Below are 144,179 nucleotides of genomic sequence, written 5' to 3'. Positions count from 1 at the left end.
TATGATAGCATTGCCACTTCTACTCAACTGCAGTTTTGCAATCCTAGCACACTACCCTCTGATTCATCTTTAACACCCTGTATTAACCCCAGGGTCCAAGGCTCCTTCCTATGTACCGTGTCAAGTTTTTCCTCACTCCTGGTCGGTCTCTGGAGACGCCGGTTGACGGACACCTCTACAACTATGTGAAAACTGGACTGGTGGATCTACTAGGGGCCCGTGCTTACTTCACTTCCAGAGTCCTCACTCCATACTGCTACACACTAAGTAATGCAGACAGCACATTTTAAGATACAACACATGTAACCTTTAATTCAATGCTTCAGACAATGTTATGGTTATACCTATACCGAAAATAAAGGCGCAAGGACAAATCCGGCCCCTGTGTTTGTTTCAGATGTGGAAATAAAGCTGGATGAGGATAGATATGTATTGCCTTGCCAGTGAAATTGACTATATCTTCAAGAGGTAAAAACAAAAGACATTCAAACAATGAAATGCATAGACGCAGTGCATTCGGAAAGTATTCAGAGCCCTTGAATTTCCCCATTTTGTTACATTACAGCCTTTTTCTAAAATTGATTAAATCGTTTCTTTCCCTCATCAATCTACACACAATACCCCATAATGACAAAGCAGTACGTTGTTCAAGCACCTTTGGCAGCGATTACAGCCTAAAGTTTTCTTGGGTATGACGCTACAAGCTTGGCACACCTGTATTTGGGGTGTTTCTTCCATTCTTCACTGCAGATCCTCTCAAGCTCTGCCAGGTTGGATGGGGAGTGTTGCTGCACAGCTATTTTCAGGTCTCTCCAGAGATGTTCGATCGGGTTCAAGTCCGGGCTCTGGCTGGGCCACTCAAGGACATTCAGAGACTTGTCCTGAAGCCATTCCTGCGTTGTCTTGGCTGTGTGCTTAGGGTCATTGTCCTATTGGAAGGTGAACCTTCACCCTAGTCTGAGGTTCTGAGCGCTCTGGAGCATGTTTTCATCAAGGATCTCTCTGTACTTTGCTTCGTTCATCTTTGCCTCGATCCTGACTAGTATCCCAGTCCCTGACGCTAAAAAACATCCCCGATGCACGATGCTGCCACCACCATGCTTCACCATAGGGTTTCATCAGACCAGAGAATCTTGTTTCTGATGGTCTGAGAGTCTTTAGGTACCTTTTGGCTAACTCCAAGTGGGCTGTCATGTGCCTTCCGTCTGGCCACTCTACCATAAAGGCCTGATTGGTGGAGTGCTACAGAGATGTTTGTCCTTCTGGAAGGTTCTTCCATATCCACAGAGGAACTCTGGAGCTCTGTCAGAGTGACCATTGGGTTCTTGGTCACCTCCCTGACCAAGGCTCTTCTCCCCTGATTGCTCAGTTTGGCTGGGCAGCCAGCTCTAGGAAGAGTCTTGGTGGTTCCAAACTTCTTCCATTTAAGAATGATTGATGCCACTGTGGTCTTGGGGACCTTCAATGCTGCAGAAATGTTTTGGTTCCCTTCCCCAGATCTGTGCCTCGACACAATCCTGTCTCGGAGCTCTTGGACAATTCCTTCGACCTCATGGCTTGGTTATTGTCGCAGATGGACTCCAATTGAGTTGTAGAAACATCTCAAGGATGATCAATGGAAAGAGGATGCACCTGAGCACAATTTCAAGTCTCATAGCAAAGGGTGTGAATAAGTTTCTTTTTTTATATTTAATATATTTGCAAAAAAATCTGAAAACCTGTTTTTGCTTTGTCATTATGGGGTATTGTGTGTAGATTGTTGAGAAAAAATAATTTAATCAATTTTAGAATAAGGCTGTAACGTAACAAAATGTGGTAAAAGTCAAGGGGTCTGAATAATTTCCGAATGCACTATAGCTATTTTATTCAGGCCCATGCGCTCTGTTATGTACTTGGAGGATAGCAGTTTGCATTGATGGTTTACTGTGAACACAAGACAGCTGCTGGGAAAAGAGGCCATGAGGCTTCTGGGATATGAAGTTGTTCAGGTCGGAAATGCATGCCGCAACACCCTGTTTCACTGATGATTTGACCTTTTTGAGTGTTCTGTCTGCTGTAAATTCTGATTTCAGCCCCTTTGCTAGTGTTCTGCCTGTCTCTAGGCATCTACTCTGTCAAAAAAGAGCATGTCTGTATTCATTTAGATCTTCTCTTTGCTCTCAGTGCTCCATCTGTAACTAATAGAAGTCTGTTTTTGTAGATTTCTTACTATGAATTTGAGAAGCTTCGGAACAAGACCGAGGATGAGTATCTTCACAAGAATATCTTCCCCCTCAGCTACAGGCTCAGTTGGTGATGACTGGCTCAAATAAGGCCTTTGTTGCTGTCATACATCTATAACACTGTGCACTATACAGTTTGGGCACTGTTTTTGTCATCTCAAAGTGCACATTGTCTAACATTTCTACCTGAAAAAGTATAAAGTCAAGAAATCATAGCTTTTGAGTAATTGTAATTCTACACACTACTAGTATTCTATTGTATAGTGAAATTACTTATTTAGTCTTCTCTACTTTAATCCAACATGATGGACCACCACAATTTGAAATATATAATACATGTATATTTATTAGTAGTTGGCAATACAGTGCTGCAGTAGAAAGTTAGAACATCCAAATACCAAGAATCACCTTGGAGGGGGGAAAAAAGTACATTTGTTCATACAAAGAACAATAATTTTGAACATAGCCAAGCATCACTATCGATTTTTGATTTACATTTTTGACATGGTCAATTATTCAATTCAAGGTAACCTAATTAAGGCAAGTTGTTCTTCTATGTCCACCACCATGTAATGCATGTCAGTCAGATATACACTGAGTATACAAAGCATTAAGAACACCCTCTTTCCATGACAGACTGACCAGATGAAACCTATGATCCCTTATTGATCTGTGTAGATGAAGGGGAGGAGACAGGTTGAATAATTATTTGTTGGGGGGGATTGGGTATGTGGAGGGGGTGCACAATTCAATATTAGGATGGTGTTCCTAATATTTGGTATACTCAGTGTATATGTTGTAAAAAGGCTATGATACATTTAAAAAAGAGTTGGGAGTGTTGCCATTGGTTTCTGCCTGCTGTCCATCCATTATGTAGCAGGGATCTGTGGCAGGCCAAATTCATCCACCAGAACTCCATCCTGTAAAACAGACAATACATTACACATTTGTAGGAAACTCCAGTTATGTCTAAATGGGTGCAGAATGTGTCTTCATCCAATGTAATGTCCTAAAAACAAAACTGAACCCTTCGAACAATGCATCCGTCTTCTGTATTGATCGAAACAGTGTCAGTTGTGAGTGCATTTTAACATAATGCCCCAGTGAATTATTCAAGACTAAACTGGGTAAACATGAATACAGTGGTTAGAGAGAGATATGTACCCGGTTTGGTGCCCTGTCACTGGGTATTCCCTCTGGGATGGAGGGGGCAGTGCTGGCCTCATCCAGGTAGGAGCTGTCATCATCAAGCAGGAGCTCATCTCCCAGGGCATCCAGCTCTGGGATCACACGCACACAGCCATTGATGCGCAGTTATTACATGCAGTCTATTGACATAAGGACTGCATTGACCGCTGTTGTATCACTGTGCTGAAGTAAACAGCACTTTATCTTGGCCAGGTCGCAGTTGTAAACGAGAACTTGTTCTCAACTAGCCTACCTGGTTAAATAAAGGTGAAGTACAATAAAAACAAAACTCTGTAGTGCAGTGGGAAATGATGCCATCTATTGACCTACAGCAATGTTCTAATATAGACCCATCCTGTACTGGAGCAACACCAACCGTGTTGGAACACAATACAGTTATGTACTGCATTTCGGTGTACTGTCTCCCTTGTGGCTGTGTCATACTCTTACAGCACTGACCTGCTTCCAGGTCATCATCATCGATCTCTGGCGTCCCGTAGCTTCTGCTCATCGCCTCCTGCACCTCGTTGGCGTCCTCCATCATGTCCTCCAGCTGGTCTTGGAGATCCTGCATCAGGAAAACATGGAACTCTTAACCCAAACGTCTCTCAATCACAATAGGCCATTCACGTTACCCGGATGAATATGACCCAGATCAGATGGCTGAAATATGTTGAGTCTTTCAAGACAAGGGTCTGTAGTAAAACTACTGCACTTCTACGTCAGACCACCAAATGGTGTTGTAGTGCATCAGGACTCGAAGAAGACAAATACCTCAATCTGATCGATCTTCACGTTCTTGTATGCCGCCTTCATCTCTTTGGCTCCAATTTTCATGGCATCAACCTATAATGCAAAATCTGACATTTTTAACCCCAGAGAACAGCCTGGCATGACAACTACAGTAAATTGTGACTGAGCGCTACAGTCAGTACATTACTGTGGCCCCTTACTGTTGTTTTTGTGTCTTTGAGAGTTTGGATTGTGTAGTTGGCCTGTTCCATGTTGAAGGACTGCTGTGTGAGGTTGTCTCTCTGGCTCTCGTACCTGAAAAACAAGATTGAAAAGCATCAATACAGATGTTTTTATGCGCTCATATCCTGACTATGGTGACGGTTTACTGCTACTTGATGTGGTTCATTAGGTTACTGTGATATGTGTCTTGATTGATTTGTGGTTATCGATGCGTTGACAGACTCCCTTCATAAGTTACTCACATTCTTTTCTGCTTCAGTACCCTCATCGCCTTCTGCTTGACCATGTTCTGATGAAAACATTAACAGGAAACAATTCACGTGACATCAGACCTAGCTAGATACTGCTGAGAACAAGTGGGGACCATACTTGTGTATTGTTTTGTTCACGAACAGCATTAGCCTACATGTGTAATAGAATGACGTAGGTAAACATATCTGTCTAATACCACAGCTACTCATCTGCTTCACTCAGGGTAGGGTTAAATCTTACTTTTGAAGGGCCATCTCTCATCTTCTTCATCTGATCCTTGTACTTGACTAGTTCAACATCTAGTCTGGCAATCTTCTTGTCAACAGATTCCGCTCGCGAGTCAACCTTAAGAGAGAAAGAACGGGCACAAGTTAACCATGCAGACTGTTTTCATATGTCAATGATCTTGTAAGAGTCGGAAATCTTTGTAATGAACTTGTGGTATCAGAAAAAGTTATTTGAATACATGTATTAGTTATTATAATGATCAAATAATCTGTTACATTTTCTTCAATCAATTTTTACAGCCAATAGCACTAGCTTAACACCTGATTTGGTCAAACATAAAACTGGTTGGAACAACACTTTTTAGCCTACATTGGAAACCAGCATCACCCTACTGAACTCCCTATTGACGATTGGTCATCTAGCCAATTAGCTAGCTAAGTCACTTGGACACTATTATAACGCTAATCAAACTAACTTTCAAGATAACATTAAGTAGCTAAAGAATATTTTATGAGCTATAGGTCTTCAATGGGCTGTCACAACTTTCTCCCATTGTTGCTAGAACAATCAGCTGTCATTCAGTTAGTTAGCTAGCTAGCCAGCAAGCCAAGTTATTTTGTTTGTCATAGACACTGTTCTGTAAGTTATTTTCATAGATACTTACATTCCCTATGCAGTCTGTGAGATTTGGTGGTGGTCCCTTCGGTTTTCCTCGACCGAAAATACGGTTCATTTTGAAATAAATATCCAATAACTCAAAACAAAAAAATCTACCTGAACGTCAGGGAAAATAAAGCAAACCCGGAAGCAACATAGAGCTGACGTCACATACTTCTTCTTCTTCGATTAGGTTTAACGGCAGTTGGCATCCAATAAATGTTGCATTACCGCCATCTACTAAACTATACGACAATTTATTCACTAATCTAACCCTGGAAACCTAAACCTGCCTCTCTCGAAACGGAAATGTCTGATTTCCAGCCCCATGGGCACACCTACAATCGGCTGGACACATGAGATTTTTAACAACGCTTTTTTTCTGTTAAAGACAAGTTCATTGCACGCTCACTTTTCGCCTGGGTACACATTATTGTGACCCAAAGCTTTATCGATGGCTGGCGCATAGCCATCAAACATTTTATGGTCATGGTTAAATATATTTCTTTCAGAAAAAGGTGTAAACCTGTCCACTTTTTCAAGACGTGGCCAATTTAAACAGCCAGAACACATTTTTTAATTAATAACATTTTTTAAACATTTTTTTACGATTTGTTGTTTCTAAATGGCTGCTGGATAATTTGATATACAGTACACCGAAATCTGTTTGTTCGTAGGTATCAAATTGAGCGAATGCTGCGCAGGTTCACTGAGTTGCAAACAAAATGGATAGGTCTAGTTCCTTGATCTGTAGATCTGACGCAGTTGCTACCTCAGATTATGAACCTAACAAGTGTCACGAATGAGTAATGTAGTACCCACAGAAGGCCACAGGGCGGAGCAAGAGAGCTATAAAGCCATACTGTTTTTTACCTTAACCCTAACCCTAGGTATAACCTATTTCAGTCCTAACCCTAGGTATAACCTATTTTAGCCCTAACCCTAAATCCCAACCCTGACTTGTAACACAATGCACCTATAGCTGTAATGGTCACCATTTTTCTAACCCTAACCCTAACCCTGATTGACATAAAATAGCATGCAACAAAAGACTATATGTCTAATTATTTTCTAAAATGGTCACTCATTACTTTACAGTTATATATATATATCGTATTGATTTTGGGAGATAGAAAAAATTAAGGAAATGGAAACCGCACACTGCTCTTTATAGTATCACTGGTCTTTAAGCTTACGTATCGGCCTCACCGCCTTTGTCAGAGCTTTTGTGAATTTCTTAAAATGATCACCCTTATGTAAACCTAGCCCCACCCACATCCGTTCCACGCATCGAAAGGGGTTGGAGGTCTTTTGAATTTAGAGAAAAAAAACTTTGCAGGTATTGAACCCCGGCCAAATAATCACTAGTCAGATGCGCAAACCTCAATCTAGTATGCATGCATTATGTAAGCATCTTAATATCTCATGTAAACGTAATAGAAAACACAAAAGACAGCCCTCGAAAAAATTACATCATGCAACCCTCGCAGATAACAAATTTACCTCAACATGCCCTTCGCTTGCGGGAGAAGGCAGAGGTGATTGCTGCCGTTGACAGTACGAGCTTTTGGCAGGGTTTGTTGAGCTGGCTTCTTGTGCGAGAAGGCAGAGCGGCTAGATCCTGTTGGTTGATGAATTTGACAATGAGAATTTGACAATGAATATAACGGGAAAATACGTTTCTCGACCAGAGTTGACTGAATTAATGTTCAGGATAATTGATAATAGTTATTGAAATATTAATCAAGTATAATTTCAAAACATGAGCATGAAAATAGATAATGAACATGAATCATCATAGTAATTCACAGTGATCTGTTAAAATGCTGTTTCAGTCCTTCCTCTTGCATCAGGAGAGTGGAAAGGGACAGAAAAAAGCGTTTTTCCCGTGAGAACGAAGGGGTGGGGAAGCTGGGGGGCTGTTAGCTATAGTGTGTAGTCAATAGCCGATTGGCCCGGGGCATTCGTTTTGCATAATGTAGGGTATATAGGGTAGCCGTACAAGTCGCAATATTACTATTCAAACCGACAATTTATAGAACGCAAAACCAGAGATACGGCCCCGCACGTCCCTATGGGCTTTAGAGAGGCCTGGCGCTGGCGTGTTGTCTCCAGAGGAGCCGGTGCAGGTGCAGGTATGTAGCCTAGTATTTGTTTTATGTCATCTCAACCTAGCCGAAATCTGTTCCATTTGAATGACCTTGATGTTTTCCCCAACAGGACTCAGTGTTTGTGTCCTTGCAGATTCTATGCTTCGAAACATGCATTGCCTGATGCACACTGCTGGGTGCACCCTGGCACAACTCTGGAGCGAGCACACGTCAACAGTTGTACCATTTGCGTACGGTCAGTGGTCCACTGCTATTGATTGTACACATTGGAACAAACAACGTAGCTCAAGGGGATTCTCCTCACGACTTTATCAGGTGGATGCGGGAACTGATCATCAGAGTTAGGGAGTATCGGTATGAAGTAAGGTTTGCCGTTTGCTCCATTCTACCCCGGCCGAAGGACGATGCTACCACTAAACATGTAGTTAAGGAAACAACTCGACTTTTGGAGCATCTGTCACATGAAAATTATGGTGTTATTTATTTTAGGACTAATATATTATTTCTGAGGCACTCAGAACCCAATCACACACTTTATAGCAGTGACCGGCTTCATCTTAATTTTCACGGCCAAGGGTAGGCTTTTTGATTATTTGCAGCGTTTTTTGTTTCATTACACGGGGTAGGGTAGACAGGGCAGGTTTAGATATTTTATTTATGTTATTTTCTTTGCTTTTATTTTCTGAGTTGCCTCAGATTTTTTTATTTTACCTTATATTGATTTTTAGGTTTTATTGCGCCACCCGCTGTTCATGTTCCTTGTTGTTTTCCAAACATTAAAATGCACCAAATCTCTTCGTTCATGTGATGCCATTCACTTGAATATGACAACTGATGCAACACTTTGTCAATTTATGAAATGTTCACAAACACTGTATTGGCTTCTGCTGTGTATTTTCGGAACATTGAAAAGCACCAAAGCCTCTCAACCACGAACATTAATAAATATGCCTGTATATGTCTTGCTAAGAATGAACGAGGCGCCCTGACTATATGATATATTGCCGATATCTTTGGATGGTTGTAAAGCCCTATACCTATGCTACTCGGGATATGGTCGACCGTGAATTTTACACCATGGGAAAGTTTTGTTATATTGCTATATAAGTCGGTTATATTGCATGCTAATGGCATGGCTAAGGAAATGCATCATCATTTTCGACTCGAGCAAATCAAATGCATGTATCTGATTGGCTACCGTTCCCGGGCGGGAAATTTCCCGTTGAAGTGCACTTTGGTCCTTGCTACCCGGAATCCTTGGGACGTCCCTATCCGTTGAATTTGAGGGTTAATGTTAGTAAAGACAGTAGGTTTAGATAGGGGCGTCCCACGTAAGTGTCAATATGAGGTGACTGAATTAATGTTCAGGATTTATTTGCAGTCATGTTTGCAGTCCTCTTAGTCAGTTCTTCCTCTTGCGGGGTGGAAAGGGACAGACAAAAAGCGCCGAAGGAGTTTTCCTGGGATTGGTGTATCCAGGGAGAACTAATCTTCAGAAAATGTCATTCGTGGTCTTATGCTGGAAATATTTAGCAGTACCATAAACAATGTCACCGAATAAGTGTAAAGTAATCCTTACTGAAGTAGTAATTACTCAGAATTGCTAAATATAAAATATTTGTTACTTCATTTTATCACTTACAACCATAAAATAGCAATTTACAGCATGACAATGAACAATGGTCCATATACCCTTAAACCAAATACACCATACATTTAGTTAATTATTAAAAAACACTTTTTTAAGATGGGTAGCATTATCTGCCAAAGTAACACCCCCCTTAAAGCGCCAATCAGCAGTTGAAACCAAACAAAGTGGACTCGCAACACTGTTTTGGTAAAACAAAAGATGGGATGGGGCTGGAGAAATGTAACCACTAAAATGTATAGACAGAGGATGGATGCAAGGACTTACCATCCATGGTACAAAAATGACAGTTTTAACCATGTTTAGAGGCTTTACAGTTAGCATTTATAAGTTATATTTTCTGATTCAATGGGTAGATATCATTAATTAATAGGTACAAAAATGGATGTGGATCTAAAAATGTATGTAGTAACTTTTTGATTCACCTCTGACATAAACACTAGACACAGACACCAGAAATTAAATTGATAAATATAAATCTGGTAGATCTTAAGACCCTTTGCTTTCCTGCCTGCCTGCCATGATATCAGATAATTAGACATGTGAATAATGAAAAGTGAAGTTACAAAGTGTTGAACACAAAAAAGGCAAATGGTAGCAGATAAATAGTAAACTGGTTAAATAAAAGACTTCACTTTTTAGACATCTCTATTTCCCCAATACAATGGCAATGTCGGTATTTCACCAAATAACTCAGAATTGATGTCGAGCTCTGTGGTCATGAAACGCTAGCCTTTCAAATATCAGATATTACATATCAGAAATTACACATTACTGTTGGAACTCTGAGGATGCCCCATTGTTTCCCTATGTGGAAATTCTACACGGACATGTCTCTCTATTTTGCCAAATATCTCACAATGTGTATATTTAGATTTTTTCAAGTCGGACACCATTTGTAATTATGTAAGTCTGGGCAGCGAGCACGATTGTCATCGATCACTAGAAAATAAATAGAAGTTTGAATTTTTTCCCTACTTACTCATTTCGCAGACATAAGCACAGTTGACACCATCGAGGTGCAGATGTTTACTTTCTACACGAGTAGTTTTTTCTGTTTTGTCCTAAGAACAGATTGTAGTGGTAAAATAAAAAGGCTTACTGTCAATCCAGCATGACTTCTGCTGCGCTCAAAACAACTGGGAAATCTCAGACTTTAGTGAGTTCAAGACAACTGGGAACTCGACTGGGGAAATACGTTTTGAATGGTCATCCAACTCAGAATTGCAAGTCGGGAACTCCGGCCTTTTTCTAGAGCTCTGACCTGAAGATCACTGACGTCATCATGATTCGACCTTGTTTTTGTCAGAGTTCCCAGTTGTCTTGAAAGCACATTACATCTAGAGAATTCCAGACTTTGATAGCAAAATTTTCCCGTAAAGGACCGCCGCAACACCTTCCTGCTCAAGTGAGCACAGCACAACAATGTGAGTACAAAAGTGTCTTGTATACTGCTGCATAAATTATGTAATATGCCAGGGAGATATGTATACTGTAGCTAAGAACGTAATACTAAGTGTATGTTGTGTAGTAAGCTGTTAGTAGCCCATGTGCCTCACCATAATAATTTGGTCCCTTTTCTCCTCATAATTTTGCCTACTTTTCTGACTTGGTGGGGCACACTGTTTTAGAGAAATGTAATCATCGAATATTGTAATAGCTTTCATTGTCTGCTTATATGCCTCCTTTATTTATCCTATGGTTCTGACTTGGTGTACAGGGAGAATACTGTATGAACGGCCCATGTTCTGAATCCTGTCTTGTGCATTTCAAAGGTGCTGAACAAATAGTTATATTGACTACGTCTGTCCTAGCTCTCTCATTAATGTCTTAATCGAAATAACGGATTGTCTCTTATCCGCTTGTCATTCCCTTATGCCATAGTTTGTACATCTCAATTGTCAGTAGAAACCACATTTGTTTAAGCAAGTCAGCCATATTAGCTATGTTTTTTTTAAAGGCAGTAAATGAGGCTGAATTAACTGTTTCGCTGTTTACAAGGCTCCGCTGATAGCCATGTGTAGCAGTGGTAAGGTGTTGGGACTGCTGTTGGAACTCTGTTGTTGGGACAGCTTTATGTAGGCCCTAACAGTTTGTGGGCACCGTTTGTCACTGTTATAGTGCAATTAATGTATTGTTTAGTGTTGTGTAGTGGCTTTGCTGGCATACATAAAACATTTTTGGGGGGAAGTTTGCCCCACCAAGATTTACATGCAAAAATCATCACTGTAACATGCCCTTCTGCACACTTCTCACACCTAGGAACCTCCATCCTACATACTGCTGTGACATGCCCATAAGTTTGACACCTGTAACAACCGTAATGTATTCAACACAAAAGCTCATACGGGATAACTTATATATCCTAACATCACTTTGTCGGACAAAGACTCAACATCAAAACTCAAAAGAACAAACAACGATTCTTCTGTTTCAGCACTCACACCACTCTGTCTGCGCCACACCAAATGATGAGCATCACAAACATCGGGAATCTTCCCCTTCAGTTGGTCGAGTTTCACATTTACTGCTACCCCAGTATTCAGTCTTTTCAACGTCACCCTTTTCTTGAGAGCAAAACTATTCACCTCTATTGTTCCAATTCGTTTAACGCAGAGCACCTGCTCACTCTGACCAGCAGAAACACAAACACTTATCACCAGACCACTTCTGGTTACCTTCACCGATTCCACAGGACCCAACTCTGTTTTCACCCACCGAAATGTTAAAACATGTTTTTTTCACATATAAAATAAATTATATGTGGGCTACTGAGCTTGTCTGATGCTTTAAGCACACTGTGATTAAATATTTAAAGACACACAAATTACTCAAGAGGGAGCCAGAGATCAATATCACCTAACCAGAATAAAGAAAACTTTTCCCAAACCTCCTCCTCCCGCTGCTGCTGGCTTTCAGATTCTGCCATTAAGCTCCCGAAGTTGCCAGTAATAGGCTACACCAGGGGTCGGCAACCTTTTCCATTTGCAGTGCCAATTCGTCTTATCATTTCTACTGATCTGTGTGCCAGTTATGATGCACATTTTCGTGGAACAGTTTATTTATTTTATAATAAAGTCTTCGTATCTCAAAATAATTTATGTAATTAGAGACACTGGGAGACAAATTCACCTTTCAGCAGAACAAAACCTAAAACACAAGGCCAAATATACGCTGGAGTTGCTTACCAAGACGTTGAATGTATTGACTTAAATCGGCTTAAACATTTATGGCAAGACTTTGGCTTTCTAGCAATGATCGACAACCAACTTGAAGAATTAAAAAAATCATATTGTGCAAAGCTCTGTAGAGACTTACCTTGAATCGCATCCGAAGGTGATTCTAACATGTATGACTCTGGGGTGTGAATACTTACTCCAACCAAACCCTGACGGCACTGGGCACCGCCCTATGGGACTCCCAATCAAGGCTGGATGTGAACTAGGGATTGTAGGGACACCTCTTGCACTGAGATGGAGTGTCTTAGACCGCTGCGCCACTCAGGAGCCCATTTTTCTGTATTTAATTTTCAATAGATGTGCAAACGTTTCTAAAAACATATTTTCACTTTGTCATTATGGAGTATTGTGTGTAAAAACAACAATTTAATACATTTTGAATTCAGGCTGTAACATAACAAAATGTGTAATAAGTCAAGGGGTATGAATACTTTCTGAAGGCACTGTTGCAAAAAAACAGTCCGTGGGAAGCCATAAGTTAAATACAATTCCATTTCAACTTACTGTGCTGGTGGGCAGGAAGGTTGGTCATTATGACAGGGGGAATTTGACACAAAATATCAAAAGGATCGTATTATTAAACATACTTTCCAACTATGGCGCACATGCAGGACTTTTATTTTGACATAGGTAAGCAGAGAGGATGTGGGTCTACAATAGACCCACCTTTGGAAAGTTGACACTGCGACTGCTCTCAAGGAACTAAACTGTACTATATGCAGACTGGAAACAGCATATTCTGAGGCCGCATTTATTGTAGCTGTGGACTTTAATAAAGGAAATCTGAGGAAATCGCTACTGAAATTCTATCAACACATCTCCTGTGCTACATGCACAATACGGACCCTAGCTCATTGCTACTCTCCATTCCGGGACAGCTACAAGGCCCTTCTCGGCCCTACCTTCTGCAAATCAGATCACGTCTACATTCTGCTCATCCCCGCCTATAGGCAGAAACTTAAGCAGGAAGCTCCTATGGTAAGGACTGTTCAACGTTGGTCTGACCAATAGGAGTCTATGCTTCAAGATTGTTTTGATCACGACTTTAAATAAGTTCATTAATCTTACCCCCACTTGTATCAATACTTTTTTTGTTGTCACATTTGCTGGATGTCCTTTGGGTGGTAGACCATTCTTGAAACACACGGGAAACTGTTGAGCGTGAAAAACCCAGCAGCGTTGCAGTTCTTGAAACAAACCTGGCACCTACTACCATACACACGTTCAAAGGGACTACAATATTTTGTCTTGCCCATTCACCCTCTGAATGGTACACATACACAATCCACTAGGCAGGTAGCCTAGTGGTTAGCGTGTTGGGCCAGTAACCGAAAGGTAGCTGGATCAAATCCCTGAGCTGACAAAGTAAAAATCTGTAGTTCTGCTCCTGAACAAGGCAGTTAACCCACTGTTCCACAGTAGGCTGTCATTGTAAATAAGAAATTGTTCTTAGCTGACTTGCCTAGTTAAATCAATTTAAAAAATGCTTAAAAATACTTATTTAACCTGTTTCCTCCCCTTCATCTACACATTATTGAAGTGGATTTAACAAGTGACATCATTAAGAAGTGTATTGCTCCAAAATGTAAATTATTTTATTTGTTTAACAGTAGGCTAAATTCAACTAACAGTAATTGAAAGTCATATTCACAATGCTTTTGGTGTAGTGCAAATGTAAGTTTAAAAAAATTGTATTTTACATAAGAACTTCAGCCAGTTCAAGTGACATGTCTGCTGCTGTGGTCTGACTCCCTATATGGCTTGGGAAAAGTTTCCAAATGCAGCTATGAGGCTATTGTTAAACAAGGAAGTCTGGGCCATCTCAACTGCCCTGTCTGCTGCGCTGGCTGCTGCCTCATCTTCACGCAGCTGATTGAAGTCGCTGGGCTGCAAGTGTCTCCAGGTATGAGGCCTCGGTCTCCCTTCTCTTCCCTGGGAAAATACATAGGCAGAAGTAATGTCATGTACAGAGAAAATATTTAAGCAGAAGTAATGACATGTACAGTTCAGGAATGATACAGCAGATACTCCAAAGCAAACCTCAGGGCAGCCAGTGTGAGTGCAATTTTGTTCTCCAACCATGTATGGTTTCATCAAATGTATTGAATATTATCCAGCAAAGGCCAGTGTGGGACCAACCAGATCTACCAACCAAATACACCAATTATGCAAATAATAAATGTCTTGGGTCAGAATATGATTAATTTAATAAGTGTGACAGTTTTATATAGAAATTCCTAGATCCACACGGTCTCCTTGAATAATGTTTAGTAGGAGCATAACCCTGCCATGACAAAAGCCCTCTGTGGATATTGCCCACCCCTGTTGAAAACAGCTACATTGTGTGATTAGGGTTAAACAAGTGACATTGAACTGTTCACCAACCGAGAATGGACCTTTGGCACCTGGGGGTGCAGGGCTCAGGTGATGCAGGAGCATTGATTGTGTTGATGGTCCCTGAGTGGGGGTGCAGGGCTCGGAGGTTGCGGCTTCACTATTCGAGCGTGCAGCTTCCTCTGAGTCCTTAGGTTCAGGAATGTCCTCTGCAAAGTATAAGTATGTACAGTTGAAGTCGGAAGCCAAATACGTTTAAACTCAGTTTTTCACAATTCCTGACATTTAATCCTAGTAAAAATGCCCTGTCTAAGGTCAACTAGGATCACCACTTTATTTTAAGAATGTGAAATGTCAGAATAATATTAGAGAGAATGATTTATTTCAGCTTTTATTTATTTCATCACATTCCCAGTGGGTCAGAAGTTTACATACACTCAATTAGTATTTGGTAGCATTGCCTTTAAATTGTTTAACCTGGGTCAAACATTTCGGGTAGCCTTCCACAAGCTTCCCACAATAAGTTGGGTGAATTTTGGTCCATTCCTCCTGACAGAGCTGGTGTAACTGAGTCAGGTTTGTAGGCCTCCTTGCTCGCACACGCTTTTTCAGTTCTGCCCACACATTTTCTATAGGATTGAGGTCAGGGCTTTGTGATGGCCACTCCAATACCTTGACTTTGTTGTACTTAAGCCATTTTGCCACAACTTTGGAAGTATGCTTGGGGTCATTGTCCATTTGGAAGACCCATTTGCGACCAAGCTTTAACTTCCTGACTGATGCCTTAAGATGTTGCTTCAACATATCCACATAATTTTCCTCCCTCATAATGCCATCTATTTTGTGAAGTGCACCAGCCCCTCCTGCAGCAAAGCACCCCCACAACATGCTTCATGGTTGGGATGGTGTTCTTCGGCTTGCAAGCCTCCCCCATTTTCCTCCAAACATAACGATGGTCATTATGGCCAAACAGTTCTATTTATGTTTTATCAGACCAGAGGACATTTCTCCAAAAAGTACAATCTTTGTCCCCATGTGCAGTTGCAAACCGTAGTCTGGCCTTTTTAATAGCGGTTTTTGAGCAGTGGCTTCTTCCTTGCTGAGCGGCCTTTCAGGTTATGTCGATATAGGACTCGTTTTACTGTGGATATAGATACTTTTGTACCTGTTTCCTCCAGCATCTTCACAAGGTCCTCTGTTGTTGTTCTGGGATTAATTTGCACTTTTCGCACCAAAGTATGTTCATCTCTAGGAGAGAACTTCCTGAGCGGTATGACGGCTGCGTGGTCTCATGGTGTTTATACTTGTGTACTATTGTTTGTACAGATGAATGTGGTACCTTCAGGCATTTGGAAATTGCTCCCAAGGATGAACCAGACTTGTGGAGGTCTACAATTTGTTTTCTGAGGTCTTGGCTGATTTCTTTTGATTTTCCCATGATGTCAAGCAAAGAGGCACTGAGTTTGAAGGTAGGCCTTGAAATACATCCACAGGTACACCTCCAATTGACTCAAATGATGTCAATTAGCCTATAAGATAGATTTTAAAGCCATGACATTATTTTCTGGAATTTTCCAAGCTGTTTAAAGGCACAGTCAACTTAGTGTATGTAAACTTCTGACCCACTGGAATTGTGATACAGTGAATTATAAGTGAAATAATCTGTCTGTAAACAATTGTTGGAAAAATTACTTGTGTCATGCACAAAGTAGATGTCCTAACCGACTTGCCAAAACTATAGTTTGTTTAACAAGACATTTGTGGAGTGGTTGAAAAACGAGTTTTAATGACTCCAACCTAAGTGTATGTAAACTTCTGACTTCAACTGTATGTTTGTATAATGTAAAGTCGGATACTCTGGCTAACGTCAAACATGTAGCTAAGACAATTAAAATGAAAAAGAAAATAATGGAATGATCACTGAGCCAAATGTTTACAACCCCACTGTTTGATGACCTTGATCTATCCAACACCAACACAGGGTCAATGATGGTTTTGGTAGAAAGACCCTGGTGGGCTCATTCATCAGCTGGTGCCAGGCAAACAGATGACAACAATTCTTAGTGAGCTTAACAAGTAACATTGTCCTTTTTGAACATGTTTGCATTCAAATCTGCTGTAACAAAAACAAGCCACAAAATTAAGGAAATTAGAAGGGGGGGGGGGGGGGGGGTTCGGCAAGGCTATTTTGTTCCCTGCCAAAATCCCCCCCCCCCCGCCTTCTAATTTCCTTAATTTTGTGGCTAGAGTCAAATACTTTCTGTGGCACACACTACTGGTCAACATGAGCTACCAAAAAAATCAGAAGTGTGCCAGGCCTTGAAATCCCAAAATAGAAGGGGGGGGGGGGGGGGATTTTGTCAGGGAAGAAAATAGTCTTGCTGAAACCCCCCCCCCCCCCCTTCTAATTTCCTTAATTTTGTGGCTAGAGTCAAATACTTTCTTTCTATAGAACAAACTTCATGGGCAGCCGAAATGAATAATTAATGCATGTGTGTTATATTAAACATAGAGGAGGGAGTAAAATGTAGGCAAGCAATAAACATTTCAGAACAACTACTAGTCGAATAAGACATGGGAGAGATGACGAATTTTGGTAAAGAGATTTATTTATAGACTAAGACACTTGAAACAAATAGCCAAAACGAAAACTGCAGACATTTCTAGTGCCTCCCCCGCGATCAAACCAACATAAAAAAGTAAATGAAACGCAGCCTAATGTGATCAGAAACCTCAACTGGCAAGCAAGTCGCAGCAATGAAGAATTGAGTGTGTGTGCGTTCACGCGAAGGGGGGGGGGGGGATTCTGGCAGGGGGGAGCTTTTCGGCACAGCACCTGCTACCACCCGGTACACTACCCTCTAACTTAGAGGCTGCTGCCCTATGTACAGTACCAGTCAAAAGTTTGGACACACCTACTCATTCAAGTGTTTTTCTTTATTTATACTATTGTCTACATTGTAGAAGAATAGTGAAGGCATCAAAACTATGAAATAACACATATGGAATCATGTAGTAACCAAAATAGTGTTAAACAAATCAAAATATATTTTAGATTCTTCAAAGTAGCCACCCTTTTCCTTGAACTTCGCACACGCAAAGCTCAACCAGCTTCATGAGGTAGTCACCAGGAATGCTTTTCAATTAACAGGTGTGCCATGTTAAAAGTTCAATTAATTCTATTGTGAACACCCAAGGGGTGTAAGGGTGGGAAAGGCAGAAATCACATGCAGCATGGAGTCCTGTCTTCTTCAATAGGTCTATCTGCACTGAGGACAGCTGCAGAACTCCTTAGGATCATCCTGATCCCATCAGCCCTCAATACAGCTCCTACAGTAACTGTGCCCACAGGGGATAGCCACTGGCTCCTTCAGTAGATCCAGATAGACAGAACAACATAACTGGTCCAGCAGAATTCCCCGCTGAGCCATTTGGACTGTTGTTCACTTTCACACAGACATAGAAACAGAGACTCTTAAGTTTTAGAAAGTTTGTAGGAGGGGGAGGGACTTCCGGGTTCTGCCAGGAGGTGGAATTTGTTAGAGGGAGGGAGAGTGAGCAATGTAATCCAACACAAAAATGAATATCCTGTGGCCTATGGGTCTAATCTGCTTCTTCCGTTTATACCTCTCCAAATGGGTTCGAATCCGGCCCACCGCTATTTCAGCACACACTTCTATCTTTCCTCCAGAGCTACACTACACTCTTCAAAGAAAAGGTTCCTGGAGTATCCTTTACGGGTTCTTCGAATTGAAACTGTGGGGGAACCCCTATAAGTTCCTCAAATAACCCCTTTTAATGGATCCTCGAAGAACCTTTTGAAGAACCTTGTGGGGTTAATTTTTTGGAACTAGCCCCCCTCTTCTATTATTATTATATATGTTTTAAATGATAATATGCATAACAATAACAACAATAACACAATATTTTAGTCAGTATTTATGATCTTAGTGGCAAAGCAGAATAAAAAAAATCTAAATATGAGGTAAACTTCTAGCAGAGTCCCAAGTCACATGGTATATCCTCTGGCGTGTTGATGTTAATGTGTTGATGTTCTCCGTATCCACAGCCAGAATGATTTTGCAGTGCATGGTGATTGAACAGGTTTCCTGTTATATTCAGCAGTGTATGCAGGGTGAAGTCTGTGAATCCCCAAACATTTTTATTATACAGATATGTAACACCACATGCACATGACAGTATGTATACCTGCAGACAGAAACACAAAAGTGAGCAGTTCAGTCATCTGCACCCAATACATCTAGCCTTCAACATATCCTTATAGCTTACCTCTTTGTTGATTGATATCCATTGAGTTGTGTACATTTTCTGTTTTAGAAAAGATTTGCAGAAGACTGGAGGCTGTTATAGCAGCAAATGGGGCCCAACTCCATATTAATGTCCATGATTTTGGAATGAGATGTTCGATGAGCAGGTGTCCACATACTTTTAAGAGAGTAACATTTGTTTTCCAACAGGTGACGCTCCAGTAACACGCATTATGTGATCCAGAACTATTACAGCCCCCTATTCACATAATACGTTTTGTCTCAAAGTGTAATTGAAATAAGTTATCCATACCTGAACTACATAATAGCCAGAAATAAATATACTGGATATTGAAACAATGTGAATGACTGATTGGCCTCTGTGTGCAGAATGGTTTGTATAGTCTACCTGATTGTGATCAACCACTTGAACATTGTTAGCCTACATAAAATGGACCCAGACTTGACATGTCATTTTGCTGATGTGTACATCTACTAGACAAACAAAAGGACACTAATGCATTATGATAAATCTAATACTATTTACATTTCAGTTCTCTGGAGTCTTGATAAATCTATCCTTTATTCAAAACTAGTGGGAATATAGCCTTTTCCTATAAGTAAAAAAAATAAATGAATTGAAGCCATGATTGCTGGATTTGCTAGACTGTTCCTTCTAATGTTCCATCTCCCAGGCCAGGCTCCGTCGCTGTGAAGGAGGTTATGAAAGTGATATTTACAAAAATTGTAATGACAAATGAGGACAAGTTTTATGATTATCACTGTTCTTCTTTTTCTGAATCATATCCCAAAGTCTTTTGTTGTCAGTAACTCTAAACACATTTGAAAATGTTTGTTCTTCTATGTTTTCACAGGTAGAGAGGCTCTTAGATAACTGTATGCATGTGCCTTTATAGCTCATTCATAAGCTATATTCTTCAAGAATCAACGGTTATATATAATTCATTTAATAGTCCAAAAATGTATGTAACCAATCCCAGATTGCACCTTTAAAACCGAAGAGGAATGTATTTATTATGTATTGTATGGCTCTGAGAATTAACCACGTGTTATATGACATGTTATACGAATGCTATAGCTCTAAGAATGAATGACATGTAAGATACACAGTACATCTTAAAGTCATTGAATGTACCGTACATTCCAAAGGAGAACCGGTGGGACTTAGAACATTTACAAAAGGAGTTGACCATCAAGCATTTACTTCGCTAACGTTGCTTGATAGAACAATTCAACTCTTATGATTTAGCTTAATTTATGTCCTGTTTGCAATACTTATTGACATGCTTGAAAATCCTGGTACATTTGATTGTAAAAATGATGTCTGTGCAAAGATATATACATGTACCATACATACAGTATTTATTTATTTATGTATATTTTATCATACAGTAATCTGAATATTCAACCACGTGCATGACAAATTCATATAAACCAGTCTTTATTTTCTTAGATTGCATTGATACGTTTCTCTACTGTAAGAATATGAATATCCAAATATGAATATGTGCATCCAGGCGCAAGCTATATAAAGAGCACATGTGATTGTTATCATAAAATTTGCAACTTGACATACAGGAGATAGCTCCAGATGTCAAAGTTGATGTAAGCCCTGTGTCAATAAATCAAATAAAAAACATTCAAATCCAGGATTTCCACAAGAGCCTGTCTCAAGTCACCTACAGTAAAGGTGTCCGTATACATAGGTTTGGTGTTCGTCTAGCAGAACTCAGCTAGGCGAAATTAACGTCTGTACTCGCATACTCCCTAAAGACCTTCGCTTGAAAAAAATTATAAAATGGCAATATTACTGTTGTTTGTCCCTCTTGGGCCACCGTAGCAACAACATACCCAGTAACACTTTCTCAAAATAGAGAAATCAAGAAATCTGTCATTCATTTTGACATTTTTGCAGAGGTCTTCGTCGGGCAATTTTTAATCTAACTAAGATGTTTGAGGCTGTATTTCTCAAGTGAAAAAATGTGCATGAAAACTTGTTGTCTCTCGTTGAATGACAACAAACACTTAATTGAAGAATCCCGCCCATAGTTCCCACTCCTACTAGGAGTAGTACTGTTGACCAATCACTGACGAAGGGGTGTAGACTTCGGGTACCAAACTTCGACTTGCATGAAGAAAAAATGTTGTTTGCACGAACTGGCAAACAAAAACCTGTCGAAAGACCAAAACTAACAAAAACTTCAAAGAATGTCGTCATAATATATGCGCAAACTGTTTCGATTGGGAAGCATACGGTAAGCTTAACCCTTCATTTTCTTAACGACCATGTTCCCAGTAGGCAAAATCAGTTGAATTCCAACATCTTTTCAAACAAAAATACATATTTTCAACAAATTTAGCTCAAGGGGAAGTTAGTTGACACCAGTTCCCATGTTGTAGTATCACATCTTGACTTTTGCCTGGAGATGTATCCCACTGTCTCCTGAACTGTAAAAGGCACATAGGACCTAGAAGCATACAGAATGACAAATCTGCGTCAAAAATAGCAACCTATTCCCCAGTGGTAGAAAAAGTACCCAATTGTCATACTTGATAACTTAATAGAAAGTTACTCAAGTAAAAGTAAAATTCCCCCAGTAAAATACTACTTGAGTAAAAGTCTAGAAGTATTTGGTAATAAATATACTGAAGTATCAAAAGTAAATGTAATTTCTAAAATATACGTAAGTATCAAAAGTAAAAGTATAAATAATTTCAAATTCCTTCTATTAAGCAAAGCAGGCGGCACCATTTTCTTGTTTTTATTTTATTTATGGCCAGCCAGGGGCACGCTCCAACACTCAGACATCATTTACAAACAAAGCATGTGTTTAGTGAGTCCGCCAGATCAGAGGCAGCAAGGATGACCAGGGATGTGCTCTTCAGTGTGTGAATTAGACCATTGTCCTGTCCTGCTAAGCATTCAAAATGCAACGAGTACTTTTGGGTGTCAGGTAAAATGTATGGAGTAAAAAGTATATTATTTTCTTTAGGAACGTAACGAAGTAAAAGTTGTCAAAAAATATAAATAGTAAAGTAATGTACAGATACCCCCCAAAAACTACTTAAGTAGTACTTTAAAGTATTTTTACTTATGTACTTTATACCACTGCTATTCCCTATATTCTGTAGTGTACTACCTTTGACCTTTTACATACTGTACTTTCGTCAAAAGTTTTTGGGAATTCAAAGAAAGAGACAAAAAAATATGTAGATACAATATAGATAAATAGATATATTATTAATGGACAAAAAATAAACAGTCAATAAGATATGTAAATAAATAGAGTACCACTACATACATTTATAGAAAATAACAAATAAAACTTGTAGCAGTTAACATATTTTAGAGTGAATTCTATATTACAAGCTAAAAATGTTTAACCCATTCTATGTCCCTGAGGATTTCACCTTTAAACATTTATAAATGTTTATAAATTCTGACTGACGCTCATTTTTAGAAAATCTTTTGCAGCAACCAACCCAGCATCATGCAGAGGCCTGTGGCTCAACTCCATATAATACACCAGTGGTCACCAACCGGTCAATCGCAATCAACTGGTTGATCTCCAAGGAATTCGTAGTCGATCGCTAAACATGTAGGATTTTTTTTTTATGCCTTGCGTTCCTATATTTTATTCCTGTTTAGCTCTGTTGGCGGTAGGTGCACTTGATTCAGCAGCCCTAGCGCCGGGAAGGCAATGTGTTGCCATTTTGAACCATTTCATGTGTCTGAAGTAGAACTCCACATACAGTGGGGAGAACAAGTATTTGATACACTGCCGATTTTGCAGGTTTTCCTACTTACAAAGCATGTAGAGGTCTGTAATTTTTATCATAGGTACACTTTAACTGTGAGAGACGGAATCTAAAACAAAAATCCAGAAAATCACATTGTATGATTTTTAAGTAATTAATTTGCATTTTATTGCATGACATAAGTATTTGATCACCTACCAACCAGTAAGAATTCCGGCTCTCACAGACCTGTTAGTTTTTCTTTAAGAAGCCCTCCTGTTCTCCACTCATTACCTGTATTAACTGCAACTGTTTGAACTCGTTACCTGTATAAAAGACACCTGTCCACACACTCAATCAAACAGACTCCAACCTCTCCACAATGGCCAAGACCAGAGAGCTGTGTAAGGACATCAGGGATAAAATTGTAGACCTACACAAGGCTGGGATGGGCTACAGGACAATAGGCAAGCAGCTTGGTGAGAAGGCAACAACTGTTGGTGCAATTATTAGAAAATGGAAGAAGTTCAAGATGACGGTCAATCACCCTCGGTCTGGGGCTCCATGCAAGATCTCACCTCGTGGGGCATCAATGATCATGAGGAAGGTGAGGGATCAGCCCAGAACTACACGGCAGGACCTGGTCAATGACCGGAAGAGAGCTGGGACCACAGTCTCAAAGAAAACCATTAGTAACACACTACGCCGTCATGGATTAAAATCCTGCAGCGCACGCAAGGTCCCCCTGCTCAAGCCAGCGCATGTCCAGGCCCGTCTGAAGTTTGCCAATGACCATCTGGATGATCCAGAGGAGGAATGGGAGAAGGTCATGTGGTCTGATGAGACAAAAATAGAGCTTTTTGGTCTAAACTCCACTCGCCGTGTTTGGAGGAAGAAGAAGGATGAGTACAACCCCAAGAACACCATCCCAACCGTGAAGCATGGAGGTGGAAACATCATTCTTTGGGGATGCTTTTCTGCAAAGGGGACAGGACGACTCTACCGTATTGAGGGGAGGATGGATGGGGCCATGTATCGCGAGATCTTGGCCAACAACCTCCTTCCCTCAGTAAGAGCATTGAAGATGGGTCGTGGCTGGGTCTTCCAGCATGACAACGACTCGAAACAGACAGCCAGGGCAACTAAGGGGTGGCTCCGTAAGAACCATCTCAAGGTCCTGGAGTGGCCTAGCCAGTCTCCAGACCTGAACCCAATAGAAAATCTTTGGAGGGAGCTGAAAGTCCGTATTGCCCAGCGACAGCCCCGAAACCTGAAAGATCTGGAGAAGGTCTGTATGGAGGAGTGGGCCAAAATCCCTGCTGCAGTGTGTGCAAACCTGGTCAAGAACTACAGGAAACGTATGATCTCTGTAATTGCAAACAAAGGTTTCTGTACCAAATATTAAGTTCTGCTTTTCTGATGTATCAAATACTTATGTCATGCAATAAAATGCAAATTAATTACTTAAAAATCATACAATGTGATTTTCTGGATTTTTGTTTTAGATTCCGACTCTCACAGTAGAAGTGTACCTATGATAAAAATGACAGACCTCTACGTGCTTTGTAAGTAGGAAAACCTGCAAAATCGGCAGTGTATCAAATACTTGTTCTCCCCACTGTATCCGGCAGGCCCAGAGAGCAAATCAAGTGCACCTATAGGCCTACCGCTGGCCAATCAGATAGCTCAGATCACCGCGTCTGCACAGTTTTCTCAAGCCATAGGCTGTAAAAATAAGCCTTGTGTGCACAGCAAAGTTGATACTGTGAGATTTAAAAGCTTTTAAAACCAAGACTAGAGAGAGACTCAATGAATACAGCAAAGAGCTACTGTTTTTCGAAGAAAGTTCATCTTGAAGTTGTTAATCAGCCCTGTCAACACAGCAATGTTCCATACTTTTATAAGCCATAAAATGCGCGTTCTCCCTAATTCCACTCACGCTACAACTAGCACTGCAGCTGCAATGAATGAGTATAGCAAAGTGTTTTGATAAGCTTGCGTTGTTACTATTAGATCTTATTAGTAGATCTTGGCTTGTTTTTGGACTCCAAAGTGATCTTGACTCAGAAAAGGTTGGTGACCACTGGAATACAGCCTTTTCCCTAGCCCCAAATCCTAAGGTTTTTGTGTGCTCATCCCAAAAGGGTGCTGAAATCCCACAGGGGGTAATAGATCTCTGCACATGCACATTTTAAAGCTCTTCTCCACTCATTATTGATGTTTTGTCAAAAACACGTCTCAGGATAACAATTTAATTAACATGTCAAACTCATTCCATGGAGGGCCGAGTGTCTGTGGGTTTTTGCTCCTCCTTGTAATTAAATGATGAATTAAGGTCACTAATTAGTAAGGAACTCCCCTCACCTGGTTGTCAATAAAACAAAAAAACGCCCACAGACACTTGGTCCTCCGTGGAATGAGTTTGGCACCCCTGATTTAATTGAATGGCAGGGGTAGAGGAGGGATGTTGCAACTTGCAATCCATTCAGAACTGTGCAGATGTAGAGTCCTGCAAGGAGCATGGGACAATGGAAAACAGAGTCTAGGAAGGAAACAATCTGCTTAGCAATACCACTTCTCCAAGAAAAAGGCAACAACTGTAAAAAAGAGAGCATGCATAAGGTGCTGGCACTCCTTTCCAAAGATAGAGAATTGCTTTGTCCACTAGGGTATAAACCCTGCATGACGATAGCTGTCAGGACTGGTCGTAAGCAGGGTGTAACTGCTGACAGGAAAGTCACTGGTCATCGAGGGGCACGAAGATGAGGGGAAGGCCCTATTCCCTTTCTCCGTGTAGACGGAAGAGGGAAAGGTAGGCAACATAGAATGGAAAGCATACGGCATCACCCAATTATTCCTGGGTGTCAGCTGAGCTCTTCCACCCCAAATGGCGTCTCACCGTTTTTGGGGGATGGGGTCTCCCAGGGCCCCTTACATGGCCCATCCCAGGGCCCCTCACAAGTCAGTCTGGATAGATACGGGAAGCGGGCTCTCTCAGGGGAGAGCAGCCAGCACCATGACATAAGACGTCATGCAATATAGCAGGAGGAGGAAGGAAACAGCGTTCCTAATCTTGGGCAGTAGGACAGCTACGTAATAAATATATGTCTTGGCCCTGCTCCATGGAGGAGTGTTGTCAAGAGCGAAGATATATCCTCAGCCGCTCGCTCCCATAAGATTGGGAGGCAAAGCAGATAGTGGCCCGGCTGCGTGAACCAATTGCTGTAAAAAATTTAAAAAGCTAAAGGAAAAAGCTAAAGCTTTGTGGGAGTGCCAGATAGCTCTGACGCCTGCACAGAGAATAGGGTTTTGTCTTAACGGAGGCATGCCTTCCCACTGCTGCTAAAACTTCAAAGAGGGGAAGGAGTGGCAAATGTTACACCTGAAGATAGAGGGTAGGGCAGGGAGCCCTAGGTTGGCCGACCCTTCTTACCTCCCGTAGGAGGGTTAGAGAGGTGGATCCTTGCTGCGGCTGCAGCATAGGACTGCTTGCCTAAAGATTTGGCCTGGTTCAGGTGCCTAGCCTGAGTCTTGGCAGACTGACCATCTTCCGAAAACATCTGAAACCCTACCTTCAAAGAGTATCTTAAATAATCCCTCAGCACCCCCCTTCTCCTTCTTTCTTGCATACAGTACCATTCAAAAGTTTGGACACACCTACTTATTCAAGGGTTTTACTTTATTTTGACTATTTTCTACATTGTAGAATAATAGAAGACATTACAACTATGAAATAACACATATGGAATCATGTAGTAACCAAAAAAGTGTGAAACAAATTAAAATATATTTTACATTTGAAATTCTTCAAAGTAGCCACCCTTTGCCTTGATGACAGCTTTGCACACTCATGACACTCTCTCAACCAGCTTTCGTTCTTAATGCGTTTGAGTCAGTCAGTTGTGTTGTGACAAGGTAGGGGTGGTATACAGGTTTCTTCATGTGCAGTCGCAAAAACCATCAAGCGCTATGAGGAAACTGGCTCTCATGAGGACCGCCACAGGAATGGAAGATCCAGAGTTACCTCTGCTGCAGAGGATAAGTTCATTAGAGTTACCAGCCTCAGAAATTGCAGTCCAAATAAATCACAGTTCAAGTAACAGACACATCTCAACATCAGCTGTTCAGAGGAGACTGAGTGAACCAGGCCTTCATGGTCGAATTGCTGCAAAGAAACTACTAGTCCAAATTAGAGATTTTTGGTTCCAATCGCCGTGTCTTTGTGAGACGCAGAGTAGGTGAACGGATGATCTCCGCATGTGTGGTTCCTACCGTGAAGCATGGAGGAGGAGGTGTGATGGTGTGGGTGTGCTTTGCTGGTGACACTGTCTGTGATTTATTTAGAATTCAAGGCACACTGAAACAGCATGGCTACCACAGAATTCTTCAGCAATACTCCATCGCATCTGGTTTGCACTTAGTCCAACTATCATTTGTTTTTCAACAGGACAATGACCCAACTCGCCTCCAGGCTGTGTAAGGTCTATTTGACCAAGAAGGAGAGGGATTGAGTGCTGCATCAGATAATCTGGCCTCCACAATCACCCGACTTCAACCCAGTTGAGATGGTTTGGGATGAGTTGGACCGCAGAGTGAAAGAAAAGCAGCGAACAAGTGCTCAGAATATGTGGGAACTCCTTCAAGACTGTTGGAAAAGCATTCCTCATGAACCTGGTTGAGAGAATGCCAAGAGTGTGCAAAGCTGTCATCAAGGCAAAGGGTTGCTACTATATAAATGTAAAATATATTTTGATTTGTTTTACACTTTTTTTGGTTACAACAGTTGAAGTCGGAAGTTTAAATACACTTAGGTTGGACTTATTAAAACTCGTTTTTCAACCACTCCACAAATTTCTTGTGAACAAACTATAGTTTTGGCAAGTCAGTTAGGAGATCTACTTTTTGCATGACACAAGTAATTTTCAACAGTTGTTTACAGACAGATTATTTCACTTATAATTCACTGTATCACAATTCCAGTGGGTCAGAAGTTTACATACACTATGTTGACTGTGACTTTAAACAGCTTGGACAACTACAGAAAAGGATGTCATGGCTTTAGAAGCTTCTGATAGGCTAATTGACATCATTTGAGTCAATTGGAGGTATTCCTGTGGATGTGTTATAAGTCCTACCTTCAAACTCAGTGCTTCTTTGCTTGACATCATGGGAAAATCAAAAGAAATCAGCCAAGACCTCAGAAAAAAATTGTAGACCTCCACAAGTCTGGTTCATCATTGGGCGCAATTTCCAAATGCCTGAAGGTACCAAGTTCATCTGTACAAACAATAGTACACAAGTATAAGCACGATGGGACCACACAGCCGTCATACCGCTCTGGAAGGAGACGTGTTCTGTCTCCTACAGAGAATTGTACTTCGGTGCGAAAAGTGCAAATCAATCCCAGAACAACAGCAAAGGACCTTGTGAAGATGCTGGAGGAAACAGGTACAAAAGTATCTATATCCACAGTAAAACGAGTCCTATATCGACATAACCTGAAAGGCCGCTCAGCAAGGAAGAAGCCACTGCTCAAAAACTGCTATTAAAAAAGTCAGACTACGGTTTGCAACTGCACATGAGGACAAAGATCGTACTTTTTGGAGAAATGTCCTCTGGTCTGATTAAACAAAAATAAAACTGTTTGGCCATAATGACCATCGTTATGTTTGTAGGAAAAAGGGGGAGGCTTGTAAGCCAAAGAACACCATCCCAACCATGAAGCACGGGGGTGGCAGCATCATGTTGTGGGGATGGCTTTGCTGCAGGAGGGACTGGTACAATTCACAAAATAGATGGCATCTTGAGGGAGGAAAATTATGTGGATATGTTGAAGCAACATCTCAAGGCATCAGTCAGGAAGTTAAAGCTTGGTTCCAAATGGGTCTTCCAAATGGACAATGACCCCAAGCATACTTCCAAAGTTGTGGCAAAATGACTTAAGGACAACAAAGTCAAGGTATTGGAGTGGCCATCACAAAGCCCTGACCTCAATCCTATAGAAAATGTGTGGGCAGAACTGAAAAAGCGTGTGCGAGCAAGGAGGCCTACAAACCTGACTCAGTTACAGCAGCTCTGTCAGGAGGAATGGGCCGAAATTCCCCCAATTTATTGTGGGGAGCTTGTGGAAGGCTACCCGAAACGTTTGACCCAAGTTAAACAATTTAAAGGCAATGCTACCAAATACTAATTGAGTGTATGTAAACTTCTGACCCACTGGGAATGTGATGAAAGAAATAAAATCTGAAATAAATCATTCTCTCTACTATTATTCTGACTTTTCACATTCTTAAAATAAAGTGGTGATCCTAACTGACCTAAGACAGGGAATTCTTTACTAGGATTAAATGTCAGGAATTGTGACATTTTTTGTTTACATACACCTTAGCCAAATACATTTAAACTTCTGACTTCAACTGTATATATACAGTGGGGAGAACAAGTATTGGATACACTGCCGATTTTGCAGGTTTTCCTACTTACAAAGCATGTAGAGGTCTGTAATTCTTATCATAGGTACACTTCAACTGTGAGAGACGGAATCTAAAACAAAAATCCAGAAAATCACATTGTATGATTTTTAACTAATTAATTTGCATTTTATTGCATGACATAAGTATTTGATACATCAGAAAAGCAGAACTTAATATTTGGTACAGGAACCTTTGTTTGCAATTACAGAGATCATACGTTTCCTGTAGTTCTTGACCAGGTTTGCACACACTGCAGCAGGGATTTTGGTCCACTCCTCCATACAGACCTTCTCCAGATCCTTCAGGTTTCGGGGCTGTCGCTGTGCAATACGGACTTTCAGCTCCCGCCGAAGATTTTCTATTGGGTTCAGGTCTGGAGACTGGTTAGGCCACTCCAGGACCTTGAGATGCTTCTTACGGAGCCACTCCTTAGTTGCCCTGGCTGTGTGTTTCGGGTCGTAGTCATGCTGGAAGACCCAGCCACGACCCATCTTCAACGCTCTTACTGAGGGAAGGAGGTTGTTGGCCAACATCTCGCGATACATGGCCCCATCCATCCTCCCCTCAATACGGTGCAGTCGTCCTGTCCCCTTTGCAGAAAAGCATCCCCAAAGAATGATGTTTCCACCTCCATGCTTCACGGTTGGGATGGTGTTCTTGGGGTTGTACTCATCCTTCTTCTTCCTCCAAACACGGCGAGTGGAGTTTAGACCAAAAAGCTCTGTTTTTGTCTCATCAGACCACATGACCTTCTCCCATTCCTCCTCTGGATCATCCAGATGGTCATTGGCAAACTTCAGACGGGCCTGGACATGCGCTGGCTTGAGCAGGGGGACCTTGCGTGCGCTGCAGGATTTTAATCCATGACGGCGTAGTGTGTTACTAATGGTCTTCTTTGAGACTGTGGTCCCAGCTCTCTTCAGGTCATTGACCAGGTCCTGCCGTGTAGTTCTGGGCTGATCCCTCACCTTCCTCATGATCATTGATGCCCCACGAGGTGAGATCTTGCATGGAGCCCCAGACCGAGGGTGATTGACCGACATCTTGAATTTCTTCCATTTTCTAATAATTGCGCCAACAGTTGTTGCCTTCTCACCAAGCTGCTTGCCTATTGTCCTGTAGCCCATCCCAGCATTATACAGGTCTACAATTTTATCCCTGATGTCCTTACACAGCTCCCTGGTCTTGGCCATTGTGGAGAGGTTGGAGTCTGTTTGATTGAGTGTGTGGACAGGTGTCTTTTATTCAGGTAACGAGTTCAAACAGGTGCAGTTAATACAGGTAATGAGTGGAGAACAGGAGGGCTTCTTAAAGAAAAACTAACAGGTCTGTGGGAGCCGGAATTCTTACTGGTTGGTAGGTGATCAAATACTTATGTCATGCAATAAAATGCAAATTAATTACTTAAAAATCATACAATGTGATTTTCTGGATTTTTGTTTTAGATTCCATCTCTCACAGTTAAAGTGTACCTATGAAAAAAATTACAGACCTGTACATGCTTTTTACATTTAATTTCACTCTTGACATTGCTGCTTCTGATAGTGCTTGTTCTGATATTTCGTATTTTAAAAACTTTTTTTCACTTTTTGGAACTTGCTAGGGGGAGAAAGCAACACCTTTTGTAAGAACAACGTAACGACGGCATAGGCCAGCTAATTAGAAGCCTTGCGGCATGTGGCTAGGAAATAGTAGCTCATGTAAACAGCGTAATAAGCTAGCTAGTTAGAAGCCTTGTGGCTAACAGCTAGCAATAATGAGCACAGTAGTACGCTATAGCCAAGGCTAGTGGGGTGTTAGCTAGCAGCTACCTCTTGGTGAAGGTGTGGTGTGGCTAGCTCAGTGCTGGCTGAAGGAAACCAAGTGGGGGCACTAGACGAGAGAAGGGAGCTAGCAATGCTACCGTGTTGCAGGTAGGATCTGCTATTGAGGTTAGCTTGGCTCTCAGCGAGATAGCCAAGTTAACCTTGCAGCGTTGGCTAACCAAGTTTCAATAGCTAGCCATGAAGCTATTGTGCAATACGGACTTTCAGCTCAGTACTCAACCTCTTGACAGAGTCTGAAGACCGACGCTCAGCAGCGATATCCTTCACAGTTCACTTGAGCCATTAAGCAGGAAAACAGAGATCCTGTTGATATGAGGTGAGCTAGAGAGTAAAACTCTTCGTGTGGAAGAGAGGCGAGAATAACCAGAGGGCGGGAGAGTGGCTCCTTTAAAGGAGGCGAGGTGCTCACCTCATTCACCGCTCTATGGCTCTGTCTCCAACAACCGCTTTCGATAGGTTCTTCCGAGAGTAGGTGATCCTAGCGAATCTCCATTGTGAGATAGGAACAAATAACTGCAAGAGAAACAATGGAACACCAGTCATCTAGTTGGAGCTATTTACAGAGGAACAGTAGCACTGCTGTGCTCACATTCCTGATATCGCCTGGGTTAGGCCCAGATCATTAGAGTCTTCCTTTCCAACTTGAGAAATGAAAGACACTTCCATGGTTAGTCATGCCGGCTTTCTAGTCCCGTGTGGGTTCTCCAGTGGAACTGGGGCCTCCGGGGACCTTACGGTGTCGTTTTTACCCGACCCCTTGTCCCCCTTCTTCAGCTTTGTCGAGACGCAGAAGTCCCTGAAGCACCTCTTGAAGTTCTCATCCAGGAATGCGTAGAGGACGGGGTTGAGGCTGCTGTTGGTGTAGCCCAGCGCGACGCAGAAGAAGTAGGCGGCCATGACGGCGGTGGTCTCTGGAACGCTCACCAGCGCCTTGACCAGGATGAAGATGTGGATGGGCGTCCAGCACACTACGAATACCACCACCACCACCATGACCAGGCGGGTGATGCGTCGCAGATTGCGGTCCTTCTCCCGGGAGCCCGAGAGGAGACGCACGCTCTTGAGTCGTAGCACCATCAGGGAGTAGCACACGGTGATGATGAGCACGGGCACCACGAAGGCAAACACAAACACACAGATCTTCATCACGGTGTCCCAGTACACGTATGGCTCCGGGAATTGTAAGGCACACTCCGTGGTGCCTAGAGGGAGAGAGAAGGGAGAAGAGAAAGAGAGAGGAGAGGAGAGAGGAGGTCGAGAAAGAGAGAGAACCGATGAAATGCACCTAGGCTCATACAAAGTGTTCTGGGAACACATACATTTCCCTTTGTGTCTGGTTCATCTCTCACTCTGCGGTGCTGTTATGGAATGCCTAATGTAAACTCAACAGGGAACTTCCTCTTTTTCCCACTTATTCACAGCTTCATCTGTATTTAGAAACAATAATATATTGTTTAAAGATAATGGCAAGCTCATGGCTTAGATTGATCATTCTTCCCCTCTAAAAAATAGGACCGAAATGTTCTGAGATTAGATGGGCACTTCTGCACATTGATTCACTCAAACAGAGGCATAAAATGAACCAGCTCAAACTGTGCATCAAATTTTCATTACGTTCTCTTCGGAAATGTGTGCATGTGTGGATCCATGCGCATGCATTCTTTTGTGTGCGTGCCTCATGACTGTGTGTGTGTCTGCATTCGTTCTCACCATTGTTGGTCTGGGTGCCCCCCAGTAGCAGTGCTGGTATCCCGGCTGCCGACGACAGCATCCAGATACACACGTTGATCATCTTGGCATTGATGGGTGTCCGGAAATCCAGGGCTTTGACCGGGTGGCACACGGCCACATAGCGGTCCACACTCATCATGGTCAGGGTGAAGATGCTGGTGAACATGTTGTAGTAGTCGATGGATATGAACACCTTACACACCACCTCGCCAAACGGCCACGAGTTCAACAGGTAGTCGGTGCTCTGGAAAGGCATTGTCGTGGTGACCAGGGCGTCGGCCAAAGCCAGGTTGAATATGTAAATGTTGGTGGCCGTCTTCATCTTTGTATACCTGTTTCAAAGACAGCATAGAGTAAAGAATGTAGGGTAGAATGTGTAAGGTCCATACCTGAGTTTAAATACTATTTGAAATCATCTTAAATACTCTATCTGGGCTTGATTGAGCTTGCCTGCATAGCACAGTGGAAAGAATAGAATAGTGACGAGTGCTAACCTCGTCCATCAAGCAGACTAGAGAAGTATTTTTCAAATCTCTCCTCAGGGACCCCCAGACATTTGACTCATGGGTAACTGGAAGTCAACATGGCTGCCGGAACATGCGTGTGTCAACATATACAAGCGTATCAACACAAGTGGGTGTATGGAAAGCGAACAGCTAAATGGGCAGAATTTAGAGACCGTTTTACGGGACTGCAACTGTCCTGACAAACCATCAGTATCACCACACAGGAACTGACCAATGAAAACACATTTAGAAACTAAAAACAAGGCCGCTCAATCAAAAGAGTCTAACCAATCAAAGAGCGCTGATGTTACACCCATCGCCGATGATCCACCCACTTATTTCGCCACGCCCACTTTATTCACACCCCTTGAATTTGATTGTTTACAGCCTGTATTTCATTTGTATTAAATTGAGATTTTGTGCCAGTGGCCTACACACAATTCCCCATAATGTCAAAGTGGAGTTACAGTGGGGAGAACAAGTATTTGATACACTGCCGATTTTGCAGGTTTTCCTACTTACAAAGCATGTAGAGGTCTGTAATTTTTATCATAGGTACACTTCAACTATGAGAGACGGAATCTAAAACAAAAATCCAGAAAATCACATTGTATGATTTTTAAGTAATTAATTTGCATTTTATTGCATGACATAAGTATTTGATACATCAGAAAAGCAGAACTTAATATTTAGTACAGAAACCTTTGTTTGTAATTACAGAGATCATACGTTTCCTGTAGTTCTTGACTAGGTTTGCACACACTGCAGCAGGGATTTTGGCCCACTCCTCCCTACAGATCTTCTCCAGATCCTTCAGGTTTCGGGGCTGTCGCTGGGCAATACGGAGTTTCAGCTCCCTCCAAAGATTTTCTATTGGGTTCAGGTCTGGAGACTGGCTAGGCCACTCCAGGACCTTGAGATGCTTCTTACGGAGCCACTCCTTAGTTGCCATGGCTGTGTGCTTTGTGTCGTTGTCATGCTGGAAGACCCAGCCACGACCCATCTTCAATGCTCTTACTGAGGGAAGGAGGTTGTTGGCCAAGATCTCGCGATACATGGCCCCATCCATCCTCCCCTCAATACGGTGCAGTCGTCCTGTCCCCTTTGCAGAAAAGCATCCCCAAAGAATGATGTTTCCACCTCCATGCTTCACGGTTGGGATGGTGTTCTTGGGGTTGTACTCATACTTCTTCTTCCTCCAAACACGGCGAGTGGAGTTAGACCAAAAAGCTCTATTTTTGTCTCATCAGACCACATGACCTTCTCCCATTCCTCCTCTGGATCATCCAGATGGTCATTGGCAAACTTCAGACAGGCCTGGACATGCACTGGCTTAAGCAGGGGGACCTTGCGTGCGCTGCAGGATTTTAATCCATGACGGCGTAGTGTGTTACTAATGGTTTTCTTTGAGACTGTGGTCCCAGCTCTCTTCAGGTCATTGACCAGGTCCTGCCGTGTAGTTCTGGGCTGATCCCTCACCTTCCTCATGATCATTGATGCCCCACGAGGTGAAATCTTGCATGGAGCCCCAGACCGAGGGTGATTGACCGTCATCTTGAACTTCTTCCATTTTCTAATAATTGCGCCAACAGTTGTTTCCTTCTCACCAAGCTGCTTGCCTATTGTCCTGTAGCCCATCCCAGCCTTGTGCAGGTCTACAATTTTATCCCTGATGTCCTTACACAGCTCTCTGGTCTTGGCCATTGTGGAGAGGTTGGAATCTGTTTGATTGACAGGTCTGTGAGAGCCGGAATTCTTACTGGTTGGTAGGTGATCAAATACTTATGTCATGCAATAAAATGCAAATTAATTATTTAAAAATCATACAATGTGATTTTCTGGATTTTTGTTTTAGATTCCGTCTCTCACAGTTGAAGTGTACCTATGATAAAAATTACAGACCTCTACATGCTTTGTAAGTAGGAAAACCTGCAAAATCGGCAGTGTATCAAATACTTGTTCTCCCCACTGTATGTTTTTAGATTTTTTTTTACAAATTAAGTCAGTCAGTAGGTACTCAAACCCTTTGTTATGGCAATCCTAAATAAGTTCAGTAGTAAAAAAAAATTGCATGTCAAATAATAAGTTGCATGGACTCACTCTTTGTGCAATAATAGTTTAACATGATTTTTGAATGACTACCTCATCTCTGTGCCCCACACATACAATTATCTGTAAGGTCCCTTAGTCGAGCAGTGAATTTCAAACACAGTTTCAACCACAAAGACAGGGGAGGTTTTCCAATGCCTCGCAAAGAAGGGCACCTATTGGTAGATGGGTAATACAAAAACAGACATTGAATATCCCTTTGAGCACGGTGAAGTTATTAATTACACTTTGGATGGTGTATCAATAACCCCAGTCACTGCAAAAATACACGCGTCCTTCCTAACTCAGTTGCCGGAGAGGAAGGAAACTGCTCAAGGATTGCACCATGAAGCCAATGGGGACTTTAAAGTAGTTACTGAGTTGAATGGCTGTGATAGGAGAAAACTGAGGATGGATCAACAACATTGTAGTTAGTCCACAATACTAACCTAATTGACAGTGAAAGAAGGAAGCCTGTACAGAATAAAAATATTCCATCCTGTTTGCAACAAGGCACTAAAGTAATACTGCAAAGAATGTGGCAAAGCAATTCACTTTTTGTCCTGAATACAAAGTGTTATGTTCTGGGCAAATCCAATACAACACATTACTGAGTACCACTCTCCATATTTTCAAGCATAGTGGTGGCTGTATCATCTTATGGCTATGAATGTAATCGTTAAGGACTGGGGAGTTTTTCAGGATAAAAAAGAAACGCAATGGAGCTAAGCAGAGGCAAATTAATAGAAGAAAAGCTGGTTAAGTCTGCTTTTCACCAGACACTGGGAGATGAATTCACCTTTCAGCAGAACAATAACCTAAAACACAAGGCTAAATATACACCGGAGTTGCTTACCAAGACGACATTGAATGTTCGAGAGTGGCCTTGTTACAGTTTTGACTTAAATCGGCTTGAAAATCAATGGCAAGATTTGAAAATGGCTGTCTAGCAATGACGAACAACCAACTTGACAGAACTTGAAGAATTAATAAAATGATGTGCAAATATTGTACAATCCAGGTGTGCAACGCTCTTAGACTTACCCTGAAAGACTCAGCTGCAATCGCTGCCAAAAGTGATTCTAAAATGCTTTGAATCAGTGGTGTGAATACTTATGTAAATGAGATACTGTATTTCTGTATTTTATTTTCAATAAATTAGCAAACATTTCTGAAAACATGTTTTCACTTTGTCATTATGGAGAATTGTGTGTAGATAAAACATATCTTTCAACCATTTTGAACTCAGGCTGTCACACAACAAAATGTGGAATAAGTCAAGGTGTATGAATACTTTCTGAAGGCCCTGTACATAGAATGGCTGGGGGTCCCCGTAGAGAGGTTTGAAGAAGGCTAGACTATAGCAAATGCCAATAGTATTTGAAAGATTTCAAATAGTTTTAGAACCCAGGCGATTATTGTTATTGACAGCTGATGAAAGAACTAAATGAAATGAAACACAATGGAAAACTTTTCCATCTGTGAAACCTTTTACTGCAGTGGGCTAAATCAGGGTCACACAGAGGATTTCTTGGTAGTCTTAAACAGATCTACATTGAAACAAAAGTGTACACCTCACACACAAGGTTATGGTCTTAAAAAGAGAATTCACATGTACCATGTCAGATGTAGAGTTGAAATGTATTACATTTTGAGTTTTCTTCCCAATATTAGACATTATATACATCACAAAAGACTGAAATATAACCAAACCGTTTGACAGAGAAATACTGGATTTTCAGCATTTAAAAAAGAAATCATGTTAATTAATTATGAAAAATATTAATAACGTTCCATCCATGAGGCCACTAGAGGACGATTTTGTCATTCGACTGCAGGAAAAGGGTCTATCTGCCATAATCTGAGCTGGTGATTTTAATTTCTATTGATAATCCCAACAACACGAGGCAGACTAAAAATAATACAAAATTATCATACAAGGTCTTTTGATATCTCTGAAAAACTATATCTGTAACTAGGGGAGAAAATGACACTTGGCAGGGCTAGCTTAGCAGCCGTCATACTTTTAAATGGTGTCCCAAACACGTAAGTGATCTACTTTAAACGGTTTCTACTTTAAAGTGGCAATCTGGGATTGGTAAATACATGTTTTGACTTTTAAATACATTATACACTGAGTGTACCAACATGCTCTTTCCATGACATAGACTGACCAAGTGAATCCAGGTGAAAGCAATGATCCCTTATTGATGTCACCTATTTAATCCACTTCAAAAAGTGTAGATGAAGGGAGGAGACAATAATGATGTTTCAGCCTTAAGACAGTTGAGACGTGGATTGTGTATGTGTGTGTTAGAATATTTTATCAAGGGTTAAGATAAATGATTAAATTATTCTATCCAGAAACTTAACCATTGGGATTATTTGTTAGGGAGGGGTTAGAAAGGAATGTCTGTGTGTGTGCTTAAAGAAAACTCTGTGGATCATTAAGCTATGTTTGAACCACCCAACTATAACTCTGTGAAGATAAGAGGAGACAGGGAGAGCCCCCCTCCAGGTTTTCCGTCTGGAACTGTCAGCTAAGGGGTAATAAACTGGTAAAAGGCTTCAGGAGATAATCCAGATTAGTGTGTATGTATGTGCGTTAGTAAAAGAAGGGATGAAAAGAAAGTTTTTTGTATATGCACGTCAGAGTACTCTCGAGAATAAACACTATTGATTACATTTGGACACGGGTCTATGTCTATTTTATGCAAATAAGGATCTTACAAATTCTTATAAACGGACAGAGTGTTTGTTTTGTATAATTAAATTGGTTAATGAACATATAGGAAACAAATTCCTTCATCAGTGTGCCATTCAGAGGGTGAATGGGCAAGACAAATCATTTAAGTGCCTTTAAATTGGGTATGGTAGTAGGTGCCAGGCGCACTGGTTTGAGTGTGTCAAGAACTGCAACGCTGCTGGGTTTTTCACGTATCAAGAATGGTCCACCACCCAAAGGACATCCAGCCAACTTCACACAACTGTGGGAAGCATTGGAGTCAACATGGGCCAGCATCCCTGTGGAACTCTTTAGACACCTTGTAGAGTCCATTGAGGCTGTTCTTAGGGCAAAAGGGGGTGCAACTCAATATTAGGAAGGTGTTCCTAGTGTTTTATACAATCGGTGAATATAGCCATTGATTCTTGAAGAAAATAGGATAACTTCTAAATGTCTCAAAAGTTTAATTCAACTGTTAGTAGCTGTCTCAACTTCAAAACAAAAATGCTGATCTCATGGATGGTCAGTCCTTGCATCCATCACTCTGTCTCATATGAGTGTGGTTACATTTCTCGAGTCTCATTCCTCAGCTGTTTACCTCAAAAAGGGGTGGGGTGGCCCTTGTTGTTTGAATCCCAGATTGCCCCTTTAAAGAACTTAATCTTTAAGATCTGACAAGGCTATAGCCATATATACAGTGCATTCAGAAGGTATTCAGACCCCTTGACTTTTTCCATTTTTTTTACGTTACAGCCTTATTCTAAAATGGATTGAATAGATTTAACCCCCTGTTCAATCTACACACAATACCCCACAATGACAAAGCAAAAACAAGTTTTAGAAATGTTTGCAAATGTATATAAAAAAAACCCTGATATGATATTTACATAAGTATTCAGACTCTTTACTCTGTACTTTGTTGAAGCACCTTTGGCAGCAATTACAGCCAAGTCTTCTTGGGTATGACGCTACAAGCTTGGCACACCTGTATTTGGGGAGTTTCTCCCATTCTTCTCTAAAAATCCTCTCAAGCTCTGTCAGGTTGGATGGGGAGCGTTGCTGCACAGCTATTTTCAGGTCTCTTCAGAGATGTTTGATTGTGTTCAAGTCCGAGCTCTGGCTGGGCCACTCAAGGACATTCAAAGACTTGTCCCGAAGCCACTCCTCCGTTGTCTTGGCTGTGTGCTTAGGGTCGTTGTCCTGTTGGAGAGTAAACCTTCACATTAGTATGAGGTCCTGAGTGTCCTGGAACAGGTTTTGAATTTCTTTAATATATTTTATTTTTGCATTTTCCAATTAAGAACATTCAAAACAAAAGTGAAATGATAATAGACAACAATATGTCAAAGTGACAGTAACAGGCGAGGATAAAAAATAAATAATTATAATTATACGTATATACAAATATACAATAAATAAGTCATAAAAAGTCAAATAAAAAATTATAATAATGAGACATTGGATCATACCTGCCATACCTGCCGTAGGCTACATATTATACATTACGTGTGAAACATTATGTGAGGATTATATAGAGATTCAATCAATGTGATGTGGGGGGAGATTCTCCATATAGTCAATAAAAGGTTGCCAAATTCTGTAAAATGTCTCTAACTTATTCCTCAAGCAGTAACTGATTTTCTCCAGTGGAATACAACGATTAACTTCCGATAGCCACATTGCAACTGGCAGGGGGGAATCCGATTTCCATTTCAAGGCAATACATTTCTTGGCAATCGCTAGCAATATTTCTGTTAGCTTTATAGTATGGCTTTGCCTAAGATTGGTGTTAGTAAAGTTGCCCAGTAGACAGACCTCCGGGTCTAAAGGGAATGCAACCCCATGAATTGAGGATATGGTATCGCATACCCCCTGCCAGAAACCGTGTAGTTTTGAACACTGCCAAGTGGAATGGAGGAATGTTCCTTCATCTGAGCCACATCTAAAACATAGGGAGGAGATATCAGGGTTGAACTTGTGCAGTCTAGATGGGGTGATATAGAGCTGATGGGGGAAATTAAACTGGATCAGTCTGTATCTGGAGTTCAATGTGGAAGTAACACCATCCCTGCATAGGTCACTCCATAGACCCTCATCAAGATCAATACCCAGATCATTTCCCCATCTAAGTCGGGGTTTATCTAGCTCAGGCAGTGTTAGTCCTGACATAAGAGCATCGTAAACATGGGAAATGGTCTTGAACAGTGGTTGGTCTGCGTGGCAGAGTTGTTCAATAGGTGACATCTTATGTAGGTTCCATTGTCCCTTGAGAGTCACCCTAATAAAGTTTTGTAGTTGTAGGTAGCTAAAGAAGTCCCTGTTAGGCAAGTGGTATTTATGTTTCAGCTGATCAAAAGACATAAGAACTCCCTCCTCATAACAATGTTCCAGAAGAGTGATCCCCTTATCAGACCATGGTCTAAAGTTACTATTCTGGAACAACATAGGAATCAATCTATTGATCCATAAAGGGGTTTTAGGGGAAAGGAATCCCTCTCGTCTGAACAGCTCATGCAGTTTGCACCATGCCAGGACAGAATGTATGATTAAAGGGCTGTCTGTGATGGTTTTTATAGATTTTCTGTCCCATTTGTAAAACAATTCTGCCCCAGTGTCATCACTTACCTCAAACTTTTCAATGTTCAACCATGAGGGAGAGGGACCATTGTCAAACCTCTGAGCCAGAAACCTAGACTGTGCAGCCCAGTAGTACATTCTGAAATTGGGGAGGTTTGACAATGCTTGAGAGAAAGACTCTGGAAAGCAGTTGTCTTCCCCTGCTTTTTTAAGTACCTCCATAAGGTAGGGGACCAACAGCTCCCTAAATTCTTTATAGAACTCTGGAGGGAAGCCATCCTCCCCAGGAGATTTATTAGAAGGTAAGGATTTAATGGCCTCCAACAATTCAGGAACTGAGAAGTGTTCACTCAGGCGCTCGCTGTCTTCCCCTGACAGGCATGGGAGGTTGAGAGAGGAGAGAAAGGAGTCGATCTCTGATAGATCATCACTTGATTGGGAAGTGTAGAGCTCTTTGTAGTATTTCTTAAAAGTATCATTAATTTCAGTAGGGTCAAATGATATCTCATTAGTAAGAGTTTCTATAGCATTAATTGTCCTCTTACTTTCCTCTGCTTTCAGTTGCCATGCCAATACTTTGTGTGCTTTCTCTCCAAGCTCGTAGTAACACTGTTTTGATTTAGTGAGGGCCCTCTCAGCTTGATATGTGTTCAGAGTATTATATTTCCATTTTTTATTTATCAAAATCCTGTATAGATCTTTAGTCGGGCCTCTTTGGTAGGTTCTCTAGCTCAGAGATTTCAGATTCAAGGACATTTAGTTCCGCACCGTGTTTTCTCTTCAACCCTTTAGTATAGGAAATGATCTGTCCCCTCAGAAAGGCTTTCAATGTGTCCCAAAGAATGAAACTGTCAGGAGCGGAGGGTTTGTTTGTCAAAGTAAAAATATTGATCTGCTCCTTGATGAATGCACAAAATTCAGGTTGCTTCAGGAGTGTATAATTTAGTCTCCATCTATATGCTCCATTTACCTTGGTAGGAATGGAGATAGATAATACCAGAGGAGAATGGTCACTAAGCAATCTGGGGAGATACTCGATATCTAACACTCTATGAAACAGTTGGGTCGATAGTAAAAAGTTATCTATGCGTGTGTGGGTGTGTGTGTGTGTGTGTGTGTGTGTGTGTTGTGTGGGTGTGAAAAAAAAGAGTAGTCCCTATCCTGTGGGTGCAATTGTCTCCAGATGTCTAGCAAATGGAGATCTTTCATGAATGACATGGTGAGCTTGCCGGCTTTGGTAAGAAGTGAGGGTTTATCAGAGGACCTATCAAGAACTGTATCTAAACAAAAATGTAAATCTCCTCCAGCCAGTAGCCATCCTGGTGGTGCTTGAGCAGCCTGAAGGAAGACATATGGTCATCAAAATTGGGAGCATAAATATTCAATCGGGTCCAAGACTCCAAAAACATATGCCGCTGCACCAAAACAAACCAGCCCGAGGGATCAGAGATGGTGTTATTGACGCAGAAGTGTCTACTTGTCAAAATTGCAGTTCCTCTTGCTTTGGAGTGAAAAGAGGACGCAAAAACGTGTCCTACCCATTCCCTCTTCAATGTCTTGTGTTCACTGGCTATAAGATGTGTTTCTTGTCAAAACACAATGTCAGCCTTTAATTTCTTAAGGTATGTATAGACTATTTTACTCTTAATCGTGCTGTTTAGACCTTTTACGTTGGATGTGACATATTTTTGTGGATTAAGCATAGGTTGGGTTTCAAATATATAACCGAATGGAAATCTCTCATATGTAAATAGTCAGGTAATGTTTCAACTTTAGTTTGAACACTGAAGTGACCTGTGTGTCTCTTTAGGAAGGAAACAACAATAAACATAGAACAAAAAGAAATCCCACCCACCCCGATTGTCAGACTAAAACCACAATCCCAACAATCAAACATGAATACACTTGTAGAGATACGTTGCTGCTCGCTATCCATCTTGCTCTTACTAGCTAAACCTTGGTGTAAACTAAAACCTGCAAGCTCTCTAAGTTGAAAACAAACGTTGTGAATAGACATTTATGGCTGAATATTTACTGCCCACAGTAAGGGCTGCTTGAGTCTCTTTTCAGGAGAGGAGAAACATAAATGGGGGGGAAAGCAGTGGGCCTAAGCACACTAATTTGCTTTGCCCAGTGGATATTGACTAAACCAAAATATACTCTCCTGTAAATGTAATAGGACTCACCCCAGGGGAAAAATGGTTAGTTGAAAATGTACAAATCAATTATAGCGACCGGATAGCGGGGTAAACGGATTAAAATTCCAAGAAGATATCAGCAGTCCAGTCCCAGGACAGCACAGAAAAGAAAAAAACGAACAAACTGTATCTTATCCCCCAGAGAGACCATCCTGATTCAGAAGCGGTTCAGTTCTTTGAGAAAAGTGAGCACTTCACCTGGTGTGTTGAAGAGATGGCTTCGGCCTTTGTACTGAACTTTCATCCACGCAGGGTGGATGAGGTAGCCGGTGATGTTCTTCTCCTTCAGTGCTTTGGCGGCAGGTCTGAACTGCTTGCGACGTCTGGCGAGATCCGCGCTCATATCCGGGAAAAGGCTGACCCTCTTGCCATCGATGGTGATGTCCCCTTTGGCTCTTGCGAGTTGCAGTATCTTCTCTCTGTCCTGGAAACGGAGGAACCTGATCAGGATGGCTCGTGGAGGAACATCTGGCCGGGGTTTCGGTGCTGATGTTCTGTGGGCGTGTTCGATTTCCAATGGCTTGGTGAAGTTGATTATGCCTAGGACATCCGGGATCCATTGAGTGAAGCAACGGACCGGGTCACGGCCCTCGCTGTCCTCTTTCAATCCCACCACACAGATATTGCTACGTCTGCTCTGGTTCTCCATCTGGTCTACCTTGTTTTTAAGGTAGGCATTGTCCATCTGCAATTGTCTCAGAACCTGGTCATGTCGAGTGATGGTATCTTCAACTGTGCTAATGCGCAACTCAGCCTCAGTCGTTCTCAAAAGGAGATCATTCATGGAGGATTTCAGGTTGTCAATGGAAGAATGGAGTTCAGACGATTTCTTGTCAATTTTCAGAGAAAGACCTTTGTTACCATTCTGAATTTCCCAGAGGAGAGTAGCAAGCATGCCGGCAGGCTCGCAAGAGTCTGGAACTGTCGTCTGAGTTATGAGGGATAATACTAATCTTGCGAGCTGTAGCGTTATCTTGGGAATCAACAACGTTTAGGTCGTCCTTCTTGCCTCTCGGCCGGAGGTCCATGGCTCTTTGGGAAGGTAAGTTCTTGACAATTTCTCAACCGATGTTAGAATATTGTTTCAACGTTGTTATTTAGGTAATAATGGAATAACTTTGAAGAGCTCGGTTTGTCAACGTCTGCTCAGCTCCGAGGCATCACATGCTCCCTGTAGCAGGTTTTAATCAAGGATCTCTTCGTACTTTGTTCCGTTCATCTTTTCCTCTAACCCTGACTATTCTCCCAGTCCCTGAAAAACATCACCACAGCATGATGCTGCCACCACCATACTTCACTGTAGGGATGGTGCAAGGTTTTCTCCAGATGTGATGCTTGGCATTCAGGGCAAAGAGTTCAATCTTGGTTTCATCAAACCACAGAATCTTGTTTCTCAAGGTCTGAGAGTCCTTTAGGTGCCTTTTGGCAAACTCCAAGCGGGCTGTCATGTGCCTTTTACTGAGGAATGGCTTCCATCTGGCCACTCTACCATAAAGGCCTGATTGGTGGAGTGCTGCAGAGATGGTTGTCCTTCTGGAAGGTTCTCCCATCTCCACAGAGGAGCTCTGGAGCTCTGTCAGAGTGACCATCGGGTTCTTGGTCACCTCCCTGACCAAGGCCCTTCTCCCCCGGTTGTTCAGTTTGGCTGGGGTCCAGCTGTAGGAAGAGTCTTGGTGGTTCCAAACTTCTTCCATTTAAGAATGATGGAGGCCACTGTGTTCTTGGGGACCTTCAATGCTGCAGACATTTTTTGGTACCCTTCCCCAGATCTGTGCCTCGACACAATCCCGTCTCGGAGCTCTTCGGACAATTCCTTCGACCTCATGGCTTCGGTTTTGCTCTGACATGCACTGTCAACTGTGGGACCCTGTATAGACAGGCGTGTGCCTTTCCAAATCATGTCCAATGAATTGAATTTAACACAGGTGGACTCCAATCAAGTTGTAGAAACATCTGAAGGATGATCAATGGAAACAGGATGCACCTGAGCTCAATTTCGTCTCATAGAAAAGGGTCTGAATACTTATTTAAATAAGGTTTCTCTGTTTTTTATTTTTAAAGAATTTGCAAACATTTCTAAAAACCTGTTTTCGCTTTGTCATTATGGGGTATTTTGTGTACATTGATGAGGAAATGTATTTAATCCATTTAAGAATAAGGCTGTAACGTACAATTGTGTAATAAGGGAAGGGGTCTGAATACTTTCCGAATGCATTGTACATACAGTATAGTGGTATAGACTATTGGTCAGTTACCATACACATGATCCACTGGAAGTTAGTTGAGCCTGTTGCTTTTTTGGATCAATACCGTGGACATGCTCCCATTTCACACGGTCATTATTCCTATCATCGATAGATTCTACACTTACCATTGCCGTTTTGAAAATATAACGCGGTAGGGATAATAAGGAAGGGAGTGGTTTGTGACAAACAAGAGCAGCCACTCACCGATATGTCAGCTCCAACACAGCCAAAACATCTGCTATGCGGATGTCGGCCAATGCTGATTATCAATGTTTAACGCTCGATCTGATTGAATCTAGGCCTGCACGACAATAAATCCCAGCCCTTGATAGCACATTGTCTTCTATTGAGAAGGGGGGAAAAAATCTGTCAATCAGATAAAAAGTATATAAATTGTAAACTGAGCTGGCTACATAAAACAGAGAGCTGAGAGTATATCGCTATTTACTAATTAATGGAATTAACTTGGGGAGGTGACGGAAAGGCCCTGTGGATGACAGCCCAATGAGCATGTTCTGACGCAGACGACCATGGACGTCTAAAATACGGAATTTTGCTCACCGGAAGATAATGTGCAATCAATCTGATTTGAGGTAATTGTCTCTAGTCATGAGTGCTTTGTGAGGCGTTGGTGCACTGCGTATGACACCAGCACTGTTTGATCTGTTTTACACACCATAATTAAAACCCAACGAGGTGCAAGCAACCCTGTCAACATGATAGAGCGCCACTGGTTTTAAATGCAATTAATACGCTTTCTCTCTGCCCAAAGGACACGATTTCTCATAGTCTTGACACATTTAATTGACACATTTAAAATACTTTTGAACATTGCCCCAACAGATGTCGCATTCCAATTGTAAAATGCCCTATAGTAAACAAGGATTTTCCCTCCAATAGAACTGTACAGTATGTTATGATTGAAACAGAAATAATCAACCCTAACAAATCATATAGTGATGTACATGTACTATTAGGTTTAAACATGCACCTGCCACTGGGTGGCTCACATGTGTTGCAAATGTTACAAAACTTTTTAGTTTCATTTTGTGTGCGAAAATGTGGTAAGGTGTATGCATGGGCATCTTACTGAAATGTTGTATTTTTAGCATACTTGGTGTAACCGTTAATTTGCCTAAACTCTTTAGCAATAGCCTATATATTGGCACTTGATATCAATGCAAAATTGAGATGAGTGTGCAAATCAATTATAATAAACCTTACCTGATGATAACATACATGACGAGGCAGTTACCCACCAAGCCCACCACAAACACCACGGAGTACACAGCTGTGATAATGGGGATTATTGGGGACATTGACTCCTCTTCCCCGTCAGAGTCCAAAGTCAGATTGTGACCTGCTGCAAATCCAGACTGCGAAGTAGAATTCATATAACAGTCTTCGGCGAGCGCCAAGAGGCACTTGTCGTCTTTGAAAATGTCAACCGGGGTGCCTTCCATTTTTGGTTATGTTTGACCACCTAACGAAAAGGAGAAAAGGGCATATGCCTTTGACTGGCTGTTGGCTATGCGTGAAGTAAGCCCGTAAGAAGAAGAACAAATAACAGTGAGAAAGTTGAAGATATGCGTCAAATTATTATATTTTGTAAATTAAACCAACTTTTTAATTATATGTCGTTCAAATTCATATATATATATACATACATACATATATATATGTATATATACATATATATATACAGGTCAAATCAATCCTGTTTTTAATGTGATATTAACAATTAATGCGTAATGCATAATGCGTAATTTCACCCATCCGGGCCCTCGGTAACTTACCATCTGGATTTTAGTTCCTTCTGTTCCTTTCTTGTGTTTGTAGAATATGGAATTTTTGCTGAACGAAAATATATTTGCTGTTGGATTTCAGAAGGTTATGGCTCGCCAAACTTTGTAGAGTGGAGTATGTGAGCAACAATCACAGCACCGCGGCTCGGCGGAGACTCGAGCTACTCCCGCTCAGTAGCCTACCCAACAACCCCCCCCCCCCCTCCATCCAGCCCAAATATGACATCAGAGAAGTGACAATAACCTCAAGGCATAGTTAACGTCCCCACGTAACCATATTGCTCGATGTAACCATGGACTAGCCCACAACTGTGAGAGGCAAAGTGCGCAAAGAAAATACAGACATCCATTTCCTTATTACATGATTTAAATCACAATAATAGTATCTTTATCATATCAGTTATATCACACTATATAATATTCTTTGTGGAAGTTATTGACCATGAATAATATATCATTCCAGCACAGAACCAATCATCCATTATTAGCCACACAAAATACCCTCTAACAAAGATGATGTCCTGTATGTACGCTATGTGATTATGCACTGTGAACAATCATATGCTGTGCCATATGAATATGACGTATAGTGATATATTGCCTACCCTCTATCCTGTAATGTAGGTAAATATAGGCTACTCTGTGTATGTCCTGAAATGCAAGCTGTAACTGAGTGGAAATGCTGCGTCTCAGTCTCGGGTTTGTAGTCTTCTGGGTAGCCTGAGGGATGTCAAGGATCCATGAGCTCTAAACACTAATTACAGCTAATCAGAGGAGAAAGCAAATGAGAAGTCAAACCTTGTTTATACAACCCAAAATGTTCCCACAGTGATTTACATAGTGGATATGATGCATGATAGGTCCTCGGTTCAAATAAGTTCAACAGATACACGAACAACAGGAAGCAGATCGAAACACTTAAGCACAGGTCTTTCAAATGTTCAGCAGTCATCATATCCGTAGATGTCTATAGTTGATTGGTGCACTTTTAGTCTGTATTGCTTCAGTACTGATGATTACTGAGTCATACTCTGACTTGACTTAATTGTCTTGGTCCCCTTGGGAGCATAGGGCATCCACCATGGCTCCCAACCTCACTCTCTTCTGTCCAAGAGCTTTTGGTCATACTCTAAAGTGTCGTATTTGCAAGGCCCCTTGCTCTCAAAAAAAAAGAAAATCCTTTGGTTGAACAGATGTTTTTTCAGTGAGGATCATCTCATATTTTGTTCAAACACTAGTACAGCAAAATGCTTTCCTGGAAGTTACGTTTTATCTGCTGGGATAGGGGGTCATCCTAACGCATTTCTCCGAATTCTTTGAAAGGGTAAACTAGTTTGTAGCTTGTAAAAATAATGGTAATACGTCATGGCATTTCAGCAACACTATGTGTTACATACAGGAATAGCGTTATTCAAGGGTTCAACCTTGTGTTAATTACGTTTTTTGAGAAAATATATGAAGAGAACACATAAGTCCTCAATTACTACATGCATTGAGGTTACCAGTCAGTTCCAGGTACTCACATAACGTATTCTACTGCAATGGCTGAAATGAATAAGGGTTATTTTGAAATGTAATATAGTTCTTGGAAATGACAGTGTCATTTATTTTCCCACTGTATCAATTGTCAATGTGGATGTCTTGTCATTTCAATATGGATCACTTCCCATGTCTTGTTCTTCTGGTAGGTGTTGATGTAAGGCTCAAGTCATCTCTGAATTGAAGCTCTGAAATCTTCCTGACCTTAAGGAAACTGTATTTCACAGCTTCCATCACAAATGGCTCTCACAACGTCAGGCAAATCAGACACATGAAAATTAATGATCGTGTCACCTGGCGGAGTCTACCTGAATTTGTGACAGTGGACATTTGATAAAGATATCCCCAAAGTAAGCCAGGCGAAGAAGCCTGGATCGCTATCTCTTAGGGTGCATTCCAAATGGCACCCTACTCCCGATAGTGCACTACTTTTGACCAGAGCCCTATGGGGAGCCATATAGGGAATGGAATGCCATTCGTGACACAGACTTACTCTGCATAAGCAGCTTTCTTGATTAGAGGTATCAGGGACAAGGGCGGTAGTACATTTGCATATTACATTTTCATATGTGGTATGAGAAACTTTTTGATTTGAAGGAGAGGGATTGAGGCACACGCTGTTCCTCTGCTGCAAAATGCATTGAGTGCATTTGACCTGTGACACCATCTTCATCCAACACAACGGACTCATCAAGATAGTATCAGTGGCTCCAGACACCATCAACAACCGTGTGAAGACCTGCAGAAAAGAACAGAAAAACCTGCACTTCTTCACCCATGAATATGGAACTGTTGTAGATGTCACCACTGCAGTGGATATCTACTCCTTTGGGATGTGTGCCTTGGAGATGGCAGTGTTGGAGATCCAGGGAAACTGAGAATCTTCCATTTTCAGGAGGGCATCAACAACGTCATACAGTCACTGGAAGATCCCCTACAGGGGGAGTTTATTCAGAAGTTTCTGGAGTCTGACCTGTTTAAGAGACCTACAGCCAGAGAGCTGCTTTTCCACCAGGCTCTGTTTTAGGTGCCCCTGTTGAAGCTGCTAGCTGCACACTGCATCGTTAGCCACCAGCATATGATCCTTGAGAATGCCTTAGAGGAGATCACTAAGAACATAGACCCCAACCTCATCATCGCTGAGATAAAGGCGGGCGTACAGGTCAAGCTGTTTCAGTTTCCTGACTTGGAACTGGATAAGTTCCTGGAGGATGTCGGGAATGGTATCTACAACCTAGCGTTCGGTCTGCCCTGTCGCCAGCAGCCCCAGTAGTCCCCCGTCAAATCCCCCATTGTCACCCCCTCTGTCAAATCCCCCACCCCAGAACCTGCAGAACCAACATTGTCTCAGAGTATTTTGTATTATTCTGTCAATCCGAGACAATCCATTTAGTGTGATATGTTACGTTTCATATGGCACTGTATGTATAAATTTGTGGATGTCCATCATCCATTTTGTATGATATGTTCCGAATTACAATTCGTATGATATTTTACGAATTCTTAAAATGTACAATGTGTTACAAAGTTGCAAAACGTATGATATGTTACGAATTCCAATTTGTCATGGCTAACATTAGCTAGGTGGCTAACGCTAACATTAGCAAGCTCTAGGGTTAGGGGTTAAGGGTAGGAGTTAGGTTAAAGGTTTAAGGTTGGGTTTAGGATTAGGGAAACGGTTAGCTAAAAGGGTTAGGGGAAGGGTTAGCTAACATGCTAAGTAGTTGCAAAGTAGCAATAAAGTAGTAAGTAGTTGCATAAAATTGTATGTGATAAGATTCGAACACGCAACCTTTGGATTGCTTGAGGTTTGCGTTATATGACCACCTATGCACCCATGCACCCAGACCAACCACCCATATCATACTAATTTGAGTGTCCTGGATTTACATTTACTATGTTACGTCTAGTCTGTGAGAACAGTCTGGCTAAACTACGGACATGCAAGGTTGTTCAGATGCAGTGTAATATTGAGCCGGTGGAGGAGAGTGCAAAACATAATCTGACACTACTGTGGAAGCTGGAGGACAAACTGAACAGACACCTACAGTGCCTTCAGAAAGTATTCATACCCCTTTACTTATTCCACATTTTGTTGTGTTACAGCATGAATTCAAATTTGATTAAATAGATTGTTTTATCACCCATTTACAAACAATAACCCATAATGACAAAGTGAAAACATGTTTTTAGACATTAAAAAAAAATTTAATACATTTTTTTTAAATTTACATAAGTATTCACACCCCTGAGTCAATACATGTTAGAATCACCTTTGGCAGCGATTACAGGGTAAGTCTCTAAAAGCTTTATACACCTGGATTGTACAATATTTGCATTATTTTATTCTTCAAGCTCTGTCATTTTGGCTGTTGATCATTACTAGACAGCCATTTTCAAGTCTTGCCATACATATTCAAGACGATTTAAGTCAAAACTGTAACTCGGACACTCAGGAACATTCAATGCCATCTTGGTAAGCAACTCCAGTGTATATTTGGCCTTGTGTTTTAGGTTATTGAATTTGTCTCCCAGTGTCTGTTTGAAAGCAGACTGAACTAGGTTTTCCTCTATGATTTTGCCTGTGCTTAGCTCTATTCCGTTTCTTTTAATCCTAAAAAAACTTCCTCGTCCTTACCGGACAAGCATACCCATAACATGATGCAGCCACCACCATGCTTGAAAATATGAAGAGTGGTACTCAGATGTGTTGTGTTTGCTCCAAACATAACGCTGTGTATTCAGGACATTAAGTTAATTTCTTTGCCACATCTTTTGCAGTTTTACTTTAGTGCCTTATTGCAAAGAGGAAGCGTGTTTTGGAATATTTTTTATTCTGTACAGGCTTCCTTCTTTTCACTCTGTCAATTAGGTTAGTATTGTGGAGTAACTACAATGTTGTTGATCCATTCTCAGTTTTCTCCTATCACAGCCATTAAACTCTGCAAATGTTTCAAAGTCACCATTGGCCTCACCATTCCTCCATCACGTTATACAAGCATTTTTCTACACCCGCAATAATAACTGCTAAACATATGTATACCACCAATAACATTTAATTTGATTAAAACTTGATTTGATTTCCTTGCCAGCAACTGACTTAGGACAGACTATCTTTGTAGTGACTGGGTGTATTGATACACCATCCCAAAGTGTAATTAATAACTTCACCATGCTCAAAGGGATATTCAATGTCTGCTTTTTTATTTTTACCCATCTACCAATAAAGTCCCTTCTTTGCGAGGCATTGGAAAACCTCCCTGGTCTTTGTAGTTGAATCTGTGTTTGAAATTCACTGCTCAACTGAGGGACCTGATAGACAATTGTGTAGGGTAACAAGATGATGTTAAACACTATTATTGCACACAGAGTGAGTCATTGCAACGTATTATGTGACTTGTTAAACACATTTTTACTCCTGAACTTATTTAGGCTTGCCATGACAAAAGGTTGAAAACTTATTGACTCAAGACATTTCAGCTTTTCATTTTTAATTAATTTGTAAAAATTCTAAAAACATGGTTCTCCTTTGACATTATGGGGTATTGTGTGTAGGCCAGTGACACAAAATCTTAATGTAATCTATTTTAAATTTAGGCTGTAACACTACAAAATGTGGAAAAAGTCAAGGGGTGTGTACTTTCTGAATGCACTGTAAGCTGTGATTTGTTACCCAATGAGAATATACAGGAACTGTCTGTTGAGCTGGTCCAACTGGGCTTTATCAGCGAGGTGTGCCAGAGCAGGATGTACTAGAAGAGGCCTTCACCAAGTTCTTCAGCAGGAACGGTTCCCTCGACCCTGTCACTGTGCCTTTACAGGGCTGCCCGAGTCAGTCCCTTTCTGTTTAGTTCCCTCTATACAGTAGCAACTTCTTTTGGGAAGGAAGCCAACACAGTTATCATATGTCAGTATTACTTGTTAGGGCGGCAGGTAGTCCAGCGGTTAAGAGTGTTGTGCCTGTAACCGAAAGGTTGCTTGTTCCAATCCCTGAATTGACTTGGTACAAATGTGTCCATGTGGCCTTGAGCAAGGCACTTAACTCCAATTGCTCCTTTAAGTCGCTCTGAATAAGAGCTTCTGCTAAATGATTAAAATGTAAATGAAAAAGTTTACAAATCACTTGTTTGGAATATATATCCAGAACTGTATCAGGGAGGAGGTCAGAAATCTGGCAGTATGGTGCCAGGACAACAACCTCTGCCTCAACTTGAGAAAGACAAAGGAGTTGATCGTGGACTACAGAAAAAGGAAAGCAGAGCACACCCCCATTCACATTGACGCGGCTGTAGCAGAGCGGGTCGAGAGCTTCAAGTTCCTTGGTGTCCACATCACTAAGGACCTATCATAGTCAAAACACAAGATAGGAGGCTGAAAAGATTTGGCTTGGGACCTCAGATCCTCAAAATGTTCAACAGCTGCACCAACGAGAGCATCCTGACTGGTTGCCTCACCGCTTGGTATGGCAACTGCTCGGCATCCGACCACAAGGCGCTACAGAGGGTATTGTACATCACTGGGGCGGAGTCAGAGGAAGGCACAATAATTGTCAAAGACTCCAGCCACCCAAGTCTTAAACTGTTCTCTCAGCTACCGAACCGGAAGCAGTACCTGAGCACCAAGTGTGGGAACAAAAGGCTCCTTAACAGCTTCTAGCCCCAAGCCAAAAGACTGCTAAACAGTTAATCAAATGGCTACCCAGACTATTTTCATTAACCCCCTTATTTTATTCGTATTTATTTTTTGCACAGGCTCGATGTACACTCGCTGGACTCTAACCACACATTCATATATACTACACTGACACGCACATGGTGTCACGTTCGTCGTAAGGATGAGACCAAGGCACAGCGTGAGTCGAGTTCCACATAATTTTAATAAATCGAAACTCACCAAAACAAATAAAGAACAAACGAAACGTGACGCTACTGGTATGCACTCAGGCAACTCAATGTAGACAAGATCCCCCAACACATATGAGGAAAATGGCTACCTAAATATGATCCCCAATCAGAGACAACGATAAACAGCTGTCTCTGATTGGGAACCATATTGTAACGGCTTTCCTCCTCCTCTTCATCCGAAGAGGAGGAGCAAGGATTGAACCAAAATGCAGCGTTGGAATAAGACATAATGAATTTATTGAACAAGACAAAACGAACTATACTTGACAACTAAACAAAATAACAAACCGAATGTAGACAGACTTGGACCACGAACTTACATGAAACACGAAGAACGAACGAACAAGTACTTACTACAAACAAAACGACGAACGAACGAAACAGTCCCGTATGGTGCAAACATAGACACAGACACAGGAGACAACCACCCACAAACAAACACTGTGAAACTACCTACCTTAATATGATTCTCAATCAGAGGAGATGAAAACCACCTGCCTCTAATTGAGAACCATATTAGGTACCCATTCACCAACATAGAAACAGAAAACATAGACTGCCCACCCAAACTCACGTCCTGACCAACTAACACATACAAAACTAACAGAAAACAGGTCAGGAACGTGACATAACCCCCCCCCTCAAGGTGCGTACTCCGAACGCACCACCAAAAGTCTAGGGGAGGGTCTGGGTGGGCATCTGACCACGGTGGTGGCTCAGGCTCTGGGCGAGGTCCCCACCCCACCATAGTCAATCCCAGCTTACGTCTCCCCCTTAGAATGACCACCCTCTTATTTCCCCCACCTAATTTAAGGGGCAACACCAAGATAAAGGACAGCTCCGGGACAAGGTAGCTCAGGACAGAGAGGTAGCTCAGGACAGAGGGATAGCTCAGGATAGAGAGGTAGCTCAGGATAGAGAGGTAGCTCAGGATAGAGAGGTAGCTCAGGATAGAGGGGCAACTCCGGACTGAAGGGCAGCTCCGGACAGAGAGGCAGTTCTGGATGAATGACGGCTCCGGACGCTCATGGCAGGCTGACGGCTCTGGACGCTCATGGCAGGTTGACGGCTCTGGACGCTCATGGCAGGCTGACGGCTCTAGACGCTCATGGCTCGCTGACGGCTCTGGCTGCTCATGGCTCGCTAACGGCTCTGGACGCTCATGGCTCACTGGCGGCTCTGGCAGATCCTGTCTGGCTGGCGGCTCTGGCAGATCCTGTCTGGCTGGCGGCTCTGGCAGATCCTGTCTGGTTGGCGGCTCTGGCAGATCCTGTCTGGTTGGCGGCTCTGGCAGATCCTGTCTGGTTGGCGGCTCTGGCAGATCCTGTCTGGTTGGCGGCTCTGGCAGATCCTGTCTGGTTGGCGGCTCTGGCAGATCCTGTCTGGTTGGCGGCTCTGGCAGATCCTGTCTGGTTGGCGGCTCTGGCAGATCCTGACTGAAGAACGGCTCTAGCGGCTCCTGACTGACGAACGGCTCTGACGGCTCGGAACAGACGGGCGGCTCTAATGGCTCGGGACAGACGGATGGCTCAGACGGCACTGGGCAGACGGATGGCTCAGATGGCGCTGGGGAGACAGATGGCTCAGATGGCGCTGGGGAGACGGATGGCTCAGATGGCGCTGGGGAGACGGATGGCTCTGGCCGGATAAGGCGCACTGTAGACCTGGTGCGTGGTGCCGGAACTGGAGGCACCGGGCTAAGGACACGCACTTTCAGGCTAGTGCGGGGAGCAGGCACAGAGCACACTGACCTCTCAAAGCGCACTATAGGCTTGGTGCGTGGTACCGGCACTGGTGGTACCGGGCTAAGGGCACGCACCTCAGGGCGAGTGCGGGGAGAAGGAAGAGTGTGTACAGGACTCTGGAGACGCACAGGTGGCTTAGTGCGTGGTGCCGGAACTGGAGGCACTGGGCTGGAGACACGCACCATAGGAAGAGTACGTGGAGGAGGAACAGGGCTCTGAAGACGCACTGGAAGCCTGGTGCGTGGTGTAGGCACTGGTGGTACTGGGCTGGGGTGGGGAGGTAGCGCCGGAAATTCCAGACCGTGCAGGCGTACTGGCTCCCTTGAGCACCGAGCCTGCCCAACCTTACCTGGTTGAATACTCCCCGTCGCCCAACCAGTGCGGGGAGGTGGAATAACCCGCACCGGGCTATGTAGGCTAACCGGGGACACCATGCGAAAGGCGGCCCGAGGAGACGCACTGGAGACCAGACGCGTTGAGCCGGCCTCATGACACCTGGCTCAATGCCCAATCTAGCCCTACCAGTGCGGGGAGGTGGAATAACCCGCACCGGGCTATGCACACGTACAGGAGACACCGTGCGCTCTACTGCGTAACACGGTGTCTGCCCGTACTCCCGCTCTCCACGGTAAGCCTGGGAAGTGGGCGCAGGTCTCCTACCTGCCCTTGGCCCACTACCTCTTATCCCCCCCCAAGAAATGTTTGGGGTTTCTTCTCGGGCTTCCAGCCACGTCTCCTTGCTGCCTCCTCATACCACCGCTGTTGGGCTCTCGCTGCCTCCATCTCCTCACGAGCGCGGCGATATTCCCCAATGTGCGCCCAGTGTCCTTTTCCCTCTAATACTTCCTCCCAAGTCCATGAGTCCTGATCTCTTGGCCGCTGCTCGAATTTCCGCTGCTTGGTTCTGGATTGGTGGGTGGTTCTGTAACGGCTTTCCTCCTCCTCTTCATCCGAAGAGGAGGAGCAAGGATTGAACCAAAATGCAGCGTTGGAATAAGACATAATGAATTTATTGAACAAGACAAAACAAACTATACTTGACAACTAAACAAAATAACAAACCGAATGTAGACAGACTTGGACCACGAACTTACATGAACCACGAAGAACGAACGAACAAGTACTTACTACAAACAAAACGACGAACGAACGAAACAGTCCCGTATGGTGCAAACATAGACACAGACACAGGAGACAACCACCCACAAACAAACACTGTGAAACTACCTACCTTAATATGATTCTCAATCAGAGGAGATGAAAACCACCTGCCTCTAATTGAGAACCATATTAGGTACCCATTCACCAACATAGAAACAGAAAACATAGACTGCCCACCCAAACTCACGTCCTGACCAACTAACACATACAAAACTAACAGAAAACAGGTCAGGAACGTGACACATATCAGGCCAACATAGACATACAAAACCCCTAGACATACAACACCCCTAGACATACAAAAACCCTAGACAAACAAAACTAGCGTACACACCCTAGTCACACCCTGACCTAACCAAAATATATAGAAAAACAGAGATATCTAAGGTCAGGGCGTGACACATGGACACAAACAGAAAACACACACACATGCATATTGACACCACACACACACGCACATACATTCACATACATTCACATTCCTTTACTCTTCGCATACGCAGCTGCTACTCTCTGTTTATTATCTATGCGTATTCACTTTACCCCTACCTAAATGTACATATTACCTCAACTACCATGACTAACCCATACCCCTACACATTGACTTGGTAACGGTAGCCCTTGTATTTAGCCTCGTTATTGATATTTTATTGTGTTACTATTTTTCCTTTAGTTTATTTAGCACATTTTTCTTACTTTTTAAAAACCGCATTGTTGGTTAAGGGCTCATAAGTAAGCCAACACCTGTTGTATTTGGCGTATGTGACAAATAACATTTGATTTGATTTGAAAACATTCACAACGCATAAATCAAAACCTAAACAGGAATTCATTGTTTTGACTTGTGTGCCAATGATTAACATATGTTTGTACAATTCATTTGCAAACACCTTCGATTGCACTATAAAATAATTATGGGTTCTTCTTACAGATCATAAGAATGTGGTACTGCTGCAGTGTTTCACATGTCATGATTCATGCCTTTTGGCCGTCTTCCAACAGTCCTCATGTTGGTGTGTTTGATGAAGATTAAGGATGAATGACAAGTATATCTGAACAGAAAAACAAATATGTTCTTGTGAGCATTGGGAGCTGCATTACCAAGGCTATAGATTAAATGAACAAAGACCAAAAGGTTGAAAAATACATAGATTATAAAGAGGTTTTAAGAAATACAGTGAAGAGCTTCTGTTTTTCTGAATAGAAAGCGTTATATTCTCAGTGAACTGAAATCGTATTGATTGTCATTGTCATGTAATTGATCGATCCATGGAACATAAAGTGATGAATTGACATGAAATGTGTCAACTAACTATTTAGCCTAGCTAAGATGTTTCCATTGTATTTGTTGATGTTTAAATGCCAGGTTGTCCCTTTATTCTTTCAAACCATATTTACATCTCTTGCACAAATATTGTAATATTTGCTGACTGGTTGGTATAGTCCACTGACTATGGGTTTCAATCTCATCCCACTGGGCACGACTGGTTGAATGAACGTTATTTCCACGTCATTTCAATTAAATAACATTGAACCAACGTGGAATAGACGTTGAAATGACGTTTGTTACTAGCGGGCTGGAGTACTCTGCCAGTGTGAATTCAGTAATCCAATTTGGAGAACAGCTTACGTTTTTATCCTCCCACAAATCTACTGCTGCTGGAGATTAATTTATGATCTTGATGTTTATTGAAACAGTGTGGGTCAAAGATCAATCTCAATCTGCTCCAGTCATTTGATGATTGTATCTAGTCCCTGGAAGAATTGCAGTGAGATCCCAAATTGATATGTAAATGTTGTGTGTGTGTGTGTGTGGCGTGTGTGTGGGAGTGTCTGTGTGTGTTGAGTTCTGTCTTGATTTCTTTTGGGAGTACGTTTAGGGTCTTGGTATCAATGCCATTCTCCTGGATTTCTGGACATGAATGGTTTGTTGAGACAAAAACAAACAAGTTGAATAAAGCCATTTGCCAGCAGGAATATAAAATGTAGCTTGATTGAAAAAGAAGAACATCTCAATGTGAACCATTGAACCTTGAGCTCTCTGAGGTCTCTCTCTCGCTCTCACACACACACACACACACTTTTTAACCCTCTATAAGTATCTCTTGCTCTACATCTTTCTCTTTCTAATTCACACACACACACACACACACACACACACACACACACACACACACACACACACACACACACACACACACACACACACACACACACACACACACACACACACACACACACACACACACACACACACACACACACACACACACACACACACACACACACACACACAAATGGAATTTTGCAATACTCTGGGCTGGTATTTTGACAGTCTATTCACTTTCATGCATGACGAATGCTACTACTCGGTCATTTTCATGCAAAATAGTTGTACATAACTCATTCTAATCCACTGGGTCACCTTTCCAATTCTGTGTCATTAACCTGGAAGTGAGAAGGGAATAACAACCAGAGTATGGGCCTAATTACATACTTAGAGAACCGTCTGAAAAATCCCCACTGCCTCTCTCAGAAGTTTATTACAATGATGGTCTCTGGGGTCATTACAAGTAACAATCAACTGATTTTCTATCTCCTCTACGTCTCCATGAGAACACATACATCTGTCTGCCTGTCTAGGACTCACCTGGAAAATCAATGCTGCTTCAGCTCAAATCAAACCCCAAATATATTTACTTTAACCAAATAAATGTTTTATTTGTTTTTGACTTTTTGGGTGAAAATAGTTTGAGGTTGTGAGCAGTTCAGTATCGCTTGGCCAGACATACTCCTGTAGCTGCGGATGGTATAGCAAGACTGAGCCGTTCTAATTCATCAATATTTTCATCAGATTTCTTTCGCTTTAGTATCGGTATGGCGGAAGTTAAGATGTCGCCGGCTAGTTTTTGCTATGGTTTGAATCACTGGAGACAGAGTGAAGAATGGAGAAGCCAGCTGTCAAGAAATCCGTGTCAAATTGCCTTGATTAAATATGGAACTCACTGCGGTTTTCTGTGTGGAGTTACTTCCAACAATGATATCGATTGGCTATCTTCCAATTCAATGCTTATTGGAAAACGCTGGCATGTCTTCTAGCCATTAGGCCTGCATGAGTCTTCGCAACAAGGAACGGTGGGTTGACATGAGGAATAATCTACAGGGATAATCTCTACCAACCAGTCTCCCACGTAGTATGGAGTAGAGTAAGAAAATCTTAAGCATCACCCACTTGAAGAATGAGTCTGAAGACAAAGACACAACAGAAGGAGAAGCTTGACTTGCATTACCACACACGAGATGGATCAAATAAAACAGCTGAGCATGTCACCAAGACATTCAGAAGTACAGTATGCAGGCATATTTCACATTTACCAACCTGTAAAATGCACTACTGTATATCAAAAATCCATAACAAATCAATGTCTAAACTAAAAACGACAAAATGGCCAGTAAACAAAGCAATATGTGTGGTTGTGGCCGTGGCCCGGGTCAGTTTAGCCTTAGTGCAGCCAGTCAGCAGGGCTTCTTGTTTGATATGTGGCCCTGAAGAACAGGTGATCATCTCTCCAAAACGCTGACGGTGCATTATGGGATGCCTGGACGTTTATGGCCGGTGCTAGAGCCAATCGGACCATAGAGTGCATACCGACTGCACAGCACACAATACATCAACAATTGAGGGAGAGGGATGGAGGGAGAGAGAAAAGGATGGATGGGGAGGGAGGAGAGCAAAAGTTATTGTGGGACCAGATAATTATCAGCAAGGGGACAGGCCTTGGGGTAGATCAAGCAGAACTGCAGATCAAAGATAGTGAGGGAGAAAACGAGAAGGGGAAGAGGGAGAGAGAAAGACAAACCATGTGGCATCATTTACCATTTTCAGATCACGGTGTGTTTTCCTCCCAAAAACCTCAACATTATGTTTTTCTCCCCAGGACATTACCCATCTCTTCTCATCCATTTTCTAAATTGGTTTACAGTTATGGAGGCTGGGAATTACAGGTGGCTTTTACCCTGACAGATGAAAATAACTCCTTCTCCGTGATCTATTTGTCCTGCAAAAGGTTCCCCGGGTGTAAATACATAACAAATTTTCTTCGACACAAATAGCATTCAGTGTCGAGAAGAAAACATTTCGAAGTTAGTCTAAATGTTTTCTATGTTAGTCTAAACGCAGTGATCAAACACACAGGGTTGTATTCATTTGGCACCAAACAAAAGAAAACGTACTGATGTAAACATGTCCAATAACAAACCCTTTTTCTGTTTCTGTTGTAAAATGTTTTGCTACGATATGCCCTATTGAATACGGACCTTGCTTTCATATTCCATACCAGCCTAATGGTTAACAGTAACTGTCCTAGGCTGCAGTCAAACTTAAAGTAGACAGCCCTCTGCCCTAAACCCTCAGTCCTTGAATGACGTTTTACATCGTCACATCCGAGTGTACCTTAAATGTCACTTGAACAAGCGAGAGAGAGTGATGATCGGAGAGGCAACGTCTTTGGTGGAAATCTTGAAGTTGAGCTTAAAAACAATCAACCTAAAGCTATTAATGTACCTAGCACGCTAACGTAGCTAGCTAGCACTCCTGTCAGGTAGCTAATTACCCATAGCTGGCAAGCTAGTTGTATAGTTTGGTCATTTATTCCAAAACATTTCCGAATTCCCAAAAATATGTTTATGAAGCTATCAGGGCGAGACCCAGACCCAGGAGGCAGATGGTTAGATTACAAAATGTTTATTAACAATCCAAAAGGGGTAGGCAAGAGAATGGTCGTGGACAGGCAAAAGGTCAAAACCAGTTCAGAGGTACAGAATGGCAGGCAGGCTGGAGGTCAGGGCCTGCAGAATGGCCAGGCAGGCTGGAGGTCAGGGCCTGCAGAATGGCCAGGCAGGCGGGAATGGAGTCCAGAAAACATAATAAGAATTTGTTCTTAACTGACCTAGTTAAATAAAGGTAAAATAAATACCTCAAGAATTGCATTTGGTGAAAGCCTCGGCACACACATACTCAGGTTGACTGGGTCTTGATCAGGCAAATGAGAAATAAGTGCATTCAGGCTATCTGGAAGGCCAAAGTTAATTACTTTAAGGAGCAGTTCTCTCTCTGTGGGTCTAACCCCAAGAAGTTCTCGAAAATGGTTAAAGACCTGGAGAATAAACCCTCCTCCTCACAACTGTCCCTTAATGTTGATGATGGGTTGTTACTGACAAGAAGCACATGGCTGAACTCTTTAATCACCACTTCATTAAGTCAGGATTCCTATTTGACTCAGCCATGCCTCCTTGCCCGTCCAACATTTCCTCATCTCCCACCCCTTCGAATGCGACTAGCCCCAACGCTTCTCCCGCTGTTTCCCCTGTCCCGCTACAAAGTTTCTCCCTGCAGGCAGTCACTGAGTCCGAGGTGCTAGAGGAGCTCCTTAAACTTCTGGGTCAGATGGTTTAGACCCTTTCTTCTTTAAGGTTGCTGCCCCTATCATCGCCAAGCCTATCTCTGACCTTTTTAACATGTCTCTCCTCTCTGGGGAGGTTCCAATTATTTGGAAGGCAGCCATGGTTCATCCTTTAAAGAAGGAGGGCAGACATGGTTCATCCTTTAAAGAAGGAGATCAAGCTGATTCTAACTGTTATAGGCCTATTTCTACTTTGTCCTATTTATCAAAAGTGTTGGAAAAACTTGTCAATAATCAACTGACTGGCTTTCTTGATGTTTATCGTATTCTCTCTGGTATGCAATCTGGTTTCTGCTCAGGTTATGGATGTATCAATGCATCCTTAAAGGTCCTCAATGATGTCACCATTGCCCTTGATTCTAAGCAATGTTGTGCTGCTATTTTTATTGACTTGTCCAAAGATTTTGATACGGTATACCATTCCATTCTTGTGGGCCGGCTAAGGAGTGTTGGTGTCTCTGAGAGGTCTTTGGCCTGGTTTCCTAACTACCTCTCTCAAAGAGTGCAGTCTATAAAGTCAGAACATTAGCCACTGCCTGTCACCAAGGGAATACCCCAAGGCTCGATCCTAGGCCCCACTGTCACGATCGTTGTTAGAAATGGACCAAGGCGCAGCGTGCGTAGTGTTCCACATGTTTTAATAAAATGAAACTCACCAAAAACAATACAGAACAAACGAAACGTGAAGTAAGCGCAGTGTTCACAGGCACTACACAAAAACAAGATCCAACAAACAACAGGTGGGAAAAGGCTGCCTAAATATGATCCCCAATCAGAGACAACGATAGACAGCTGCCTCTGATTGGGAACCATACCAGGCCAACAAAGAAATAGAAAACATAGATTGCCCACCCTAGTCACACCCTGACCTAACCAAATGGAGAATTAAAAGGATCTCTAAGGTCAGGGCGTGACACCCACACTCTTCTCAATCTACATCAACAACATAGCTCAGGCAGTAGGAAGCTCTCTTATCCATTTATATGAAGATGATACTGTTATATCTATCTTAGCTGTCAAAGAACACACATCTGCACAGTTTCACATTGTACATCACTCTGTCGTTTAATGACATCTGCCACTCATTCTGACACCCCATTCATCCGTAAAACAGCACACTGTCGTAAACCATAACAACGTACAGTACGTCGTACCATACATAACAGATACAGTCTTATACTCATCTGGCCCCTCCTCGGATTTAGTGTTAAACGCTCTACAACAAAGCTTTCTTAGTGTCCAACAAGCTTTCTCTACCCTTAACCTTGTTCTGAACACCTCCAAAGCAAAGGTCATGTGGTTTGGTAAGAAGAGTTCCCCTCTTCCCACAGGTGTGATTACTACCTCTGAGGGTTTAGAGCTTGAGGTAGTCACCTCATACAAGTACTTGGGAGTATGGCTAGACGGTACACTGTCCTTCTCTCAGCACATATCAATGCTGCAGGCTAAAGTTAAATCTAGACTTGGTTTCCTCTATCGTAATCGCTCCTCTTTCACCCCAGCTGCTAAATTAACCCTGATTCAGATGACTTCCTACCCATGCTAGATTATGGAGACATAATTTATAGATCAGCAGGTAAGTGTGCTCTAGGGTGGCTAGATGTTCTTTACCATTCGGCCATCAGATTTGCCACCAATGCTCCTTATAGGACACATCACTGCACTCTGTAAACTGGTCAACTCTCTATACCCATCGCAAGACCCACTGGTTGATGCTTATTTATAAAACCCTCTTAGGCCTCACTCCCCCCTATCTGAGATATCTACTGCAGCCGTCATCCTCCACATACAACACCAGTTCTGCTAGTCACATTCTGTTAAAGGTCCTCAAAGCACACACATCCCTGGGTCGCTCCTCTTTTCAGTTCGCTGCAGCTAGCGACTGGAACGAGTTGCAACAAACACTCAAACTGGACAGACTTATCTTAATCTCTTCATTCAAAGACTCTTTCATGGACACTCTTACTGACAGTTGTGGCTGCTTTGCGTGATGTATTGTTGCCTTCTTGTTCTTTGTGCTGTTGTCTGTGCCCAATAATATTTGTACTGTACCCTGTTTTGTGCTGCTACCATGTTGTGTTGCTACCATGTTGTTGTCATTTTGCGTTGCTACAGTACCATGCTGTGTTGTCATGTGTTGCTGCCTTGCTATGTTGTTGTCTTTGGTCTCTCTTTATGTAGTGTTGTCTCTCTTGTCGTGATGTGTGTTTTGTACTATATTTATGTATTTTTTATCCCTGCCCCCGTCCCTGCAGGAGGCCTATTGCCTTTTGGTAGGCCGTCATTGTAAATGAGAATTTATTCTTAACTGACTTGCCTAGTTAAGTAAATAAATAAATAAAATATAAAAATGCCGAAAATGCAGCCAAGTTGATTCAATTTGATACTTCACGGCCACCAGAGTTTGACACGTGACTACAGTTTGCATTGAATTGTGGGTCATATCAACCCCACAAGTGATCAAAGTTCTTCTCTCGCTCCCTTGAGCTAAATCGAGGGCTGAGGGCGCAGCGTTGGTGAATTGGACCTCCAATAAAACTGCATCCGATTTTGACGGGGATTCTCCTGAGGGAAAGTGGCTAGCACGAGGGCTGAGGGGGTAAAAATAACATGTTTGGACTGCAGCCCTAGTTAGAAAAGTTGTTGACTCCAGTTACACATTTGATGACTTGAAACTCGACTTGATAGAATTAAAATAACTTCAGACTTGACTTGGACTTGAAGGCTCAACACTCGGGCCTCGACTTTGTCTTAAGACTGATGACTTGAATTTATCTGGGCAGGTTTTGTAATGTTTGGTCACTCATTTTGTGGCACAGAGTCTACATGGATTACGCAGCCAGAGAAAGAAGCCAGAGACAATTACTAACATAGGCCTACTGGTATTTTGGTATGTAACAATTGCTTGAAAGTGATAATTGACTTATGAAGCTTGCATTTGGAATTTGTTTCAAATGAATTATTACAGTGGCGAAGAAGCACCATAGGCGCGGCTCTTCACTTGCGCTCTCCAAACTCCCGCCAGTGGATTTCTTGTTGAAATTTTGTTCTTGCTTTCACATGTTTAAATGCATATGCCCTGTGTGGTAAATCTGAATTCCATCTAATACCACAAGAGGCGATTTTTACTTGTATATCTTGGTGGGGCAAACTCCCCCCAAAATGTGTAGATGCATGCCAGCAAAGCCACTACACAACACAATACTAAACAATACATTAATTGCACTATAACGATGACAAACGGTGCCCACAAACTGTTAGGGCTTACATAAAGCTGTCCCAACAGTAGAGCTTTCTTTTCAGCATCATGGAGGTCATCCTTACCACTGCTACACCTGGCTATCAGCGGAGCCTTGTCTGGCAGCAAAACCGTTAATTCAGACTCATTTACTGCCTTTAAAAAAAACATAGCTGATATGGTTGACTTGCTTAAACAAATGTGGTTTCTACTGACAACTGAGATGTACAAACTGTGGCATAAGGGAACGACGAGCGGATAAGAGGCAATCCGTAAATTCGATTTCGACATTAATGAGCGAGCTAGGACGGACGTAGTCAATATAACTATTTGTTCAGCACTTTTGAAATGTACAGCAACAGAATTCAAAACATGGGCCCTTCTAACAGCATTCTCCCTGTACACCAAGTGAGAACCGTAGGATAAATAAAGGGGGCATATAAGCAGACGATGAAAGCTCTTACAATATTAAATAATACAATTTCTCTAAAACAGGGTATATGTGCACCACCAAGTCAAAACAGTAGGCTAAGATATGAGAGAAAAAGGGACCAAATTGTTAGGGTGAGGCACATGGGCTACTAACACAGCATACTGTACACTTAGTATTACTTTCTTAGCTACAGTATACATATCTCCCTGGCATATTACATCATTTATGCAGCAGCATACAATACATTTTTGGACTCACCTTGTTGTTCTGTGCTCACTTGAATAGGAAGGTGGCGCGGTGGTCCTTCTTGTGGGCAAATTTAGTCATTTAACTTTGTCATCAAAGTCTGGCATTCTCTGGATTTATGGTGCTTTCAAGACAACTGGGAACTCAGAATGACATCAGTGGTCTTCAGGTCGGAACTCTAGAAAGAGGCCAGAGTTCCCGACTTGGAATTCAGAGATGAATGACCATTCAAAAAAAAAATTTCCCAGTCGGAGCTCGTTTTTGACTTTAACTCACTGAAATCGGCGATTTCCCAGTTCCGAGTTTCCAGTTGTTTTGAACGCGGCAGAAGTCATGCTGGATTGACAGCATGGCCAATGTATTCAACTTTTTCTGGCCCATAGTGTTGCATGTGAATGTTTATCCTTTTAAGCTTGGAAAACAGACCCTTAAACCTAGACTTGGACCACACACCCACTCCACTGAATAGCAGGCTAGTGATTGCTTTGCAACGCTTGCAGTTAGCCACTAATTCCTTCCAAACCACTCATTGTTGAATTTGCAATTTCCAACTTATGTAATGTTCATGTCCAATGGCTGATGTTTTTATTTATTTATACTTTCTCTTCATATGACAAGGATTGAAAAGGATTTGCCAGTAGATTGTCGATGAGATTCATAACGATGACTGCTTGTCTAGCTTGCTAGCTAAGATTTTGTAAGTATGATGTTGACATGATCAGTCCAATCAAAGCTACGGTAGATATAACGTGATTTGACGTCATTTTATCTGTGGCCAATGACCTTGAGCCTTCTTGGATGGACATTTCTAAAGTAACTCTATGGCAGCACCCAAGGGGCTTCAATTTTCGAGCTCTACCTGTAGGTTTTGCAGTGACGTGGTGTCCCCATGAGTGACAGAACACTGAACCAATCACAGCGCAACTAGAGAACATTACCAATCCCTACACTCTGTATTTTCTGCTAGCTCCCCCACCAACACAGAAAGCACTGACCTAGACTGAAACACCTGCATTTTGGAGCTGCTTTACTCAAGAAAGCAAAAAAGAGACTATGTTTGTATGAAGCTTTATTAACTCAATTTTTGTTTTTACATTGTTTGCAAACTGATATGTGGCACGAATGAATGCCAAAATAACATGCAAAACAGGCAACAACAGCAACCACAAAAAATATATACACTGCATTCGGAAAGTATCTAGACCCCTTGACTTTTTCCACATTTTGTTATGTTACAACCTTGTCTAAAAATGTATTAAATGTTTTTATTTTCTCATCAATCTACACACAATACCCCATAATGACAAAGCAAAAGCAGGTTTTTAGAAATGTTATAAAATAATAAAAACTGAAATATCACATTTACATAAGTATTCAGACCCTTTACTCAGTACTTTGTTGAAGCACCTTTGGCAGCCTTTTTGGGTATGACACTACAAGCTTGGCACACCTGTATTTGGAGAGTTTCTCCCATTCTTCTCTGCAGATCCTCTCAAGCTCTGTCAGGTTGAATGGGAAGCATCGCTGCACAGCTATTTTCAGGTCTCCAGAGTTGTTCGATCGAGTTCAAGTCCGGGCTCTGGCTGGGCCACTTAAGGTCATTCAGAGACTTGTCCCGAAGCAACCCCTGCGTTGTCTTGGCTGTGTGATTAGGGTCGTTGTCCTGTTGGAAGGTGAACCTTCGCCCCAGTCTGAGGTCCTGAGCACTCTGGAGAGGGTTTCCATAAAGGAGCTCTATGAACTTTGCTCCATTCATCTTTCCCTCGATCCTGAGTAGTCTCCCCGTCCTGACTGCTGAAAAACATCACCACTGCATGATGCTGCCACCACCGTGCTACACTGTAGGGAGGGGGCCAGGTATCCTCCAGTTGTGACGCTTGGCGTTCGGCCAAAGAGTTTGACCAGAGAATCTTGTTTCTTATGGTCTGAGAGTCCTTTAGGTGCTATTTTGCAAAATCCAAGCGGGCTGTCATGTGCCTTTTACTGAGGAGTTGCTTCCGTCTGGCCACTCTACCACTAAGGCCTGATTGGTGGAGTGCTGCAAAGATGGTCGTCTTTCTGGAAGGTTCTCCCATCTCCACAGAGGAACTCTGGATCTGTGTCAGAGTGACCATCGGGTTCTTGGTCACCTCCCTGACTAAAGCCCTTCTCCCTCGATTGCTCAGTTTGGCCAGGCGTCCAGCTGTAGGAAGAGTCTTCGTGGTTCCAAACTTTTTCCATTTAAGAATGATGGAGGCCACTTTGTTCTTGGGGACCTTCAGTGGAGCTCTATGGACAATTCCTTCAACCTCATGGCTTGGTTGGGAGCTTATATAGACAGGTGTGTGCTTTTCCAAATCATGTCCAATCAATTTAATTGACCACAGATGGACTCCAATCAAGTTGTAGAAACATCTCAAGGATGAACAATGGAAACAGGATGCACCTGAGCTCAATTTCGAGTCTCATAGCAATGGGTCTGAATACTTACATAAATAAGGTATTTCTGCCCCACCTGCCCTGAATGACGGGTCGACACCATACTACAATAATTGCTAGCGTTTCATCATTCCATCCCTCTACTGTTTATTTGCAACAAGTAGACATGTCTATTTCATGTTTAATAGGCCTATTATACATTTTAATTTATACAACCATTTCCTACACGCTGAGTGGTCGTGATGTTTGTTGTGCACATGAACGTTCACGAGACTCATGAGGTAGAAGTTCTGTTTATTTAATTCAATGTATGGTTTCCTTTGTTCATATTTCCCGGATTAAGTTGGAGTTCCGTGTGTCTGTGTCCTAGGTCTGTCATTCAGGTTGTGCATAATAGGAGCGTGCAAGCCTCAGTCCGCATATAAATAGGCTACGTGGCCTGCCCTCCACGCTTTGGAGTCAGAACGTTGAATAAGATCAAATTATTGTTCCATGTAGGTATGGTGTTGAAATCTCATTAATAATCATTAAGTCTGATTAAGACAAATGTACCAATCTAACAATGGATGTGGAAATGGCCTTTTACATTGTAAAACCAGATTATTAGTTGTAATTGCCAATTGGGTAATTGTCTGGTCCTGGGGGCCAAGTGATTATTATGTAGGCCTACCTGTTTGAGCTCTTGTTAGACAGATTCGATTTGGTTTGTCAAGGAGAGGCTGTTCAGTCTTGCCCTCTACCTTTGTCCGTTCAGATAGGAGTGGTTAAGCCTGATACAGAGGCTATTTCTTTTGGGCTATTGCCTGTGTATACTATTTGGTCAATATACTTGTATATTTTGTATGATATAACGCTTTGGATCACCAAGACCTGTAAATAAATCTACACACTGACCACGTCAACCTGCATCGCATTCTGCTGATTTCCTGCCCTTATGACTGTTACAAGGTCCCTATTTTACAATTACATAGACCAATCAAAATGTTGTAGACAAAATAATAAATAGCAAAGACTTTTAGTTGAACACGTCGTTGCATGTTTATATATTTTAATAACTTGACTTGAGACTTGACTTAAACATGTGACTCGACTTGACTTGCTCTTAGAACGCACGACTTGGACTTGATAAACTATATTTTCAGAGTAGCTTCCCCAACACTGTCTATATCACGGGTCTACTCTACTTCATCATGGTCTATTCCATGCAAAAGGGCACCAACATGTGAAGTTTATAAAAGCATATCAAATTTGGTGTTGAATGAAAGCTATGAGTCTATATTTTTGGGAAATTAAGACATAGATACATTTTTTAAAACACTTTCCATCTCCAAAATTAGGAATAAGCAAAGGCATTGATTTCTGGTCACACAGATGGAAAAGGGTCTAAGAAAACAGCTTCTAGAAAAATACTTAAAAGGTATTAGAAATACATCATCACACAATAATGTTGAAGTAAAGACCCCTGCCAACTAATATCAACATTTATATATACACCATGGGACCACGCAGCCATCATACCGCTCAGGAAGGAGAAGCGTCCTGTCTCCTAGAGATGAACATACTTTGGTGCGAAAAGTGCAAATCAATGCCAGAACAACAGCAAAGGACCTTGTGAAGATGCTGGAGGAAACAGGTACAAAAGTTACTATATCCACAGTAAAACGAGTCCTATATCAACATAACCTGAAAGGCCGCTCAGCAAGGAAGAAGCCACTGCTCCAAAACCGCCATAAAAAGCCAGACTACGGTTTGCCAGACTACGGAGAAATGTCTTCTGGTCTGAAAAAGGGGGAGGCTTGCAAGCCCGAAGAACACCGTCCCAAGCGTGAAGCACGAGGGTGGCAGGATCATGTTGTGGGGGTGCTTTGCTGCAGGAGGGACTGGTGCACTTCACAAAATAGATAGCATCATGAGGTTGGAAAATTATGTGGATATAATGAAGCAACATCTCAAGACATCAGTCAGGAAGTTAAAGCTTGATCGCAAATGGGTCTTCCAAATGGACAATGACCCCAAGCATACTTCCAAAGTCGTGGCAAAATGGCTTAAGGACAACAAAGTCAAGGTATTGGAGTGGCCATCACAAAGCCCTGACCTCAATCCTATAGAAGATTTGTGGGCATTACTGAAAAAGCGTGTGCGACCAAGGAGGCCTACCCACCTGACTCAGTTACACCAGCTCTGTCAGGATGAATGGGCCAAAATTCACCCAACGTATTGTAAAAAACTTGTGGAAGGCTACCCGAAAACCTCTGACCCAAGTTAAACAATTTAAAGGCAATGCCACAAAATACTAATTGAGTGTATGTAAACATCTGACCCACTGGGAATGTGATGAAAGAAATAAAAGATGAAATAAATCATTCTCTCTACTATTATTCTGACATTTCACATTCTTAAAATAAAGTGTTGATCCTAACTGACCTAAGACAGGGCATTTTTACTAGGATCAAATGTCAGGAATTGTGAAAAACTGTGTTTAAATGTATCTGGCTAAGGTGTATGTAAACTTCCGACTTCAACTGTATGTATATATATATATATATATATATATATTTTACACAAATGCACTGTAATTTAAGCATAAAAAAATGCTAGGTTTTCTCACTGCCTCATGGAAGAATGTGTAGAGTTGCAGGATATTAGTGTTAATAAGCACACACTTTTATCCAAAGCGACTTAGATTAATGTTAAAGCTGCAACAACAGAAAATCTCTCTGCCCCATGACAATGGGCTCATTTGAGTGGTAAGGCTGGAGCAATCGACTGCAGATGAAAGTCGAGGAGTGAAATCGGGGGAGGTGCATCTGCGACAGGCAAAGGTCGGACAATGATGTGCTTTTCCAACAGCAAGGCTCAGTGCAAAATACCAGCGTTGCCATTGTTTATAGTTTTTCTTTATAATGTCGAAATAAACTCTAACCCCCATATCACACGCTCGCTCACAAACTAAAATCATGTGTGTACACTCAATTAGTGAGATCCTCATTCATATATTCATTTATATACACTGAATGTACAAAACATTAAGAACACCTGCTCTTTCCATGACATAGACTGACCAGGTGAATCCAGTTGAAAGCAATAATCCCCTATTGATGTCACTTGTTAAATCCACTTCAATCAGTGTAGACGAAGGGGAGGAGACAGGTTAAAAAACTACTTTTAAGCCTACTTAAAAAAACTACTTTTTTTTTGGAGGCTGCTCCAAAACACAGCAGGCGGAGAAGACTTCTAGTCCGACTCAGGAGGCGTGCACACCATCCACCGCTTCCGAGTATATTCTTGCGAATGTTCAGTCTCTGGATAATAAAGTAGACAAGCTCAGGGTGTGGATCTCCTTCCAGAGAGACATCAGGGATTGTAACATACTCTGTTTTATGGAAACATGGCTCTATCAGGTTATACTGTCCCTATCCATACAGCCATCTGGGTGTATTTTTCATGATTAACTACTCATGGTGTGATTGTGATAACATACAGAAACTCAAGTCCTTTTGCTCACCGACCTAAAATACCTCACAATCAAATGCCGACCATATTACCTCCCAAGATAATTATCTTCGGTTATAGTCACATCCGTGTGTATTCCCCCTCAAGCTGATACCACGACGGCCCTCAAATAACTAGACTCGACCACATATCCTGAGGCCGCATTTATTGTAGTTGGGGATTTTAACAAAGCACATTTTTTGAAAATGCTACCGAAGTTCTACCAACACATTGAATGTAGTGCTCATAAAACATTTAACCACTGCTACTCAACTTTTTGAAATGCCTACAAGACCCTCCCCCGCCCTCTCTTCGGCAAATCTGATCATGACTCCATTTTGCTCTTCCCTTCCTATAGTAAGAAACTAAAACAGGAAGTACCCGTGCTAAGGTCTATTCAATGCTGGTCTGACCAATCCGAATCCATGCTTCAAGATTGTTTTGATCACGCGGACTGGGATATGTTCCGGGTAGTCTCTGAGAATACCATTGACGAATACACAGATAAAGGGAAAGGGGGATACCTAGTCAGCTGTACAACTGAATGCCTTCAACTGAAATGTGTCTTTCGCATTTAACCCAACCCCTCTGAATCAGATACGGTGACTGAGTTCTTCAGGAAGTGTATAGGAGATGTTGTAGCCACTGTGACTATTAAAACCTACCCAAACCAGAAACCGTGGATAGATGGCAGCATTCTCGCAAAAATGAAAGTGCAAATCACTGCATTTAACCATGACAAGGTGACTGTGAATATGGCAGAATACAAACAGTGTAGTTATTCCCTCCGTAAGGCAATCAAACAGGCAAAACGTCAGTACAGAGACAAAGTAGAGTCACAATTCAACGGTTCAGAAACAAGATGTATGTGTCAGGGTCTACAGTCAATTTCGGGAATACAAAGGGAAAACCAGCCACGTCTTGCTTCCGACGTCTTGCTTCCGGACAAGCTAAACACCTTCTTCGCCTGCTTTGAGGATAACACAGTGCCACCGACGCGGCCTGCTACCAAGGACTGTGGGCTCTCCTTCTCTGTGTCCGACGCGAGTAAGACATTTAAGCGTGTTAACCCTCGCAAGCCTGCCGGCCCAGACGGCATCCCTAGCCGCGTCCTCAGAGCATGCACAGACCAGCTGGCTGGAGTGTTTATGGGCATATTCAATCTCTGCCTATCCCAGTCTACTGTCCCCACTTTCTTTAAGATCTCCACCATCGTACCCAAGAAAGCAAAGGTAACTGAACTAAATGACTGTCACCCCGTATCACTCACTTCTGTCATCATAAGTGCTTTGAGAGGCTAGTTAATGATAATATCACTTTAACCTCACCAGACAACCTAGACCCACTTCCACTTGCTTAAAACCTGTTTGGGATAGGGGGCAGTATTTTCACATCCGGATGAAAAGTGTGCCCAAAGTAAACTGCCCGCTACTCAGGCCCAGAAGCTAGGATATGCATATCATTGGTAGATTTGGATAGAAAACACTCTAAAGTTTCTAAAACTGTTACAATTATGTTTGTGAATATAACAGAACTTATTTGGCAGGCAAAACCTCGAGGGCAAACCATCCAGGATTTGTTTTGGAGGTGAAAGTGTTTTCAATGAATTTTCTATATGGATCTAGATTTCTAAGGCACTTGCTTGCAGTTCCTATCGCTTCCACTGGATGTCAACAGTCCTTAGAAATTGGTTGTTGTTTTTCTTTTGAATAATGAAGAAGTATGGCTGTTCAGAACGAGGGTCGATTCTAGTGTACTGTTGTGGTTCGGGGCGCGCGACCTGAAAGCTCTCTCCACTTTGTTTTCATCCTGTATTGTATCCCTTCTTAAATGTTATCGGTTATTTACGTTAAAAAATACCTAAAGTTGTATTAGGAAAGTTGTTTGAAATGTTTGGATCAAGATTACAGGTAATTTATTAGATATTTTGTAGTCATGTTGCGCGAGTTAGAACCAGTGTTTTTCTGAGTCAAACGCGCCAAATAAATGGACATTTTGGAGATATAACGACGGAATTTATCGAACAAAAGGACCATTTATGATGTTTATGGAACATTTTGGAGTGCCAACAGAAGAAGATCTTCAAAGGTAAGGCATGAATTACATCGTTATTTCTGATTTTTGTGTCGCGCCTGGCGGGTTGAATTATGATTGTCATGTGTTTGTTTGATGGAGCGGCTGTCCTCAAATAATAGCATGGTTTGCTTTCGCCGTAAAGCCTTTTTGAAATCTGACACGGTAGCTAGATTAACAAGAAGTGAAACTTTAATTTGGTGTATTGCGCTTGTGAATGTATGAAAGTTAAATATTTATAATAATTATTTTACATTTCGCACTCTGCCATTTCACGTGATGTTGTTGAAACGTTCTGCTAGCGGAACCCCTAGCCATAAAAGGTTATTAACCTCCCAATAGATCCACAGACACAGACAATCGCCATCGCACTGCACACTGCCCTATCCCATCTGGACAAGAGGAATACCTACAGTTGAAGTCGGAAGTTTACTTCATCGCCCGTAACTGCAGGGCTCTCCAGAGGGTGGTGCGGTCTGCCCAACACATCACCAGGGGCAAACTACCTGCTCTCCAGGACACATACAGCACGTGATGTCACAGGAAGGTCAAAAATATCATCAAGGACATCAACCACCTGAGCCACGGCTTGTTCACCCCACTATAATCCAGAAGGCAAGGTCATTAGAGGTGCATCAAAGCTGGGACTGAGAGACTGAAAAACAGCTTCTATCTCAAGGTCATCAGACTGTTAAATAGCTATCACTAGCTGGCTTCCACCTGGTTACGCAATCCTTCACCTTAGAGGCTGCTGCCCTATAGACTTGGAATCACTGGCCACTTTAATAATGGAACACTAGTCACTTTAATAATGTTTAAATAATGTTTACATACTGCTTTACTCATCTCATATGTATATACTGTATTCTATTTTACTGCATTTTATTCAATGCCACTACGACATTGCTCAATCTAATATTTATATATTTCTTAATTCCATTATTTTACATTTGTTTGTATTGTTGTGAATTGTTAGATACTACTGCACTGTTGGAGCTAGGAACACAAGCATTTCGCTGCACACGCAATAACATCTGCTAAATATGTGTATGTGACCTAATAAAATGTTATTTGATTCTATCCCCATAATGCAACACACTGAAATGCGGTGTCCAATGATAGTCACTGACTTGACAAAGTGATCAGCTCGATGTGCCGAAAATGTGTACAGGGATATTTCTGTCATGGTGTTTCTTGGGCGGGCCAAACAGTGTGATTTTCAGGATGGAAAATGCTTTCAGTGTAACGACGTGCGCTGAGAGTCGGGAAGCAAGTTCAGGGAGTGAGTGTTTTAATAATTAAACGGACCATAATACAAAACAAGAAACTCGAACAGCACACAGACATGAAACAGATACAATGACACTTGGGGAAGGAACCAAAGGGAGAGACATATATATATATATAGGGAAGGTAATAAGGGAAGTGATTGAGTCCATGTGAGTCTGACAACACGCAGGTGAGCGTAACAATGGCGACAGGTGTGCGCCATAATGAGCAGCCTGGTGACCTAGAGGCCGGAGAGGGAGCACACGTGACATTCAGCGTAAATTTAAATGACTTAAACCAGATATAAAGTAGGTAGAAAATATAATAGATCACCAAAATAAAAGCTAGACAGTCAAGGAGAATTTAAATTTCCAAAAACAATGAATTTAGCAGTAACGATTTTGTTATTATATTTGAGCAAAATAACTTAGCATTACCATGTCAAAATGCATACAATTGCGGGAAATTTGCTTTAAAACTGCACAATGGTCTCTCAGTTCCATGCCAGAATATGTATAATCACATAGAAATCACTTTAAAATGGCAACATTTCCTCTCAGCTCTATGGCAAAATGTGTAGAATTGCAGGAAATTAGCTTTAAAACTCAAATTTTTTTTTACCTTGCAAACAAAATGTTCTCTCCGATGTTGGCAGCTTTGAAAATGTTCCTTCCCAGGGCCTGAGACTTGGTTCGTCTGGCCATGCACTGACGAAATCATAGTAAAACTCTGTGTATGCTATTTGTCTCACTGGAGTTGTGTTCTGATTATGAGGGGGTCCGTGATGAATTTGCTGTCACAAAAGAGGTGATAGCAAAAAGTTTGAGAACCCCTGCACTAATTGTCCACACCTGATCTTAATGAGGACTTGTTTTCTTTGAAATGGTTGCTGCTATCTAAGTAAAGTTGGGAGTTATTTTACTGCTTACCCTGATGGTATCATGTTTCTATAACTAAATAGATTACAAATGTAAAAAATACGGAGATCTTTTTCGAACTGTCACCAGCTGTGTTTACAGTGGCGTGCCGTGGGCCTGGGGCCTGGGCCTTCAGTGAGGTACTACACAGTCCCACCCGAATTAATCCACCTCTTATTACCATCATTATGATGCCATGGCTCTAGACACTATACATTTAGACAGAAACGCAGTATAACCAGGCGTTGCGTCACCTTGAAATTGACAAATTTGACATTTTTGGGTAAACAGTGTTTACCCAAAAACATTACACAATCAATGAGTCTTATCAATATTTCCCTTCACCTTTTCATTGTGCAGCTCCGTTGCCCTGCGCGCTTGTTTTTTGAGCTGTAGATCCACTCCGGTGTCCCCAAAAGTTTTCAAAAGCACAATTGCTTGTAAGTGCCCAGCCGTACTTTGGAGTCTCGTTGCTGCCTTGGTTAGACAACTCAAGTTTGCAAAGCCAGTGTGGCTCCAAACACCAAATCGATCACTTGCAAATAATAGGCATTCCCAGCAGTACAGTTTGCAGTGCTTCTCGGAGCCTGTGAGCCATTGACAGCGCTCGTAGTTTAAACTTTGAAAGTGGCTTTCCCGCCTGTGACAGGCTTTGTGGCGTCGGGCGACCTCTCCTTACAATGTCTAACTTTTCTTGAAAAGTTCGTCTTGAGAATGGCGTTATAATTATATCCTCGACCAAATCGATATCTTCTCCTCCTTCCGCCATTGTGGGTTGAAAAAACAGCTTAGTAGTACGCTAATTAATTCGTTTATCAAATTCAGTTTCCTAGATCTGCATAGACCTGCCCATAGGACCTGCCTCTCAATATTGGTAATCCAATCAAAAGACGTGCACGCACTACGCCTGCTAGCTGGCTCCTGTGTAACACTGGAGCCAGCTAGCAGGCGTACAATAGCCAACTCTAAAGCTGATTGGTTGACACTAAATTTTCATATCCATTCACTATAAGCTACAAGCGCCCGCACTGTTGATTCTGAAGGCCTGAGGGCAGATTTTAGACCCCTGGCAACACATGATGGCTGAATATGATTGGATAAAAGATCTAACATAAAGACCAGCCCTCCAAATCTCAACCTGGGGCTGGAAGCAGTGCAACCAAGAGGAAAGCTATGAAATGAAGAGTATAACTCTTACTCTGGGGAATAATTTAATACATATTTGTGGGAAAATATATTTAAAAAAAATATATATATTCTGATGATGTTTAGGCCAGCAGAGAAGGCCTTGCAGGCCCTGACGGCCCACCACTGTGTGTTTATAATGTGATTGGCAGATGTGATCAGAAGAAATGGTATCTGTCATGCTGGAGGGCGCCAGACTACCCATCTTTATGCACACCGGCGCTTCATCACCGGTCACCATCACACGCAGCTGCGCATCATTGTACTCACCTGAACTCCATCATGGTTTGATTGCCTCCCCTTTATCTGTCTGTTTCCTCTGTTTGTTCCCTGTGTCTGCATTGATGTCATTACTTTGTCCCCTGTCCAGACGCTGTTCCTGTCCTGTTTCATGTCCGTAATTTATTATATGTTCTCCCTGTACCTGCTTCCTGTCTCCAGCGTAGATCCTTACAGTATCTGGATAGTACACACGTTTTGATTGGTTTGTTGTTTAGTACTTAGCAGCCTGTCCAGCTAGCAAACAAAGAAGTAAGTATTTTGAGAAAAAAAATCAAGAATTGACATTGCCAACAAACAAAAATGTGTTCAGAAGAAATACATTACACAATATGGAAAAACCAGCTCCCCCCTGGTTAGGGACCGATAATCTCAGAAACTAAAGCAGATAAGATGCTTCAGTCCACCGCCTAAAATAAATCAAGCAATCTCATTCCCATTCATACTGCAGCTACTACAAGAGTGCTGCTGGGTGATTAGAAGCAAACATCCATTCTGAAGGATGGAAAGAGTATGGAGCCCTTGTCACGCACTGACCTAAGTATTCTTTGTTTTCTTTAAATATTTTGGTTAGGTCAGGGTGTGACGAGGGTGGTTTGTGTGTTTTTTGTCTCGTCTAGGGTGTTTGTACTGTCTAGGTTTTTTTTTGTAGATTTATGGGGTTGTGTTCATTCTAGGTGTTTATGTAAGTCTATGGTTGCCTAGATTGGTTCTCAATTAGAGGCAGGTGTTTATCGTTGTCTCTGATTGGGAACCATATTTAGGCAGCCATGTTCTTTGGGTATTTTGTGGGTGATTGTTTCCTGTGTCAGTGTTTGTGCCACACGGAACTGTTTCGGTTTGTTCACGTTTATTGTTTTTTGTATTTGTGTTCATGTTCAGTTTTTTCTCTATTAAAACATGGACCCCTACCACGCTGCGTATTGGTCCGATCCTTGCTACACCTCTTCAGAAGAAGAGGACGACAGCCGTTACAGAATCACCCACCAACCAAGGACCAAGCAGCGTGGTATCGGGCAGCAGCGATCGCAGGACTCCTGGACCTGGGAGGAGATTCTGGATGGGAAAGGACCCTGGTCACAGGCTGGGGAATATCGCCGTCCCAAAGCAGAGCTGGAGGCAGCGAAAGCTGAGCGGCGGCGATATGAGGAGGCAGCACGGCAGCACGGCAGCGCGACAGGTACGAGAGGCAGCCCCAAATTCTTTTTTTGGGGGGGGGGCACACGGGGAGTGTGGCTAAGCCAGGTAGCAGACCTGAGCTCACTCCTCGTGCTTATTATAAGCAGCGCGTTACTGGTCAGGCACCGTGTTATGCGGTTAAGCTCACGGTGTCGCCAGTACGTGCCCATAGCCCGGTGCGCTCTAGGGCAGCCCCCCGAAAGTGTCATGCGAGTGTGGGCATCCAGCCAGGGCGTATTGTGCCTGCTCAGCGTGTCTGGTCTCCGGTACGCCGTTTCGGTCCAGGTTATCCTGCGCCGGCTCTGCGTGCTGTGTCTCCGGGGCGCTGGGAGGGTGCAGTGCGTCCTATGCCTGCGCTCCGCTCATGCCGGGCAAATGTGGGAGTGGAGCCTAAGGGAGAGGTGCATGTAGTAGGCACTAGATCTCCAGTGCTCACCCACAGCCCGGTTCAACCTGTCCCTGCACTCTGGAGGGTCCGGGCTAGAGTAGTATTCCAGCCTGGGGGAGTGGTGCCAAGGCTGCGCACCAGAGCTCCAGTGCTCCCCCACAGCCCGGTCCTTCAGGTGCCTCCTCCTAACACCAAGCCTCCTGTAGGTCTCCCCAACCTGGTGGGTCCTGTGGCAGCCCCACGCACCAGGCTGTCTCTCCATCTCCTCCCTACAGGTGTGCCCGTCTGCCCAGCGCCGTCTGAGCTGCCCGTCTGCCCAGCGCCGTCTGAGCTGCCCGTCTGCCCAACGCCGTCTGAGCTGCCCGTCTGCCCAGGGCCGTCTGAGCCGCCCGTCTGTCTTGAGCCGCTAGAGCCGCCTGCCAGTCAGGAGCCGCCAGAGCCGCCCGCCAGTCAGGAGCCGCCAGAGCCGCCCGCCAGTCAGGAGCCGCCAGAGCCGCCCGCCAGTCAGGAGCCGCCAGAGCCGCCCGCCAGTCAGGAGCCGCCAGAGCCGCCCGCCAGTCAGGAGCCGCCAGAACCGCCCGCCAGTCAGGAGCCGCCAGAGCCGCCCGCCAGTCAGGAGCCGCCAGAGCCGCCCGCCAGTCAAGAGCCGCCAGAGCCGTCCGCCAGTCAGGAGCCGCCAGAGCCGCCCGCCAGTCAGGAGCCGCCCGCCAGTCAGGAGCCGCTCTTCAGTCTGGAGCTGCTCTTCAGTCCGGAGCTGCCCTTCAGTCCGGAGCTGCCCCTCTGTCCGGAGCTGCCCCTCAGTCCGGAGCTGCCCCTCAGTCCGGAGCTGCCCCTCAGTCCGGAGCTGCCCCTCAGTCCGGAGCTGCCCCTCAGTCCGGAGCTGCCCCTCAGTCCAGATGCGTCCTTCAGTCCAGAGGCGTCCCTCAGTCCCGTGGCCCATTTATTAGGGTTCCCAGGCCAAGGTCGGCGGTGGTGGAGTGGGGTCCACGTCCAGCGCCAGAGCCGCCACCGCGGACAGATGCCCACCCAGACCCTCCCCTATAGATTCAGGTTTTGAGTCCGCACCTTTGGGGGGGGGGGTACTGTCACGTTCTGACCTTAGTTCCTTTGTTTTGTCTCTTGTATGGTCAGGGCGTGAGTTGAGTGGGTTGTCTATGTTAGTTTTTCTATGATTTTCTATTTCTGTGTTTGGCCTGATATGGTTCTCAATCAGAGGCAGCTGTCAATCGTTGTCCCTGATTGGGAACCATATTTAGGTAGCCTGTTTTCTGTTGGGTTTTGTGGGTGGTTATTTTCAGTCTTTGTGTGTCTGCACCAGATAGAACTGTTTCTTTGTTATTCAGTGTTCTGTTTTGATGATTATTAAACATCATGAACACTTACCACGCTGCACCTTGGTCCTCACCTTCTTCCACCGACGACAGCCGTTACAAAAGGGTCTAAACCATCTGCCTCAGATGTTTTTTGGTGTCAAGGTTCAGGAGCTCCTTTAGCACCTCAGACTCAGTGACTGCCTGCAGGTAGAAACTTTGTAGCGGGGCAGGGGATAAAGAGGGAGAAGCATCGGGGATAGTCGCATTATAAGGCGTGGGAGATGAGGAAATGTTGGACGGGCAAGGAGGCATGGCTGAGTCAAATAGTCAAATAGGAATCCTGACTTAATGGTGTGGTGATTTAAAGAGCTCAGCCATGTGCTTCTTGTCAGTAACAACCACATCCAACATTAAGGGACACGGGCAGCTGTGAGTAGGAGGGTTTATTCTCCAGGTCTTTAACTGTTTTCCAGAACTTCTTGGGGTTAGACCCACAGAGAGAGAACTTCTCCTTATTAAAGTATTTAACTTTGGCCTTCCGGATAGCCTGAGTGCACTTATTTCTTATTTGCCTGAACGATAGCCAGTCAGCCTGAGTATGCGTTTGCCGAGCCTTTCGCCAAATGCAATTCTTGAGGTGGAGTAACTCTGCAAGATCACGGTCGAACCAGGGGCTGAACCTGCTTTTAATTCACAATTTCTTTAACATATCAAAAAAGAAGCATATTCGACGGAGGTGATCAAGCTGATTCTATACCATTTTACAGAGACCAGTCCATGAAGGAAGGCTTGCTCATTAATGTTTTTTAGCAAGCGTCTATGACAAATCAGGACAGGTCGTTTCACTGAGCAGCCATTACGAACACAGGCTGTAAAACAGTGATCACTAAGGTCATTACAGAAAACACCAGACTGATACTGGTTTTAAGCATTACACTTTCAGGATTATTTGTGAGGATAACATCGAGGAGAGTAGCCTTTTCTGGGTGTTTGGAGTCATACCTTGTGGGATTGGTAATAATCTGGGAAAGATTTGTGGAAGGGGCCAGGAGAGAGTTGAGGGCAGGTAGGGTTCAGGCCGGTGCTGATGGACGACGATAGCACCCAGCAACAGTCAACAAAGTGCTATTTGAAAGTGTTATGCTTAAAACCAGCAAATCAAATTGTTTGGGGACAGACTGGGTGGAGACAACCGAGCACTGAAGGTGATCCTTCTTAAAGACAATGGCTCAGACATTTATGCATCTCCTAAAATGTGTATCTTGTAATAGTCCTGGACTGTCAAAGCAGATGAGCACAACGGCAAAACATACTTCAATTTTCATGTTTCCAAATTAGAACACGCACTCACACATCTGAGTTTGCTTGTTGTGTCTTTTGTGTGTACTGCTCAAAGAAATATTATTAGTTAAATAGTAATTTTATTTCAATGGGACTGGCTGCTCCTATAGTCTCATCTTAATCCCCCGGGCATTCAGCTCATTATATAACATTAATAAATAAAGCGGGGACAACTGATACATACAGAGACCAGTGTGAAAAGCTACACAGACAGGAGCCGAGACGAGATGAACCAATGATAAATATCCACAACAACCCTGACTTTCTCCTGACCCCTCGGTGCTTTGGTGGTTCCAGTTGGTCTGCATCCCAATTAATAGCCCTCTATTCCCTATATAGTGCATTACGTTTGACTAGAGCCCTATGGAATACCATATGAGTCCTGGTCAAAAGAAGTGCACTAAATAGTGAATAGAGGGCCATTTGGGACGAAGCCTGCTATGTAACAATAATAATGCACTATCTTGAGTTCATGCGCATGACAAATCAAATCAAATCGAATCAAATGGAAGAAATACTATGCATATCATCATTTGAATGGGGTATGTTGAGCCATTGGCTCAACTTGCCCCTGGTCAAATGGCAAAATTTACCCAAAAGCGAACATTTTGACTATATTAGCCGACACAGCTATACGGATGCACTTTCTTGCTAGGGTTAGGACCTCTATTGCAGTGTATAGAGACCCCAACTGATGTACAGTCTTAAAACTATCTACTTTGGTTTAGATACAAGCATCATGAAACCAATACATTAATTTGACCTAATTTGCTTACCATTTTTTCCATGTGGTTTCTTTCTTCACAGACTCCATGTCATGATGACCTCCAAGAGGTGGCTCAACTAACCCTTTGGCACGGCATACCCCACTCTCCCCTACTGTCTTAAAGGGATAGTTCACCCAAATTACAAAATATGATATTGCTTTCCGTACTCTGTAAACAGTCTATGGAAAAGGCAAGACGGCAATCCATGCTTTGGTTTTGTTTACCTTGCCACTGTCTCCAAGTGCTAACCAATATGTCATTTTTTTTATTTGGGTGAACTATCTCTTTAATGGTGTTCCTTGAATTAGACAGAGAGAGGAAGGTAATAGGAAGAGGAGTCACAGGACTGTATATGCAGGTCCTCCCTATCTAATGTATTGTTACAGCATGAAGACAAACAAGTCAAGTTAAGAATATAAAAAACGTATTTTAAAGGACACTCTTTCACACATCCAGCAATGATTAAAATGTAAAAAGGGCGAAGGTGTAGGAGGTAACAGTTATAGGCCTAAATCATTCATGCCCTGTTTAGCGCTCTCAGATATGCATAAAGTCATGTGCGTATCTACTACTATACACAGATGGATTTAAAGGCAGAGAGCTCAGTGTATAGCAAATGTTGAAGTGTTATAAATGTAGAATTGGCAGTTTTTTTTTATGGTGGATGGAGGGGAGATGCAGCACCTCCAGAATCTCCAGTATTGTCAAATCTAGTAATCTATACTGTATTCAGTAGAGTATGTCATTTCACTGACATTATGTCAAGACAATGTATAATTATGATGATAAATAGGTGTAAATTGAATAAAGGCATACCATATGCACAGATGAGTCTCTTTTGAATCATGTATCAAATTAATGGCCATAGAGTAATCATCTAGTTTTGCTTTGGTTACAAATGATGTTGGATAAATACCTTCCCCTCCCCAAACTGATTGTGATACGGGAGGGGTGACGGCATTTGGCAAAGGTATAAAGCATTTTTTATCTTTCATGTATCCACATTTAACCGGTTTTCTGAAGGATTCCGTGAGCAGATTGCAGACAAAATACTGTAAGTCTCGACAAAAATAAACAGCTAAACTATCAATTTTGTAGCCCATTTGGTATCATTGATTTCCTGCATAATTTAGTATAAAGATAACTAAGAGAATAAATAGACTTTTATATAGGCGTTACTGAATGTTTAGAAATCTAGCAGAAAAAGTCTACTTATTATGGAGCATGGTTTGGAAACAAATGATTCAACCTATAAAACCAGACAATCTCTATGTCTGTGGAATACTTTTTGACCAATCACTGCACTGCCACATGGGCAGTCTAGCGAAACTTTGTTTTCATGTCAAAAACGTTCTATTTGTGATGTGCTAGATGCCTATCTTAATAAGATTGATATAAAAAGAAATCCACTGGGGCTGATTTGCTTGATCCTTTCTAGCTTCAGCTTTCTGCTCCCCTGATTGCGAAGTGCTGTCCCCAGGTTTGGAAGACGGTCCATGTGCTCCCTCTCCACAAAGGTACAGTAATGACCCCTCCGACCTAAATAATTATCGTCCTATCTTAATTGTCTTGCCTAGCAAAACATTTTGAAACCTTCATCAACGGTCAGCTTAGATCCTTCCTAGCTTAGATGTATTCTAAGTGTTCACCAGTCTGGTTTCAGGCCGGGTCATGGCACCATCTCTGCTGCAACCTTGGTGTTACATGATGTAGTAAGGGTATGGATAGTCAGGTTTCAAGTCAGGTTTCCTTTATATTACATAAGATGTCCAACAGGGATCGATTTTAGGTCCTGTACTTTTTACTGTCTCTATGTTGGTCTATTGGCAAACAATGTTGGTCTATTTGCAATAAATAAAAAAACATACACCTGTATGCAGATGACAGTGTTATGTATGCTATTTCCCCACAGTTGACCAAGCTCTTTCAGAGCTTCAATCTACCTTCATTGCTTTGCAGAAAGCCTTTGTTGAACTGAAATTAGCACTGAATGCAGGTAAAACCATGTATATGTTATTCTCATTCTCCAAATCATGTAAAAATGTAGGCTGATAAAGCAATGTGCATATGTACTACTATGCACAGATAGATGTAAAGGCATTTCATCTGCTCTGTTTAACCTGCCCTTTGGAATGACTTCAATAGCAACATTGAATGTAATGTAGTGTGTAATTTCATATTCATATTCACAAAAGCTCTGACGGAAGCCCTGAGGCCGATACGTAAAGCTTACAGTGCCTTGCGAAAGTTTTGACCCCCTTGGCATTTTTCCTATTTTGTTTTCTTACAACCTGGAATTAAAATAGATTTTTGGGGGGTTTGTATAATTTTATTTACACAACATGCCCACCACTTTGAAGATGCAAAATATTTTTTATTGTGAAACAAACAAGACATAAGACAAAAAAACTGAAAACTTGAGCGTGCATATCTATTCACCCCCCAAAGTCAATACTTTATAGAGCCACCTTTTGCAGCAATTACAGCTGCAAGTCTCTTGGGGTATGTCTCTATAAGCTTGGCACATCTATCCACTGGGATTGTTGCCCATTCTTCAAGGTAAAACTGCTCCAGCTCCTTCAAGTTGGATGGGTTCCGCTGGTGTACAGCAACCTTTAAGTCATACCACAGATTCTCAATTGGATTGAGGTCTGGGCTTTGACTAGGCAGGTTTGTTGTGGTGGACTTGGTTTTTTACCAAATAGGGATATCTTCTGTATACCACCCATATCTTGTCACAACACAACTGATTGGCTCAAATGCATCAAGAAGGAAAGAAATTCCACAAATTAACTTTTGTCAAGGCACACCTATTAATTGAAATGCATTCCAGGTGACTACCTCATGAAGCTGGTTGAGAGAATGCCAAGTGTGCGCAAAGCTGTCATCAAGGCAAAGGGTGGCTATTTGAAGAATCTCATATATAATATGATATAATATATACCACTTTTTTGGTTACAGCATGATTCCATATGTGTTATTTCCTAGTTTTTAAGTCTTCGCTGTTATTCTACAATGTAGAAAATAGTAAAAATAAAGAAAAACCTTTGAATGAGTAGGTGTGTCCAAACGTTTGACTGGTACTGTATATATTTCCCCAAAAATATATGGGGGATTGGAAATGATGCAGACAATTACATTGATGGAAGCCACAATCTATCTGCATTATTAAAGCTGATCTACCTAAGAAATAAATGCTAAATAAATAAATATTCACTTGTGTGTGTCCCACATCTAAAACCAAAGTTGTGCCCCTGGATGTCACCATAAGGCCAATGGCGACTTTAAAACATTTACAGCGTTTAATGGCTGTGATAGGATAAAACTGAGGATGGAATTACTCCACAATACTAACGTAATTTACAGATTGAATAAAAGGAATCCAGTACAAAATACAAATATTTCAAAACATGCATCCTGTTTGCAACAAGGCACTAAAGTAATACTGCAAAAGAAATCACAATTACCTTCTTGTCCTGAATAGAAAGTGTTATGTTTGGGGCAAATCCAATAGAACATATTACTGAGTCCCACTCTCCATATTTTCAAGCATATAGGTGGCTGAGTCATGCTATGGGTATGCTTGTAACCGTTAAGTAGTGGGGAGTTTTTCAGCATAAAAAATAAACAAAATGGAGCACAGGCAAAATCCTAGAGGAAAACCTGTTTCAGTCTGCTTTCCACCAGACACAGGAAGATTAATTCACCCTTCAGCAGGACAATAACCTAAAACACAAGGCAAAATCTGCACACTGGAGTTGCTTACCAATAAGACAGTGTATGTTCCTGAGAGGCCGAGTTACCGTTTTCACTTAAATCTGCTTGAAAATGTAGCAATGATCAACAACCAATTTGACAGAGCTTGAATTTTTTTTTAAAGAATAATGGACAAATATTGTACAATCTAGGTGAGCAAAGCTCTTAGAGACTTACCCAGAAAGACTGACAGCTGTAATCCCACAACCTCCCTCTTTGGTTACCCTCCCTACTCCCATCCCCAGGACTGGCCTGGGACACTCCAGCCCCAACCCTGCAACAGGAGCCACACCAAGGCTTCCTGTGCACACCCAGAATGGAGCATTGGCAGCCACTCCGATCCCCTACAGCAGCTCCACTCCTTTGTCGGGAGCTTCATTATGGTGGACTGAGCTCTGCCAACACTGCTCTCCCAGTTCCCTGCACTGCTCAGCCCTAGCCCATGCATCCAGCGACTTGAGGGAGGTCTGTCAAACGCTCAGTCTGCTCTGCTCTTACATGGTTGGCCAATGACCTTGGCAAAGTCTCAGCTCACTCTAAAAATAGCTGTAGATGCACATATGCCTGGTAGCTCTTATGGGAATGAGCTAAATACCCCTCTGACTTTAAATCTCATAGGGGGCTTGGGCCAATGCACCTAAATGTGCGAAGTATGATAAACATTTTGGACACATTTGACATTTGGGTACAGGACTCGTTTCCTGACATTCTGGAAACATGGTTAAATGGTTCTGTATCTGTATCTGTTAAATGCATTGAAGTAAATTATTATAATGTATTTAGATGACAGATTACAGAAAAGGGTAGAAGTGACCATATGTGTAAAATCTAATTTCATAGCATTCCAATCTTTAATTTCATGCACCCCCCCCCCCCCCCCCCCCCCTGTCGCCTCAGATAAATTTAAGAGTATATGCATTGATTTTAATCTGATTAAATTGATCTCAAAACCCACATGGCTAAATGTGAAGTTAACTTCTCATTGATGTCACGTCCTGACCATAGTGCTTATGTGTTTTGCTTGTTTTAGTGTTGGTCAGGACGTGAGCTGGGTGGGCATTCTATGTTGTGTGTCTAGTTTGTCTGTTTCTGTGTTCAGCCTAATATGGTTCTCAATCAGAGGCAGCTGTCAATCGTTGTCCCTGATTGAGAATAATATATAGGTGGCTTGTTTTGTGTTCGGGTTTGTGGGTGGTTGTTTCCTGTGTCAGTGTTTGTGCCACACGGGACTGTGACGGTTAGTACGTTTGTTGTTTTGTTATTTTGTATCTTGTCTAGTTTTCATGTTCATTAAATCATGGAAACGTACCACGCTGCACATTGGTCCTCTGATCCTTCTCGCCTCTCCTCGTCCGAGGAGGAGGACGACTTAGACCGCCGTTACAATTTATGTATTTATTTATTACTAATAACCCCCATAAATATTTGTCTAGTGGAGTATTTGCATATGATCTCAGTGATCATTGTCCCATAGTATGTACAGTATTACAGATACGAAACAGTACAATACTAATGCTTGTTTAATTAAAACTTCTTTGGGATAGGGGGTGGTATTTTGACGTCTGGATGAAAAGCATGCCCAAAGTAAACTGCCTGCTACTTATTGACTGAAGCGCGCCAGCTAAATTGAGTTTTTATGGATATAAAGAAGGACTTTATTGATCAAAAGGACCATTTGTAATGTAACTGGGACCTTTTGGAGTGCCAACAGAAGATCTTCAAAGGTAAGACATATTATATCGCTATTTCTGACTTTCGTGTCGCAACTCCCTGGTTGAAAATGATTTGTTATGCATTTGTGTGCTGGGCGCTGTCCTCAGATAATCGCATGGTTTGCTTTTGCCGTAAAGCCTTTTTGAAATCTGACATGGCGGCTGGATTAGCAACAAGGTAAGCTTTATTTTGATGTATTGCACTTGTGATTTCATGAAAGTTTAATATTTATAGTAATTTAATTTGAATTTGGCGCTCTGCAATTTCACCGGAAGTTGTCGACATGGGACGCTAGTGTCCGACTGATCCGCAAGAAGTGTTAACAAGATACATTTTTAAAAATGTTTCTCCTCAATGTTTCTTTTACATGACATGTTCTACTCAGATTTACCCACTATCTCCTGTATTCCTGACCCTGAGTTGGCTCTAGAACATTTCTCCTCCATATTTATTCCTCTGGCAGATAAACATTCTCCTTTTAAATAATTTCAGTCAAAGATGGATCTAACCCTTTATTTTCTTCTGAGCTATCGGAACTCATTCAGATGAGAAATCAGGCCTGGGCCAAAGCAAGGAAATGTCACGCCCTGACCTTAGTGATCCTTATTAGTCTCTGTCAGGGTCGGAAAGTCTATGTTTTCTATTTCTTTGTTTTTGGCCGAGTGTGGTTCCCAATCAGAGGCAGCTGTCTATCGTTGTCTCTGATTGGGGATCATATATAAGTTGTCATTTTCCTTTTGGGTTTTGTGGGATCTTGTTTTCTGTTTAGTGTCTGTGCCTGACAGAACTGTTCACTTTTGTTTTTTGTCTTTGTTATTTTGTTTTGGTGTCATCAATAAAAAGACGATGTACACTTACTACGCTGCGCCTTGGTCCACTCTTCATTCTACAAACGAGAGCCGTAACAGAAACTGACTGGACTGGCAATCTTTCCGACAATTGAGAAACAGATGTACTATCTCGATTAAGAAAGATAAATCAAGCTATTTTATTAAGCGCTATCTCTGACTCTGCTGGTAATCCTTCAAAAAAAGTAAATGCACTGAAGCATACATATTCCTCTTCTTCCCTGCTTAAGCAAGTTCTGTCTGACTCTGGCATCATAACTGAGAAGAATGAAATAAGTGATGCTTTTAATCATCATTTTTATTTCGGCAGGCTTTTTATTTGAGAGAGACTGGTTTAATTGACCGTGGTCAGTCAATCGGCTGCTCTTCCCTCTGCCAGCCTCTAGCTGACTAGACGTTTAACCCGTTAACTTCTAGTGAAACTTTGTTTTCATTTCAACAATTTACTATCTCTGATGTGCTAGATGCCTTGCTTAAAATTTCTGTTAAAAAAAAAAATCCACTGGGGGTGATATGCTTGATCCATTTTTACTGCACCTGATTGCTGAATCATTAACCCATATTTTCAACCTGACGATTATATCTGGTATGGAAGACGGCCCATGTACTCCCCCTTCACAACGGTGGTGACCCTTGTAACCTAAATATTTATAACTCTATTTCTAAACTTTCTTGCCTAGCTACAATATTAGAATCCTTTATTAATTCTCAGCCAAGATCTTTCTTATTTTTCATTTATTTAAAATGTACATCAGTCGTGTTTTAGACCAGGTCATAGCATTATCTCTTCTGCGTCCCTAGTTATAAATGATGTGGTTAACTGTAATAAATAACTGAAATATTACATTTACATTCAGACCCTTTACTCAGTACTTTGTTGAAACACCTTGGGCAGCGATTACAGCCCTGAGTCTTCTTGGGTATGATGCTACAAGCATGGCACACCTTTATTTAGGGAGTTTCTCCAATTCTTCTCTGCAGATCATCTCAAGCTCTATCAGGTTGGATGGCGAGCATCGCTGCACAGCTATATTCAGGTCTCTCCAGAGATGTTCGATCGGGTTCAAGTCCTGGCTCTGGCTGGGCCACTCAAGGACATTCAGAGACTTGTCCTTCGCCCCAGTCTGAGGTCCTGAGCTCCGGAGCAGGTTTTCATCAAGGATCTATCTGTACTTTGCTTCATTCATCTTTCCCTCGATCCTGACTAGTCTCCTAGTCCCTGCCACTGAAAAACATCCCCACAGCACAATGCTTCACCGTAGGGATGGTGCCAGGTTTCCTCCAGACGTGACATTTGGCATTCAGGCCAAAGAGTTCCATCTTGGTTTCATCAGACCAGAAAATCTTGTTTCTCATAGTCAGAGTCCTTTAGGTGCCTTTTGGCAAACTCCAAGCGGGCTGTCATGTGCCTTTTACTGAGAAGTGGCTTCCGACTCGCCACTCTACCATAAAGGCCTAATTGGTGGAGTGCTGCAGAGATGGTTGTCCTTCTCAAAAGTTCTCCCATCTCCACAGAGGAAGTCTAGAGCTGTGTCAGTGACCATCAGGCTCTTGGTCACCTCCCTGACCAAGGCCATTCACCCCCGATTGCTCAGTTTGGCCGGCGTGGACAGCTCTAGGAAGATTATTGGTGGTTCCAAACTTCTTCCATTTAAGAATGATGGAGGCCACTGTGTTCTTGGGGACCTTCAATGATGCAGCAATGTTTTGTTACCCTTCCCCAGATCTGTGCCTCGACGCAATCCTGCCTCGGAGCCCTACGGACAATTCCTTCGACCTCATGGCTTGGTTTTTGCTCTGACATGCACTGTCAACTGTGGGACCTTATATAGACAGCTGTGTGCCTTTCCAAATCCTATCCAGTCAATTGTATTTACCACAGGTGGACTCCAATCAAGTTGTTAAAACATCACAAGGAGGATCAATGGAAACAGGAGGACCCTGAGCTCAATATCGCCTCTCATAGCAAAGGGTCTGAATACTTATGTAAATAAGGTATTTTTCTTTTGAATGAATTTGCATACATTTCTAAACCTGTTTTCACTTTGTTATTATGGGGTATTGTGTGTATATTGATGAGGATTTTTAAAATGTAATACATTGTAGAATAAGGCTGTAACGTAACCATATGTGTAGTGGTCTGTATACTTTCTGAATGCACTGTATGCCGATGATACTGTTGTGTATTCTATTGCCCCCATGATAGAGCCTGCTCAATCTGAACTACAGTCTGCCTTCATTGTATTACAGAAAAACTTTATTGACCTGAAATTAGTATTGAATGCAGGTAAAACCAAGTATACGTTGTTCTCTAGAGCGCATAAAAATAACCATATTGATCGTGTCCCCGCTTACAAATATCTGAGCATCTGGATAGATGAAAAGCTTTTCTTTTAAAAAGCATGTTGATGAGTTAGTAGAAAAGCTGAGAATAAAACTGGGCTTCTTCTATAGAAATAGGTCCTTCCTCTCACTAGATAGTAGAAAGCAGAGTATTCAGTCAACGTTCCTATCTGTCCTAGACTACGGTGACATCATCTATATGAACACAGCTGCCACTTCATTAAAGCCATTAGACACCGTTTTTCATAGCGCACTGCGCTTTATTACCGGCCACAATTTTAGAATTCTTCGCTGCATTCTCTACCAGAAAGTTGTTTGGCCCTCTTTGATGTCCCGTAGGTTGATACATTGTTATGGTTTCATTTATAAAGCCCTTTTGGAAAAAGTCCCACTAACATCATTACTTAACTTTGGACATGTGACTTACCACACCCGGGCTCAGGGATGGCTAACTCTGGACATTTCTTTGGTCTCTACGGAGTTAGGTACATTTTTAGTTTTCTTGCACCTTTTTTGTGGAACAATCTTCAAAATGTTCTTAAATGTGATGTTCTGGTGCCTTTAAGGTAATTCAGAAGGCTGATTGAGGACCTTATTACTGATGAATGTGTTTGTTTTTTAGGACCATGTTTCTTTCTGCTTGCATTTCGTATTTATATTGATGTGTGTATTTTATGTAATTTATGTAATTCAGGGCTCACCTGTAAAAGAGACCTTGGTCTCGGTATGACTCCCTGATTAAATAAATGTGTTGTCATGATCGTTATAATGAGTGGACCAAGATGCAGCGTGGTATGGTTCCATCCTCTTTATTAGGTAGTGAAACTCAAAGAAAACAATAAAGCGCAAAACGAAACATGAAGCTCAATGTAGTGCTCGCAGGCAACTATAACTAGACAAGATCCCACAAAGCACAAATGGGAAATTGCTGCCTAAATAAGATCCCCAATCAGAGACAACGATAAAAAGCTGTCTCTGATCGGGAACCATACCAGGCCAACATAGAAATATAATCACCTAGATGACCCACCCTAGTCACACCCCGACCTAACCAACATAGAAAATAAAAAGCTCTCTATGGTCAGGGTGTGACAGTACCCCCCCCCCCCAAAGGCGCGGACTCCGACCGCAAAACCTGACTCAATAGGGGAGGGTCCGCGTGGGCATCTACCGTCGGGGGAGGCTCCGGTGCTGGGCGAAATACCCACTCCGCTCATGGATACGTCATCTTCAATGGCGGCTCTGGTGCGGGGATCGTCGTCGGAAGCTCTGGACTGTGGGTCGTCGCCGTAGGAACTGGACGGTGGGTCATCGGCGGATGCTCCGGGCCGTGGATCGTCGCCGGGGGCTCCAGGCCGTGGAACGTCGCTGGAGGAACCGGACCGTGGATCGCCGCCGGAGGTTTCGGACCGTAGATCGTCGCCGGGGACTCCGGACCGTGGATCGTCGCCGGGGACTCCGGACCGTGGGTCATCGCCGGGGACACCAGACCGTAGATCGTTGCCGGGGACACCAGACCGTAGATCGTCGCCGGGGACTCCGGACCGTGGATCGTCGCCGGCGACAAGGTGATCCAAAGCACATCTGAGAGTGGGTTGAAAAAGGCCAGGGGAACAGGGGGGCCAGGAGGGTGGCATTCCCCGGGAGAGTGAGTAGTGGCCTCGTCCTTGAGGAAGCGTCTGTCCATGAACGACAGACGCTCAACTAACTAGAGCCAATCTCAAGGGCAAGACTGTCACATCCACATGTCTTTCTGGAACGTATCGAATTAAATGTGGCAGAGTGTTCATTTAGACTCAATTACACACATTTAAAAAGACGCAGCTGCTGAAAATGAATCCAAAGCTAAAAGAGATCCAGAGAGCATCAGTATATGAGCAGCAGGAAGGGAAGCAGTGGAGCATGCTAAAAGACCAGAGAGCGCTTATGGAGCTATGGTCCCGTGTGGCTCAGTTGGTAGAGCATGGCGCTTGCAACGCCAGGGTTGTGGGTTCATTCCCCACGAGGGGACCAGGATGAATATGTATGAACTTTCCAATTTGTAAGTCGCTCTGGATAAGAGCGTCTGCTAAATGACTTAAATGTAAATGTAAATAATATAAGGATAGCTTTTGATTGTGAATAGGAAGACAGCCTTTTCACTAAGTGCTCCAACCGAAAAAGAAAGGGAAGAAAGGAAGATCAAAGAGAAAGTAGAATTGATCATAGATGCAGACTGAGAAACACAGTCCTCCCAGGGAGAAACTGACAGGTGTCCAAGACACGGTGGTTTTATCTATAGAATCTACAATTCAGGAGTAACTACCTGGAGGGAGAGGACATCTTGGTTTCCATTTTGGAATGCAGAACACAAACTTTTTCTCAAAAATACTTTTGTTCATGGCTATAATAAAGTATTTCAGCTGTCTAAAACCTGCAATCACCTACTCTTGTTTCTGTCTCAACATATCTTATTTTCACCCAAGTAGACGGTGTGTGAGTGTGAGTGTGTGTGTATATGTGAGAGAGAGCGAGAGAGAGAGAGAGAGAGCAACAGACAGAAAGCGAGAGAGAGTGATAGAGAGTTTGTGTGTACTTCATGTAGCCTACACCCCCATTATCATAATAACCATGTAGGCAGGTCAGGCTCTCCAAAATGCACATTAAAGAAGTAACCTCAAAGTCAACGCTTCGTAACAAGAGGAGAAGACCTTGGTGACTGAATAATCCTGAACAATCAGTATGCCAGTAGAGACAGAGAGACTCTTCCCTCAATATAAAACCCTGTCAGTAAATGAGTGACTGGCTCAGATTGTCACCAACTGAATTTCCCTAAATTGAATGAATCTTTAAGCCTCTCACTGGCTCAATCAATTCTGAGACAGTCTTAGTGTGGTGATATCTCATTCTGAATGTTGATATTGCCAGTAGTGAATGGGAGACTGCAAAGAGAGACCCTGACTGTTTGACTTCCCTGTCTGTCCCTAAGCCCTGTTCAATAATGACAACCCCAAACTAATCAGGCTCTGGGCAGCAGCATACAACACAGATGGGCCCTCTTCATCACAGACCGCGTCAGATTAAGGCTGAGATAATGTATAGTCAGTCTCCCCCTCTCTCGCTGCCTCATCTATGGGTCCTGCTCAAAGTAGTGCAATATACAGTATAGGGAATAGGGTGCCATTTGGAATGCAGGCAGGGCCTTAGGAATGATTCTGGTGAATGGCGTTACCATAGCAACGTGCATTACTGTGTACTGTTTTAATATTATTATATATTTTTATTATTTCACCTTTATTTAACCAGGTGGGCTAGTTGAGAACAAGTTCTCATTTACAACTGCGACCTGGCCCAGATAAAGCAAAGCAGTTCGACTCATACGACAACACAGAGTTAAGCATGGAATAAACAAACATACAGTCAATAATACAGTAGAAAAAGTCTATATACAGTGTGTGCAAATGAGGTAGGATAAGGGAGGTAAGTCAATAAATAGGCCATGGTGGTGAAGTAATTACAATATAGCAATTGAACACTGGAATGGTAGAATGTGCAGAAGATGAATGTGCGAGTAGAGATATATTGGGGTGCAAAGGAGCAAGATAAATAAATAAATACAGTATGGGGATTAGGGAGTTGGATGGGCTATTTACAGATGGTCTATGTACAGGTGCAGTGATCTGAGAGCTGCTCTGACAGCTGGTGCTTAAAGCTAGTGAGGGAGATATGAGTCTCCAGCTTCAGTGATTTTTGCAGTTCGTTCCAGTCATTGGCAGCAGAGAACTGGAAGGAAAGGCGGCCAAAGGAAGAATTGGCTTTGGGGGTGACCTCTGAGATATACCTGCTGGAGCGCGTGCTACGGGTGGGTGCTGTTATGGTGACCAGTGAGCTGAGATAAGGCGAGGATTTACCTAGCAGAGACTTGTAGATGACCTGGAGCCTGTGGGTTTGGCGACGAGTATGAAACGAGGGCCAGCCAACGAGAGCGTACAGGTCGCAGTGCTGGGTAGTATATGGGGCTTTGGTGACAAACCGGATGGCACTGTGATAGACTGCATCCAATTTGTTGAGTAGAGTGTTGGAGGCTATTTTGTAAATGACATCGAAGTCGAGGATCGGTAGGATGGTCAGTTTTACGAGGGTATGTTAGGCAGCATGAGTGAAGGATGCTTTGTTGCGAAAGATTCTAGATTGCAACAGATTCTAGATTTAATTTTGGATTGGAGATGTTAATGTGAGTCTGGAAGGAGAGTTTACAGTCTAACCAGACACCTAGGTATTTGTAGTTGTCCACATATTCTAAGTCAGAACCGTCAACATACAGTAGGTAAGCAGAAACATTTGAGTCACCGCGAGGAGTCATACGGAAAAGGTGCATCATTCAAATCTTGAGTGCTTGAGGAGAGAGTGTTTCATCTTCAATTGCAAAGGTTGAGCTCAGGGAAATATTCCATTGCATCTGAAATACAACACTACCCCTCCCTCTTTGGCATTAACCTCTTTGTGTGTGCTGTCTTTTTAATTCCGACAAAGTGTGCATGTTTCCTCACAGAGTGTATTGGATTGAGAGGGAAGGTGGAGGGGTGTGAGGCTACTAAATAATATCCTGTTGCATTACTAGTGTGTTTCAAAATCAATACCAGCTCTCCTTTCTTGGGTACATATGAATTCAATCTCAGTCAACAGGAGAGCGCACCTGCAGATTGCCAAGTGATGTCTTGTCATATATGGCAAGTGTAACAGAAACACAGGCTATTAATGGCATCCACGTTGCCATCCTATCCAAACAGCTACACCATAGGCATGTGCTGTTACCATGACAGCAAGGAAACAGACTTCCAGCAAGCTATAAGACCTTGTCAAATTGTAAAAGTGTGAGAAGAAACAGATACCAGTCAGTTAGGTATCTACTGTGGGTGATAGGGGATGGAGGATGGGGCAGCATGTTACTATGGATCAGTCGTCAGAGGAACCCACCATAAGCACCTTACCTTGGGAGTCCACCTCAGTAAATATTCTTAGAAAAGAAGGTGCCACCTAGAACCATAAAGGGTTCTTAAATTGTCCCCAAAGGAGAACCTTCTGAAAATAACTATTTTTGGTTTCAAGTGGAACCCTTTCACTAATACAAGGTTCTACGTGCAACCCTGATCAAATACAGAAGCTCCCGTGATATCTCTTCAGAGCTTGTCCAGACCGGTGCTTCCCCAGATGAGACGGTGTGCATGGATTGTGTGAAGGGCAAGGTTGATGACAGTATCTCGAGGCTTTAAAGTATCGCTCTACTCTACAGACATTTTTATTCAGCCTGCTGGGCATTGTATTTCATTTTTTGGTTGTTCACGCCATGTTGTGAAACAACAAGAAACTGAGCTATATATAAAAGCCAAGTGGGTCATGCTAAAAACACCCAGAGGCTTTTACAGGGACCTCGACGGTGCCACAGAAATCTCAGAAAGAACAAAATCCTGGTCATTGTGAAAAGATATTATGTTGTTTATACTTTGTCTGGATAGAGAATTGACTATATCTGTCACAGCTTGTCACAGCTCTACAGGAGGAAATCTACAGTACAAGTACAATGACAGTTTCTCTCACCCTGCCGACACACTCAAACTGTATGTCTGTTTCCCCAGGCATGACCCATTTGCCCTCCTCCCCAAAAGTAACGGCTCATCCTGCCATGCCAGGCAAATGCAATCAGCTGGGGGCAGAGGTGGCGTCCTGACAGCGGGCATTACTCTTACTTTGTCGAAATGGGACAGCCAAACGATCCATCCTCCCTCCTGCCTCAAGACATCGGTCCACCTTGAATGCCTAAAACAAGGATGATGTTGCCATGCTAATTGCCTCTGTAAGGACAGTCAAGATCACAGATCTGTCTGTTTTTCCCCCCCCCTCAAAGTTAGAGGATTTATGAGGACATGATTGAGTTTTCATCGGCTGAGAACGAGCTGATTAGTTCTGATTAGAAGTTGGGTGAAAAATGGTCCTGTGAGACCTTGACACTTCATTGGGAATGCATAATTTGTGGACCAAATTCGAGTCAAATTGCCTTTGTTTCAGGAATATTTACGTCTCTCTCCCAAGTCAGAATTACAAGGGCATGTAATAATATTTTGGAGATTATATTTCCGCTCCCATTTCAAGCCCACCAAATGGATTCATTCTTCATTCAGATTACCTGACATAATCAGTCTTCATTGTTTTCCAAAGTGGCCAAACATCAAGAAACTATATAGGGGACAGTAGATAAAGACAGAACAAAAATATGGATATTCACCTTCAATTGGGAGTCTTTACATTCAAGCTGCGTCCCAAATGGCCCCCTATTCCCTGTATAGTGCTCTACTTTTGACCAGGGCCCATAGTGTGCAATACTTTTGGTCTCAAAGAGGGAACTACTAACAGGGCCAATAGAGGACTACTAGTCCATGTAGGGAATAGGGTGCCATTTGGGACCTGAGTTCAGTCTTTATGAATTATTCACCTGAAAGTCTCCATTGATCCAAAGCCACTATTCCTACAGAGCACCTCCATTGACCAGCCAAGAGCTTTCACTCACACTCTCCACAAATCCTTCATCCTCAGTGCACCTTTCTCAGAGGATGTTTTCGGGGTCTGCATGGAGGAGGACGTGGGGCCTCGGCCCTTGAGGATGAGAGTGTTATGTCTATCCTCCAGTGGTGGCCCCTTGATTTGAGACAGTATGTCCCTAGCGACCTGGCCATCGGCGTTACAGATCTCTACAGCTCTGATAGACCGGGACAGTGGCAGACTGGTCAATAAAGTATCCTTTAAACCTCCTGCATTGTGGTTCTTCAGGCAACTCAGTTGCTGTGGCATCCACCTCCACTAAAAAGCTACAGTTGCAGCCAATTATTCTGATCCACATAGTTGCAGAACTACACAACCCCATTTACAGCTATTTATTGTAAAAAAAAAAAACACCAAGGGTGAGCAACCTCCGCTCATTTAGAGTTGTCTGTGGTGCAGTCCAAGGCGGTGGTAGGGGCTGCTGGTAGCCTAGCGGTTAAGAGCATTGGGTCAGTAACCGAAGTGTTGCTTGTTTGACTCCCCAAGCCGACTAGGTGAAAAATCTGTTGATGTGCCCTTCGCCCTAATTGCTCCTGTAAGTCGCCCTAGATAAGAGTGTCTGCTAAATTACTCAAATCTGCTGCTGAATCAGTCTCCAATCTTCATCAGATAGCGCTAATCGTGGTGCTCTCCATGGTCCTGAATTACTTATGTGTGCATCAGTATAAGGACACACTTCAGGTTTGATGGATATTATTTGCCAGTTTAAAAAAAACACATATACACACAGTACATACAAAAACGTGACAGGGATAACACAAAAAAGTTTAATGATGGTTATAAGATGGAGAGTGAAGGAGTCTGTAGACAGATAGGAGTTGATTGGTTCAGACAGGCAGCATGGCTTGGACAAAGGGAGGGAGCATCGATGGTGCAGGGCAGAGAGAAAAAAGTAACATCTAGACAGTTCAGGAGCTCTTCAGCAGGGCCGAAGCCATCAGCATGGGAGTTCACACGGATCACCTGGGTACAGAAGAAAACAAAATTTCTGCAGAGTGAATCTGTCAAGAGCAATTTATAATCAAGCCCAGTAGTTTATATTGCTCAAGTCCGCGTACTCGATCTATAAATGCATTCATCTGTGCTCCCCATGGGGGCAGTCAGATCATATTCTGAGCTCAATGGAGCTTAAACAGATGGACAAAGTCCTTCGTTTCCTTCGTATTTCCCTCAGAATCAGAGCTGTTTCTGTCTCTTGTGCCTTTGCACTGTGGTATTTCACCCTTTAACACGACGATTGAGCCAGTAATGCCTCTGGATGACTCCAGCTCATTCATCAGCCCTTTTATTCGCCATTAAGGGCTGTGTAGCATGCCTGTGGCGGTAGAGGAGTAGAGAGTCGTAGAGACAGACAGGTTCAGAGGCTAATGGTGGCGGCGCTAGCAGCTAGCAGACACAGGCTGGATATTAATGGTGGCGGCGCTAGCACCTAGCAGACACAGGCTGGTCAGCGGGGCTGGCAGCTTGGCAGGCAGGCCACTAATGAGGGCTGTATCCCTCCCCTCGATCTGACAGCAAAAGCTCTGGGTGATATTTAATAAGCCCTTCTCAAAAACACCTCTGGTAATTAACAGACCATTAACAATCTATCCAACCCACTTTAAAAAAGTATTTAACTTGGGGCTAGGCCCCTTTTTCCTCCATTTCCGCCTGAATGACGTGCCCAAAGAGAACTGCCTGTAGCTCAGGCCCTGAAACCAGGATATGCATATAATTGGTACCATTGGAAAGAAAACAATTTGAAGTTTGTAGAAATGTTTAAATAATATGACATAATAGATATGGTAGGAGAAAATCCAAAGAAAACCAACCGGAATTGTTTTTTTTAAAGAGACCATCCTCTTAGAAAGGCAAGTAAAATGTCATATTGAAAATTAGCTCCCTGGATGCAATTCCTATCGCTTCCACAGGGTGTCAGCAGTCTATGTTCAAGGTTTCAGGCTTGTAACTTCAAACACGAATAAGAAATATCAGTTTTAGTACAGGGACACAGTCTTGGAAATTCGTGTTTGCGCGCGTCATGAAGACAGTACGCACCTGCTAAAATCGGTTTCCTATTGAACATACTTCTTTCCGTAAGAAATATTATAGTTTGATTACATTTTAGGGTATCTGAGGAGTAAATAGAAATGTATTTTAACTTGTTGAAACAAAGTTTAGGGGTAGATTTTCGAATTCCTTTCTCTGCATGTTGAACGAGAGGATTACTCAAATCGATGGCGCCTACTAAACTGACTTTTTGGGAAATATAGGATTTTATCTAACAAAACGACACTACATGTTATAGCTGGGACCCTTTGGATGACAAATCAGAGGAAGATTTTCAAAAAGTAAGTGAATATTTCATCGTTATTTGTCAATGTATGAAACCTGTGCCGGTGGAAAAATATTTTGATGTGTGGCGCCGTCCTCAAACAATCACATGGCATGTTTTCGCTGTAGTAGCTACTGTGAATCGGACAGTGCAGTTATATTAACAAGAATGTAAGCTTTCAGCCGATATCAGACACTTATATGTACCTAAATGTTTAATATCCATCATTTTTATGATTATTTATTTGAATTGCGCGCCCTCCAGTTTCACCGGAAGTTTTCCCACTAGCGGGACGCCCATCCCTACTTAACACAGCAAAGGAAAAGGGCTCAGTTAGAAGAGCATTTTCCTTGCAATGCCAGGGTTGTGGGCTCAATCCCCACGGGGGAGCAGTATGAACATGTATGCACTCACTACTGTAAATCGGTCTGGATAAGAGCGTCTGCTGAATTATTTAAATGTACCCTCCATTGTGAGGGTAACAGACACATTTTGGTGAAGTCTAATACTTTAAAGAAAATACTTGCCCAGAGGTAAAAGAATCACAGACAATCAGCACTAATGTGTAAACATACACATAGGTTCTAATATGGCTTTTTTCCCCTGGCTTGTCTTCCCCAGTGATTTGACCTTTGCACCGCTACTGCACACAGGTCGAGTGGCCAATCTCTTCAAAAATACCTTATCAGGCATGTCATAGACACTCAATAGGTGTCTTCTTTTTTTTAAGGCCATAGCCATGTTTGTGAGGTGTTTTCTTTGTTTCAAAGTCATTTGTTTAAGACTATCAAGAATCACTCTGTGTGACCCTGATTTATCCCACTGCAGTAAAACGCTAATCACCTCTGAGTGGCATCTGACAAATCTGACAAAGTGTGTTGAGTCTTCAGGCTAGACCCCCTGTCAATACCACATTAGGTGATTTCAACATTCACATTGATTCAACAAAATGTTTCTCTGTTACTGACTTCCTGAACATGCTTGACTGTCTCAACCTGGTACAGCATCTCAATGTCCCACACACAATCGTGGGAATACAGTAGACCTCATCACTACTGGAGAAGTTCCTGCCTCAAACCTAAATGTACATGAGCTACGTGTATTTGACCATAGGGCAGTGTCTGTGATTACTCCTGACCTTCAGCTCCACCCCAAGCGCACGATTCAATTCAGAAACATCTAGTCCCTTGACACATCCCTCTTCCAGGAGTCTGTTGTCCTGCCCTACAAGCTGACTGCCTTGAGTCCAACCCTGACGAGATGGTCGACCTGAATAAGACCACTCTAAGCAACACCTTAAACAGCTTTGCCACTGAAAAGACTTGTCAAGTATCCTCCCAACGGTCCTCTCCATGGTTCACAGCGTGAAGACCCATGGCTGCAGTTTAGAGCATCTGAGGAGAAGTACTGGCCTACCTGTCCACCTACTGGCCTATAAAGACCACCAGGCTTGCTATTTCAAAGCACTAAAAGCAGTCCGCAACACCTTCCAATCTGCCATGATAGACAACGACCGAGGAAATCCCAGGTTCAGGTTCGGGTTCGGGTTAGGGTTAGGATTAGGTTAAGGTTAGGTTTAGTGTTAGGGAAGGCCTAGCTAACATGGAAAATAACTGCAAAGTAGCTAAAAAAGTAGTAGTTGAAAAGTTGCTAATTAACTGAAATGCTAAAGTTGTCCATGATGAGATTTGAACACACAACCTTTGGGTTTGCGTTATACATCTATCCATCTGCCCCAACCACCCACCCTACTTTCATTTTTTGCCTTCTGTTTTATGTAGACATATTACTGCACTGTTGGAGCTAGGAACACAAGCATTTCGCTACACCCGCAATAACATCTGCTAAATATGTGTATGTGACCAATAAAATGTTGTTTGATTTAATACCGAGCGTAACATATCATACTAATTTGTCCTGGATTTACATTTACTATGTTACATCTAGTCTGAGACCAGGTTGTCATGCCCCCAGGACCAGACTGCGCTCAATGGGGACCGTGCCTTTTCCTCCCACGCACCACAGCTATGGAACTCCCTTCCTGATAATCTCAGGGCTGTTCAGACTGTTGAGCTTTTTAAGCAGGCCTTAAGACTTATCTCTATCGGCTGGCCTACCCTTTTGTCTCTAGACTTTGATTGTTGCTTTTATGATAGGGTTAGATATACAGTATATATTGTATATATTATTCTTTAACTATTTTTCTATTTAATTTGTTATTTTATGCACTTTGAGATTATTATTTTGCTATACAAATGTAAGATATTATTATTATAAGGGCAGAGGGAGGGATACATAATGAATAGGTTTTTGTTTGTCATGCAGTTAACAACAAGGTAGTGACACTAGACTGAAAGCATTACAGTTGTCTGTATGAATAATACTGTAATAATGTTTTCACACAAAATACGTCTTATTTACAGTTTATGGCTACAACATCTTCTTATTTAATGTTATGTTCTGTTGCTTCATGAATTGTGTAACGGTTTTCTTCCATTGGTGAAGGAGAGGACCAAAATGCAGCGCGGCTAGTATTCAACATATTTAATAAAGAATGTGTGAACACTACAAACAACAAAAACAATAAATGTGAAAACCGAAAACAGTCCTATCTGGTGCAGAACACAAACACAGAGACAGGAAAAATCCCAACACAAAACAAGCCTCCTATATATGATTCTCAATCAGGGACAACGATTGACAGCTGCCTCTGATTGAGAACCATATTAGGCTGGACACAGAAACAGACAAACTAGACACACAACATAGAATTCCCACCCAGCTCACGTCCTGACCAACACTAAACAAGCAAAACACATAAGAACTCTGGTCAGGACGTTACAAATTGCATATGAGGTCAGACTTGGATCAGATCAGAAGAATTAGATATAATAGCAATCCTACGGGACTGATTCTCAGGTGATGAGGAATATTTTAGGCTGGTTGTTCTTGTGTCTCTGTTCCTGTTTGCACCTCCACCTCTTCTGTGTCTGCAGGTTGGGGAGCTGAACAAGTGGGGAGTCTGCAGTTTGCTGATTTATAACGCTCTTAAAACTTCCCATCACTTAACTTGGTTGCCCTGCCTTCCCACGCACCAGTGGCGCTCAGATACAGTATATGGGAGCCCTACCTCAAACTCTTACACAACAGAGAAATGGCAGAATACACACAGACACAGACACACACACACACACACACGGGTGCTCTGCTCCCAGACCATGCCCATGACCTCCCATAGCAGCTCCAGTCGGCTGAGGAATGAGACAGATGAATGCAGTGCTGCCTGGGAGGAATTTCATTACATCGGTCAACCCTTTGCAGCCAAGAGTCTGAAATGCACACCCTCTGTACATTTAAAATGAGCCACCAGAAACACTAGTGTTTGTTCTTTGAATTTGTTAATTTGTTCCATGTACTGTCCAAGTCCAAGAATGAGTACAATAAAAGTATCCTTTTCATTGTACCTTTTGGCATTTCAAAATGAATATCTAACATTAATTTATGACTAGAGAACAATGTATTCTATAGAGATCGCTAATCATTACTGCTGGCATAGTGTCTGTCATGTTGCATTACCCATAGCCCTGAATGTTGTAGGTACTGTATGAAAACTGTAACAGTCAAATGAGAACAATGGGATATCAATATCCAGTGAGCTGCTGCTATTCCAATACCCATGCCTCGTTATCTTTCAAGAATCCAAACTTATTATTTTCTAAACCGGGTGTAATTAGGATTCAGAGAGCCACATGTAGAGAATAAAAACTTTGCCTGCAGGAGATGTTTGATTTGAATAGTTGTATGTTCTCTATCATACCGTGAGCCTGATAAAAAATATAATGAAAACATAGCATTAAAGCATGAAGAAGTGCAGAGACAGACATGACGAGCGAGCGATAGAGACAGACAGACTGAGAGAGAGAGAGCGAGAGAAGGGGGACAGGCTGAAATAAAGTATGCGAGAGATACTGAGAGAGAAAGAGTGACAGGGTGTGAAGACTCTTCTATGATATGACCCAGACAGACACGAAGACATCAGAGACATAAGCCTATCAGAAATAGTGTTGTCTGGTACGATTCAAAGCACAAAATCAAAGAGGTGAGAGGCAGCAATTTCATCACGAGGCTGATGAGGCTATCTTACTCTCTGATTGTATCTAAAGCCCTATTCGAACGGGAGTAGTGTAGATTGTATTTTTGACATCTACATTTCAGGAAATGGATGAGCAGAGAGAGGAAATAGAATTTAATATTTCACAAATAAATGATAAGCTGTGGTTCAGTTCAAAAATAAATTGAGTAGATGGAATCATGATGAAGATATGTGGAAGAGGGTGTTGGAATTAACGTTTAATATCAAGGTGAGTGTGAATCAATATGAATGTTCCTTTAGCATGGAGCTGTATGGGGAATGAATGAGTTATTTTTGTGTTGTTCTGCTAATCTCATTTCCAGCCAAACAGGCCCATTGAGCTGCATTCATAATTCAGAGGATAAGCATACTTTTGGAGACACCATGACTCCAGATGGGCCGGAGATTCTGTGTTCTTGGCCAAATCACAGGAGGCCCCCCAACCCAGCAGCATTATCAAACTTTGTAGTTTCAGGAAACAAACACACAAATGCTCACAGGCAGACAAATATGCACGCACGCACGCACGCATGCAAACACACACACACACGCACACACGCACGTACGCACGTATCCACTTCGAATTGAAGGTATTAAGTATGTCTTTGTCCTTGAACCACTAAAACAATGCAGCCAAGCCAATAAGGAACACAAGGCTCAAACTTCGCTCTAAACCAATGAAAATAAAGTGTGTACAATGAATGGCAAGAGACATAGCCAAGCAACGTAGCCACATTGATTTAGTTTGACATGCCAGATGTGGTTTCGATAGAGTGTGTAGACATTTTTACAGATGTGTTGTGGAACATGTCAGCCAGTAAGACCCATTCATCTGTGGTGTCTGTCGCAGACCAGATGTGCAGTGACAGCAACTCACACTCTCAAGGGCATGTTGTTGTCGTCACTACAGAGATTTCACACACTGATATTTTCATGGCTTTAAGAAACTGTTCTCCTGTGTACAAGGCTTCTAAAGCAGTATAGTGACAGACAGTGCATTGGGATAATTCTGACAACTAGAACTCTTAGGATCAGGGAAATATATTCAAATAAGAGCCATCTTGGAAAACTGGACGCAATTCAGAAGGCAGGATAAATCAAATAACTTTATATACATGACTTTATTTTGAACATGAGTCACCCAAATGACACGTTCAAAAATAAAAATATGAGTTCACTCCGTTTAATAAATGATGCATAACGTTATACCACAAAGCAGGACATCTGTCTAGTAAGATGAAAAGCAGCTGATTTATTATTAAAAGAGGCCATTACACAGACACAGCAGCACACAAAATGTCACGTCAATTAGCCCAATCTAGAAATAAACTCTGCTAGCTGAAAAGATGAAGACCAGAACGTGATTGCCTCCCAAATGGCACTATAGTCCCTATATAGTGTGCTACTTTTGTCCAGAGCCCTAGGGGCCATGTTAAAGAATTGTGCACTATATAAGGAATAGAGTTCCATTTGGGATGTCTGCTTTTGTATTTATTACTGGAATCCTTTTTGTCTGTATTTGCTGTGGTTACTGTACTCATCCTTTGATCCTGGTCGGTATGGTAACTGTGCATGCTCTGTGTGTTTGTGCTGCATGTCACAGTGCTGCCTCTGGTTAGTCTGAATACCATTCTCAATGGAAAATAGAGATCAGAGAGAGGTCTTCCGGTTCTGGAGGACTGCTGAAATGCTGTATTTTCCTGACCTTCCGACCAATTTGTTTTAATTTATTTTCATACTCTCCTGAAAGCCATGCTAAAACGCTTGCTTAATTTTATTTATATAACAGGTGGTTCTAATCCTGAATGCTGATAGGTTAAATCCACATTCCAGCCGGTGTCTATTCCACAAGTTACCACCGGCTAAATCTATGATGTTAAAATGCCTATTTACTCGGTTCCATCTGACTCCATTGTCTCATCAGCCCAGCCAGGCAATTTTATAAATTTGATCTCCACAATAGAAAGCATCTAGACATTATCTCACATTTCTTTTAGGATAACATTTCGTTTTCAACAGCGGAGATTTGTATGAACATTGCTTTCTGTCTCTCCGAAATGTGCCACATTGTTTCAATATTCAAAATCGATATCCAGCTGTCCCATAGTAATGAACGCGTCAGGAGTTGGGATGAGACAGGCAGGCAGCGTTTCTCAGCCAGTCAAAATCATGAATCAGTTTTCATGGATATAAACAAAGAAATGTAAATTGAAAAAGGGTCAAACGGAAGTGCAGCTAGTTTGCAGTCTTTCCAGATCCAGTCGAAATCATGAATCAGCTGGCATCATTTTCATGGATATATATAAAGAAATGTAAATTGAAAACAACTTAAACAAATGCAAATGCAACTACAATATTGTTATTCTTGCTGCACTGTTTGACGTGACTGTAAGTTAGCCGTAGGTACAAGAACGTTGCCAGACAGTATGGCAATGGAACATTTAGAATGAACGACTGGGTTGCGTCCATAGATACAGAACAAAAAGACTGAACGACTGAGGTGTTTCTGGCAACTGAACCGATAGAATGAATGACCAGCCGGCTTGGGTAGCAACTCTAGATTTGTGTCGGGACTATATCTTGTGGAAGGATGAAATAGTATGAATAAATTCATCAAAATAAATGTTTTTATGAAAACATGTAAATCATTATTTGAATATTTACGTAGACCGTTCTATAAAAGTGATAATGCCTTCGAAGACGGTATTTGGAAGATATATTGGCACAGTTTGCCGGTCCTCGACTTCATCTCGGGCCTTAAAACACCCGTGCCAATATGTGACCGACCACCTTGATTCGGTCTAATGTAGCAAAATTTGAAATTGTGTTTTTTTTTTTACGTTGGATAAAAGCAGAGACAGAGAGCTACAAAATTGTATATCATACACTGCATTTTGAGGACCAATGGGGAAATAATTATGCTTTGAAAGTTCTTAAACTTGCTGTTTTTATGTTATCCAGAGTGTTGGTGACTGTAAATGTGCTCCTGGCAACAATTTAATGACGATTTTTTTGCCGACGTTTACTGACACATATTGAGTGTTGAGCGTTTGTAAATGTAAATGTTATTCTGCGCTCTGGCACACAGATGAGAGTGCTCTGAAACAGTTTGTGCAGTGACATTCTATTGAAATGGATACTTGCATAGTGGAGTCTTTTGTTAAGTTTAACTACGAGATACATTTTAAAAAAAAGCTGCATTAGACGCGGTTTACCTACACATACTGACCAGTTCAAATATACAGAAGTGTGCTATATGGCAGACCAATCCAAACTCATCTATTGGCATGTCCAGCCCACTCATTATCTCAGCCAATCATGGCTAGCGGGAAGGTTGCTGGCTTTTTCTGTGGCTGAACCAACTAGGCTCGTAATTTAACAATTTTATTCGTATTTACATATGGCATACAAGTTCACTAGTAAGGCACATTAAAGTTCACATGTTCGAGAAGGCATTTCTGCCAAAAAAACGCATTTTGATTCAAATAAAATAAAATCAGTTCAACCGGCTCTTCTGTGAAGTAGTAACCTGCGACATACGCCTAGTTTCCTGAAACGGGTCACATATATCCTCCAAACACCGGCTTCTCTGGCATTGTCACTTAAATACAATAGATCCTAGCATTCGAGAATGGCAACGAAACCTGAGGAAACCTGACCTGAAATAACCCAAGCAGCGGGCCAGCCTCTGACCCAAGATGACGCAGGCGACCAGAGAAACAGACTTTTCCTCACAACTTAATGGTGTCATGACAACTATCAATGGTGTCAAGGAGGACATCAGCAGGTTCTTGGAAATAATCACAAAATCCAAGGATCACATACAGGTGAGAGAGAGCATATTTCCCTGGGGAGAAAACAAGCTTAACTTCACAGAAAGTATTCCTGAACTTTCTGGCAGAGAAAGTAAGTTGCTTGAAGAGTTGTCCGGAGCGATCGGTTGGCTTGTCTCCAGTTTAAGCTGTGTGCTGATCTCAGTGGACTCCATCTTATTGACTCTAAATGACTTTGGTGTACAGGAGGCTACCCAAGCTCTCACACATAGCTCACACACTGGTGCTTTCAATGGTGTTTATGCCTCTAAATCTGAAATGGCTGAGAACATCTGAAGAATAGTCTCACCTCAGTGCCTATCATAGTTATTGTTATGATGGGGAGATAAGATGCGGATACTCAGGGGATATTAAGCCTAATTAATGACTTCCAGCGTGTATATGGTGAATACATAGTATGGTGAATATACACACACACACACACACGCCACAAATCCATACAGCTTGGCAATAACACATATTTGCCAAAACAAATAAACACATGTCAGAGGGCATGTAGACAAACATGAACATAATTGCTCTGAAAGTCCGGCTGTCAGGGGATGCCTCAGGTTGTGTTTGGGGAAAATGTCTATTATCATAACAATGATTCAGACACAACACTATCATTCTGTGATCAGCTTGGGACAAAATCATGTATAGCCTACAAAGAATGGTTCCAAAGGGATTGCCTTAAATCCTTTTATCCCCCCGGCTTAAGTAACACAGCGTTTGATTTTCCTGCAGACTCCTGTTCACTTTGACCCAGCCAATGACCCCCCCATTCCCCTGTGTTTTCATCTTGCTCACACCCACGTCATAGGGATTACACCCAAATCATCCCTTCATCCTGCTGAATAACAATAAGCAATCTGACGGCCTCTTTGCAACAGCGAGAGGCAGAGAGAGCCGGACACTCTGGAGAATCAGACTTTAGAGTGTCTGTGGAACATAAAAACATGTCTGTTTCCAGAACATTCTGCAGCACCAGCTAAGATGAAATGACAAAATGTGAGGTAAAATTCTGAGAGGAAGCCTTAGAACATACTCCCTGTTGTTTGTGCTTGTTGCTGTAAAGCTAGCATGACTGCATGCTGTTGTGGGTTCTGATAAATAAGTGGCCTTGGTTTCAGGATACGTTCCTTTGATAACTCAGGGAGATGGAATACAGCGGGGAGCAACAGAGGGATGAACTTGATTCAGGTAAAATCCTATTCACCCTATTCATCAAAAATAGATTTCTAAAGTATGCTCCAACCAGCGTTCAATGTCAGTGACGTGCAATGATTAAAAACACCAACCTTTGAAACTAAAGTGTAAAGGGGCCAGTGGCTTTTAGTAGAAATTCACCGCCGGTTATCATGATGATCTAGTGAGGCAGCGCCCCTGGCAGTGACAGCAGCGTCGCTGTTAGAGACTTTCTCTGCTGCTGAAACTATAGGGGAAGAGAAAAAAGAAGACGGAAAAAGGTCGAGACAATCTGGGGGAAAAGACAAATGCCTCAAGTTTTTGCAACGGGAAAAAGGATTGCATGTCATGGGTGTTCCTTTAACGAGCTTTTTGAAAATGATCAATGAGACTGTGTTTCTAGTAATGCGGCCTGGACCTGGTTGCTTACTATAAAGCTATAACTTACGTCCTTTCAATTTCTTTGACGCCGATAACGGCATTGTCATCTAAATGCACTCCCTCACAGCCTAGCCAATATAAAAAAAAGTCCATTAGCATTGTGACAGTGGAGAGCGGTAGTGAAGAGGAGGGGATGCAACTTATGGGTTCTATTTTGGTTTCTAATTGAGGCAGTACATCTGCAGTCATTGTCATGGCCAATTATTTCTGATAATTTTTTTCTTAATTCGCCATAGAGCTCTAATTAGTCCCTGTACCTCCAAGGCTTCTGTCTGTAAGCTGCAGGTGAATTAAGACAGGGAATAAAGTAATGTGGAGGATGGCTGTGAAGCTAACAGTCTCTCTGACAGTTGCCAGTGAACAATAGACCTCATAATGATGGACTGTGGTGAGCGCCTAGCGGCCAGTGCCGTACAATGCCATTTCAAACCTTTCCTGGAAACAATATATCTAGAGCAGCACTTTCAAATGACAGAGAAAGAGAGCTTTGCCCTTGCCTTTTTAATGAGAAACATATCCACTCTTGAGAAACCATGAGTCTTCAACGCAGGTAGACCAGTTGAGTGCTAAGGAAAAGAAACGCCAACAGAATGCCATCAGGGGCTGGACTTGTGCTAGCTTATGTCTTGGCATTCAGTCCTCAGGCATTTCTGTGCTCACCGTGTGGCTGTTAGACAGCGAATGAGGTGGGAATGCTGACTTTATCCTTCTCGAGCTGTCCATTACCCTCTTCCCTGTGCTTCTATTATCATCCCCTCAGAAAGGAATGTTAGGGCCGTGAGAAACATTAAGCGGTTTCTCTGAACGGTTTAACAAACAGCATCCAAGCCCAATCAAAAATGACAAGACCGAGCAACCATTCATCTTGCTGCTTGAGTGGTAGCCACCACTGAGGCCTGAGCTGCTCTAGCCATCGAGTCCTACATCTAAATCAAAGTCCTGTGTTGACCAAATGTCTATCTATAATATTCCAAACAAGATATTAGATAAAGCCTTCATAGTTCCTTCATAAGCTCTACAGGAATGTGTTAAAGTATCTATGTATGTCAGTATGTCATGCGTTATAAAGGGTTCATAAATGTGGCATAGCTGTGTGACATAAATGTGACATACTGTAGCCCACTATGTCAAATATGATATAAACTTGTGCTTTATAAAGGGTGACATGGAGGGTCGAAAGATTGGAATACACTCTAAAGTGAAGTCATGTTAGTCACATTATACCTAATCTCGTTCCCAGACACTTCCGCCCAAATGTGGCCTTCATTAGTTTAGGGTTAAGTTTAAAATCAAATTTGAAGAAGATAAATTGTGGAAATGGGCAGGGTTTAGCAACAACTATTACTTTTTGACTGTGTTAACTAGTGACAGTGACAATACTTTACTCAGTATGGTCATTCCTGTAGAATTATATGGTCACTCCCACTAAGGCCAACTTTGAATGGTTGATATTCCAGGCTTATATGCACTGTGTGCAATAGACTGGGGACGACGATACACCAAGAAACACTTATCTTGACGAAAGCACCCGACATAAAGAAATTGAAAGTGGCGTTCTTCTGGAACCAAGTTGCATGTTCCTCAGTAAACAAACACAGCACACAACAAAAACTAGCCATACTGTTCAGTGTTGGGCCAATCAGATCTTTGACACATTCACCCACTCCCATGCTGAAAGATCAGCCACAAAAAAGATTGGCAATATTGTAACAGTTTGTAATCAAGCCCTGGTCTCCAGCATGGGAACAGAAGAGGAATACCTGGTGCGGTTGTCTCTGGTTGGACGACTCCAAATCATCTTGGCTCTGACACACACACACAAGCTTTGCAGGTCCATCAACTCATTTAAATACCCCTTACACCCTAAAGTAACCTGTGGATTATGAGAGGGCTGGACTTCATAAATCAACAGAACGTTAATAACCTATTTATTGACACTTTATGTAGTGTCCTGTAATACTTAGTTTGAAGTGAGACACCTGTCATTCATAACACATCTATAAAGAGTCTATATCGCATGACACTGTACTTCATTTAAAGTCAGACTCCTTTGGTCATTTATAACATATACATAAATGCCTTGGATCATATGACGCTGTACTATAAAGTCAGACACCTTTGGTCATTCATAACACATACAGTGCCTTGCAAAAGTATTCATCCCCCATTTTACTATTTTGTTGCATTACAACCTGTGATTTAAATGGATTTTTATTTGGATTAAATGTAATGGACATACACAAAATAGTCCAAATTGGTGAAGTGAAATGAAAAAAATTACTTGTTTCAAAAAATTCTACAAAAATTTAAAAAGGAAAAGTGGTGGGTGCACATGTATTCACCGCCTCTGCTATGAAGGCCCTAAATAAGATCTGGTGCAACCAATTACATTCAGAAGTCACATAATTCGTTAAATAAAGTCCACCTGTGTGCAATCTAAGTGTCACATGATCTGTCAGATGATCTCAGTACATAAACACCTGTTCTGAATGGCCCCAGAGTCTGCAACACCACTAAGCAAGCGGCACCATGAAGACTAAGGAGCTATCCAAACAGGTCAGGGCCAAAGTTGTGGAGAAGTACAGATAAGGGTTGGGTTATAAAAAAATATCAGAAACTTTGAACATCCTACGAAGCACCATTAAATCCATTATTAAAAAATGGAAAGAATATGGCACCACAACAAACCTGCCAAGAGAGGGCAGCCCACCAAAACTCACAGACCAGGCAAGGAAGGCATTAATCAGAGAGGCAACAAAGAGACCAAAGATAACCCTGAAGGAGCTACAAAGCTCCACAGCGGAGATTGGAGTATATGTCCATAGGACCACTTTAAGCTGTACACTACACAGAGCTGGGCTTTACGGAAGAGTGGTCAGAAAAAAACAAGCAAACAGGTTTGGTGTTCACCAAAAGGCATGTGGGAGACTCCCCAAACATATGGAAGAAGGTACTCTAGTCAGATTTGGCCATCAAGGAAAACGCTTTGTCTGGCACAAACCCAACACCTCTCATCACCCCGAGAACAACATCCCCACAGTGAAGCATGGTGGTGGCAGCATCATGCTGTGGGGTGTTTTTCATCGGCAGGGACTGGGAAACTGGTCAGAATTTAAGGAATGATGGATGGCGCTAAATACAGGGAAATTCTTGAGGGAAACCTGTTTCAGTCTTCCAGAGATTTGAGACTGAGACTGAGGTTCACCTTCCAGCAGGACAATGACCCTAAGCATACTGCTAAAGCAACACTCGAGTGGTTTAAGGGGAAACATTTAAATGTCTTGGAATGGTCAAGTCAAAGCCCAGACCTCAATCCAATTGAGAATCTGTGGTATGATTTAAAGATTGCTGTACACCAGCGGAACCCATCCAACTTGAAGGAGCTGGAGAAGTTTTCCTTGAAGAATGGGCAAGAAACCCAGTGGCTAGATGTGCCAAGCTTATAGAGACATACCCCAAGAGACTTGCAGCTGTAATTGCTGCAAAAGATGGCTCAACAAAGTATTGACTTTGGGGGGGGTGAATAGTTATGCAGTCTCATTGATCATTTTCAAAAAGCTCGTTAAAGGAACACCCATGACATTTGTCTTATTTCTTGTTTCTTTCACAATAAAAAATATTTTGCAACTTCAAAGTGGTGGACATGTTGTGTAAATCAAATGAAACAACCCCCACCAAAATCAATTTTCATTCCAGGTTGTAAGGCAACAGAATAGGAAAAATGCCAAGGGGGGTGAATACTTACGCAAGCCACTGTATATAAAGGCTTAATGATGTAAACACAAATGTATTAACACTTAGGGAAGTATCACTAACAGCTAAAACAAATAAACATTAAAGACATGTTTAAACCATACATTTACTTTTATTTGTAATTGTTTTTAAACAATGCATACACAGGAAGTTTCAAAAAGTCCAGCAATGCAATTACATTGAACATTACACTGTTACGCGGAGCGAAGCAGGTGAACCCAAGAGCAGACTCAGATGATGAGATAAGGTAACCAAGGTATTTATTGAGAAACAGGGGGAAGATGTGGTGCAGGCCAGGGAAAGCTTGGGCGGGTTGCAGGCAGCCAGGTTCTGAGACTGAGGCTGGAGCGAGGGGAGTTGCGGCTGGGTAAGCAGGTCCGGAGAGGAATCCAAGGAAGCAGTAGAGTGGGGGGTCCAGGACAGGGTAGCAGGACTGACGAGACGTGGGACTGGAGACAGGGACCAGAGTCAGAGCGGACAGAACTGTACCAGAGAGGAAAACAATCAGGCAAGGGAAAACAGGCACAACACGCAAACAGGATCTAATCAGGAACAAATGGCTAAAAACGCAGACTGACTAAGCAGAGGTTCCAATCTGGCAGTGTGGAATTGGCAGGGCTGAGTATTTGTAGAGGTCTTGATTATTGAACAGGTTGCAGCTGGTGGGGATCTGCTCTGCCTCCAGCACACCTGTCTCTGCACACACAATCCCACACACACAGAGAGAGAAAGAGGGAGAGAGCACTGGGGGAGTGGCGGCGGGTTAGGGAGACACAGTATGAGCAGTAGAGGGCATGGCAGGTGCAGATGTAACATACACAGGGCTGTGAATAGTGTACTGTAGCTTGTCCCTGAGCTGGCGGACGAATGTTTCATGCCTGCTGGAGGTACTGCAAGAGAGATTAAAGTAGATGTGACGTGTCAAAATTTTGATTGATGACCCTATGTGAACTCTATGTGAACTCTATGTGAACCCTATGTAGTGATGACGTGTGCATGTCTTCTGGTCAGGCAAGCCTGGTTAGGTGGGGGCTATGGGGTGAGTAAGGGTCCATTTGACAGGCCGTTAATGATTGATGACCCAAGCCTGATTTATGACCCTATGTAATGATTTATGACCCTATGTCATGTAGAAGGGTGCATGCCCAGGGGGGTTGGTGGGGTTGAGTAAGTGACCATGTGTCAGGTCAACCTGTTACTGTTTCTCACGGTTTGGGTTGGTTAATGCCCCTTATAAAGCCGCTGAACAATTCCTGTTTAAGAGTGCACAAGATCTTAAGAATAACCATGGAATTTGGGATCGGTACCAAAGAAGTGATGACGGTAACAACTGAAGCAGGCCCTCGGGTTGCCCATAGAGCAAGGGCAAAGTATCAACCAGCAATATATGATGCGCCAAAAAAACGTTTTTTAAATGTGTATAGAACCCAAATACCGCCAGCAAATGCTCTGACAGATCAAGTGTTGATGTCCAATGGCCAGCAGTGGGGGTATCGGTTTGATTACCTGGCCTGTAGAGTGACCCTCTATACGGGAGATGAAGGAGAAGAATATACAGAACAGACTGTAGGCTTGGAATATGGTGTTGAAGACTGGTCGGTTTTTCGCAAGGTTGTGTGTCCTGAACTGAGCCTTATCACCAAGGGGTATACTGTGTTCACGGGCCACGAGACCCGTTGGGAAGGTACCCCAGACTCCTCAGGACAAATATTTCACAGGGTGAAAATACAAAGACAGAATGGCCGACCGTGCGGCAGCGTGGAGTTCTATATCGGCACCGAGGCAATCCGAAACCACAACCTTAGGGGTGGTGGCCTGACTGGGGATACCCGGCTGCGTCTGCTTATTCCTTTTAAGAGTTGGGATGTACTGGAATTGAAAATGTTGCAGCCTTTGGATGCTCTCTTTGTACAGAGCCAACAGCGGCAGAGCCTTGTTCATTTAAAGAAGTGCATAATATATACGAATCGTAAAGATTACGATGCAAAAGAGCCTCAAGAAGATACAGCGTCAGAAGAAAACTAAGTAAGCGGATGCTTTAACCCCGCCCCCCCAGATACCCTATGGCCTTGTTCTACAATAAAAAGAAAAAAGCAGCCAGTTCTTCATTTCAGCATACACCATGGATCTCCAGACCATCTACGAGGAAGCCACTACGTCATGGGGGCCCGACACTAAAGACTCTATGCCACGAAGCCCTACACTCTACGCACCCCTGGCAAGACCCGTGACACCCCCGACATTTACCCAGCCTGAGGATGTGTTTGATGGGGTGGCCAGTACTATTTTTGTGGATACAATCAAGGCCTCTGTAGCTACACTTTTAAACGTGGTGATTGGCGAATATATACGAGAAAAATGCATCGGCTGTGAGATCAATCATCCCAGCCAGCGTCGTCATCCTTGCCTCTACGACCCTCCTAGATACTACTTTTTCAATCATTTTGAGGAGCTGGTGAAAAGACTGTGGTCCTGCCGTTTTATACCAGCGCTGGTCATCGCCCTGGAGTCTATGGGTCTTGTGCCGTCTATCCCTAGAGTTTACGGGGTAACCGAAGCCTTCCTACATGAACTGAAGGAGGCCATCTTCATCCATGAGAAACTCAAAGAAATCCGACACACCCTGGTGGACGACAACAAATACAGGGAAGCTGTGGTGGCTGATGTGATGCTTTTCTGGCTCAATAAATCCCAAGAGACCGAGTGACATTTTGTTTATTTAGAGCTATGGGTAACTATGTGTCTACGATGTTTGAGCGAATAAATACCTTTTTTCTTTTGAGAGACCTTACAAATGTTATGCATCAGATTATTGAAAATAAAGTGAACAATGTAAAGTTCTACACGACCCACAATACAGGGGTTATTGTAGAGCGTGTGTTAAAAATGGAGCAAATCATGAAACATGTCCGACATAAGGGCGAGAGTTTACAATGGTCACATATGGTATCAAGGCTTGTTGAGGATTCTGAAGAACTAGAAATAACTTTGGCTAAGATTTTACATTATTTGTTTGAACCACCCTTTAATGTGAATGTGTATCATATTTGTTGTTTATATACTTATATATCAGACGTGTGTGTTTTAAAAATTCAGCGAAACAAACCTGTAAATCTAAACAATATATACAGGGTGTTGCATGCTGTGATTGTTGAGAAAACGGGGACTTGTATCTTGCAACAAATCCTGAATTGTCTGTATACGTAATAATTGTTGCATTCTTAAAATAAAAAAATTCACAAACTGAAATGTTGTCGTTATATGAAAGTGGCTCATTACAGTTATTGTACCTCAGAGAGGCAAGAAGGATGGCTGAGCAGCTGTTGAAAAACATATATTATAATCCCGCTAACCCCGGGTCTTATGGGGGTAAAGAGCGTTTACAGAGAGCTATAGTCGAAGAAACAGGTAGTCTGTTAAGCGATGCTAAAGTGAATGAATGGTTATCCGAGCAAGATGCCTACACTCTACATAAACCTGTAAGAAAACAATTTCCAAGAAATAGAGTTTTTTCTACGCATCCATTATCCCAATTTCAGGCGGATCTATGTGACATGCAGTCCCTTGCCGATAAAAATGATGGAAATCGCTACATGCTAACGGTTATAGATATTTTCTCTAAATTAGCCTATGTAAGGGTGTTAAAAAATAAGAGCGGGGCAGAGGTGACCAGGGCCTTTGAATCGATCTTGAAGGCAGGAGGCGCACCCAAGAAAGTGCAGACGGATGGCGGAAAATAATTTTTTAATAAAACATTTCAGAAGCTAATGAATAAGTATAATATAGTACATTTTGCTACAGGCTCTGATTTGAAAGCTTCGGTTGTGGAACGCTTTAATAGGACTTTGAAAGAGCGGATGTGGCGATATTTTACAGCTCACAACACCAACAGATATACAGACATAGTTCAGGATTTAGTAAACGGGTACAACCACAGCTACCATAAGACTATACGTATGAAGCCCTCTGAGGTCTCTTCGGAAAACTCTTTTCAAGTCTTTAAAAATATGTATGGTTTGTTCCCACTTCGCCGTAAGAAAAAAATGACTTTTAAATTCCTAGTGGGTGACTTGGTGCGTATATCAAAGTTGAGGGGTGTTTTCGACAAAAAATACGAACAAGGCTTTAGCTCGGAGTTGTTTACCGTTACCGAATGTCTGCCACGCATTCCGCCGGTCTACAAATTAAAAGATTATGACGGGGATCTTATAGAGGGATCTTTTTATGAGAAGGAATTACAGAAGGTCCAGTTGGGTAAAGACAAAGTCTTTCACGTGGAGGAGATTCTAGATCAGAAGAGAGAAAAGGGTAAAAAATGGTTGCTGGTCCGCTGGAAAAACTGGCCTCAAAAGTTCAACAGTTGGGTATTGGAGCAGGATGTGGTGGAGGCAACGGGGATTAATTTAAACCCCTAGTCATGATAACTAGCGCATCATTCGCGTGTACACAGTTGGGCATCATGGAACACAGCGGCTTCTACCTGACTCTCCCCAGTAATGCGTCGGCACAGATATATCGTAATAATCAGAGTTCGAAGTATACAACCAATTTTCCAAAGCCTATAGAGTTATCAGAGGCTTGGGAAGTAGGTCTCAGCGAGATTACATACCCCCATAGTTGGTATAATATCAAAGCTAAGGACCGTGATTTTTATTGCAAAAGGTTATCGGAACCTGCGAAACTTATTAAGCTTAAAAAAGGTTTCTATAGAACCGTCGACAGGATCGTCTCAGAGTTGAATGAACACCTAACCCTGAACAAGATGGAAATATTCCTATTCTACAATCCAATCCATAAAAGGATACAAATCTCAGGGCCTGCTAACGGAGGTATAAAGACCAGCGGTAATTTATCCTACATGTTGGGGATGGGTCCCAATAAATGGACGTATGTGAACGATAAATTATTCCCATTCCCTGCGGATATACATGCAGGCTTTTACAACATATTTGTCTATACCGACATCATAACCTATCAAAGGGTCGGAGACAGCTGTGTGCCCCTCCTGCGAACAGTTCATATAGACGGCAAGGATGGGGACATCGTCACTGTCAATTATGACAAGCCGCACTACGTACATGTCAGCAAGAACTATATTGAAAACATTCTGGTTGAGCTTAAAACGGATCAGAACGAAAACATTGAATTTACTTATGGTAAAACGATTGTAAAACTCCACTTTAGACCCACCAAAACCTCTCTACATATATAATAGCTGTATTATATTTATAAACATAATACAAATAAAAGAGTTATGGAGCACCATCAGCTCGACCCTAACCGTTATGTTTCATACTATGTGGATCAAGTGGGTAATGGACTACCAGGATATCATGGAGCGCCGACAATGTATGGTTCGGGGATAGGAGGTATATTCCGTAACCTCTTCAGGATGGTTTTACCGTTTATGAAGAGAGGCTTCAGCATAGCCAAACCACATTTAAAATCAGCGGCTAAAAATATAGTAAGTGAGGTTGTAGCCAATGCTATGACCCGAAGGGCGTCACCAGAGGTGGAGCATCAAGAAGGCTCGGGGCTTATGATATTGTCTCGAAGGCCAAAAAAGAGACCCCCTGGTTTAAGGCGTAGGCCAGCACCTAAAAAGCGGCGGTTAACTGTTAAAAGAACCTCAGTAAGTCAAAGACGGGGTAAAGTGAGGAGGTCTGTACCAAAACAGGCTAAAAGAATACTAGGAAGTATTTTCTAAAAGAATAAGTGACATGGCTCTTTTACATCGAATGTCCTCTGAAGCTATAAAGACAGAACTCGATCTTTTCACGGCACCGTTAACGCAGCATTCAATAGATAGATCCAGTTATGTGGAGATAGCCCCTCTCTCTGCTATTACCGATAACGGGCCTATCGAATTTTTCATACCAGGCCATGGTGACAACTATCTGGACCTCAACAACACCTTGGTGCATTTACGTCTAAAAGTGACCAAAAGAGATGGGTCTAATATTGCAGGCGATGCCAAAGTGAGTCTCATTAATTACCCCTTGGCCACCATTTTCTCCCAAGTTGATGTGACTTTGGGTGAACGCCTAATCAGTCAAAGCAGCGCTACATACCCTTATAGAGCCATCATGGAGTGTTTACTAAACTACTCCGAAGACACTCTCAAAACCCAATTTAGCGCCGGGCTGTTTAGCAAGGATACTGCAGGAGCCTCTATGGAATCGACAGACCCTTCCACCGGTGCAAACAAAGGACTAGCGGCACGAGCTCGCTACTGCGCCGAATCTCGAGAGTTTCATTTGCTAGGCCCTATACACTCTGACATTTTCTTTCAAGAACGGTTACTCTTAAATTCGGTTGATTTAAGATTAAAATTAACCAGGGCCAAGGATGATTTTTGCCTGATGTCTCCCCAAGACGGGGATTTTAGTTTGAAAGTGTTGGGGGCAACCCTTTTTATTAAAAAAGTATCTGTATCTCCGGCCGTGCGCCTGGGTCACTCACATGCTTTGATGAAAGGAAATGCCCTTTACCCTCTCCAAAGAATTACCATGAAAACCTTTAGCATACCGGTGGGCAGTAGAATCTGCAGTCAAGAAAACCTATTTCTAGGCCCTTTACCTAGATATGTGGTTATAGGTCTGGTTGATCACGCCTCTAATACGGGCAGTTTAGATAAAAACCCCTTTAATTTTCAGCACTTCAATGCAGAGTATGTAGCGCTCTGTCAGGACGGACGTCAGGTTCCGGCGAAGGCTTTCCAACCACAATTTAATAACAACATATCTGTGCGAGAATTTTACAATCTATTCCTGGCTACAGGGCGACATCTAAAAGATCTCTCTTTACCTATTGACAGAAATGATTTTGCAGAGGGTTACACGTTGTATGCTTTCAATTTATCCCCTGATGATGACACCTCAGGAAATCTGTCTGTGGTGTCCCAAGGGAACCTCAGGCTGGAAATGCGTTTCCGTACACCTTTAGCCTGTACAGTTAGCATGATTGTTTACGCATGCTCTGATTCAATCTTGGAAGTGAATGCCCGAAGACAGGTCTTAGTGGATTATTATTAAGGACCTTTGAACAAAGACATGAATACCCAAGAGTTGGACGGGCTCATGAGCCGCTTGATTGGAAAACAATTTTGTGGAGTGTTGGCTTGTGATGAATTACCTATTGAGATATGGCCTGAGAGGCCTGCAATGTTTATTGTCAATACCCATCCTAAACACATGCCGGGTGAACATTGGCTAGCTATGACATTAGAACAGGAAGGTGGAAGAAAAATCTCAACTTTTTTTGATTCCTATGGCTTTCCCCCCGGTTTTTCCCATTTCCCTAAATCTATTAAAGATTTTTTGACCCTAAACGGTTCAAAGATCTACTACAACATCAAACAAGTGCAAGATAACCTTTCCACTACATGCGGTCACCACTGTGTATTTTACCTGTGCCAAAGAGCCCGGGGAGTTTCTTTTGAAGATGTAATGTCTCTTTATAAGGATGATTTAAGAAGTAATGATAACCTTGTAGCTTGTTTTGTTAGAAAATATCAAAAGTGTTCAAATGTGTGTCCTTTAAGAACGCGTAATCAAGGCGTATGCTCACGTCATATGTTTCAAGAATGTCACAAATGTTAAAATGCTTATTTTTTCAAATATTTTTTTTTATTGAATTTAATCATAGTCATTCAAAAGTCATTTTCAAAAGGCTAACCACCCCGAGAGATCGGGATTAGGAAAAGGTCCTGAGACGTTCAGGGGAGTAAATGAGTTATCATCATCGTTTTCATAGGGTGGAGGTGTTGTTGGGTCATCTTTAGGGGTGCTGTATCTCGTTGAAGGCTTTTGTTTTAAAGCTTGAATCTGTTGACGAAGCTTATGGTTGGGTACACCCGAGAGGGGAATGTTGAGGATTGCCAGGGCCTTAAGAAACTGACGCCATCCTGGAGGCCTTCGGTCCTCAGCAACCTTGTGGGCAGCCGTGGTACTTTTAAGCAAGTCCTGCATATGGGACCCCCTAACCACAGAGCCCTGAAGGATAAACTCTCCAGAGTCGTTCCAAGCAGCTACCCCCTTTGAGTCTTTTATCTTGTTCATAATGTATTTAACATTCTTCCTGTTACGTAACGGCACATGTGTCAGTAGGTCATGCATAACTTTATCTTCAATTGGCATTTGAGCTTCACCAGACATATTATCTCCACTAGGTAAGATCGCCGGTACAGGCCTTACAGGGGCCGGGCTCTCGTTAGGTTCGACATCTGTTAAAGGGTCCGGTAGGGAAAGGGTTAAATGGCTAGTCTCTCTCTCCCCTTGTTTTACCCGAGTCAAATACCTTTGCATTAGGTTTGTGTATTTTTGAATCTTATCATAGGGGTTCAATCCTTTTCGGTTCAAGACATCCTTCATGGCCGTATCCAAATCATTTTCAGCTGTTTGTCTGATATTTTCAGGACCCTGCATTTGTTTTTTAAGTCTATCCAACTCTTGTTGAGGCACCAAGTACATTTTAGTGGCCATCACACCGCGTGTTCAACCCCCACGTCTGGCCGCAATAAGGCTGGTGATGAAGGGCACGGCTATACTTAGTAAAGGCAGAAGAAAACCCCCAGACTGTTGTATACTATGTCTTTTCTTTTGAAGACTGGCCCTTTTATTGGCAAAGAGTTTGATCGCGGTCTTTTGTCTCTTTAATTTTTTCAATTGGTTCAGGGTGAGTGGAATGCGTCCTTTGAGAAGATTCAAAGCAATCTCACATAGGGCTAATATGAGATCTGAAGAACAGCGACCCAAGATGGCCTTCCGTTCTTTAGCTGTAGACCCAACTAGCCTTCTCAAGAGGGGGAGGTTTCTTTTTAAACGCAGAGACATAGCGTTTACTTTTTAGGAAGGTATGCAGCAGGCCTCTCCCCCGGAAACAGCCCTGTACGTAGCCTAAGGTGTTCTGGAGTATTTGCTTTTAAATCCACGATTAAATAAGAAAATGGCTCTTTGGTAGCGTCCTCATAGCTCTCCATAAAGTATGATTTCCGTCCAGGGTACATCTGCTGAGCTAGAGTGCTAATTTGCAGTTTGTCTCTAGGATTTTTAAACAATACCATGTAGTTGGCATTCAAGCTAATGGTCCGACTATTTTTACCTTGGTGAAACACATTCTGGACCAAGTAAAGCACGGACAGGTTTCTATGATGAGTATATTGGGTAAAAGCTCGTGCAATTTCGGGGTGTTCGCTACCAGCAAATAGCATATCGTCCAAAACCAGCAGATTATTTACATGTGGGGGGAGAAGTTCATCATCAGACAGAGAATCGGGTATTCCTTCAACAAACTTGATTTTTATTGTCTTCAATAATTCATCATACAGAGGTTGGTAACATGAATAACACCATACAATATTGTCAGGCTTTTGAGATAACACATGTTCAGAATTCTCTAAAATACTTTTTACAAAAAAAGTTTTACCACTGTTTGAAGGGCCTGCAATTAATGCTGAAAAAGGCAATTGTAGACGGGGGTCAAAACCCTCGACAGCAGTCATAATATCTTAAGCTTTAAGACACACTGGGGCTTGTAGCATAAGTCAGTAGCCAAAGGGCAATGTGGTACCGTCAGGCAATAGCTGTCTCTTGTCATAGACTACCCTGAATCTTTTAGTGAGTGGTGCGTTTCTTAGATGGAACCCCTTTTTATCCCTCACTATTTTGTTGTAGGAGCTCAAAATCTCCAAGTCACTATTCTTGTCCTTTACGAACCCCTCGACCAAGCGCGTGATTGATTCCAAGTTTACACGCGGGGCATTTTCATAGTTTTGAGTCACGCCTTTGGCTTTCAACACCACGTGATTGGCTTTAGTCCTAAAAGCATAGCTTTTTGGACCACATGAGGACCATTCTGTAATATGGTCACCCTCTTCGAGTTCACTCGTTAAACCCCCAAGATAGTTGCTAAGTGGGGGGTTCCAATCCCCCGGTTTGCTTACATAGACCACAGAGTCTGTGTCGTGGTAAAGAACCCGCCTCTGAAGCTGTTCCATGAGGGTGTACAGTTCAAGTCGGCCATAGGCTGTGGTAAATGCTGCAAGAAACACATTTACATTACCCGGGGGTAGAACCCACTTTTGGTGGCGCCTCCATTGCACCAAGGCAATGTCTTGACTCAAGAAGGAAAAATGTGAAATTTCGTATTGGTCCGAAAAAACAAATTCCAAAAATTCTTCGGGGTCTTTAATGATCGAAGTTGTTAGCATATTGCATCTCTGCGCTAATTTCCCCCAAAGGGAGTTCAAGTACAATTTCGACACATTTCTTTTGGTTTTGTTGACCTCTATTCTGTCAGGGTCAAGAAGTATGCCTTCTCTGTCATGGTAGTCTTGAATGTACTGATCTTTACTTTCTTGATCTGTGACCGATGCAGGATAGCCTGAAGCCATCTGCTTGCATCTCAAGAAGGTTTTGATGTACTCTTTAAAAAGTGTGTCTGATTTCCTGGAAAAGTTCCACACTTCAAAGATTTTGGCCACACGATACCCCTTCTCTAAAGCCTTAGAGAATTCTACAGTGACCCATACACCTGTCAGGGCTCTTTGTTGATCTGAGTGATCACAGGGGTTTTCCTGGTTGTTGTTTTCACAACATGTGCGACAAAGGGGAAAGAAAAGTTTTCCTTTAGGACCCTTGTAAGGCAACACAGGTATAAACAGCCCCCTAGGAGGGTAGACAGTCGCTTTGATTAAACCAAAATAATTTTGGGGTTCGTCAAAGTCGCTGTGAATAATTTCAGGATGCCCTATAGGATAGAATGAGGAACTCATTACATGAGGATATAGGGATGTAAAATCTACATAGCCTATTGTCTCGTCGGGTTGAGCTACATAACGCAATGTCAAAGCATTGGTCCGGCCTCCAAACAAGGCCTGTCGCGGTTCCAGGGGCTCTGGAGGGTCATAATGGGTAAGGAAGGCCTTAACACTAGGATCCGCCTTTTTGAGGGCTGTCCATTCGTGCTCCCACAAAACCACAACTTTTAACCCGTAAGTAGCCTTTAAAGAATTCAGTTTGTCTTGAAACTCTTGATACATTTCCCCAAAAGTCTTTTGGGTTAGGACACACAAGGCCTGGGGGACAAAGCATAATTTACAACCGTGGAAGAAACAACCGTTGTACTCATACACTGTCTCAACCCCGTCAATCTGTGTGTATCCATCTACATGGTAAGGCCCAAAAGCCTTCTCCCCCCGATTCAAAGCATGTTGGATAAAAATATCTTTATCCTGGGCCAAGTACTCCAACCATTGAATGGAACCACTAGAGTAGGCCTTGAATTGGCGTCGGTAGTTGTCTGGCGATGGGATAGCTATAGATTCAGGAGTTAGATAGTGTGTACGATAGGTTTTCATGCACGCGGATGCAATAGTTGTACAGCTCCAGGGGTCAATGCCCGCATCTTTGATTACCTCTTCTCTGAATCTGAGGCATCCTTCACGAAGTATAACAACGTCATTGTCACAGTATGATTCCATCTCTTTATGGAAATCAAAAGTGCCATGTCTTACGGTCTCGTACCATGTCAAGAATCTCTCCCGCTCTTTGGGAGACATTTGATCACACCCGTACATTTCGGGGGCTGGATAAGATCCTATATAATGTAGATTCTCCTCAGATGTGAAGAAATGAGGGAAATAGCCTTTGACAGAGTTTTCAAAACCCAAGGCCTCTGGCATTTGAGCCAATCTCATGGGTAAGAAGCTTAAGCTGTCAATGTATCTCTGTTTGAAGGCGGGGTCAACAAAGCATAATATTTTACTCCCTTGAGCTATGACACTGGGGGCCACGCCTTGCTGTATCAAAGGGTTCAGAAGCAGATAGGCGTCATAGGCTCTAGCATTGTGAGCTATAAACGTGAAGTTTCTGTACTGGGCTTTTCTAAAATGTTTTAGAAAGAGCCGGGCACAATTGGGTCCCTCGGCCGACCATTTTTCACCCTTGAAAGTCATGGTTGACACAAAAATAGGCAAATGAACCCCTGATTGCTGATTTGTCTCAAAATCATAAAACACATATTTCTCTGTATGTTCATCTTCAGCCAAGGGCTGAATGTAACACTCATGTGTTACTTCTTGAACCGCTTCCGCGTCTCTGCTTTTCAAAGGACCTTTACAGATTGGGCAGTGTATAATTCCACAAACATGAGGTTTAGGGCTATCTATTTTAAGGTTGTAATTGCAATGACATTTTGGACATTTCTTGTTAATGTCACAACTGCTTACAGATTTACATGCCTTGGGATGCCATGTTTCAGTTTTGTGTTTTTCGTAACAGTAGGCCGAACGACATGTGCGGTGACAATCCGCACAGGGGGTCAAGTTTAGCGGCTGCATAGGGCAATGTTTATCCAGACATACTGAACAGTTGTAACGGCACGAGTGCCCCCCCATGCGTGTGTAGCCGGTATGACAGGCTGGACAGACATATGGAGCGCCTAAAAAGGCTGTGATGTTAGTTACGGCATAGTAATGCTCATTTTGCACATAAAAGTACATAGTCTTAGGATGTGGTTCGGGTATATTTTGGAACTTGAGGAGAGCGTCATTAGCCCTACTGTGGTACAAAACCACAATCTTGATGTTCAGAAAGTTTTCAAATTTGACTATGTCTGAGAAAGCCACAGCATCCTGTATACCGAGACCCACCGCAGTTTGTAGCTCTCGAGCTTTTTGTAACGCGGCTTGATCAGTACATCCTGGGCTGAGTAAGTGGGCCAAACCTATGGCAAAACATAGCTTATTACCTGGATTGGGAACGTTTATGAGATAGGCCCTTTTATTGCTTATGATTTCGGACTGCATTAAACTCTCGAGCTTTCTTCTCTGACCCCCGCCCCCTTGTGGTTGTCGTACTAATTGTACTACAAGTTCGAGGGTCCTATCTGCTAGCACGTTTAAATTTGACTGAACAAGGCGTTCTAGCAGTTTAACAAATTGTTCAAGCTCTGCTTCACCATTCTGTAAAATAAGCGATACCTTGCTCTGTAGACTGTCTCCACAAATTTCCAACTGTAAGAGATCCCTAGGTTCGCTATAATCTCTAATCCTAGCTAACAGTTCATTCAAAGTGTCCATAAGCATTACGTAAAACACAGCATATTCCCGAATCTGACCCCCCCATGCGAAATTGAAAAACTGTCGAACCTCAATATTGCTGAATTTATTTCGACGCAAAACATGTACACTTCGATCAAGACCTCCCCCCTCCAGATTTGCTAGGCAATTGTCCAACTGTTCAAAAACATCGTATTGGGTTTCAGACTCTTCGGACATTGGTGTTAAAGGCTGATTTATAGGTGTCTGGGGTGCCGAATTAAACCTAGGGCTCTCGTTCTGTACACTGATCTCAAGACCGCCCCCCTCCAGATTTGCTAGACATTTGTCCAACTGTTCAAAAACATCATATTGACTTTCAGACTCTTCGGACAATGTTGTTAAAGGCTGTCTTAGAGGTGTATGTGGGGCCGAATTAAACCTAGGGCTCGCGTTAAGCTGGGTAATTAGAGATATGATGGTTTCGGGAATCTGTGATAACATGTTTTCCTCGGAAGGCCCTGACTCATTCATACGTGTAATAATGTCTATGAGTTCGGAGGGAATCTGTGATAATAGATTTTCATCTATTGTCATTATGTCAATTACCCCCGAATCATTCATATGGTTAACTATATCTTGGAGCTCTGTAGGGATCATGGCTAAGAGGGTTTCAATTGTCTCACTTAGGTCTATAGGGGGCGCCATTTGTCTAATTAAGGATGTGTGTGTGTGTGTTTACATGTGTGTTTTTTAACGGCGGTATTTGCTTGTTTTAGCCCTAATGTTTTTTAACATACGGGGTAGCTCGCTACGCCAGAATGACACATCCTGATTGTATTGATGCTCGAGTAGAATACACATGCGCCTCTGGAGTAGAGCCTTTCGTGATTTTAAACCCAGGGTAAACGCTTTGAAAAAACGGTCTTGGTCTATTTCAGAATCTGCTGTTGCCCCCACAGAATTGGCCGATTCAAGAAGGTTGGCAGCTTCACAGAACATCAAATCGTCTACCTCAGAAATGTCATTTAAATCTTTGAAATCATCAGGTTTCGCTGTTTTCTTGACTGGTGTCTTTGGAGCCTCCTCGGGGATGCTTGTCTGGGCATCCTCCGATGTTTGTGTGTTGTCTTTATAAGCCGGTGAGGAGTCTGAAATAAAAATAATACATACAAAAATAGGTTATTAACCCTAAAATATGTTAAAAATGCCAAATACATTTCAGATATAAGCCTATATATTAACAATACATTAATTAAATACCTCGGCTTTTTTGACGAGGGCTGTTCTGAAGAAGTTCTGAAACCAGGGGCTGATGTCTTTGTTCAGCCAGTATTACAGCATCTGCAGGTTCGGTAGATGTTGAGCCTGAAAAAAAAAAAAAAAACAATATAAGGCCTGGTTTTAACATATTCCGGCATAAAAAAAATATATAAATAAAAAAATAATAAAATAACGCTATAAATAATAATATATAATTGATTCATACCTTGTCCTTGGAACGAGGTCTCGTGAATATCGGCCAAGTAGAATTGTTCGGGTGAAGCGGAACTGTGGATCTGAGCACTAATTATCCTTTGGTGTTTAGAAATATGGGGGACAACGTTGTCCTGTCCCAGGGGAGTTGACCTGCCGTTTAAATCCTGTGTTCGTGGCTTGTGTGTAAAAACATCCGGTTCATAGGGGATAATTGTCTCGTAGTCATATGCTTGGCAGAAACCGTTCAGGCTCCATAGGGCCTCGTTTAACCTTCTAGGCTTTAGGTCCTCTGTAAACATATAAAATAACTTTTAATATAAGATGCCCACACTTTTTGTTTTTAAGGTATAAATATTTTTATGTATGGAATTCTTGGAGCTTACTTACGTTTACAATTCAGGGTAGGCGTTTGTTTGTCTGCACTTTGTTCCGGAGCCCCATTGGATGGTTCGAGCTCAGTTATACCTCGGAGTATCTGCGTGAATGCTTCAGAATCTATAAAACATTCGACAATATTAAAGCTATAATCACTTTAGCTAATATTGCCTTGTTATACGGTAAGCATACTGGTCCTAATGATTGTTTAATATTTCTATAACATACCCCGCTTTTCAAACAATTCCCCACAACAACCAAATCTAATATAAAGATTTATTTCAAGAACTCACCTTGCGATAGATCCATTAGACTGTTTTCCCCGATTATCTTTTTAACGCTTCAGTCCGATAACGATTCTTGGAGTTTCTGGAGGTGCTGTTTGCATCGGAACTAAAACGCTGCTAACATTGCCCCTGGTTTCTAGCGCTTTTGTACCCTACGACCTAGAGAAAAACCCCTGAATGATTTTTACATAGCATTTGGGGTTTGTCGTTTTTTCGGGCTATACCCCCGCCCATGGTATATTTGACACATTTCAAACACATGGTATTGGGTGTGTCTAAACATTAGGATCCTTTTGGATCTTCTAAAATCTCCGGGGTGCTAGCACCTAGATGCAGGGGTGGGGTGGTCTCGACATCGCTGGGATGAATGACTTTTTAGCCCACCTAAAAAATAGTTTTATGAAAGGCCTTTAAGATTAGGAGTCGTAAGACACAATATTATTGTTGGGGGGTAGGCATCTGTTTTGCAGGCTAGTGTAAACCTTGGTTTCAAACGACCCCCCTGGCATAGAGCGAGAGAGAGAGAGAGAGAGAGAGAGCCTTGAGCGCAGATGCAAGGGTATTTTTTTAACACACACACCCCAGCCCCCACTTTTTCTGTTTTTGAAACACACACAGCCACTAAAGAAAACTCCCTCACGCACATACGCGCGCACATGGCTTTTTCCGCAAGTTTTTTCTCAGGGACAGACTGCGCTAAGAGTGAACAAACGCGAGAGTTCATAACGTGGTGAGATTCTGATTTTAAAACCATTTATTTCATTCAAAATATTTAGTACATACATTTTATATCCTTACATTCTTAAGGTCTTTTACGATGCCTTTCTTACAGATCCAGGGGGCTTATGCAACCACCCGCCATTGTCCGTGTCGAGTTCGCCCTCAAAAGGCAAGGCTCTCTTGCTAGGTACATCAACACTTGGTAAGTTTTCACTCCAGGGGTAGATCCTCCGTCGGGCCTTTTGGTCTTGACTCTGTCTCAAGGAAAGCCTCGCCCAGCGCTTTAACTGTTCCCCATTTTGGAAGAGAATGTCCAGCTTATTCATAAGGGTTATGAAAATCGGATAATCCAACCATTTAAAACTAAACACAGGCATAAAAAAGTTGACATCTTTGCAGGCTCTGGAAGCTACAGGAGAATTGACAGACTTTGTAGCATTAGCACCATCATAAAATTCACAGGCTAAAATTGTCACTTTGTTATTAGGGGCATAGTCCATTGAAGCGATTCTTAGAGCTTTCAGATCACAGCGTCCGCAGACCTGTTCTTCCAACGCATAGCCCGGCAGCTGTGTACCACTCAGAGCCTGTTCAATTTTACAGAGAGCCAGCCTGATCTTTAGCCATTCTCTCATCCCCAGAGCAGGAGAAAAAATCCCAGGTTTTGCCTGATAAATGGGTTTGGATCCACTGTCTGTGAATATCTTTACCGTAGAATCCTCAGGGTGGAATATGTAAGACATAGGGCCCTCACTCGTACCCAAAAATCCTTTAAAACATTCTGGAGCTTCACACAGAACTTCTTCAAGGCTTTGGTCACTGGGTTCATGACAAGCCGAGCATAACATCCCTAAAATTGGCATAGGTGTCATTTTTGTTTAATATTCAGGGGGTTATCTTGTGCACTCTTAAACAGGAATTGTTCAGCGGCTTTATAAGGGGCATTAACCAACCCAAACCGTGAGAAACAGTAACAGGTTGACCTGACACATGGTCACTTACTCAACCCCACCAACCCCCCTGGGCATGCACCCTTCTACATGACATAGGGTCATAAATCATTACATAGGGTCATAAATCAGGCTTGGGTCATCAATCATTAACGGCCTGTCAAATGGACCCTTACTCACCCCATAGCCCCCACCTAACCAGGCTTGCCTGACCAGAAGACATGCACACGTCATCACTACATAGGGTTCACATAGAGTTCACATAGGGTCATCAATCAAAATGTTGACACGTCACATCTACTTTAATCTCTCTACTGCATCTTGGTTCCAACCTTAAAAGTAACAACAAAGAAAGTTAGCAAGTCTGTTAGGAAATGCCTTTGTCAAAACCCTCTGTATAAGGGCATTTCTGTGCTGTACCAGAAACTGTAAATGGGGAGACGGGAAACTTTTTTCGATTCGTATTGTTATATTCCCCTTTCATTTACAAATCTCATGACTTGACCATGAGACAAAATTATTTGAAATAACAACTGAGGTAGTTACAGTATGTAATCCAACTCAATCCAACTCCCCTTTCATTTACAAATCTCATGACGTGACCATGAGACAAGATTATTTGAAATAACAACTGAAGTAGTTACAGTATGTAATCCAACTCAACACTTAACTACTACAAACGGTCAACAACCTGCATTTATTAATGATATATTAAAAATAGTCTAAACATGAACAATTATTTATATTTGCTCATATTTAAGTGACATTTGCATTAAATGTGGGTTTTAAAACATGTTCCAAGGTCATATAAATGCCCCTAATGCGAATAACTGTATATGGAATACATTTATTGGCTTACAGAGCCAAACCTATTCTGGATGCCACAGTAACGGTATTTTAGGGAGTACCAGGTAGGGTCTATAGAATGTATATATGGTGTCATTTCATGGGGCTCTGAATAATACATGTTGCTGGCCTTTTACTCCACCCATTACATTGGCGGCCACAATGCAAATCACTGTATATGCAATACATAATCATCACATGCAATTACTGCTCTACAGAAAACCCTAACCAAACAACATTGCAGGACATGCTCACTGAATTAAAGGGCAACTACACAAGTTTCTTAGATTTTTCACAGACCTCAAAAGTCATCCCCCTGATGTGGTTTAAGCATTGTCAAATGTTGTTGTTTTTCTATTTAAAAAAGTGTGGAAAAAACTGGGGTAAAACCTGAAACAAAAACTGATATCCTATCAGATCTTAGTATAAGACCCAGATGCAGACAGCTAGAATCACAGATGTTTATTGACCCAAACAAGGGGCAGGCAAAATACACTTCAAGGGCTGGCAGTAATCCAGGGCAGAGTCAATAAGGTACAGAACAGCAGGCAGGCTCGGGGTCAGTGCAGGCAGAATGGTCAGAACCGGGGAAACTACGAAACAGATACTTGAGAAAGCAGGAAGACGGGAAAGCATTCTGGTAAGACCTGACAAGACAAGACGAACTGGCAACAGACAAACAGAGAACACAGGTATAAATACACAGGGAATAATGGGGAAGATAAGCAACACCTGGAGGGGGATGGAGACAAGCACGAAGACAGGTCAAACCGATCAGGGTGTGACATATCCGAAACCCGGAAAAACAGAGCTGAGAAAAATGTATTTGGGAAAAAAACAGAAATAGGCAAAAAATAAAAAAGATTTTAAAAGGCCTCACCAACATTTTTTGCTGTGCATGACTGCAGTTTAGAGTGTGTGTCATCATACAGCACAGGATTTTGGGGAACGTTGAGGTCAGGTCCAATATTGACTATGCACCCAAGAGGGAAAGCAGTTAGGTCATCCTAGAAATATTTTTAAGTAATATAATATAGAAAATGTAGCCAACGCTTTTATCCAATGTGACTTATTGTCATATTTGACATAGTGGGTTATGTCACATTTGACATTGGTGGTTATGTCATACAGTTATGCCACATTTATGAACCCTTTATAAAGCATGACATACAGTTATAGATGATTTGTAACACATGTATATAGTGTTTAGGTAAGCTTTATGAAGTCTTTATTAAGCCTTTATAAGCTGCACGTAATTTATAGCGGGAACACTTCAGTCATCTACTGAGATCTGATGAACACAACTGACCGGCAACTGACCCTCATATACTGTATATTAAGAGGTTGTTTTGTTTACTCCTCCCTATTTTAAAGGTCAGTGGCAGTCGGTGATGTTTAAGATGAGGGAGGGCAATTTCTTTTAATGAGCATGGCCTTATTTCAGCATATTGGATGACTGTCATTCATATTCCATTCACCAGCTAGCTCAATGTAACGTTGATAGGTTTAGGCTACTACACGATACAATATTTTCCCCTATACCCATCATGAGGTTGCTACAACCTAGCCTATGAATGAAAGTTTACAAAGTAGGTGCACAGGTCGAGAGAAAAATAAGAGTAATCAAGGTGACAGACAGTGACACATTCAATACTGCCTTGCACACTCTTGCACAGTCCAACAGTTGCAGACGAGAGTTTCTATTGGACAAATTAAGGTATGTTTATCACATATTTAGTTCCGTTTGCTTAAGAAAAAAAATCCACCCCCACGCAAACACAGTTAACTTTCATGGCAGCTACATGATCATTTTGCTTGTTGTAGAGTTCCTTTTACGCGTTTTCCTCCTCTCACCTTTTTCCTTTGCTTGTGGACTTCAGTGCACAACAAATCAGCTGTCTGTGACCAGGTAAAAAAAACTTTCCAAGCCAAACCTTCATATCATAACTGCTAACTGCTACACACAGCCTACCGACATTGTCGTAGCTACTAGAACTAATGCGTTAGTAAACCCGCTACAATCATGCAGTAAAGTGTAGAGCCAGCAAGCAGTTTAGCAGTTACACTGGGGGGCCCTGGTGACAATAAATGTATAAAACCAAAAGCTTATCTTGACTTGGAAGAGTTCCAGTGTTGGATAGCCATAGCCAGCTAGCTAACATAGCAAACCTCTCTGTTTGAGCTGGGCGTTTGAGTAGGCTAAACTAGATAGCTGTATTCAATGGCTGAAAGTGTAAAGTGAAAGTCAACAAAAAAATACAATGAAATATAACTAGCGCTCCCTCTCTCTTTCTTCTCCTTAATTTGTTAAGAAATGAATTTGTTCAAAACTGTTCAACTATTGTCTTTCGCTGTTTTTGAGTAAACTGCTCACCAAATTTTGTGCACTTCAGTGCTAACTAGCTGTGCTTTCAGTACCAGATTCATTCTCTGATCCTTTCATAGGGTGGACAACATGTCAGTTCATGCTGCAAGAGCTCTGATAGGTTGAAGGACGTCCTCCGGGAAGTTGTCATAATTACTGTGTAAGTCTATGGAAGGGGGTAGGAACCATGAGCCTCATAAGTTTTGTATTGAAGACAATGTACCCAGAGGAGGACAGAAACTACCTGTGAAATTAAACCATATAGTGTTCAGCGAAATAACAACACAATGTCAAATACAGGTAGCCTAGTCAAATAATTAACATCCAATCACATTAACTGTTACTCTCTTGCGGGAATTCCACTAACGGTCCATATGTAGTCAAATGTAGCTGCTGCTAGTGTTGCTATCTGTACTGAATGCGCAAAAGCCATGACAGGGAGACATAGTGGAGTGGTAACGAGTGTGCAAGCAGTTTCTCCCGACACCACTTGGGTACACTGCAGCATCCACTGAGAGGCTCTTGCTGCCAAGGGAATGCCTGACAGCTTGAAAGACGTTTTGGACACTACAGTCAAAATGGTTAACTTTGTGAAAGCAAGGCCCCTGAACTCTCGTGTATTTTCTGCACTATGCAATGATAATGGGCAGCGATCATGTAACGCTTTTACAACATACAGAAGTGCGCTGTTTATCAAGGGGCAAAGTATTGACACTTTTTTTTTAAATTGAGAGACGAGCTTAAAGTTTTCTTTATTGACCATAATTTTCACTTGTCTGACCGCTTGCATGATGACGAGTTTCTCACACGACTGGCCTATCTGGGTGATGTTTTTTCTCGCCTGAATGATCTGAATCTAGGATTACAGGTACTCTTCGCAACTATATTCAATGTGCGGGAAAAAATTGAGGCTATGATTAAGAAGTTGGAGCTCTTCTCTGTCTGCATTAACAAGGACAAAACACAGGTCTTTCCATTATTGTATGATTTTTTTGTGTGAAAATGAACTCAAGCTTGCGGACAATGTCAAATGTGATATAGCGAAGCACCTGAGTTAGTTGGGTACACAATTACGCAGGTACTTTCCCGAAACGGATGACACAAACAACTGGATTCATTATCCCTTTCATGCCCTGCCTCCAGTCCACTTACTGATAACTGAACAAGAGAGCCTCATCGAAATTGCAACAAGCGGTTCTGTGAAAATGTAACTTAATCAGAAGCCACTGCCAGATTTCTGGATTGGTGCTGAGCCTTTTGCCAAATGCAATTCTTGAGGTGGAGTAACTCTGCAAGATCACGGTTGAACCAGGGGCTGAACCTGTTTTTAATTCTCATTTTCTTTATTGGGGCGTGTTTGCTAACAATTTCACTGAAAATATTAAAAAAGAAGGTCCAAGCGTCTTCGACGGAGGTGATCAAGCTGATTCTATATAATTTTACAGAGGCCAGTTCATGAAAGAAGGCTTGCTCATTAAAGATATTTAGCAAGCGTCTATGACAAATCAGGTCGTTTCACTGAGCAACCATTACGAACACAGGCTGTAAAACAGTGATCACCTAGGTCATTACAGAAAACACCAGACTGATACCTATCAGGATTATGTGTGAGGATAACGTTGAGGACAGTAGCCTTTTCTGGGTGTTTGGAGTAGAGGTCGACCGATTAATCGGAATGGCCGATTTCAAGTTTTCATTACAAATCGGAAATCGGTATTTTTGGGCGCCGATATACAGTGGGGAGAACAAGTATTTGATACACTGCCGATTTTGCAGGTTTTCCTACTTACAAAGCATGTAGAGGTCTGTCATTTTTATCATAGGTACACTTCAACTGTGAGAGACGGAATCTAAAACAAAAATCCAGAAAATCACATTGTATGATTTTTAAGTAATTAATTTGCATTTTATTGCATGACATAAGTATTTGATCACCTACCAACCAGTAAGAATTCCGGCTCTCACAGACCTGTTAGTTTTTCTTTAAGAAGCCCTCCTGTTCTCCACTCATTACCTGTATTAACTGCACCTGTTTGAACTCGTTACCTGTATAAAAGACACCTGTCCACACACTCAATCAAACAGACTCCAACCTCTCCACAATGGCCAAGACCAGAGAGCTGTGTAAGGACATCAGGGATAAATTGTAGACCTGTACAAGGCTGGGATGGGCTACAGGACAATAGCCAAGCAGCTTGGTGAGAAGGCAACAACTGTTGGCACAATTATTAGAAAATGGAAGAAGTTCAAGATGACGGTCAATCACCCTCGGTCTGGGGCTCCATGCAAGATCTCACCTCGTGGGGCATCAATGATCATGAGGAATGTGAGGGATCAGCCCAGAACTACACGGCAGGACCTGGTCAATGACCTGAAGAGAGCTGGGACCACAGTCTCAAAGAAAACCATTAGTAACACACTACGCCGTCATGGATTAAAATCCTGCAGCGCACGCAAGGTCCCCCTGCTCAAGCCAGCGCATGTCCAGGCCCGTCTGAAGTTTGCCAATGACCATCTGGATGATCCAGAGGAGGAATGGGAGAAGGTCATGTGGTCTGATGAGACAAAAATAGAGCTTTTTGCTCTAAACTCCACTCGCCGTGTTTGGAGGAATAGAAGGATGAGTACAACCCCAAGAACACCATCCCAACCGTGAACCATGGAGGTGGAAACATCATTCTTTGGGGATGCTTTTCTGCAAAGGGGACAGGACGACTGCACCGTATTGAGGGGAGGATGGATGGGGCCATGTATCGCGAGATCTTGACCAACAACCTCCTTCCCTCAGTAAGAGCATTGAAGATGGGTCGTGGCTGGGTCTTCCAGCATGACAACGACCCGAAACACACAGCCAGGGCAACTAAGGAGTGGCTCCGTAAGAAGCATCTCAAGGTCCTGGAGTGGCCTAGCCAGTCTCCAGACCTGAACCCAATAGAAAATCTTTGGAGGGAGCCGAAAGTCCGTATTGCCCAGCGACAGCCCCGAAACCTGAAGGATCTGGAGAAGGTCTGTATGGAGGAGTGGGCCAAAATCCCTGCTGCAGTGTGGGCAAACCTGGTCAAGAACTACAGGAAACATATGAACTCTGTAATTGCAAACTAAGGTTTCTGTACCAAATATTCAGTTCTGCTTTTCTGATGTATCAAATACTTATGTCATGCAATAAAATGCAAATTAATTACTTAAAAATCATACAATGTGATTTTCTGGATTTTTGTTTTAGATTCCTTCTCTCACAGTTGAAGTGTACCTATGATAAAAATTACAGACCTCTACATGCTTTGTAAGTAGGAAACACTGACAATTTTGCAGGTTATCAAATACTTGTTCTCCCCACTGTATATATATATTTTTTCTTTTTTTACACCTTTATTTAATCTTTATTTAACTAGGCAAGTCAGTTAAGAACACCTTCTTATTTTCAATGACGGCCTAGGAACGTTCTGCCTCGTTCAGGGGCAGAACGACAGAATTTTAACCTTGTCAGCTCGGGGGATCCAATCTTGCAACCTTACAGTTAACTAGTCCAATGCTCTAACACCTGATTACATTGCACTCCACGAGGAGCCTGCCTGTTAGCGAATGCAGTAAGCTAAGGTAAGTTGCTAGCTAGCATTAAACTTATCTTATAAAAAACAATCAATCAATGACTGTCATTGCTCCAATGTGTACTTAACCATAAACATCAATGCCTTTCTTAAAATCAATACACAAGTATATATTTTTAAACCTGCATATTTAGCTAAAGGAAATCCAGGTTAGCAGGCAATATTAACCAGGTGAAATTGTGTCATTTCTCTTGCGTTCATTGCACGCGGAGTCAGGGTATATGCAACAGTTTGGGCCGCCTGGCTCTTTGCGAACTAATTTGCCAGAATTTTACGTAATTATGACAACATTGAAGGTTGTGCAATGTAACAGGAATATTTAGACTCATGGATGCCACCCGTTAGATAAAATACGGAACGGAATAAACGTTTTGTTTTCGAGGTGATAGTTTCCGGATTAGTCAAAGGTATATGGTTTAGAGAGAAATGGTCGACGCGTTATAATTCCTGTAATAACTTGCGGCTGAATTTGAAAGGGGTTCCTTCGTTATTTTACCGTTCATGTCTTCCATAGAGAATGTCTTGATCTACTTCAAATAAGGTCTGTGTTTCGTGCAGGCTTAAACCGCCTCGACATTTTGATACCCGTGTATACCCATTTTGATGCACATTTGTGGCCTGCTGGAAGTCATTTTGCAGGGCTCTGGCAGTGCTCCTCCTTGCACAAAGGCGGAGGTAGCGGTCCTGCTGCTGGGTTGTTGCCCTCCTACGGCCTCCTCCACGTCTCCTGATGTACTGGCCTGTCTCCTGGTAGCGCCTCCATGCTCTGAACACTACGCTGACAGACACAGCAAACCTTCTTGCCACAGCTCGCATTGATGTGCCATCCTGGATGAGCTGCACTACCTGAGCCACTTGTGTGGGTTGTAGACTCCGTCTCATGCTACCACTAGAGTGAAAGCACCGCCAGCATTCAAAAGTGACCAAAACATCAGCCAGGAAGCATAGGAACTGAGAAGTGGTCTGTGGTCACCACCTGCAGAACCACTCTTTTATTGGGGGTGTCTTGCTAATTGCCTATAATTTCCACCTTTTGTCTATTCCATTTGCACAACAGCATGTGAAATTTATTGTCAATCAGTGTTGCTTCCTAAGTGGACAGTTTGATTTCACAGAAGTGTGAATGACTTGGAGTTACATTGTGTTGTTTAAGTGTTCCCTTTATTTTTTTGAGCAGTGTATATAAAAAAAACATTTTAAAAAATAAATAAATCGGCCGATTAATCGGTATCGGCTTTTTTTGTCCTCCAATAATCGGTATCGGTATCGGCATTGAAAAATCATAATCGGTCGACCTCTAGTTTGGAGTCATAACTTGTGGGATTGGTAATGATCTGAGAAAGATTTAGGGAGTCCCATTGCTTTAGGACTTGGTCAGGTGGTTTAAGCATGTCCAAATTTAGGTCACCTAGCAGGACAAATTCAGTCTTAGTGTAAGGGGCCAGGAGAGAGCTTAGGTCAGGTAGGGTATAGGCCTTTGCTGATGGAGGATGATAGCACCCAGTCAACAAAGAGCTATTTGAAAGTTTAATGCTTATAACCAACGAATCAAATTGTTTGGGGACAGACTTGGTGGAGACAACCGAACACTGAAGGTGATCCTTGGTAAAGATTGCCTACTCCCACACCTCTGGAAGATCTGTCTTGCCGTAAAAGGTTATAACCATTAAGGTTAACATCAGTATTCAAAACACTCTTCCTTAACCTTTTCACACGTACCAACACACGGTTGTCATCATTCTACAGTGGTCCCTGTAGTGTAAGATCAAAGCGGTGTGATTGGAACACTTATTTAGAATGCTTATTTAGAACTGCCATTTTCGGTATGAAGCAACAATCAGCATTTGAGCTGGCTCAGTTCCAGGTTGGATGGTGTCTCGCCTGCTCCTGCTCTCCCACTCTGGTGCTCGAGGGCGCCAGGCTGCCCTTCATTACGCACACCTGTCACCATCATTACGCGCAGCAGCACTCATTGGACTCATGCTGTCCTGTCCTGTCCTGTTCCATGTCCGTTGTAATAAATGTTCACTCCCTGTACCTGCTTCTCGTCTACCAGCGTCGATCCTTACAGAATACTGACCACTAAAAGAAGCATCAGGGAGTTTTTTTGTTTTTGTTTTGGTTGGTGACGTCGGATCCAGATGTCGTCGCCGAGGGAACCGGGGGTGCCTCAGCTAGCTCGTCAGGCTTCCACACCTTAGCTGGCTCGAGAGGTCTTCTTGCCTCGGTGGGCTCGGCAGGCGCCCACCCCACGTCATGCTTCAGCCGGCCCATCAGGCTCCCACGCCTCAGCCGGATTGTCGGGTTTCTACGTTCCAACCGGCTTGTCCAGCGCCCATGCCTCGGCCGGCCCGTCAGGCTCGCCCAGGTGGGACGCCGGGTGGCGCCCCTAGAGGGGGGGGTACTGTCACGCCTGCTACCGCTCTCCCTCTCTGGCGCTCAAGGGTGCCAGGCTGCCCTTCATTACGTACACCTGTCACCCTAATTACATGCAGCAGCGCTCATTGGACTCACCTGGACTCCTTCCCTTTGTTAATTGCCCTGTCTATAACTGTCTGCTCACCCGTTTGTTCCCTGTGTCAGCATTAATGTCGTTATGTGTTCATGTCCAGACGCTGTCCTGTCCTGTCCTGTTCCATGTATTAAATGTACTCCCTGTACCTGCTTCTCGTCTACCAGTGTCAAACCTTACAGGATGGTGTCCTCAGGTCTCTGCTGTTTGTTTGCTAGAGTACCCTCCGTATAGCTTGGAAAAATGAAACCTTGGTAGCAGTAATCTCTCCGGTTAATTTTGGCCAAAATTAGGTTGTAGGTTTTGATCTGGAGTGAAGGCCAAGCTGTGGAGGGTAGCATCCTGCATATGCCCCTGCCAAAAAATCCATGTTTATCTAACTCCAAATCTGTCCTTTTGTAAAAAACATGTTGAAAAATGTGAGCTCACATACAGCTGTGTCTCTCTCTCTCTATCTGTTGAGGCTACTGCAGACCTTCATCGCAAAACAGTGTGTTTTAATCAATTATTTGGTGACGTGAATATATTTAGTTCAGTTATATCTAAAAAGGATAACTACGTAAATGTTTCAGTATTTTTCTTTTTATGAAATTCACTGATAAGGATTGTTCTCCCCTTCCTCATCTGAGGAGCCTCCACTGTTATAGGGAGATGGGAGGAAGAGGAAAAGCAAACCGACAGCACAGTCAATGTATGCAGTCTCGCTACCTCACACAAGCACACATGTACGCACACACACGCACACACACGCAGAAACACACGCTGCAGATCCGGGAAGCATTATTCACTGTGCAGGGTACTAGGAAAGCAGAAAATCGAGGAGAGGAACATAAATCTTTAATTCAACTCCAGAGTTAAGATTAAAGTTCTATACTTTCTGCAAATCCTAGAAATGTGGTTTATCTTGCCTGTAAAGTATCCCATGACAGATGCTCAGTCGGCATGTTCATCTATGGTAATTTATGGACCACAGATAACACAATGTTGGGGGAATTATGACCAGAATCTCAGAGAGTACTGCTACCATCTGGAGGTGAGGGAAGTAAGGGTACAATTCTCTCGACTAAGCAAATAAATATGTTAGAATTTGGATGTAACTAACGGCCCTCCAAAATACAGAACTGCAGAAAAAGCCCATGAAATGAATGAAAGTTTTATACTGTTTTGTATCAATAGTATCAACAACATCAATAGTATTTGGACTTCTGAACAATACTGTGGTGCGTCTCAAGATTTTGGGAAGCCTGATCCGTCTAAGATAGACTGTGTCTGTGCTTGATTAAAAGACATCAATAAACAGTCCAGATGGAGTGAGGTTACGTATCTCTTGACATTTGGGAAATACGATTTTTGTCTGCATTCATTTCCAAGTGTCATCCTTCAGTTAAAGGATCAGCAGTCCGTTCAACCTCCATTCATCATGCCTTTTGTACTGTTGCCAGTGTTAGGCCCACTGTCCCCTTCTCCTTGACATATAAATGACTGATGATGACCACTCCCGTGGTCAAACTGCCACTATAGCCAGATTAACTATGATCTGTTAGTCAAGAGCTGGCCGATTTCCTAAGAGTAAGCCATATCAAATGATGAAAATGTTCAAATGTTCCAATATGGCCGCTCTTTAAAAGTCTCCATGTCAAGGTCAAAGGCAATTCCGTATAATCATGTTCTTCTGAAACACAGCAGTCACTTCTCTCTCCTAAAAATCTACTTGAATCTAAAGAACCAATAAAAAGGTTATTATACAACTTAGATCTCTGAGCTCTAAAGGTCTAAGCGGTTGGGGGGGGTCTATTAAGCTAACACATGGAATAGTTTTAAGATGGTCATATAATGGATCATTTACCGTTTGATAAAAAAATTTAGGACCCCTTTAGGTATCAACAAAATATATCACCTGTATTATTTTTAGGGAGCCCCCGATTTGGGAAGTGCGCGTCGCAATATGTCTAGCTGATTGAGTCGCGGCTGTCAGTGAAAAGCGTCTAAAATATGTGTGAAGATGTGTCTTAAGTATAATTGAAAATGTTGCATAAAGAAGAAGGGGAGGGGTGTGTGGTGAAGATATTGTGTGTCTCTCTCCAGAATGCATGCATTTGTAGGAAAGTGCCTATTTGACAAAGTCTGATTTCTGATTGTCTAAATCACGTACCTACACCACTAATAATTTCTTCGCAGCACACAAGTCAACAAAGTCTGTTTTTCACAGCACACAAGTAAACGAAGTCTGTTATTCAACATCCATTCTGAATGATAGTTACTCAGTATTTGAAAAATCATCCCAACAATCCCGGACTTGATAATCACCAAGCCGTGTCATTACTTCAGGCCTGATGATGTTGTCTCTAGCGAACTTGCAACATTATATCAACTAGCCGTGTGAAAGAGCAAGAAATCATGATCCCATATATCCAGTGGAAACGTCATAAAAAACAGCTTTCTGTCCCGAGCTCACTGGCGCAGGCCAATGGTGTTCTACACTGCCTTTTTTGCGTCCCACATTTATTTACATAAAAACAAACGTGTTAACAACCCAATATTGTTAATCAACCAGGTTGTCACCGAAATATATATAATATAACAGTAGCCTTATGTTTATTTTAATTTTATATTAATGCCAATGCTGTTTTCACTTAATACTTTTGGATACTCGTGCTATTCCGGGTTTTATGGGGGGTTGCCAGATTGGAGTAAAAAGCTGTATTTGTCAGTTATTTTTGTGGTATCGGTGAATGTATTTCATTGGGTATTGGGGATACATTTTAATGATGGGAAATTAATTCATCAATAAATGTGGGGAAACAGAAGACCTGCAAAAAGTGCAACATCATGTTATTTGCAACTATAACGAGTCTGGACTATGATCAATATAACCATATCAATGCAGTTAAACAGGTAAATGTTAAATAATGAATTATGTTGGCTTACACTTATGGCACTTCCAAGGCCGTTTCATGATGATTATTACGGTCGTGTCAATCATGTTATATACTTATGCTACTGTAACAAGGCATATGCCAGCATTATAGGCCTACTGCCTCTGCCCAGAGGCCTACTAGGCTTTCAGGGCAAAGGCCGTTAAGAGCTCACTTTGCCACTTATGAGCCCTGGTTAGAGTCCCTGTTGCAGCTTTCAATTTCTTACTCTACATTGGTGGCAGCTTGGACCCAAAACAAACACATTCTACACATTTACAAACTACCTGTTTAAAGTGTTTACAACCATGGTGTTCTTTTGGTACTGAAGCGTATATCAAATAACCTGACAATGATCCACATCATATTGGTAGACAAATAATGTAAAGTGTGTTATGCAGCAAAACACAACTATCCTTTTTTTAGGATGCAAACTAGTAAAAGGAATCACTGTTGATCCATCCTGTTCTGATCTAATGAGATGGATGTAGGATTTCCTACGGCCTAGAATCGAGGCCTTTCACTGTCATGAAGGATGAAGTTAGACCCCTCTTGGTTCTCATTGGCAAAGACTGAACGCAAGTCAGTGGTTATATGTCAGACTCTCCTATACCACTTTTCCCAAACATTTTCTACCCCAGAGGTTGTAAATAAACCCTTTTTTATCAAGGCACAAGGCGAGACCCAGATGCAGACACAGGAGGCAGATGAGTCTTACAATGTTTATTAATCCAAAGGGGTAGGCAAAAGAATGGTCGTGGACAGGCAAAAAGGTCAAAACCAGATCAGAGTCCAATAGGTACCAAAGGATAGGCAGAATCAAGGTCAGGGCAGGCAGGATGATGATCAGGCAGGCAGGAAAGTAGTCCAGAGTCAGGCAGGGGTCAGAACCGGGAGGTCTATAAAAAGAGAATAGAAAAGGAGTACGGGAAAAACACGCTGGTTGACTTAACTAAACATACAAGGCAAAGTGGCACAGAGAGACAGGAAACACAGGGATAAATACACTGGGGAAAATAAGCGACACTTGGAGGGGGTGGAGACTTCAGTGCGTCATCAACATAGAACTCACGTTCGGGAACCTTCTCACATCGCGGCCAAAGTCATCCTCTTCTTCCTTGGCAGCTTTTAGGCCGTATATGGCAACAGCAGGGAACAATGTCATAGTTGGGGTCATTGTTGCGATACCACAGGAAGCGGAGGAAGTCTCCTCCCTCACCACGAAGCAGTGGAACATGTGCTGGATATCAGCAGTGATGGCCATGGGTTCTTTCCTAACCTCTTGTGTACTCCCAGAAGGCTGTTGTTGAGATCTGGGTCTGTGAGGAGTTCATCATTGAAGGAGACTCCAAACGAAGGGAGGTACCAGCATTTTTGACCTTCCTGAAGTGGTGGAGCTACCTCTGCATGGTCATTGATGAGCATTTTCTGCATGAACTCTAGGAAGTGCTCCATCTGAGTGAGTTGTCTTGCACATTTGACTCGTTCAGGATCTGCTGCTGTGCTTCGTAACTGAGCTTATATATATATATATACGGAAATTGCATTTGCCATTTATTAACTTTTGAATTAAACAATTATTTTAACCAAGTTCAGGTGTGATATTGTTCCTATCTCAGTTGAACCTTCGCAGCCTTATCAGACCCGGGCACGAACCAGGGACCCTCTGCACACATCAACAACGGTCGCCCACGAAGGATCGTTACCCATCACTCCACGAAGGCCGCGGCTCTTGCAGAGCAAGGGGAAACACTACTTCAAGGTCTCAGAGCAAGTGACGTAACCTATTGAAAGGCTATTAG

General features: G+C 42.4%; 3 protein-coding genes, 1 long non-coding RNA gene and 2 pseudogenes across 4 annotated transcripts; 2 read left to right on the top strand and 4 right to left on the bottom strand.

Moving 5' to 3' along the window:
- The window catches only part of LOC139583824 (FAST kinase domain-containing protein 3, mitochondrial-like), a 6,786-nt pseudogene extending 3,957 nt beyond the window's left edge, over positions 1-2,829 (top strand).
- On the bottom strand, positions 2,549-5,785 carry LOC139583826 (charged multivesicular body protein 5-like). The gene is made up of 8 exons (XM_071415351.1): positions 5,530-5,785; positions 4,878-4,982; positions 4,628-4,674; positions 4,364-4,457; positions 4,185-4,256; positions 3,870-3,978; positions 3,387-3,502; positions 2,549-3,142 (listed from the first exon to the last, which is right to left on the bottom strand). Exons 1-8 carry the CDS (start codon positions 5,596-5,598, stop codon positions 3,092-3,094), a joined length of 663 nt encoding a protein of 220 aa, XP_071271452.1. The 5' UTR covers positions 5,599-5,785; the 3' UTR covers positions 2,549-3,091.
- A 1,232-nt stretch (positions 5,786-7,017) lies between these two features.
- On the bottom strand, positions 7,018-7,404 carry LOC139583828 (uncharacterized). The gene is made up of 2 exons (XR_011676623.1): positions 7,332-7,404; positions 7,018-7,143 (listed from the first exon to the last, which is right to left on the bottom strand). It is a non-coding gene; the product is annotated as an uncharacterized lncRNA (long non-coding RNA).
- A 23,427-nt stretch (positions 7,405-30,831) lies between these two features.
- Positions 30,832-47,230, bottom strand: LOC139583823 (delta-type opioid receptor-like). The gene is made up of 4 exons (XM_071415350.1): positions 47,048-47,230; positions 46,476-46,734; positions 32,891-33,243; positions 30,832-32,382 (listed from the first exon to the last, which is right to left on the bottom strand). The coding sequence occupies exons 2-4, from the start codon at positions 46,712-46,714 to the stop codon at positions 31,853-31,855; spliced, it is 1,122 nt and encodes a 373-aa protein (XP_071271451.1). The 5' UTR covers positions 46,715-46,734; positions 47,048-47,230; the 3' UTR covers positions 30,832-31,852.
- A 1,604-nt stretch (positions 47,231-48,834) lies between these two features.
- Positions 48,835-86,600, top strand: LOC139582343 (nuclear receptor-binding protein-like; annotated as a pseudogene).
- Positions 86,601-122,560: 35,960 nt separating this feature from the next.
- On the bottom strand, positions 122,561-128,604 carry LOC139583822 (uncharacterized). The gene is made up of 5 exons (XM_071415349.1): positions 128,468-128,604; positions 128,187-128,294; positions 127,810-128,088; positions 127,584-127,688; positions 122,561-127,471 (listed from the first exon to the last, which is right to left on the bottom strand). Exons 1-5 carry the CDS (start codon positions 128,481-128,483, stop codon positions 127,074-127,076), a joined length of 906 nt encoding a protein of 301 aa, XP_071271450.1. The 5' UTR covers positions 128,484-128,604; the 3' UTR covers positions 122,561-127,073.
- Positions 128,605-144,179: the final 15,575 nt, after the last annotated feature.

Source organism: Salvelinus alpinus, chromosome 8 (assembly GCF_045679555.1).
Source record: "Salvelinus alpinus chromosome 8, SLU_Salpinus.1, whole genome shotgun sequence".
Taxonomy (NCBI): Eukaryota; Metazoa; Chordata; class Actinopteri; order Salmoniformes; family Salmonidae; genus Salvelinus; species Salvelinus alpinus.
The sequence above is the reverse complement of the archived record's forward strand: the minus strand, read 5'-3'. Positions and strand labels throughout refer to the sequence as shown.

What these genes read in the sequence shown, in the direction of transcription:
- LOC139583822 (XM_071415349.1), bottom strand. An exon ending in GACCTCGTTCCAAGGACAAG is followed by an intron (nt 127,689 to 127,809) that starts GTATGAATCAAT and finishes TTTTTTTTTCAG; the next exon opens with GCTCAACATCTACCGAACCT. An exon ending in CCCTCGTCAAAAAAGCCGAG is followed by an intron (nt 127,472 to 127,583) that starts GTATTTAATTAA and finishes TTTTTATTTCAG; the next exon opens with ACTCCTCACCGGCTTATAAA.
- LOC139583826 (XM_071415351.1), bottom strand. Translation starts at nt 5,598, where the DNA reads ATGAACCGTATTTTCGGTCGAGGAAAACCGAAGGGACCACCACCAAAT. An exon ending in GTACTGAAGCAGAAAAGAAT is followed by an intron (nt 4,458 to 4,627) that starts GTGAGTAACTTA and finishes CTTGTTTTTCAG; the next exon opens with GTACGAGAGCCAGAGAGACA. An exon ending in TCAAAGACACAAAAACAACA is followed by an intron (nt 4,257 to 4,363) that starts GTAAGGGGCCAC and finishes TTTGCATTATAG; the next exon opens with GTTGATGCCATGAAAATTGG.
- LOC139583823 (XM_071415350.1), bottom strand. Translation starts at nt 46,714, where the DNA reads ATGGAAGGCACCCCGGTTGACATTTTCAAAGACGACAAGTGCCTCTTG. An exon ending in GTCATGTATGTTATCATCAG is followed by an intron (nt 33,244 to 46,475) that starts GTAAGGTTTATT and finishes TCTTTGAAACAG; the next exon opens with GTATACAAAGATGAAGACGG. An exon ending in GGGCACCCAGACCAACAATG is followed by an intron (nt 32,383 to 32,890) that starts GTGAGAACGAAT and finishes CTCTCCCTCTAG; the next exon opens with GCACCACGGAGTGTGCCTTA.